Source organism: Heloderma suspectum, chromosome 13, assembly GCF_057233095.1.
Source record: "Heloderma suspectum isolate Gila_16-S chromosome 13, 16-S_ref, whole genome shotgun sequence".
Taxonomy (NCBI): domain Eukaryota; kingdom Metazoa; phylum Chordata; class Lepidosauria; order Squamata; family Helodermatidae; genus Heloderma; species Heloderma suspectum.
Genome location: NC_139470.1, coordinates 28,674,228 through 28,815,787, shown reverse-complemented (window position 1 = coordinate 28,815,787; position 141,560 = coordinate 28,674,228). Strand labels below are relative to the sequence as shown.

The following is a 141,560-nucleotide window of genomic DNA, read 5'->3' as shown; positions in this document are numbered from 1 at the left end:
ATTCCCTTGCCCAGATTTCTTTTCTCCCCCTCCTCCATCAGCTGGCAGCCTCTTCATTTCTTGGTGATCTTTATCTCTGTCGAGTGGAGAGAGGGAGAGAAAAAATGGCTTCAGATTTGCACATCAAAAGGAACCTGTGCGCTACTGGGGAAATTAATAAGAATTAAGGGCCTTTCAAAAGGCGTACAGGCTAAGCATCAAAAGAGAACCAATTAAAAATATTCTTGTGTAGGAATTGCCCCCGTGTGCTTTGGGCCCAGACTGAATGGGCTCCTCTGCTATGAAAGCCTGTATCTCTTTCTCACCCGCCCGCTCTCAGTTTCTCTTCTCTCTCTCTCTGTTCTATTGGGAAAAGCAGAGAGCTTCAAATACGGTATAGATCAGCACAGAAATCTCCCACCTCGCAAGCAGTGGAAAACTCGCCCGCTAAGAAAAAATAATACGAGATAATCTCAAGCACTGGAATATGACTAGTAAATTAGGAAAACAATTTGTTTAGGCACCATAAAAGCAGGAGGCGGGAAATAAAAAACAACAAGAAACAGAAACCATTCTTTTATTATAACAGCTTCCAGAAGGAAAATGTGTCAATTTACCCCCAAACCGGGCTTTGTTTAAATAGCATGAAAATGAGTAGCTTCTTTGACAACCCAGTGCAGGGGGAAAAAATGTGCTTACATATATTTTTCATTCGCTTCCGTCACCTATTAGTTCCTTATTGGCTCCCACACCCTTGCAGGGAAGCTGAGCCGGTTATTAAAGTTGCATTTCATGGATTCTCAGTGTTCTGAGCATCTGGGGAAAACCTTTGACAGCAGCTCTGCTGAGTACCGACCGTCTTGGGGTTAAAAGAAGAGGGGCGGAAGGTAAAGTAATTAGAAGGGAGGCGTGTTGCAGCGTCGCTGGCTGGATTCCATTCCCAGTAGTGTCTGTGACTCACTGGGGGAACCGAAACCGGTCACGAGGGGTCCTTCTTAGCATCCGTTTCCCTGGTGGCATGACAGAGCTTGCCCCAGCAACTGGGTCTCTGGCCCGAGGCACGGGCGGACACTGAGCTGGAGAGGCCAGCTGCCCAGCTCTTGAATCTTTCTAGCCCAGAGAAGGTCGGGCAGGGCTTGGGAAGCAAGAAGAAAGTCTCTTGGAAGGCCTCTTAGCGTTCTTTTACTCCACGGGAGGGGAATCCAGCCCACAGAGGTTCCCCATCAGGATTTCTCCAGGGTGGGTTTTGGCCTTCCACAGAGGAATCCCGCAGGGGCGGCCCTAGACCAGCTGCCAGCTACTGGCGCCCGAGGCGAACCGTGCAACGGGCACCCCACCCCCAGGCCCCAAGGGCAGATCGAGGCTGAGGTTTTTGGAAAACGAGGAAACATTTTGCCCCCATGTTCTGTTCAATTTAGAGGCCACTCCCCCCACGTTCATCTTCAGAAGCAGAAATATTATAATTTATAATACAGCGCGCCCAAAATGGGTTTTTCTTTCTAAGCACTGTACCAGCACAGATAAAAACAACAGAGGAGCATCCGCTCTGCGAAGGAAAGTCCCGTCCACAGTGCCCAAGGAGGTCCCTGGAGGAAGGGTCCCGCTTGCATCCAACAAGGCTCCAGCAGCCCCCAAGCTCAGCCCTCCGGGGCAAAGGAAGCAGCTGCTCTCGGCGGGCCTCTCACTCCCTGCCTCCAGCTGGGAGCAGCAGCAGACAGGATATCCACATCGCCTGAGGGAGGACCAGGCCCTAAAGGTGGGCCGGCAGGTGGCCTGACTTAGCCCCACCATCCCCAGTCAGCCTCTCACTCACCTCCATAGCCTCAGGCATATTCCCTCTGTACATGCACAGGAACTGAAATACTGACAACTTCGCTGTTCTGATTTTAATTTGTACTGTTTTCCTCAAATTTGGCACCCCACTTAACTTGGCGCCCTAGGCAACCACATGGTTCACCTGTATGGACAGGCCGCCCCTGGAATCCCCCCTGGAGGAATTCTCGCTGTTATCTCTGATCAGAGATAACAGCAGGGACACAGGCAGCGGGACTCAGGCAGCACTGGAAGGAAGCCTGCTCATCCCAGTGCCAGGTGGGTCTGTTTGTGTGGCATGTGGTGTCCCCAGGGGGACGAGACGTCCCACGTGAAGCCAGGGACTTGGTAGGCACTGAGAGGAGCGCCTACTCTTCCAAGGGAGAGGGCCTTCTCGATGGTGGCCCCCCATTTATGGAATGAACTCCCCGAGAAGGCCCACCTGGCACCAACATCGTCATCTTTTCAGTACCAGGTTAAAACTGCCCTCTTCGCTCAGTCATTTGGCAGCATATAAGGAGTCTTTTTGATCAGGGACTGGATCAGGGGACTGGAAACAAAGCCCTATGAAGAGAGGCTGGAAGAACTGGGCATGTTTAGCCTCGAGAAGAGAAGACTGAGGGGAGATAGGATAGCGCTCTGCAAGCACTTGAAAGGTTGTCACAGAGAGGAAGGCCAGGATCTCTTCTCGATCATCCCAGGGTGCGGGACATGAAATAACGGGCTCAAGTGACAGGAAGCCAGATTCCGGCTGAACATCAGGAAAATCTTCCTGACTGTTAGAGCAATACGACAATGGAACCAGTTACCTAGGGAGGCGGTGGGCTCTCCCACACTGGAGGCCTTCAAGACGCGGCTGGACGGCCATGTGTCAGGGATGCTCTGACTTGGATTCCTGCACTGAGCAGGGGGTTGGACTCAATGGTCTTATAGGCCCCTTCCAACCCTATTGTTCTATGTTCTGTGTCTCTGGCTGATTGTTTTAAATTGTTTTAGTTATATGTTGTTGTGTATGCTATCTATTTTATGCCCTTACATGAATGGCTTTTATATACACGTTATATATAATGTTTTTAATGGTTTTTAATTTGGGGGGATCGCCCAGAGAGCTTCGGCTATGGGGTGGTATAGAAATATAAGAAATGAAATGAAATGAAATGAAATGCAATGCCTACCAAGTCCATTCCCACGGCGTGTGCTGCCCTCAGGGGGATGAGGGGCAGCCATAAGCCAGGGACTCATCTGAGTCCCTTCCTCGGAGCTGAGAGGGGCATGGAAGTCTTGTGCCTCGCTCAGCACAGAGAAAGGCAGAATAGGTGGGGCACGGGGAGGCTACCAAAGGGTGTGGCTGTGCCCACTTGCTGTCATCCGGCCCACAGAAGGCCTGGTCGGGGCAATTTGGGCCCCCGCTTAAAACTGGTTCCCGACCTTTTTTTACTGCTTCAAGTCAATTCATCGCTGAGCTCAGAGTACCAGCAAAATGGCACGGCAGTTGCAGAAAAATGTGTATGAGCATCGCACAGTCAGGATCGACAGAGTTAACTTTCCTGTTGCAACTTTGCCGCTTGAGTTCCATCGAAAGGTTAGAGAAAACCATGAAAGGTCAGAAAATCGATCTATCAAAGCATCTGAAACATCTCCAGAACAACTCAGCATAGATCCCCAGGCCTCGTTGGTCTGGCTGATGGCTGAGAAGAAGGACAGAGCCTATTGAGTTCGGCACTTCTGCTCTCCAGGATCCGGACTGGCAGAGGCCTGGGATCCACCTTTAGACAGAGGCAAGAAGCGCAGAAACAACAAACGCTGGAGAAAACCCTCTGGGCAAATGTCGGCAGATTTGCTACGCGCTGAAGATGTACTCATCTGACATATAGAATAAGCCCTCGTTCTGGTATTTAGTTATTTATCTGATTTGTACCCCGCTTTTCTACCAAGAAAACGGCACTCGAGGCAGCCATTGTAGTGCCCCTGAAGAAGAATATTTCAAAAGGTTTTTGGCCAGTACACCTTCATTGCTGAGCACCTTTGAGATTCCATCTTCTGTTTTGTTTTTCCTGGTCTTTGGAGCGTTCCCTCCCTCTGTCTCCTTCTTATTTGCTATGCGTTGACCAGAAAAGAGATTTGGGATGCAATCCTATGCATGTTTAGACAGGGAAAAGGCCTACAACTCCCAGCATGCTCCAGCCAGCCATGCTGGCTGGGGCATGCTGGGAGTTGTAGGCCTTTTCCCTGTCTAAACATGCATAGGATTGTGCCCTTAAGCTCGTATCGTTCTTTTCCAGGTTGCAGCCTTTACCAGATCCAAGAAAGCCTGGGATTCATGGCTTAAAGGAGACCCATTCCCCAGCCTTTCCTATTTTCTGTTTTTTTGTTTTTTGGAGGAGGGCGAGGAGGAGGAGGAGATATGTACAACCTTTTTCTTTATCCAGGCATTTAACTTAGTACACCTTTAAGACATCTCTGTGATCTACATTTTAAAGCTGTGAGCCTATGCGCGCAAAGGGCCAGCCTAGAAATGACATGGGGTTCATCCACCTTTAACTCTCATCAGGCAGCAGCCATTCCAGCAGGCTGCAGTGATGTAAAACTCACACAGCTGCTGCTTAACCTGTTTGGGACACTTTGTTACTGAGGGGCATCACCCAGTTCAGCAAAGTTTCTACACCAACACCCCATCCCTGCTTGTGCAACAGAGGAGACAAGATCAGAACAATGAAATGTGCAGAGATGCAACAGGAAGAATCCTCTGGATATAGCTAGTTGTGGACTCTCCGGCTTCTCCACATGGAGCTTTTATCCTGCTATTGTGATCGGTTACTCACAGAAGTTTGTGGGTCCTTTAGATGACATCGTTAGCTTCCAGGGTGTCTCCCACACTAAAGGATCTTTATTCCGTGTTTTAAAAGATTGGAGATAATGAGCTATGAAATTGCAGCGCTTGAGTTCTGCTTGAGTTCCCTCTGTGAAAAAAAGGAGAACAGCAATAAGAGGCGTTAAACCACAGCGCCATCTAGCGGGTGTGTAATGAAACATATGGAAGATTCAGATAAGGGGGGAAAGGAGAGGGAAGGGGGGGGAGGAAGCACGTGTAAAGGGAGTTCATTGTGATCCTGCATTTAAAATGGAAGCAGAAAGCCCCGTTTTAAATGCAGGATTTTAGGCTGGTGTAGGGATGCTCTCAGGAGCACACCCTTTGGGAATGATGAAGTGTGGGCATATACACTCTAAGCAGATAGTAGGGCATTTCTTAACTCAAACAAAAAACAATAGAACCGCAAAACCTAGTAACATAAAATGAAATTCAGGGAACATAAACTGTGTTTTGTGTTTTGAAATGAGACTCCTACAGCCCAGCCTGATGCACCTCTACTCGTGTTCAATGTGATTTATTTGCAAGTAAGTATGAGGGCTCTGGGAAAAGGGGGTTAACGGTTCCCCCTGTGTTAGTTCCGAGTTACAAATGCCCCCTGAAGAGGCTATTTGCCCTGAGTGGAGCGTTCAAATGGGAAAACTGCACAGGGGAAAATGGTTAACCTACTCCCCTAATGTTGAGGTCCCACTATGAACCGTCCCCTGCCCTTGGTTGCTTCTCAGTAATCCACTGCAGAACCAGCGCAAGCCAGGAAAGAGATGAGCATGATGCAGCCCTTTCATTTTATTTTACTATTTATCTATATATTTATCCAATTTTTGCTTAATGGTTTTGCTCATATACACGAAACCACTACTCTTGAAATACAGGATGATATGAATGAGGAAGGGAATGCAGGGGCAGGTGGGGGGAAGGGGTTACTGTTTGTATTGTGCTGGAAAATGAAAAAAACAACTAATAAACGGTTACTAATAAAAACAAAACAGCCACACTACAGAAGATCCTACTCACACTGTGAATGCTCCAAGTTGTTGTTTTATTTGAGCAAGAATCCCTATTTATTTCTTTAAAATATTTCTTGGCTGCCTTTCAGGGCAGAAGCCCTGCTGTTGCTTCTCCCCAAGGCCAGCCCAGGACATCTTGCTGCCTGCAGTGAAGAACAAGATGGTGCCTCCTCCCATTCCATGTTCAAAAGCCGACTGGCCTGGCCATCAGTCTCTTCACAGATGCTGGGGCAGTGTCCGCCATCACACCTGAAAGCAGCAGGCAAGCTGAGAGGACCCAGGCAAGGCCCCAGCCCTCTCTCCTCCACCAGCTTGCTGCCAGCTCCCGGCGTCGGCTGCCTGGGTCTCATGTTGCCTAATGGTAGGGCCGGTCTTGCTGCTGCCCCTTTCCTCGCCTCTCCCTTTTGGCCCAGGTGGCACCAAATCCCAGAGAGAGGGAGAGAGGCCAACGTGTCTGAAGGCCCCTGTTCCGTCTCCTTGCTCCTCTTACTGTTCACTTGGTCAGTCAGAGAGGGCAAGTGAGCAGACAGGAACAGCAAGGAGGACACGGAGCGTGGCTTGGAGACTCCAGGAATTGACAGCAGGCCCACTATCCTGGCATAGGCCTCAGCTGGTGCCTTATCATGCCGGCCTCCAACGCCGGCCCTTCTGTCCATAGATACCCTGTTTATTTGCTTGTTTATTTGCTTAAAGCATTTTCACCCCACTCTTCAGCCCCAGGGGCTCCAGGCTCACAAAGATCAGTAGCAAGACAATCCTTCCTTACAGGCGCACAATCTGAAAGGCCACACAAAAGGGGGGGGGATGGGAGGGAAGAGGAAAACAAGCCCATGCAGGCGCCCATTCTTTAAGTGTGTTGCAAAGCTTTCATCTTTGGCTCAAGTGAAATTTTGGAAGTAGGTGAGCTGCTGCTGCTTCTAATGACCAACGGGAAATAGTGTAGAGAGAGGAGGAGCTCGATGGAGTTGGCCTTCCGGAAGGGCTGATGGAATTACCTCCGCTTCCCATCCCGTCTCCCACCTGACTGCCCAGGCCAAGAGGACTGTGGTCTCTCATACAAGTGTCCCAGCTTAACATGCCTGTTGCCATACCACAGCCCCCACCCGCTCCAACAGCACCGCTAACAACCGTGGTGGTACTCAGGACACAGGACCGGTCCTTGATCCACATGATTTGCAGCTCAAGCTCTGTGGTGTCTGATGCTGCACGCTACAGCACGCTGCAAAGGAGAACTAGTTTTGTTCTGTTTCTCCACCAAGGGGGGCGGGGGGGGGGGAAGAGAGAGAGAGAGAATTGTCCTTGTTAAGCAAACCCCTTTGTGTCTGAATCAGTTCCCCATCATCACTTTACTGATGCTGCCCTGATGCATTCTGGGAGTCATATCTCACTACATGAAACAGACTGTGAGGGCTGAACATGAAAGGATCAGGGCCCCAACACCAGCCTGGGCTGCCTTTTCATTATTTCCCCCTTCTTTGAGTCACTCAGAGCTGTGATCAGCTGGAGATGCTGATGGCTCATGGGATCGTGGAACTGGAAAGGGGGGGGGGTTCTTGTTGCAAAGAAAAGAGCCCTCGTCCTTGCCTACGATGCTGCATTTTTGCAGTTCTTCCCTGTTGCAATGGGTGCTTTATTCCATAACAGGTCAGGACCCTGAAGGATCAATTCCATAGCTTTGGGGTCTTTCTGGATTCGTTGCTGACTGGAGACCCAGGTGGCGGCAGTAGCCAGGAGTGCCTTTCACGAGCTGGTTGGTAGGTCAGCTGCAACCTTCTCTAGGGGAACTGCGCTTGGCCTCAGGTATGCATGTCCTAGTGTCATCCAGACTGGAGTACGGTGATTTTCTATTCTTGTAACGATCAGGTGTCTGGGGCAAACTCAGAGTCGGCGGCAGCGTTATGATGGTTGCCGTCTGTATTTCTGAAAGTGGATTAGGCTGCCCGCTAGAGGTGAGTTGGACCAGGAGCAGCCCGTCTCTTGCTGGCCTCAGTACTTTGCACGAGGACAAGAACAGCGTTCTGCCAACTCAAATACACAGCACTGTCTGTGCATGTGTGTGTGTGTGTGCGCGCGCGCGCGCGTGTAATACAAACGAGAGAAAGAAAGAGCAGACACAATCCAACCCAAGTTAAGCACTTTTAAATCCCACTGATTTCACTGGGTTATATTGATTGATTGATTGATTGTTTGATTGATTGATTCACTGACTCACTGACTGACTAAAACAAGATTTCAACAGGGCCTTAACTTTGGCTGGGTGGTGTCACAAGGATTTTTTAAAAAAAGTATGTTTGAGCATAGCATTCCATGTTTACAGGCCACACACACATAAAAAACAGAATACCCACAGATTGTGTATGCATGCACGTGTGTTGATATATGCAAACAACCCCCACCCCTGAAAAATAAACACACATTGTGCAGACAGACAGACAGATCACTGCAGGAAAAAGAATTTATAAGAAGTAATGAAATGACATGTTCTGACCGGAATAATGCCTCTATACGTAACTGGCATATTGGACTTTTTTCTTCTGAAGCAAGTCATCGATTTTCTGCCTCTCGTCTCTGACTCGTGTCTGCAATGTCAGCCATTATCATCCATGACAGCTAAACAGAACCCCCATGGACTGAGGGACTCTACCTCTGAATATCAGATACCAGACGCTCTGAATAGCAGATGCTGGGGACCAAGAGGAGGATGAGAGCAAGAGGGATTGAAGGAGCCTCCCTGGGTGCAACAGCCAGTCAGGGACTAAAAAGTTAGGGCTTGATGTTGCTTTGAATTGTTGTCGGCTGGGATGAATCCTGCTTCCTGGGAGCTCCCTTGGGGGCCACAGTCACAGATCACATGCTCTGCACATCTTAGGCAGCTGCAGTTTAACCAAGATATTTTGGACCGCACAGATGCTGATGCCATCGCTCAAATCTTCAAAGCTTATCAAAGTCTACTCTGCCCACCCCCACCCCCATTTGGAGCGCTGCACATTCTTAACCACCAAGATCTTCTTATGTATAATAAACACAAAAAGGTCTCTCTTCCCAGATTTCCTGCTAAACCCAAAGATGATTATAAACTAAATCCCCTGCATACGGCTCTGATGTTGTTCTTGCAAAAAGTTGCAGCTGGGACTGAGACAGATTAACCCCCTCACTCCGTCTTTGCCATGCCAGCCTTGGCACAACATCTGGGAGAAGCACAGAGGCCTCCCGGGGGAGGGACAGAGTTGGAACCAGGTGACTGACCGACAACTGCATTACCAGTATGCAAGGCTGTGTGTCTGCTGTGGCAATAAAGGAAAAGTGCAGAATGCACAGGTGGCCACTGGTTCCGCTTCTGAAGAATCTCAGCTTCTAAAAACAACAACAACGAATCACCAAGTTTCTAGCCCTCAAGATATCCTTGAAAGAGTTGTGGGCCATGCTTGCTGAAATCTCAGGAACCAGAGGAACATTTCAGAGGTCATGGGTACAGCTTCAGTGCCTTGCATAGTGCCATACAAGCAGGTCACATGGGCGAAAAAGTTTTTTTTTAATTTAAGATCACAGAGTGAATTAGACTAAATAAGAAAAAAACGTATAACCTAATATAACTGATACACAATGTGCTGCACACAAAAATGAATTGTGAGACCCTTGAGGGAGGGAAGATATAAGAAGCAGAGGAAGGGGGGACCTAAGGGGTTAGCCAGACGGGGAAAGCTGGGTTGGTACTCTGGAAGGAAGTTTGGAAGGGGAATGCCCCAGAAGGACTAGAAGAGAGGAAGGCCCAAGGAAGAATCCAGAGAGGGAGAACAGGGAAGGATGGCCTGATCTGTGTCACTGCCTCATGCATTCACCCAGAAACCTGTGCTTTTAAAAAATGCACAAACATTCACATTTAAATGTATATTTAAGGGTGCAATCCTATGGAAATACGTGGCCGCCTCCAAACTCATAGATGACCGCCTATCCAATGCAGGGCAGGAGAAGCATGGAAGGGATAATTCCCTCCGCACTTCTCCTGCCCTGCATTTGCGGCTAGACAGCCAGTTTCAGCTGTCTAGCCGCCAGACGGCAGAACGGGGGAGGAGGCTGCTGGACGACACATAGGATGTGTCATACCGGCATTTCCGCCTTCCCTGCCCTGGCACGGCCCCTGGCACGCCTCATTTTGGCCGCTTCACGCTCCTCTTGTGAGCACGGAGCACAGGGTCATTCCGTGCTACCTCCAAGGCAGCGCAGAAGGGAGGGAAGGTTGGTTTCCAGAAAACCAGATATCCTATGGCCGTCTAGCCGCTGACTAGCGGCCTTAGGATTGCTCCCTAAGTATGAATTTCCAAATCAGTCTTCCCCAACCTGGTGCTCTCCAGATGCACTGAACTGCAACTCCCATCATTCAATTGGTCATGGTGGCTGTGCATCATGGGCATTGCAGTCCAATACGTCTGGGGAGTACCAGGTTGGGGAAGGCTGTTCTAAAGCATTTTCTCTCAAAATACCCATTTTCTAAGCATATTTTGATAGATGATAGATAGATAGATAGATAGATAGACAGACAGACAGACAGACAGACAGAGATAGAAGGTTAGATAAGATAGATGATGATAGATAGGTAGATAGATAGATAGATAGACAGATAGACAGACAGACAGACAGACAGACATAGAAGGTTAGATAAGATAGATGATGATAGATAGATAGATAGATAGATAGATATAGATAGATAGACGGACGGACGGACGGACGGACAGAGATAGAAGGTTAGATAAGATAGATGATGATGATGATAGATAGATAGATAGATAGATAGATGATAGATCTGTGCCAGAACAGTCAGAAAGTGTGGAACTCAGTTATCTAAGTTCCAATCCTGACATTAGTCAAGGAGATCAATTTGAATCAGAATTAGCAACGGCCAAATTCCTCAGGCATCCCTAGAGGAGAGATGCAGGTGGTCAGACATTTCATGGAGTCATAGAGTTGGAGGGAGACTTGTAGGGGGTCTCCCTGGAGGTCTCCTTGAAGACCTCCAGCGAAAGAAAGCCCACTTCACCCCTCTAGTTCATTGGCCCTGTTGGTGAACTTCAAATATATTTCTCCTAATGTTCAACCAAGATCTACCCTCCTGTGACTTTAGTCCATTACATCTAGTCAGGGGCGTTGCTAGGCCTGGTCCTGTGGGGCCCTAGCTCTGGACCTATTTCCCAGCGCCCTGGGAGGCCATTGGTGCTAATGGAACTGTTTCCTAAGGTCAATTGCCATCTGGGGGGCATGATTTTCAGGAGGGATTACAGCTGGGGAGAAAGGATTGAACATGATCTGGGGAGGGGGCAAATTAATTTAAGAGTTTATTTTATTCAGGGGATTTGGGTGGGAAGTTACTTAGCTGGCTTTGCCTTCTGTGAAATGTAAATAAATCCAAGTAATTATTTCTAAATTGGCATATGAAGGTTTTATGCAGATTTATGTCTTATGGGCCTGTGCCCCAAATCTTTTATGTGCCTAGAAACACCCTTGCATCCAGTCCTGCCCTTTAGGACAGCAGAGAACGTGTCTTTGCCCTGCTCTATGTGGCAGCCTTCCAGATATTTGAAAAGTGCTGCCATGTGCTCCCTGCCGTCTTCTCTTCTCCAGGCTAAACATCCCCAGTCCCTTCAGCCTTCTGCATAGGCCATGTTTCCCACACCTTTGACCATTTTTGTTGCTCTTTTCTGAGCCTGCACCAGTTAGTCAGCATCCTTCTTAAAGCACAATGACCACAACTGGGCACAGTACTCCAGATGAGGCCTAACCAGTGCACATTAACAATGAAGTGGAACCACTGTCTGCTTCCCATGAGTTTGAAGCTATGTTTCTATTATGCAGCTTAAAATCACCTTCACATGATTTTTTAGACACATGTCAGCTTTCCTGAAATCCAAGCTACATGTTTAGCTACACTCACTTTGGCCTTCCCTAAGATCACAAACTCCAGCATTACAGGGTCACTTGTTCTCTAGGGATGGGGGAGAAAGTCATCCCGTTCACATTTTAATGCAATCTTACCTAACGTTGCACTTTCAAACCACCAAGTGAACTGAAAAAAAAATATCCTTTGGAATTCAAAGCTCTCCAGATTTTGCAATGGAGTTCTCCAATCAAAAAATGTGCACAAATATTTATTATATTAGTATTGATTATTTATTTATTTATTTATAGTATTTTTATCCCGCTCCTCAGCCAAAAAAGGCTCCCGGAGCAGCTTACAATCAATGAACAAAGAAGACAGTCCCTGCCCTCAGGCTTACAACCTAAAAAAGACACAACACACAAGGAAAAGGTGATGGGGAGAGTCATGGCTGTAATGGACATTCAGCTTTGGCCAAAGTGACTCCATTTTAAGTTAGTGGCCATAATAAGATTAAAGCAAAGATGCAAGGCAGAGACACTTATTAAAAGCTTAGCTTCATGCAAAAGTAGACAATAACAGGATGTAGCTTGTGGGTTTTATTAATGACTTGGAGGAGGAGGTGCAGGGAATGCTGACCAAATTTGCAGATGACACAAAATAGCTAATACTTTGGAAGGCAGAAACAAAATTCAAAGTGATCTGGATACACTGGAGCGCTGGGCAGAAAACAACAGAATGACATTTAATAGGGATAAATGCCAAGTTCTGCACCTAGGAAAAAGAAACCAAATGCACAGTTACAAGATGGGGGAGACGTGGCTCAACAACACTACAAGCGAGAAGGATCTTGGAATTGTTGTAGATCACAAGCTGAATATGAGCCAACAATGGGATGTGGCTGCAAAAAAGGCAAATGCTGTTCTGGGCTGCATTAATAGAAGCATCACTTCCAAATCCTGGGAAGTACTAGTTCCCCTCTACTCAGCACTGGTTAGGCCTCATCTGGAGTACTGTGTCCAGTTCTGGGCACCACACTTTAAGAAGGATGCAGGCAAGCTGGAGAGGGTTCAGAGGAGGGCAAAGATGATCAGAGGACTGGAAACAAAGCCTTATGAAGAGAGACTGAAAGAACTGGGCATGTTTAGCCTTGAGAAGAGAAGACGGCAGGAGATACGATAGTGCTTGTCACAGAGAGGAAGGCCAGGATCTCTGCTCGATCATCCCAGAGAGCAGGACATGGAATCATGGGCTCAAGTGACAGGAAGCCAGATTCCGGCTGAACATCAGGAAAAACGTCCTGACTGCTAGAGCCATACGACAATGGAACCCATTACCTGGGGAGGCGGTGGGCTCTCCCACACTGGAGGCGTTCAAGACGAGGCTGGACAGCCATCTGTCGGGGATGCTCTGACTTGGACTCCTGCATTGAGCAGGGGGCTGGACTCGATGGCCTTGTAGGCCCCTTCCAACCCTACTATTCTATGATTCTATGGTTCCTGCAGTTTCCTATAGAGCTTGTGGTGACGGTATTTCATATGCAATTGGAAAGCACCGTATTGTTGATTCTCATAGCGTTGCATTGCATTGTCTAAAGGTCACAGGAAAATGGGAGGGGGAGCAATAGAAGGAGCAGCCTGTGACGAATGTCAGGTATAAAGACCGCAAAGCACCAGGTGAGAGCGTTCTACTTCATACCAGCGTGTATGACGACAGATCCGCTGCAGCTATCTGTTTTCCTAACCGAAAAATACACAAGGCTTTTGCAAGTGTGGACTGGCCTGTGTGGTAAGAATCCTTTAATTCCCATCTACTAATCAAACCTTGACAGGAGGGAAGGTGGGGGGAATATGTAGACTGTCAGCAGGGCTGGTGGGATGGCCCTGCTCCCCCCTCTCGTCCCCCAAAGGAGGGGCAGTCCGACTGGAGCAGGCCCCGATGTTCCCTTTGCCTGCTCCTGTCCCCCTCGCTGCTGCTTCTTCCCCACAAGGCCATGGATGTCAGTTAGCCCTGCGGGGGGGCTGGGGGTCCAACTGGAGCAGGCCCCGATGTTCCCTTTGCCTGCTCCTGTCCCCCTCACTCCTTCTTCTTCCCCACAAGGCCATGGATGTCAGTTAGCCCTGCGGGGGGGCTGGGGGTCCAACTGGAGCAGGCCCCGATGTTCCCTTTGCCTGCTCCTGTCCCCCTCACTCCTTCTTCTTCCCCACAAGGCCATGGATGTCAGTTAGCCCTGCGGGGGGGCTGGGGGTCCAACTGGAGCAGGCCCCGATGTTCCCTTTGCCTGTTCCTGTCACCCTTGCTTGCCAGTAAAATTGCTTGCAAAAAATGTGTGTGTTACGGGGAACTGCATACAAAAATGCACATGTTAGGAGAAATGTGCACAAAAGTTCTTACGAATTTTCGCGCAAACCTTTTAACAGCAACAAAAATCTCAACGTTCAGGACAAACTGACCTTAGGACTTTTGAGAAGTTCTCAGAGTTCAAGATGAGCTGAATTTAATCCTGGAAAAATGAGGAACTGAGAGAAACTGAAAATGACAGATCCCACACGACTTCGATCTCATTGACCAACTCTTCCCTGTTGACTGAGATCAAGCCACGACTAGGCGGTCGCTGGGTCCCTTCCTCCGCCTTTGTGAAAGAGGTAGCTATTGGCATATCAGGACTTCGTTGGAGACCAAAGTTCACCCATTGACTTCAAATCACCGGCCACGTCTTGGGCCGCAGGCCTCTCGCCTTAACTTACTATTGCAGCCAGTGCCGGCTGCCAGTTTTGGAGGGCCCTTGGGCAAGACACCCCCCCTCCATGGCCCCCCTCCCTCAGTGACTCTGCCTACTCACTGCCTTTCTCACCAGCTACTCTCACTCCTCTCCCTCTTCCTCCTCCTTGCCCCCACTGGCTTGCTTGGCAGGCAGAGAGCCAGGGGACAAGGAGGCCACAGCATCTCCTGCTCCTCCTCGCCACAACCACAGTCTGGGCCAGAGCGAAAGGCAGGGGAACAAGCAGGTGGCAGTGGGGAAGCGGAGCAGCAGTGCCAGGGGGCTCTTGTCAGGGGGCCCCTGCTGGGGTGCAGGCCCTCAGCCGGCGCCCGAACATGCCTACCCTTGACGCCAGCCCTGGCTGCAGCCCTGCAGTGTACACTATGGGGACCTGGGCAGTCTTAAGGTCTTGCCCTCCACCCCTGACCTCAACCTACCAACAGAGCCAGACTTGGAACATTGTGACACAGAGTAAATCTCCCCGGCCTCTATGTGCACACTAGGAAAGGTGTGTGGAATGAACATTTTGCTTGACTCTTTGCATATTCATTTGCAAAAGCTCATTATGCATTCAGTAATTGCGAGTAATGGAATAAAATGAACTTAACCCAGGGCTGAATGGCATGTGAGAGGCACTTCTGCGATTCTTCCTCCTAACATGATTTTAAAGGGAAAAAAAAAAGATAAGAGCAGCTGCAGAAAGCTGAAATGGGGAGCGGAGAGCCAGCCGGGGCGGAGGGGCGGCGGGGGGGGGGGTGACTTCAGCCTTTCCCATTTTACTCTTTGTCCACTCCAAACCATTCCTCTTCCCCAAAATCTTTCCCACCCATGGAGGAAAAGCGACTGGGACCCTATGCGTTTTTTCCCCTGCAGGGAGAAATGTAGCTGAGGAGAGGTGATTTTGAGCAGAAAAATAGCAGGAAGGGAAACCACCCTGTCCCTGCCGCTGGTTCTCCACTCCTGATTTTACCTTCTCACACGCGCGCATGCACGCACACAGCTGTTTTTAACTCCAGGGTTGCCTCTGGGTGACGTGTAAAGTGAAATGGCATCTTTGGGAAGATGATGGCGCATATTCTGAGGTCCCTTCAGGAGATGGAATCTCAGCAGCTGCTCTCTGTTCTAGCCACTGCAGGAAAAGCTGCATTGGTCAAAATTCCCTTCTCCACACAGCTCTTAAGGTTTTGATGTATTTTATTGTTGTAAGCCACCTTGGGAGGGCTTCTGCCCTGAAAGGCGGCCAAGAAATATTTTAAATAAAATAAAATAAGGGCCCAGGTGCCTGCTGGTCTCCTGTATGTTTAGCCAGTACGTAAGAAGTGGCGTTTATTCAACCCCCTTCATGTGCGCTCCCCCAATGTGTGAGGGGGTTACAGGGCCACACTGACCAGCCCTCCCCTTCTGAACTGCAGCATGCCCAGCGGCCATGTGGAGGAGCAATGAATGCATGCATTCAGGTGTGCATGTGAATGGCTCTGCGACAGCGCATCCTTCACATGGCCACTGTACACGCAGGTGGCGGCAGGGGGAGTGAGCTGGTCAGTGCAACCCTGAAGCCCTCTTACATGTGAGGGGGTTTGAGCTACCTCCCCTGTTGTGAGTATGGAATCAGGAGGGGTCGTCACTGTGGTGTAATGTAATCCACAGTGTGCTTTTGTGTTTCTGGGGTTCCTCCTGTCCACAGCTGAGTGAAACCCCACAGGGTAGGGGTGAGTAGAGGGTAGATGGGGATCTACTGGTAGATCACTAGATCATATGCAGTAAATCACCAAGGGTTTCTGACTCCCTGTCGTTTAACATCAAAAAGACTCCTCATCTGTCCTCACTCCCAGTTAGGCTTTTAGGGCCAAGCTACATGTGCCACTAAATGGGTCACTAAATTAGTTCACAAGCGGAATATGAGCCAACAGTGTGATGTGGCTGCAAAAAAGGCAAATGCTCTTTTGGGCTGCATTAATGGAAGCATAGCTTCCAAATCCTGGGAAGTACTAGTTCCTCTCTACTCAGCACTGGTTAGGCCTCATCTGGAGTACTGTGTCCAGTTCTGGGCACTGCACTTTAAGAAGGATGCAGACAAGCTGGAGAGGGTTCAGAGGAGGGCAATGAAGATGATCAGGGGACTGGAAACAAAGCCCTATGAAGAGAGACTGAAAGAACTGGGCCTGTTTAGCCTGGAGAAGAGAAGACTGAGGGGAGATAGGATAGCACTGTCCAAGTCCTTGAAAGTTTGTCACAGAGAGGAAAGCCAGGATCTCTGCTTGATCATCCCAGAGTGCAGGACACGGAACAATGGGCTCAGGTGACAGGAAGCCAGATTCCGGCTGAACATCAGGAAAAACCTCCTGACTGTTAGAGCAATACGACAATGGAACCCATAACCTGGGGAGGCGGTGGGCTCTCCCACACTGGAGGCATTCAAGATGAGGCTGGACAGCCATCTGTCAGGGATGCTTTGACTTGGATTCTCACATTGAGTAGGGGGTTGGACTCGGTAGTCTTATAGGCCTCTTCCAGCCATATGATTCTATGATTCTATTATTCTAATTGACCTGTAAAAGAACAGCAAGAAAGGTATGTGTAAGGGAGGAGGAAGGGATTTGGAGGTGAGAGACTCTTTTTGTAGTGCGTTTGTAACCATTAAAAACACACCTGCCAATGTAGATAAAGTCTCTCATTATACCCTTATTGTATGCACAGGGCGGGGGGGGGGGCACTGTGGCTGACTATGGGTTACATCAGCACCGCAAAGTAGCACATGGTTGTTATACCCATATAGTAAATCACAAACTGAATATGAGCCAACAATGTGATGTGGCTGCGAAAAAGGCAAATGCTATTTTGGGCTGCATTAATAGAAGCATAGCTCCCAAATCCCGGGAAGTACTGGTTCCCCTCTACTCAGCACTGGTTAGGCCTCATCTGGAATACTGTCTCCAGTTCTGGGTACTGCACTTTAAGAAGGATGCAGACAAGCTGGAGAGGGTTCAGAAGAGGGCAACAAAGATGATCAGGGGACTGGAAACAAAGCCCTACAAGGAGAGACTGAAATAACTGGGCATGTTCAGCTTGAGAAGAGAAGACTGAGGGGAGATAGGATAGCGCTCTTCCAGTCCTTGAAACGTTGTCACAGAGAGGGAGGCCAGGATCTCTTCTCGATCACCCCAGAATGCAGGACACGGAATCATGGGCTTAAGTGATAGGAAGCCAGATTCCGGCTGGACATCAGGAGAAACTTCCTGACTGTCAGAGCAATACGACAGTGGAACCAATTACCTGGGGAGGCGGTGGGCTCTCCCACCCTGGAGGCACTCAAGACGAGGCTGGACAGCCACCTGTCAGGGATGCTCTGACTGGGATTCCTGCACTGAGCAGGGGGTTGGACTCGATGGCCTTGTAGGCCCCTTCCAACCCTACTATTCTATGATTCTATGATTCCTTAGAGAAGTGAGAACATGTGCCTCGTTCCTTAATTAATGACAGGGGTAGGGTGATTTTCATAGGGGAGGGGTAGCATGCAGGGAAGGAAGTGTTATCCCTTTCCACCCCTGCCTAGAAGAAGTTGCCCTGGCATGCCGTCGTTAAATCCAGGAACAAAAGTTTGCTTTGGCCCCAGCAGGAGCTTTTTTTTTTCTGGAGCTAATAGAAGCAGGGCGGGATTTTTGTTGGGCCTGTGGGCCTGATGATCAAGTCCCACCCCTGCTATTAATGAAGATGGTCATGGTTCTTAACGATGCATGCTGTTTGGCCCTTAATGCAAACATAGATTTGTATTTGCATATGCATATGCAAATCATCCAACTGCATGGCTTACGAGGGGCAGTTGGTAATTGGCTTCCTGAGCTGCTCTTTTGCTCCTGCCTCTGACGGATGACCCTCTGGCTTCTAGTAAAAACAGAGCAGATCCAGCGCGCCTAATGTCTGCCCACGCCTGCCACTGGGATAACACTGCGCTGGGCAGTTCTAGTCCCCCCATCAGTGCCCAAAGACCCGCTTCTCTCAGCCCCCCGAGCCCCCACCCCTGGGTCACTCTCTCCAGTCATCAGTCTTAGCGCTGGCAGACCAGTGCCCCTGGGCAGGGAGTTGGTGCTCCCTGTGCTGAGATGAGCCCTCGGCACTCCAAATGAGGGGGATGTCCCTGTTCAGTGCGAAGCTCAGGGCCTTTGGACACGCTGATGTGTCCTTTTCTATACCGGTTCGTCGTTTGGGGTGGGGTGGGGCTCCTAGATCCAGTTTTGCTTCTGGCTGTCCAAATTGTGGGCATGGCCAGGAGACTTTTGCCTGCACTAGGTTCAGCTAGTACACCAACTGTGCCTGTTCACGGAGAGATCTCACCTAATCATGGTGACACAAAATTCAGTGACATCTATAAACTAACACTCTACACCAGGGGTGCACAAGCCATGGGCCACTTGGCTTCCAGGGTGGCCTGCGGAGCTGTGGAAACCCCACCCAGAGTTTCCCTTGTTTTCATTAGCACTAGCTAGGGAATGCCTGGGATTTTCCTTGCCAGCATTAGCTCTAGAGAGGGAAGCCGTTCCCTTCTCCCCTGAGAAATAATAGAACTATTTCCCTTGCCAACGATAGCAAGCAAAAGCCCTGTCTATGCGTGTGTGCATGTGAGTGTATGAATGTGCGTGTGAATGTATGTGCGTGTCTGAGAGTGGGAATGAGTATGAGTGTATGTGAAAGCTTGCGTTCATGCCTGTGTGTGCCCTCAACAGCCCCTGGCACCCTTCCACACCCTTGATGCAGTCCTCAGGACCAAAAAGGTTGTGCGCCCTTACTCTACACAGAGATGCCCTTGAAAAGTCTCCGGAAACTTCAGTTGTTCCAAAATGCTACTGCAAGAGTGTTAGTGGGTGCTCGCTTGCCGAGGAAAATCACACCCTTTTTGTAATAGCTGCGCTGGTTACCAATTCGTTTCCAGGTTCATTTTAAGATGCTGATAGCAATTATCTGTAAAGTCCTAAATGGTTTGGGTCCAAGTTACCTAGTAGACCGTCTCCTCCCACATCATCCCTAAGGTCCGATGGGGAGGCTTTTCTCTGTGGCAGAAGCCAGATCGTCAGGATGCATGCGGGAGTCTTCTCTGTTACTGCACCCAGCCTATGGAACTCCTCTCCTCAGGAGATCCATTTGTCTGTCTTCCACCACCTTGCTAAGACAAGCATTTAATCTGCCTGGTTAGTATTGGAAGGGAGAGATAAATCTCCTAATTTCCATAAACAAATGTATTAAATCAAATAAAGAGACAGTGTATACGTAATAGTTTATTATGGTCACAAGACCAGCCAAGTGAAGCAGCACGATAAATACAATAATATGAAAGCAATAAGAATTAGTTAAAATACTTACTTACTTACTTACTTACTTACTTACTTACTAATAAAGAGACAGTCCTCTGTTACACCTTCTCACCCCACGCTTAGGCCACAGCTACAAGGTTTGTGGTGGCCTGCAAAGTCACAATTCATGCCCACAGCAAGCCTTGTCAGCAGAAGCATGGAGCTATTGAAGCAGAAAAAGATATTGTAAAGTTTGAAAAAGTGCAGAAAGGAGCAACCAAAATGATTGAGAGGCTGGAGCACCTCCCCTACAAGGGAAGGCTACAACAGCTGGGATTGTTTAGCTTGGAAAAGGGGTAAGAGGAATAGAAGTGATCAAAATAATGCATGGTGTTGGATAGGGAGACATTTTTCTCCCTCTGTCATAATACTAGAACCCGGGGTCATCCCATGAAGCTGTTTGGTGGGAGACTCAGGACAGGTAAAAGGAAGAACTTCTTCACACAATGCACAGTTAAACTATGGAATTCACTACCACGGAATCTAGTGATGGCCACCAATTTGGATGGCTTTAGAAGGAGGTTAGACACATTCCTGGAGAAGGGTTTGTTTGTTTTACTGTGGATTGGTGAGGAAAGGGGTAACATATTTTCAGCATGGCCCCTTGGTGAGTAGGATGGTAATAAGCCATGTCCTTGCTGTGACAAGAATGCAACGTACATAATGGGGAAGAAAATCCAGTTTTGTGCTGGCTACAAACATCACCTAACGGTTCAAAGCAGCGTTGAGCTAACTGAAGAGTTTGTGATTGAATTAGAGCTGTTAGTGAAAGACTGGCGCTGCACTGACTGAGAGCAGGGATTGCATTATCGTTTGAGGTGTACTTTTCGCTGAGGGAACTTGGCCTCTTCTGAGGAAATAGCAGGGACCCATGAAATAAAGGATCCCCAGGATGTGGGGGGACCATGTTCTGGAAAGCTTTTTAAGAACATAAGAAGAGCCACGCTGGATGAGACCCAGGGTCCATCTAGTCCAGCATTCTGTTCACACAGTGGCCAACCAGCTGTTGACTGGAAACCCACAAGCAGGACAGGAGTGCAACAGCACCCTCCTGCCCATGTTCTCCAGCAACTGGTGTACATAGGCATACTGCCTCTGATACTGAAAGCAACATATAGCCATCAGGACTAGCAGCCATTGATAGCCTTCTCCAGGAATTTGCCTAACCCCCTTTAAAGCAGTCCAAGGTGGTGGCCATCCCTACATCCTGTGGTAGCGTATTCCATAGTTTGACTCTGCGCTGTGTGAAGCCCTTCCTTTTATCTGTCCTGAATCTCCCACCAGTCATCTTCATGGGGTGACCCCCTTGGGTTCTAGTATTCTGAGGGAGAAAAATGTCTCCCTATCCATATTTTCCACACCACGCATCATTTTCTGGACCTCTGTCATGTCTCCCCTGACCCTCCTTTATTCCAAGCTGAACAATCTCAGCTGTTGCAACCTTCCCTCATAGGGGAGATGCTCCAGCCCCTCAATCATTTTAGTTGCCCTTTTTTGTACTTTTTCCAGCTCTACAATATCCTTTTTAGGTGTGGTGACCAGAACTGTACACAGTGCTTCCATGTTAAACAATCCCAGCTGTTGTAGCGTTCCCTCATAGGGGAGACGCTCCAGCCCCGTGATCATTTTAGTTGTGCTTTTCTGCACTTAAGGGCAACTAAAGCAATTTCTGGAAGGATTGTGTAGGCACAAGTATGCGTGACAGGCGCTCTGGTGACGCACGTTGGGCACTCAGAAAGCATCCCGCCAACGCTGAGCATGATTAAGCTCTCCTTGCTCTTTGGCACCTGGCCAGGGCATGGCTCTTACACTGTGCAGTTGTTGCCACACCACACCCTGTTACTCCTTTGGCAGGAAATCCTTCAAGGCTGTAAATAAATAGGATCTGCCGGGGCCTTTTGTGTGCAGAACATCGCAGATGGATTTCCCCCATAACCAGAAGCATGCATTGCATCGCCCGTCTCTGGATGAAGCAAGGGTGACATCTGCTGTTGGTTTTGCAAACCGCCGCTCCTTTGCATTGAGCACAGATCCTCAAAGAACCACAGGCAGACAACAATTTTGGAAGAGCGAGAGGAACAGCTCCCCCTCTTTTGCATTGGATGTGGCTCTGGCCCTGATCCAGCAGTGCACAAGGATAATGGCGTCTGGTGTCTTTGATGCAGGGGGGTGGGAAAGAGAACAGAGCCACGGGGGACCCTCTCAGGCCTAGCCTGTCACATGCAATCCTTGTGAGAATAAAGTAGGGATGTATGAAAGTCACTTACCTTTTCGAAGGGTGACATTCACGGTGGGGGGGAGGCGCTCCGTCCCTTCCCCTGAAATTCTGTCTGGCCAGCTCCGCTCCGCAGAGATTCCATGGAGCCGCCAGCCAGGGCCGCCCACAGCTGGACATCCGGCCGCTGGGCAGCCTGCAGGGATGCAAATGGTGGCTGCCGTAGCTGCTGCCGTTTGCGTCCCTGTATTTTGCTATGATAGGCGTCGTAAATATTTACGTAGCCTATCACGGCAAGCAAAAAAAAAAAAAAACAGCGGATGCAAATGGCGGCGGCTATGGCGGCCGCCATTTGCGTTCCTTTTTTTTTCACCGTAATAGCCTACGTAAATATTTACATAGGCTAAAACGGTGAAAAAAAGGGAACACAAATGGCGGCTGCCGTAGCAGAACGTATGCAAAAAAAGGAAACGTAGCAAATGGCGTCCCTGCGTTAGCCGTGATAGGCTACATAATTATTTACGTAGCCTAATACGGCTATGATGAGGAAGTGAATGGCAGCAGGTAAGTGCTCCGATTTGCGCGCCTTTCGGGGGGGCAGGGGGCTTTGTTCTGCCACGGATTTCGGGGGCCAAATGCACTGGCATTCGGCCTCACCGAGATCCATGGTGGAATTCTCTGACATCCCTAGAATAACGTGGTGGAAATTTCAGGGGATGATGATGAATAGTAACAAAAACAGCAGTCATCTGCTTCCTCTGGTTCAGGGGTGGGCAACTTGTGTCCCTCCCAGTGTTTTAGCTTACAACCAGTGGAGGCAATACGACAATGGTACCCATTCCCTAGGGAGGTGGCGGGCTCTCCCACACTGGAGGCCTTCAAGATGAGGCTGGACAGCCACCTGTCAGGGATGCTCTGACTTGGATTCCTGCACTAAGCAGGGGGTTGGACTCAATGGCCTTGTGGGCCCCTTCCAACCCTACTATTCCATGATGCTATGGGGCTGGTGACTCCGATGTCCGTCGGGCACTGCATCCGCTCCGGATTTCAGTCGGAACCAGTCAGAACTCTAAAGGAGCGCTCCAAAGTGCTTTGTCATTTGTTTCAGTCACAGCTCCTTCAGAGTTCTGACTGAAACCCAGAGCGGATGCAGTGCCCCACCGACATCGGAGACACCAGCCTCCACAGCTTGCAACTCCGTGATCCTTCACCATTGGCTACGCTGGCCAGGGCCGGTTAGAATTGCAGGCCAAAACCTCTGCAGGGCCATCCTTGCCCACCCCTGCTCTAGTTCCATGCACACCAAGTGGATGGCAACATGGGTCAGACCAGTCTGGAACGGCCTCGGCTTCTGGTCAGGCTTTTGTACTGTGGCTTAATTTCCCTCCTGTACCCCGACCAGGCCGTTCCAGTGGCATGGGCTTCGGCTGCAGCTAGTTGGCCACAGGGGGGAAATGCCCTCTGTACGTGCTTGGGCATGGGGTGGGAGCAGAGCAAGGAACTGATGTCTCAAACTGCCGCTGCCATCCACGGACGGCGAAGGCAGATGTGCATCCTACGCATTCCTGAGTAGCTGTGTGTTTGCCCCCAACGCTTCGAGGCCTTGTGCACCTTCTCAGCGAGCACATGCAGAACATCTGCAGATGCTCGAGGGCCAGTGGCGTAGAGGAGCCAGGCCTCGCCGGGGCGAAGCGCCAGGGCTTTCCAATTAGCAGGGCTGTGACCTCACCTGCCACCCGCCCAGGCTCTCCTGTTCTGAGTTTAGCTGCAATCCCCACAGCAGCCAGGGGTGTGTAGGTGTGTGTGTCTGGGTGTCTGGGGGGGGGGAATGGATTTTCCCAGCAGCAATATATTGTGGTGAGCTACCCCTGTTGTGATGCAGAGCGTTTGTGGCTTGGTCTTGAACAGGCAATTCCGAAGGCCCGTTCGCTTTACAATAGCTTTTACCTGCTCCTGGTGGGGATAACAACGGCTAGAACTGGTGCTCTGGCATGGATCGACACAGCTGCCTGCCAGTTGGACTCTCCTTGGGGGCGTGGGGAAGGAGACTGTCATGATGAGCATCTGCATTTTGAAAGGTGCCACTCCAGCAGTGAGGGGAGCCCACTGGTGTCTCTGCAGCTGCCACCTCTTCCTCCTCCTCTGCCCTCTGCAAGGGCTCTCCTAACTTACCCAGGGCAGAAGGGGGAGGTGGCAGCTTAGTCCACCTTCTCGGCAGGAAGGGACGGTCCGCTTGAGGGAGCGGAGCGACTTCTCCCTTACCCGACCCAGCATGCGTTGGAAGGGACCGGAGGCTGCAGAGACAGTGGCGCGGGCTCAAGGTGTCAGCTGAGCAGGGCTCTGCCCAACCCACACCTCCTCCTGAGTAATCACACCAGCACGCTTGCAGCTGCTTGCGAGAGGTCAAGCAGGGAAGCTCCCTTCTGGGATTGCTCAGAACAGCCCAAGTCCTGCAGTGCAGTGGCCGCAGTCAGAACAGACCCCACTCTGCAATGGAAGCAAGCACCTCGGAAGGCAGCGAAGAGGCCTCCAAGCCTCAAGGCTGTCTTCACACTAAAGCAGGGGTGCATATCCTCTTGCAGCCCGAGGGCTGAATTCCATTTGAGAGAAGCTCTCAGGGGCCGAATTCCAGTGGTGGGCAGGACCAAAATGCAAAAACTACCAGCCTAATGCAGCTTGAAGCTCATGCTGCCAGTTAGAAGGCCTTGGGAGAGGCGTGTCCCTATTTTAGAACCCAGAAAAACCTGCACAACAGCTGGGGACCAGCCCCACCATCAGGGGCTGTCCTGGGAGAATGAGGGTGGGGCCAGAGGACAGGCGAGTCCTAGCGGGCCGGATTCAGCCTGAGGCTCTGCACTCCTGCACTGAAGGCCCGCACTTCTCATGGTCCTGCCAGGCCGTAACCACTTCCCAGCCCCAAAGCATTTGCTGAAACCTCTTTCACCACGGGGGTGGGGGGTGATCCCAGGCTGTACAACAGCAGATGCACCAGCTTCCGCTCAAAACGGCAGGAGAAAGAATGCACTGGCAGGGCGGGCTACCACGGCAAGAGCCAGACCACGGGAAGGAAACTGCCCCCAGGCCTCTTCCAGCAAGGCCCGGGAGCTGCAAAGCCCTCAGCACCACCACACCCCTCCAGCCCCTCCCACAGCACCCCTCTCCCTAACAGCTGCACAGTGGGTTTTAATTGTAAGCGGCTTTGGGAGATGAGAAGTTGGCTCAAAATAGAATCAGTAAATAAAATCCAGGGGCAGACACTTATTACTATTTTACATGCTCAAGGGCCAATGCTTCGTCTGCATGCGTGCGCACGCACACACAGCAGAACGAAGCGGTAAGACTCCTGAGGTGACAAAATGGATCGCAAGTTGCAGTAGCCTTCCCCAAGCCAATGCTTTCCAGATGTGTTGGACTACAATTCCCATCATGCTCCAGCCAATGGCTAGGGGATGATCTATTGTATGTTATTTCATTTATTTCATCTTTGTACCACCCAATAAGCAAAGCGCTCTGGGCAATTCATGAAAAATACACATCACAATACGAGACAATAAAAACGTAATATATAATCTCTAACATGCAAAACTGTAACCTATTTAAACAGCTAAAAACAATTTCAGTAAGACACTAGACCTGATAAAGACAGCTGACATAAATGCCCCAACATACGCCTGGGAGGAGATGAGTCCTAACCTGGCGTCGAAAAGGTGACAGTGTTGTTGCCAAGCGGACCTCAGTGGGGAGAGCATTCCATCACTGGGGGGCCATCACTGAGAAGACCGCCTCCCTTGGAGGAGGCACTCGGTGGAAGGCCTCTGATGTTGATCGTAGTGTCTGGGTAGATTCAGGTTGAGAGAGGGACACCATCATTGTGATGGGAGTTGTAGTCCAGCACATCTTGAAGGCACCAGGTCGGAGGAAGGTGATCTAGTTCGAGAGCTCATGTTTGCTCCGACTGCTTTAGCATACTATAATCAGAATGAAGTTTGGGGACGGGGTAGGGCTCCGCAAGCCATTTTAACACATGTGCAATTCTGTTTATCTAGCACAGCCTCCCCCAAACTAGTGCCCTCTAGGTATTTTGGGCTACAATTCCCAGCATTCCTGACCATCGGCTGTGCTGGCTGGGGCTGATGGAGTTCAAAACATCTGGATGCACCAGGTTGGGAAAGGCTGATCTAGCACACTGAGCATCGGCTGCTGCCAGTCAGTGTTGACAAAACTAGGTGAGATGGGCCAATGGCCTGGCTCAGTTCAAGGCAGCTTCCTCTGTTCCTAGCCACGTCCGCGTCCTCGTCAAGGCATGTGCAAGCTGCGCCCGGAGGCTCTGCACTGCCATCTCCAGAATTTGACCTTCTTCTCAGAGGGAAGCCAGTGTGGTGCAGAGGTCAGTGCTGGACTATGATTGGGGAAATCCAAACCCCCACTCAGCCTTCTCAAGCTCACTGAGCCAGGCACTACCCCTCAGCCTAACCTACCTTACAGGGTTGTTGTGAGGATCAATGGGTGGTTAGAGGGAGAATCATGTGTATCACCCGGCGCAGCTTGGAGGAAGAGTGGGAGAAAAATGTAAGCAAAAGCCAGCCACAAGGATTACAAGCCCCCTTGCTCACCCCCCACCAGACTTCGGTCAGCTGCAGTTCAGGGGGTGGGACTTCTTACCCGCACACCCCTTGTCCCTCCCATGCCTAGTAAAACTAATATATGTTGTGCAGACCAGGGGAAACTATGCAAATTTACGTTTGCATAATTTACAGAGTTGGCAGAATTCAGTTTCTCGGAGCAGGGTTTTAAAGATATTCTTTTAAGAGCTTTTTAAGAGAGCCCAAACAGCTCCCCAAAGGACAGAAACAGAAAGGCTACAAAATGAAATCAGCCATTTTATTTCTCATTTAAAAGATTACTTTTCTTAATTGTATTTCTAGTTTTTTTAAAAAACACACACACACACACACACACATGAAGACCAACGGCCTATGCTGGTTTCCCTGATCCCAGTACACGTTTACCATTACCGTTAAGCACCATTTGAAAAAAAGGTGTTAGTGCCTGCTGTCACCCCAGCAACAATTTAAAAATTAAATTAACAAATGCCATGTTAATTATGATTGTGAGGATGACGGGCCTTGGAAGGTCCTAATCCAAGGTGGCACAGCACCCTTTCACCAGGTTCCAGAAAGAGGAGGGCGAAAGCTACAGCGTGGCTTGAAGTGGGCAGGAATCGTCACAGGAACTCTGCCGCAGCAGCACCGAGCGCTTTGCTCAGCACGGTTCCTCCTCCTCCTCGGCTTGCCCCGCCGGCTGGCGACTCTCAAGCGCAAAGTGCAGCTTCTCCCCCGGTGGAGCTGCCCAGCCCAAGCCCACCCCTTCCGTGCAGTTACTTCTTGACAGACGCCAGGTAGGCAAACCAGAAGAGAGCCACGAGGTTTCCAAACAGCACCTGGAACTGGCGATGGAAGAAGAAGACAAGAAACATTACGGTGAGGTGCAGACAGAGAGATGCTTGGCTTGTTTCTGGAAGATGCTGATTAGGGTTATCCTTCCCCAACTGGTGCCCTCCAGATGTGTTGGGACTGCAATTTCCCTCAGCGACATCCATCCAAAACACCAGGATGGAGAAAGGTGGACTAAAGGAAGAGCTCTTCTCACAACACAAAATCCAAAAAGTCCAAACAGAAAATACAAAATGCAAAACCCCAAGATCCAAAACATCCAAGATCCAAAACACCAGGATGGAGAAGGGTGGACTAAACGAAGAGCTCTTCTCACAACACAAAATTCACTTGGGGGGGGGAGGGTCCCTGTCACAGCAGGCTACTAGCTTATTTTTCAGATCCCCTTAGACAAATTCATGACAACAAGAAATCAAACATTACTAGCCACACTAGCTAAATGAAACCCCCATGTATAGAAGCAGTCTGTCTCAAGAGTGCTATTGCACATGGGGCCGACAGCGGCCAAAGGGTTTCTCCCATCGTATTCTGTACGTAAGCTTCCTGGAGACATCTGGTTGGCTGTTGCAGGGAACAGGATGCTGGACTAAATGGACCTTTGGTCTCATCCAGAACCACAGTTCTTCTTTCCTTTTAACTAGGGATGGATGGATCAGTCAGCTTCTGGTCCATGTCAGCTTCGCATGTGTTCTTTTGTCAGACTGTTCCACCCCATTTCTGCACCAATTCGCTTTTTTTTTTTTTACTTTTTAAACCGCATGGAAATGTGCAACATTTCTGAAGATATTTTTCTGTACACACAAAGTAAGAAGAAAGGAACATCAGAAGAGCTCTGCTGGGTCCAGCCAAGGGTCCATCCAGTCCAGCATTCTGTTCACACAGAGGCCAGCCAGCTGCCCACGGGAAGCCCGCAAACAGGACATGGGGATGCCAGAGGAATCTGTTAGGTAATGGAACTCAATGGGATTTCGTCTGCTCAGACCCCCAGACTTCATTCCAGTTTCCACTAACGGGCCGGATTCAGTCTGTAGCGAGTCAGGCCACTTAGCAGATTTTCTGTATTTTTCAATTTGCACAAATTACAGCCGCAACTTGAGTAATCTGTGTAAATTTCAGCCACATGTTGTGCAAGTTACCCAAATTGCGGTCATAATTTGGGCAAATCCTTACTTGTGCAAATTGTGGACCCAACACCCCCCTCCCCCCGACCATAAAAAGTTCCCGGAGTTCAGGGAAAACTTGCAGCTCAGCTCACAATGTCAGGTGGGCAGCAGAAATCCGTCGAGCTCAAGAAGGGCTGGATCTCCAAGCGATGCACATCCCTAGGAGGACCGGAGTGCAACAGCACCCTCCCCCCCATGTTCCCCAGCAACTGGTGCCCATGGGCATACTGCCTCTGATAAAGGAGGTAGCATATAGCCCTCAGGACTAGTAGCCAAACTCAGAGAACCATATCGCAAAATTCGGAGAACTGCAAAGACCAAAAGATTCCACGTGTGAGTCCTGGAACAGTAAAGCAGGTCAGTTCGGTTAAATACCCAGCAGAACCCTCTGGGAAAACTACCTTACAGTAACGCAAAATCCAGCTGCACAATTCTACTGCAGCTGGCTTTGGGCCAGCCACAAACATCATGGCCTCATCTTCAAAGGTAAGATGAAGGCAGCCTTCCCAGAGCTGGTGCCCTCCAGATGTGTTGCACTGCAGCTTTCACCACTGGCCATGCTGGGAATGATGCATCATTGGCTGGGAATGATGGGAGTTGTAGTCCAACACACGTGGAGGGCACCAGGTTGGGGAAAGCTGGTTCACTATTGTGAGGATGAACTGCGGCCGCCCTTGGAGCCGTGTGGGCTCCCCTCTCTGGGGCAGCCCAAGGGGGAGTTTGGAAGCATTTGCTTCTGTGCTGAGCTGAATCGCAGCCTGTTGTCCTGTCTGAACCGGGGCAAAGTGCCCCGCTGGACTGAGGCCACCTTCACATACCCCCTCAGGTGTGCAGATGCTGCCCAGGAAATGTGCGTGAGTCCTGGATGCCCAGAGGGGCCCGGAGGGAACCGGGCAGTTCTTCCTTTCTAGCTCAGCACCGTGCTGAGGGAGAGCTGCTCAGAGCAAGGGGAGGCGAGGGCACTCACCTGCATAGGGACATAGTTCAAGTTGATAAACTGGACTGGCGTCCACATTTTCCAGTTCATTTTGAGGGCCGCCCAGTAACCGGATTTTATCCTCTTGACGAAAGCAGACACATTCTTCCCCTGAAACACACGCACCACAACTGAGCATGTCCCGAGTGCCACGCTCTCCACCCCTCTTTCACTTCTAGGATGACAACAGGGGGCAGGGGGTGTCTCCATCTGCTGACCTTTACGAAACAGGCACTGATGCCTACATGGATCGGCCGTGTGGACAGACTGGGAAACCCAAGAGGGGGTTGGTGGGCGGAGAGCCCAGTGTGGCAGGCGGGAGAAATCAGCCCGCCCAAATCCCTGTTATTCATTCATTTATGTAGAGCCACGGATGTGCACAGCCCTGTTCGAGTGACAGGGGCTTCCAACCTAGAACGTGACACAGGGAAGACAACAGGGTTTGTGAATTTGTTTTGTTGGGTTTTAAAATTTTGGAAGCCGGGGGGGGGGGGGGGGGCAGAAATCCCTCAAACATAAACAACCTGAGTGGGGGGGGGAGGAAGGGGCAAATATAGGAAGACTTTCTAGGAGCCAGTACTTAAACAGCTAGCTCCCTGTCTATTTCCAGGCACAAATTGAAGGGCCGGCATTTGCCTTTACAGCCCTGAATGGCTCAGGACCAGGGGACCCAAAGGGTCTCTTTCTGCAATGCAAACCAGCCCATACATTGGCTGAAGCTCTCCCCCAGGGTGCTCCCCTCCCACCTTTTCAACAGTAACACCCCACCTACGGAACTCTCTCCCCAGGATGGCTCGTGTCTTTTCAGTGCCAAGACCACTTTTTATTTTCCTAGGGCTGTAAACACATTTCTAGTGTTTTATTTTGAGCTTTTCTACACAAGGCCGTTAATTCGCTGTATCTGCTTTCGGTTTCATCGCAAAATTGAGATCCAAGCTCTACACAAAGAGTGTTTCCTTTCCTGCTTTTCCACCACATCACCTCTAGGTGGCACTGCAGTATAGCAGAATAGCACAATTACACAAGTGGAAAAAATATTTTCTTTCGCTTTCATGATACCGCATTTTCCCTGCGCTAAAAAAATTCATCAAAAGTGCTGCTTAAAAACAGAAGCAAAATTGTTGTCTCAAGAATCCATAAACAACTGTGAGTATGGAATGATGAGTGTACAATAAATGCCTCGCATAGAAAAGCTCTTTATGTCGCTTTTGATTTTTCATTGTCAAGTTATTTTGCACTTGATTCTTTTATTTGTAAGCCCCCATGGAAACACATATATTGAAGAGAAGCATGCAAATTCTTAAAACTCGTGCATACAAACATGCACACAGACATTACAGTGATGCATCCTGTAAATATATAACAGTGGTGGGGAACCATCCTACCCACTGAGGGTCCCAATTTGGCCCTCCAGGGTTCTCCAGAAGGCAATAAACCTGCCCCCCCCTTTTCCCCAACCAACAATCATTTGGTTTCCTGGCTTCTGCACTATTTTTCCCCATTCTAAAAGGTTGAAATGGCTCTCCCGTTCCTTAGTTTCTGGCAGTAAGGGCTTTAAGCTAAAATATCCCAGTGTTTGGGGGGTTTGGCCCCACCCCCCTTTGCCTTCAGACCAAACCACAACTGGAACGTGGCCCCCCCAAGAGCTTATCCAGAACTGAATCCAGCCCTCCCCTCATCTATAAGACAGCTCACATACGTACACGTTGTGAACCGGCCCCCAGAGAAACAAAGACCAAACTGAGTCTTTCATATTGCACGACATGACAGAAAACACAACACTTTTCAAGTGAAAGCTGGTCACAGGCTTCTTCTGGTGGTGGGACATAGAACAGAGCCTCAGGAGGTGATTGCAGTCTACAGGTAGGCTCATAGGGGAGGAAGCAGCCTTTCACGTATCCCGGTCCTAAGTCATTAATTTATTACATTCACATCCTGCCATTTTTCCTCCAAGGAGCCCGAGGCAGCATACACGATCCTCCTCCTCTCTATTTTATCCTCCCAACAACCCTTCAAGGTAAGACAGGCTGAGAGTCAGTGACTGGCCCAAAGCCACCCTGTGAGCTTCATGGCCGAGTGGGGACTAGAACCCAGATCTCCGGAGTCCCAGTCCAACACTCTAACCACTACAGCACACTGGCTCTCCAAAATGTAGGGCTTTATAGATCAAAACCAGCAATTTGAACTGAGCCCAGAAACAAGCCAGAAACCGGTGCAATTGATATAGGATTGGTGTAATCTGGCCTGAAAAACATACACCCGAAAGCAATCTGGCTGCTGTATTTTCCAACAGCAGCATTTCCTGAACACTCTTCAAGGGCAGGATCCTCAAGAGGTGGCCACCTCGCCTCTACTTAAAACCTTCTAATGAAGGAAAGTCCATCACTTCCCAAAGTTGCCTGTTCCCCTGCCAAACAGCAGGAAGGTCTTCCTAACATGCAGCCAAAATTCCCCTTTTGGGGTAATTTGAACCCACAGGTTTGGGTCCTACTCTCTGGTAGGGATGCTTGAGAAATCCGCCGTGGGCTCCAGTGAGGCCGGATTCCCAAGAATCCAACCTCTGGAATCTGCAGTGGACCGGCACCCCCTATGTAAAAGGCCGCAATTTACAGAGTAGGAACTGCTTTATGACCGCGAATGCCATAAGCTATGCAAATTACGGCCATAATTTTCCCGCGAGAAGCTAATTGTGGCCATCATTAGCCTATCATGCCTTTTAGACAGCCAGAGAGCTGCCCCATGAAGTACGGCAGATGCACCAGGACTCTAGGGAAATCTGCGAGGACCTAAGCAGCCTGGATTTCCCCACAGCAGATCACTCCCCCACCCAAGCCAAATGTCAGGGGGTTCGCCCATCCCTACTCTCTGGAGCAGGCTTCCGCAACCTAGTGTCCTCTAGCTGTGTGGGACTGGAACTCCCTTCTTCCTCAGCCAGCATGGCTGTTGCGAGGTGGATGTTCCAGTGATGGGAGTAGCAGTCCAACACATCTGGACACCCCAGGTCACAGAAGGCTGCTCTGGAGCAATAGAGAACAACTTTACTCCATCACCTTACATAACAACCACTCATACATTTAACGACAGCTATTGTTTCTCCTCTCAATTGTCTCTTCTCCAGCTAAACATACCTAACTCCTTAAACCTCTCCCCTTAAAAACTTGGTCTCTAGGCCCCTCAACATCTTTACCACTCTCCTTTGGACACATCCCAGTTCTTTCAATGTCCTGATTAAACTGCCATGCCCAGAACTAGATGCAGTACCGCAGGCAAGGTCTGTCCCAAACAGAAGAGAGGGGTACCATTAGCATCCTGCGATCTTCTGTTGACGCAACCTAGAATCTCATGAACCTTTTTGGTCGCCACATTGCACTAGCGAATATGGATGAGTGGAACCAGCCCAACAACCACCTGTCGGACTCAGGGACGCTGCCTACCTCCAGTAAGTTCATGACGAAGAAGAAGAGCACGAGGAAGGCTGGGGCGACAAGGAGCCGGTCCACTAGAAGCCGCTTGACCATGGCAAGAGGCACATCCGAAGGGATCAGTTGCTCCAAGTACAGGTAGAAGTAGTGACTCAGTGGCCCTGTGAACAAGAGCCTGGCAGTGCAGGGAGGACAGAAAGTTGATATCAATAGCCTCTTCTACAAAATTTACTAATTGAAAAAGCCAACCTAAAATCTCTTAGCCCCGGCTACCAGGTACAAAACCCCTATAAGCCTCTGGCTGAGCTGCACTGATGCCATGGAATGTTTGTGAACATTCTAGCTGGGCAGGGTGAAACTGTCAGCCACAGACTGTTGACAGTGCAGGATCAGTGAGAGAAGAGAAAGGGCAGTTTGGCCGAGGGCAGGGGGAAAAAAACCTTCAAGTGAGGGCTAGGGACAGAATGGATTGTATGCCGACTGGTGTGAAAGGGAGAAGGGAGGCAGCCATGACAGGTAGGGGAATTGTGGGTGAAGATGTAGAGGCAGAACGGGCAGGAGGCTGAAAGAGTAGGACTGTGAAGGAAGGCTGGGGCGGGGGAGACGGCAACCGGGAGGTGGAAGCTTAGAGCTGAAGGAAAGAGGCCACTGAGAAAGGGAGGCTAGAAAATACATGCATGTTGATTTGCAGCAGGAAGCACACAGACAAGGAAGCACTGGAGATCAGGAACCGAGGGGGCAGCAAGGGAGGAGGGTGAATTCCACACATAGACCTGATTCAGACAACATGACAGCTCATCGTCTTACACGGCTTGGGACCACAATACCTGATGGAGCACCTCTCCCAACACGAACCTACCTGTATACTACGCTCAACATCTAAGGCCCTCCTCTGGCTGCCTACACCAAGGGAAGCTCGGAAGACAGCGACAAGGGAGAGGGCCTTTTCGGTGGTGGCCCCCAAATTATGGAATGATCCCCCGACGAGGCCTGCCTGGCGCCAACATTGTTATCTTTTTGGCGCCAGGTTAAGACCTTTACCTCCTCCCAGGCATTCGGCAGTATATGGTAAGTGTTTAATCAATCCCGGAATGTCTTACGGTTATGGCTGTTTGTTTTTGAGATTGTTGTTTGAAGTTGTTTTAGAAATATGTTTCTTTTGTGTATATTGTCTGTTCATGTGTTTTTTATCTAGATGGTTTTTAATCTCTGTATATTGTATTTTTAATGTTTTTAATCTTTGTAAACCGCCCAGAGAGCTCCGGCTATTGGGCAGTATAGAAATGTAATTAATAATAATAATAGTGAGTGCATTAGCCCTCGAGGGGCCACGACGCATGCCATCCGCTGCATGAATATGTAATCCCCAGCTGTGTCGTGTCATCCAAGCCCAAAAGGGGAAGGTTATTTATTTATTTATTACATTTCTATACGACCCAATAGCCAAACCTCCCTGGCCAGTTCACAACGATTTAAATCACAAGATACATCACAAGATACAATATAAAATGTAGAAGTTCAAAACTACAGTATAAAAGTGCAAGCCAAAACAAAACCTAGCAGCAATGCAGAGATTTAAAATACAAGAACAGATTTAAAACAACAAAGCTAAATGACTAAAATGCCTGGGAAAATAAAAAGGTCTTCATCTGGCACCAGAAAGAGCACAATATAGGTGCCAGGCACGCCTCTCCGTGTCAGGAATGTTTCTGAGCGCAGGGAATGGGAGAGGAGTTCAGATTCTGAAGAAGAACCGCCAGACATGGGGGAGGTATGTTCCCAGGCTAGTCCAGACATGGCCAGGCAGGCTCCTCAGGTTTCAAAGGTCCAGCTGGAGCAGGAGGTCCCTCTTCACCACCACCACCACCACTACCCTGCCCCGTTAGAGACAGCGAACAGGGAGAGGCGGAGTTTGGGGAGTCTGAATTAATAGATGCCAGGCACAGACGCAGAGCCAAGAGGGTGAAGGCTGGGGCGGAACAGTCTACGTGATTGGCCCTGCGTGAACAGCGGCACTTAGAAGCCGAGAGAGAGAGAGAGCGACCTCCCCCCACCCCTTAAATTAGGCTAGTGAGCCCGCCTTTCTTTCAAATGGCAGGCAACTTTCGTAGCTATCTTTTGAACCCCCTTAATGCATTTCCTTGTAGACTGAGAGTCACTGAGAATTTGCTTCTGTATGACCCTTTGAAGAAATGGATTAAAAGCCGTAGATTGAAGCCTCTTGTCTGTGTTTGATTTGGCATTTGAAGTTCAGTGGGGCCAAAAGGAATCCTGACACTCTGGGAAGCTCATTCCACAGCCAGGGTGCCGCAGCAGAAAAGGCCCTCCTCCAGGTAGCCACCCACCTCACTTCCTTTGGCAGGGGCTCCTGGAGAAGGACCCCTGAAGATGCTCTTAGGGTCCAGGCAGGTACATAAGGGAGGAGGTGCACCTTCAGATAACCCGGCCCCAAGCTGCTTGGGGCTTTGAATGTTAATACCAGCACTTTGGATTGGGCCCGGAAATCGACTGGCAGCCAGTGCAGCTGTAAAAGTACTGGCATGATATGATCATGTTGGTCAGTTGTTAACCAACCCTCACACAATCGATGGGCTGTTCTGGGATTACCCAAGGGTTGTTCAACCCTCGAAAAGCCCTCCCCATCTGGGTTCGGCTGACACAACAAGCCACACAACCCCTGGTTGCAGATTGCATATTCACAGTGGTGGATGGCACACACCACAGCCCCTCCAGGGTAAATTAACCCCCAATGGGCTGTCGGGTCATCTGAACGGGCCACGGATACTCATTAACCAGCCAAAACATTGGCTGTAGGTCAGCAGAAGCAATTATATATGAAAAAGGTGCTTTTTTCCCCAAAAGGCAACATAATCGTGCAGGTCAGCCGTGGCCCTCCGGTTCGTGAACTATTTCCAACACAGTATTCCATGCTTCACAAATTGCCTGGATCTGCCTTCAAAAGAGCAATCCCATAGGAACAGAGGAAGCTGCCTGATACCGAGTCAGACCCTGGGTCCATCTAGCCCAGTACTGTTAACACTGACTGGCAGCCACAGCTCTCCAGGGTTTCAGGCAGGATTCTTTCTTAGCCCTGCCTGGAGATGCTGGGGATCGAACCTGGGACTTCTTGCATGCCAAGCATGTGCTCTACCACTGAGCTACAGCCTCTCCCTCAACAATCTCCTCCCAGCCCCACACTTACCCATAGATGGCGAACCTCAAGGGCCCTCGCAGATCAAGGCTTCTCTTCTTTTGGCTCTTCTCAGTTATCTGAGACAGGAGACTCCCAAGAGCTGAGAGAACGGCACTGCAGGAGGAAAAGAAGAGACAGCATCAGAGTCCAGAGCCTCAAAACAGGAAGAATCAAGTAACTGAGCTACTCCTGTAAAAACTGCCGCACCAAGCAGAGGGACTGAGCCAGCTGGCATCATAGGAACAGTACAACATGCCTCTTTAAACCTGCCCATGGAAGATTATTTTCCCTGCCCACTGAAAGCTAGCATGTCAGGAAGAGGTTTCTAACATAGCCTTTTCCTTGAAAAGCTAGTTTTCTACATGGAGGTCATTTGTTGAACACACACACTATTCAACTATGCAATCCCCCATCTGCTGTTTGAAATGGGATAGTCCCTAAAACACCATATGATGAATCTACTCATGTAGATCAACTCTAAGCTCACCCCGATCTTCATGCTCAGAACCTTGGTGACGGTTCGCTTATTATTTATATATTTAATTATCATTTTATTTTTATACCACCCAATTAAAAACTGGGTGGCCCACTCTTTGGGCAGTTCACAAAATTAAAACCACAAAAATACAACAGAAAATGTAATATAAAATGTAATAGATTAAAATTAGAGAATAAATATACAACCGGAGTAAAATGAGTTGCAGTACAGATACTTAAGACGCAATACCAGATTTAAGACTGCTAAAAAACAGGCATGTTAAAATGCTAAAAATGCCTGGGAAAAAAAAAACTGGCATTGCAAAGAGTACAACGTATGTGCCAGGCGAACCTCTCTAGGGAGTTAATTCCACAAATGGGGTGCCACAGGAGAAAAGGCCCTTTTCCTGGTAGCCACCTGCCTTACCTCTTTTGGCCAGGGCTCCTGGAAAAGGAGCCTTGAGGATGATCTTTAGGGTCTGGTCAGGTACATATAGGAGGCGGCGATCCTTCAGGTAACCTGGCCCGAAGCTGTTTAGGGCTTTGAATGTTAATTGCTTATAAAATTGTGGGTTACTCAGAGATTATTAACCCACTTTTATGACCTCCTGCTGCTTAAATCCTGCTGGATTTAAGAGCACAACAAGAGCCTTGCTGATCAAACCAAAGGTCCACCTAGTGCAGCACCCGGGATCCTAAAGCAGCCAGCTGGAAGCCTTGGAGAGCCCTACAAGCCCCAGTGCTTGTTCCGACAAACGGGTATTTCAGAGATGTGCTGTCTCTGTAGTTATTATGGCCAGTGTGACCCCAGTCTCCAGCATAACAACTCTCCAGCTAAGGGGGCAAGCACCTGAACTCAGCTACCATGGGGAAAATTACTGTCTCACTTCATGCGCAAAGAATGCAACACCCTTCCAGAGTGGCTTACGGCAGGAATGCGCAAGCAACCCTATCTGTTCCGGGGGTGCTTTCCTTTGCTCTAAGGTCCACGTCGGACCCGACGTCAGAATCTCTGTGGTCACAGTCCTGCACTTTGGAAAACTGTTAATAGCAGCCACAGCAGGTGGAAGGGGGGCATGATCCCAATTCGGTGGTCCTGGGGGAGGAGGAAGAGTGACACGCTCTTTCTCTGCACTGATTCCTGAGCCAAGCCTCCACCCGCAGCTGCTACCATACTTAAAATTTTAAGAAGTGCAGGAGACCCGGTCACAGTTCTCCTTGAAGCCCCATCTAGTCTGGACCTCGATTTGTCCCAATCTGGGGTTTACACCCGACCACATACAGAGGCTTAAGCAAAGAGGTCAGTCATTACCTCCAGGTAAACGACTGTGCCAAAAATACAAGTCTTAGAGTGAAGACATGGCATCGATCAGCGCATGTGTGAAGGAGGCTGATTTGTAAACACTCTCATGCGCTCATCCCAAGATCTGGAAGGCCTCGGGGGGGGGGGGACGGGACACGTCAGTGGTAGAGCCAGTGGAGGCTGGTGGCTCCAATGTCAGTGGGCCTCTAAATCCGAACCAGGTTTCAGTCAGGACCAGTCAGAACTCTAAAGGAGCTATCCGAGGCGCTTCCGCACTTTGAATAGCCCCTTTAGAGTTCTGACTGAAACCCAGAGCGGATTCACTGCCCCACTGACATCAGAGCCACCCTCCTCCAGTGGGCAGAGCGCATAATTTGCAGGCAGGAGGATGAAGGGTCAATGGTTGAGATCTCAAGAACCACTGGGGCAAGACCTCTGCTTGGAGAGACACTGTCAATCAGAGGTCACTGACCATGCTGTCTGGGGATGATGGGAGTTGAAGTCCACCCCATCTGGAGAGGACCAGGTGGAGGAAAGCTAGAGCAGACCCTACAGGGCCACTGATGGTCCAATGGTGGAGCGCCATTCTGCAAGGCTCATGCCACATCTGAAGCCCTGTTTCCAGTTCTGGGCGCCATATTTAAAGGACATTGACAAGTTCCACTGTGTTTTGAGAAGAGCAACCAGGATGGTGAGGGATCTAGAAACGAAGTCCTATGAGGAACGGTTCATAGATTATAGAATCATAGGGTTGGAAGGGGCCTACAAGTCTACCAAGTCCAACCCTCTGCTCAGTGCAGGAAGCCTGATTCCCAGGCGGTCCCCCACCTAAGTACTAACCAGGGCTGACCCTGCTTAGGTTCTGAGATCAGGCACATCCAGCTGTTTGCTCGAAAGAGCCGAATATGTTTAGCCTGGAGAAGAGAAGGTTAAGAAGAGACGTGATCGTGGTTTTCAATACCTGAATGGATGTAAACTGTGGGGTCCCACAGGGATCTGTACTGGGACCAATGCTTTTCAATTTGTTCATAAATGATCTGGAATTAGGAGTGAGCAACAAAGTGGACAAGTTTGGTTAAAACAAAAAGGGATTGTGAAGAGCTCCAAAGGGATCTCTCCAGAATGGGCATCTAAATGGCATATGCGGTTCAATGTAAGCAAGTGTAAAGTGATGCACGTTGGGGCAAAAAAAATCCCAACTTTGAGTATAACCTGATGGGATCTGTGCAAGTGCTGACTGACCAAGAAAGAGATTTGGGGTTGTGGTGGACAGCTCGATGAAAATGTCAACCCAATGTGTGGCCGCTGTAAAAAAGGTGAACTCCATGGTTGGCATAATTAGGAAATGAATTGAGAATAAAACTGCCCTTACACAAATCTATGGTGTGACCATACTTGGAATACTGTGCACAGTTCTGGTCACTACACCTAAAAAAGGATACTGTAGAGCTGGAAAAAGTACAGAAAAGGGCAAGTAAAATGGTCAAGGGGCTGGAGCATGTCCCCTATGAGAGAAGGTTACAACAGTTGGGATTGTTCAACTGGGAATAAAGGAGGGTCAGGGGAGACATGACAGAGGTCCACAAAATTATGCATGGTGTGGAGAATGTGGATAGGGAGACATTTTTCTCCCTCTCTCAGAATACTAGAACCCAATGAGGTCATCCTATGAAGCTGATTGGTGGGAGATTCAGGACAGATAAAAGGAAGGACATCTTCACACAGCGCAGAGTTAAACTATGGAACTCACTACCACAAGATGTAGTGACGGCAACCAGTTTGGATAGCTTTTAAAAGGGGGGTTGACAAATTCCTGGAGGAAAAAGCTATCAATGGCTACTAGCCCTGAGGGCTGTATGCTACCTCCAGTATCACAGGCAGTAAACCTATGTACACCAGTTGCTGGGGAACATGGGCAGGAGGGTGCTGTTGCACTGATGTCCTTGTTGTGGGTCTCCCGTTGACAGCTGGTTGGCCACTGTATGAACAGAATGCTGGACTAGATGGACCTTGGTCTGATCCAGCAGGGCTCTTCTTAGGTTCTGAAGCTGTCATGCAGAAGATGGAGCAGACTTGTTCTCTGATGCTCCAGAGAGCAGGACTAGAACCAGTGGGTGGAAATTAGAGGGAAGCATCAGCTAAACACTAGGAGAAACATCCTAAAAGGAAGGGCAGTTCAACAATGAAGCAGATTGTCCTAGGAGGTGGTGGGTTCTCCTTTGCCGGAAGTATTTAAGCAGAGGCTGGATGGCAACCTGTCAGGGATGCTGCAGCTGCACTCAGCAGCGCAGAGCCGGCATGGAGCAGAGGGTCAGACTAGATGACCTCCAGGGGTCGTTCCAACGCTAGGATTCGACAAACTCAGCGAAAGGCCTCTTGCACAAATATAGCTCTTATGCACAGCTTAACTCTCAAGTCTGACAAAACAAAGCAGAAGCAACAACAGCTACTGAGCAGAACTCGGAACACCCCAGCACCCACAACAGTTGAGAGACCGGCTTCAGATCATGGGCCAAGGCAGAGGTGCAGACATAGGCTGCTGCCACGCCTGGGCGCGGCGCTTGGCAGCCCCTCCCAGCTGCAGGTCTCTGCTTGCCCAACAGGTCAGAGGAGATGTGCAACTGCTGATATTTCAAATGCAGATAGCAAAACGAGTCCCTAGGGACCTCTTGCTCCATCGAAGGACTCCGCTCTGTCTCCCTCGCTGCCCCTTAGGCCTGGAACAATGGCCCAGAATGCCACTTCTCCTCTAGCTTTCTTCAAATAGGGATGGAGCCATAGCTCAGTGGAAGAGACCCTGCTTTGCAAGCAGAAGGTTCTAGGACTAGGAAAAAATCTTGCCTGAGACCCTGGAGAGACACTACCAGTTAGTGTCAACAACACTGGGCAAGATGGACCCAGGGTCTGACTCAGTATAAAGCAGCTTCCTGTGTTTGTATGTTCCAAATCCTTTCTCAAGATGCAGCTTTTCTGGGAGGCCTTTGGCAAACCCCTCAGATCACATGCCCAGAGGGGTCTACACCTGTCCAGGGCACTTACTGTGCTCAGGGACTTCTAGGGCAGCTTGAACCTGGCCAGTTTGTGTCCAAAAGAGAGTTGGAACCCAATCAACTCAAACCATTTCTAGAAACATCCTCTCAAAAACTCTGCACATGGCATCTCTTGCATTGCTCCAGTTAATAACTCACTCATTCTGGTATCAGATCCGTGAAGAAACATTTTCCCTTCCACGTTCCTGGAACTGATGATTGATCTACTAATGGTCCAGGTAAAAACAAGAGTCACACCGCACCTTAAAGACTAACAAATTGATTATGGCCCAAGCGTTTGTGGACTTGAGTTCACTTCATCAGATGCATTAAGTGGTACCCTTGATTGGCAAGTACATATCTTGGGAGTCGGGCGGAGTATAAAATCATGAAGTCAGATGGAAATGAATGTAAAAAATACAGACTATGACAATTATGTTAAAAGATTAAGCCAATTTTCCCCAACTTGGTGCCCTCCGGATGTGCTGGACTACAACTCCAAGCATTCCTGGAAACGATGGGATTTGTCCAACACATCTGGAGGGCATCCGGTTGGGGAATACAACCAAACTAAGCATAGCGACCATGATGGTAACACAAACACCCCGGCATCCAGATAAGCATGTTAGCAGGCTAAAGCTGCTACCTTTTGCTGGCTGGAAATGATTGGAATTGCAGTCCAGCACATTTGCAGGCTGCCAGGCTCGGGAAGGCTGCTGCATGCGCTTACTTGGAAGTAGGCCTCGTTCAGATCAGCGAGACTCATTCCTCGGTGAACATGCATAAGGATAGGCTGCAAGGATGCAATCCCAAGTGGAGTTGCTTAAGTCCTACTGCGTCCAGTGTAGCAGATCAGGTTGCTAAACCAGCTGAGCGAGACGCTTACTTTTAACTCCAGTGGGACTCTTAAGTATGACTTGCCAGCCACTTCCATCCCACAGAGCTCACTGGGGCTGGTTTCCAAATCAAGTTGCTTGTGGCTGAGATGTAACTTCTATACAAACTGAAGCAGACTCCTGTGCATGCTTACTTAGGAGGAAGTCCCACTGAACACAGCAGGCTTTCCTCAGAGTAGACGCATACAGGCTCAGATTCTGAGCAAGTCAAATCCCATGGAACTTAGTGGGGCTTCCTCCAGAGTAAACCAGATGCACCAGGTGCATTAAAGCTGCCCTAATGCTGCAATCCTATGCACGCTTACCCAGGCGTAAGCCCAATGGAACAGATTTTCAAGTAAACCGGACCAGTGCCAAGAGTCTGTAACAATGCAAATCCAGGTAGGAGACAGGTGCTTATGTGTCTGTAGTGGTGAGGGGAGCCTCCCCCAACCTGGTGCCCCCCAGATGCTTGGGACTACACCTCCCAGCATTCTTGACCATTGGCTAGCTGTGGCTGATGGGTGTTGAAGCCCCACGGTATGCCAGGCTGGGTTAGGGTGCTGGACTGGTACTGAGGAAACACAGGTTCAAATGCCCACTCAGGCATGACGCGGGTGTGTGACCCCGGGCAGATCACTCGCTCACTTTGTCAGGCCAACGTGCCTCGCAGGGTTGTTGTGAGAACACAACGGAGTGGGCAGGGGGAGCATGTAGAACCTTGAGCTCCTCGGAGGGAAAGCAGGATATAAATTCAATAAAATAGGCCGCTGTAGGAGGGTGCGCAGGACTGTGACCCTCAGTTCCAGGAGCAGGGAAGGGTCAAGAGGTTCCTTGCCAGAAAAAGGGGCAGGGTCTCCCTCGCAAGAGGCGGGCGGGGGGGCCATCTCGGGAGTAAGCCTCCACCGAGTTCGGCGGATCTTGCACTCTCACCTGGGCAACGCCGCTCGGGAGCGCAGCCCCGACCCTGAGCGTGCCTTTACTCGGAAGTCAATCGCGCCGAGGGCGGGGGAAGCTTCCTCGGGAGTAAGCCTCCACCGAGTTCGGCGGATCTTACTCTCCCACCCGAGCAACGCCGCTCGGGAGCGCAGCCCCGACCCTGAGCGTGCCTTTACTCGGAAGTCAACCGCGCCGAGGGCGGGGGAAGCTTCCTCGGGAGTAAGCCTCCACCGAGTTCGGCGGATCTTACTCTCCCACCCGGGCAACGCCGCTCGGGAGCGCAGCCCCGACCCTGAGCGTGCCTTTACTCGGAAGTCAATCGCGCCGAGGGCGGGGGAAGCTTCCTCGGGAGTAAGCCTCCACCGAGTTCGGAGGATCTTACTCTCCCACCTGGGCAACGCCGCTCGGGAGCGCAGCCCCGATCCTGAGCGTGCCTTTACTCGGAAGTCAACCGCGCCTGAGGGCGGGGGGCTTCCTCGAGAGTAAAGCGCGCGCCGGATCGCAGCCTCCCTAGCCCGGCTTCACCGCTGCACGCACCTGGACACGGCTTTCGTGAGCACCGGGTAGAGGCGGAGCAGGAGCAGGTAGCGCGCGAGCAGCTTCTGGGGCAGCGGCCCCGATTCGAGCTTGGACAGCGCCGGAGACATCGCGCAGGACCCGGACGGGGAGAACGCCGCGCCGGAGGGGAGGGGAGGGGAGGGGAGGCGTCTCACCGCGCATGCGCCGGCCAAGCGGAGGCTCGCCCTGGCTTCGGATGGCCCCGCCCCTCGCGGCATCAACCCACCACATCAACCAATCAGGAAGAGGGGGAGGAGAGTGCCTCGCAGAAGCGGGCAGGCAGGGGGCGTCTCTTCCCCCATCGGTCGCGAGAGGGGAGGGCCGTTTCAGACGCCGAGGTGTGGTTGGCGGAAGACCTGCGAAGCCGGCCGGGCGTCAATGACGGAGTAAAGGAATCAGCGGAGCCAATCGGAGAAGGGAGGTGGGCGTGGTCAGTAGCTATGGCCTCGAGGGGCGGGGCCAGCTCTGTTCGTGAGGAAACAGTGTCGCCGGTGAGGGGAAAGCCGGTCCTCGAGAGGAGGGGCAGGCCTATCATCCTATTGGCCACCCGAAAAGAGGCGGTCCCAGAAGCGGAGACGTGATTGGTGGCGGCTCGCGGAGTCGGCGTATGGGCGGCAGGCGGCCGCGCGCGCTCTTGCTAGCTCGCGAGATGAGGCGATCTCGCGAGGGTTTCCTCAACGCGCGCGAAACTCTGAGGGGCTTCGCTCGGCCGGCGGAGCTGGGCCGGGATGGCGCTGAGGCGAGGGAGAGGCGGCGGCTGGCGGCGCCGATGGGCAGCCGAGGCCCCCGCGGCGGACGGCGAAGGCGAGACGCCGCGGTGAGGAGGGCGACGCGCCTGTTCCCAGTACATGGGCTGAAGAGAGTCTCTGAGCATGTGCAGAGCGCATTCTCCCCTTTTAGCGGAGCGACGTGGGGACGAGGTCGACCTTTATTTTTTCAGTATTCAGGGGACCTCTTAGCATGTGCGGAGTGTATTTCCAACAAGGCCTTGGACGTGCGCAGAGTGCGTTTCTCTTGCCAATTGAACATCTTGGGCAGGGATTCGCTTTTTCTGGTCATGACGGGCCTTCTGAGCGTGTGCGGAGTGCCTTTCCTTCTCTATTGGCATAAACTAGGACAGGGATCAACCCTTACATATACACAGTTTTGTTTAATAAGCTGTGAGGGAGCCCTTTGAACGTGTGCAGAGCATGTTTCCTTCGCTATTGGGGTGAGGTTTGGCCCTGCCTTGGGACCCGTTGTCAAGGCACCGGCCTTTTTCGTCAGCAGATGAAGGGATGCCCCTGCCCATGTGCAGAAGGCATTTCTGTCTCTCCCCCGGGACCTCCAGTTGATGCCAGAGCTCATCAGCTTGTATTGAACAACATAGGAAGGGTGGCCCTGGAGCTGGGTGCTTCCCTCACCCCTGGAAAGCGATGGGGCCGTGATCAGACTTCCTTTAAGCACGCTTGAAGGGGACCTCTGAACACGTGAAGAGTGGATTTCCCTCACCATTGGAATGAGCCAAGGCTTTGATCCCGCAACCTATTTTTGTTGCCCAAGGTCATTAGCCTTTATCTGTCAACAGTTGAAAGGGTTCCACTGAGCACGTACAAAATGAATTTCAGTCATCTCTGGAATGGGCTGGAGCTCAGTCTTCAGATCTGTTATTGGGGCCAGAATGAGGGTCTTCAGCCTTTTTAATTAGCAAACGAGGAAGTGCCCATGCATGTGTGTGGTGTTTCCGTATTTATTTACTTACGTATTTACTAGCGGTATTTCTGTGTCGCTTACCATTTGCATACATCCTGAAGAGGCTTAAAAACAAATACAATAAATAGTACCAGCAGGTTTTGAGACTGATTCAAAAAACATGGCTGATGGCTGGGGAAAAGCCAAAGTTAGTAGATACGGTTTCAGTAAACCCCTAAAAGGCAACAGTTTAGTGGCCTGGCATACCGCAGAACAGAGACCATTCCACAGGGCAGGTGCCTCCGCAGAGAAGGCCCATCTCTGTGTCACCGCCAAGTGGAAATCCACAGGCACCAGACAAAGGGATGGAAAGGGAAGATGATATCTAAATGTTGTGGCTAATATTAATTGAATAGTAATTGGTGCACTGTTTACCTGAAGGCATGTGTTGGATCCAGATTTAGTCATACTTGGAGTAGACCCATTAAAATTGATGGGATTTAAGTTTGTTTCGAGTAACTTGCGTCCCACTAATTTTGGTGGGTCTCATCTAAGCATGACCACATCTGGATCCAACCTGTGGAAATGTGCTTGGATTAGGAGCATGGTGGAGGAATTGTATGGTCATTATGCTTTGACACCAAGTGGTAAAGATTTCAAGCACTGTCTTGTGGATGTACATGTGGCTCAGTGGGCACTATTGTGACAGGGTGGTATAAAATGTCCCCTGCTTATGCTGTTCGTTTGTGCATATTGTACTCAATAGCAGGTGAATGTGTGCATGGACCAGTGTTTGGACACATTCTGCAACAGGGTCAAGTTTTGGTCATGTGCAGAGACTCCTAATAAATCCTGCCATGGCAGTCGGTCAATTATTTAAAACTTCAAGTAAAATGCGTGGTTCTTGATTTAAGTAGATGTTTGCTGAACCAACCACTGGAAAGCTTATTTGGTCACTCCTTTGGCTTCTGGGGTATCTCTGGGTATTGCCCACGAAACTTTCAAGTATACCTTTGCAACTTCAAAATTAGAAGGCCTTCATCTCCTCGTTCGCTCTCCTTATCCATTGACAAGCCACCTTCCACTCTGTTGGTCAGGCATGAAACCTTTATTTTATTTTATTTGATTCTTCTCTCTCCTTTGCCCCCATACTCAGTATGTCGCCAAATCATGTCACTTCTCCCTTTACAACATTACAAAAATACAGCCCTTCCCTTCTGCCCCTTTAGCAAAACCTCTTGTCTGTGCCTGGTCATCTCTCACCTTGATGACTGCCATTTTCTTCACTCTGGTCTTCCTTTGTCTCATGTTATCTACTCACATCCATTCAGCACTCTGTTTCCAAAACTATTCACCTGTGGACTTGCCAGGTATGTTGTCTCCCGGGAGGACAGATTAGAGACGGGACTGAAAGGTTGCTTGCACTCATAAAGCCCACTGACAGGTATCCCTTTCTTCTCGTCCATATGGGAACAAATGATAACGCCAAGCGGAGCTACAAAGAAATCATGTCAGACTCTGAAGCTTTGGGAAGGAAACTCAAGAACTCTGGGGCCCAGATAGTTTTCTCATCCATCCTTCCAGTAGTTAGGATAGAAAGAAAAGGAATAGAAAGGGAAAGAAAAATACTCCGGGTGAATGACTGGCTACAAAGGTGGTGCCGACAGGAGAGATATGGATTCTGGGACCACGGGCTATACTTCCTGCAAGATGGGTTGTTGGCAAGGGTTGCACCTCACAAAGGATGGGAAGAATGTGATTGGCCACAGCATGAAGAACTTCATCAGGAGGGCTTTAAACTGAATCCTACTGGGAAGGGAGATGTAAAGTTAGAGGTAACAATGGACGTAGGCTCATGCACTGCAACGGTGGGAACAGCTCTAATAGCGCCCAATAATAGTCTTCAGACACATGTAGGAAGGAAGCCAGACTATGAAGCACATGGTATTCGATGTCTATATACTAATGCCCAGAGTATGGGAAACAAATAGAACGAACTTGAACCCTTAATACGGGAGGAAAATTACGACTTGATAGGTGTAACTGAAACTTAGTGGGATGACTCCCATGACTGGAATACAGTAATTCAAGGATGTAACTTGTTCAAAAAGAACAAAAGGTACAGAAAGGGAGGTGGAATCGCACTATATGTTAAAAATACATATCTCTGCACAGAAATACAGGAGGATAAGCTTGGTAGCCCCATCGAGAGCAACTGGGTTAAAATAAATGGAGCAAAGAATAAAAGGAACATGGTGGTTGGAGTCTACTACCAGCCACCCAATCAAGGAGAAGACGAGGATGAAACTTTTGAAAAGCAAATAGCCAGTGTTTTAAGGAAGCATGATGTAGTAGTAATGGGGGACTTCAATTTCCCCGATATTTGTTGGGAGACAAATTCTGCAAAACATGGCCCCTCCAGGAAATTCCTGACTTGTGTGGTGGATAACTTTCTCCTACAGAAAGTAGAGGAAGGAACTAGGGGATCGGCCATCCTTGACTTGATCCTAAGCAACAGAGATGACTTAGTGGATAAAGTAGCAGTTACAGGAACTCTGGGGGAAAGTGACCATGTTGTACTTGAGTTCTTGGCTCTAAGGGAAGCAAAACCCGAGTGTAGTCAAACGCGTACCCTGGATTTTAGGAAAGCTGATTTTAATAAACTCAGAACAATGATCAGTAAGGTCCCATGGCAAGTAACGCTAATGAGAAAAGGAGTCCAAGATGGGTGGGAGCTTTTAAAAAAGGAAATTCTCAAGGCACAATTACAAACAATTCCAACAAGAAGAAAAGGTGGAAGACAACAAAAGAAGCCAATGTGGCTTCACAAAAAGCTTAGGGATGACCTGAAAACAAAAAAGGACACATATAGGAAGTGGAAGGAAGGCCAAGCTACAAAGGAAGAGTACAGGCAGTTAGCACAAAATTGCAGGGATTTGCAGAACGAGCTGAGGTTAGCGAGGGATGCTAAAAACAACAAAAAGGCTTTCTTCAGCTACGTGCATAGTAAAAGGCAGAGGAAAGAAATGGTGGTTCAGCTATTAAATAAGGATGGCAAAACGATAACAGATGACAAAGAAAAGGCAGAGGTGCTCAATTCCTACTTTGGCTCAGTCTTCTCCCAAAAGAGGGTCTATGAGCCCCCTGGCAAAGGTGAAGTACAGGCTGAAGGGGCAGGATTGCAGCTTGAGATTGATAGGCATATGGTCAAGGAACACCTAATGACTTTGAATGAGTTCAAATCTCCAGGGCAGATGAACTGCATCCTAGAGTAAGAAAGGAACTGGCAGAAGAACTCTCAGAACCGCTGTCTATTCTCTTTGAGAAATCATGGAGGATGGGGGAAGTGCCAGATGACTGGAGGAGGGCTAATGTGGTCCCTATCTTCAAAAAGGGTAAAACGGAGGGACCTGGAAACTACAGACCAGTCAGCCTGACATCAATCCCTGGGAAAATTCTGGAGCAGAAAATAAAGCAATCCATCTGTAAGCATCTTGAAAACAATGCAATGATTCCTTGAAGCCAACATGGATTTGTCAAGAACAAGTCCTGCCAGATGAATCTGATCTCATTTTTTGATCAATTAACCTCCCTTGTGGACCGTGGGAACGCTGTAGACATAATATCCCTCGACTTCAGCAAAACTTTCAACAAAATGCCCCATGATCTCCTGATGAGCAAACTAGCTCAATGTGGGCTAGATGAAGCAACGATCTGGTGGATCCACAGTTGGCTACAGAATCGGACTCAAAGAGTGCTTATCAATGGGACCCTCTCAGACTGGGGAGAGGTAACAAGTGGGGTACCGCAGGGCTCAGTCCTGTGCCCAGTGCTCTTCAACATTTTTATTAATGACTTGGAGGAGGAGGTGCAGAGAATGCTGATCAGATTTGCAGATGACACAAAATTGGGCGGGATAGCTAATACTTTTGAAGACAAACAAAATTCAAAGTGATCTGGACAGACTGGAGCGCTGGGCAGAAAACAACAGAATGACATTTAATAGGGATAAATGCCAAATTCTGCACCTAGGAAAAAGAAACCAAATGCACAGTGACAAGATGGGGGATACGTGGCTCAACAACACGACAAGCGAGAAGGATCTTGGAATTGTTGTCGATCGCAAGCTGAATATGAGCCAACAATGTGATATGGCTGCAAAAAAGGCAAATGCTATTTTGGGCTGCATTAATAGACGCATCGCTTCCAAATCCTGGGAAGTACTAGTCCCCCTCTACTCAGCACTGGTGAGGCCTCATCTGGAGTACTGTGTCCAGTTCTGGGCACCATACTTTAAGAAAGATGCAGACAAGCTGGAGAGGGTTCAGAGGAGGGCAACAAAGATGATCAGGGGACTGGAAACAAAGCCCTATGGGAAGGGGAGGAAGATGGCGACGGAGTAACATTGACTAGACGCAGCTCCCTCCTACACTGGGACAAGTGAAGCCGCAAACATGAAAAATAATAAGGATTTATTCACAGCCAAAGGGAGGAGGAGATTAAGAAAGAGACGGCAAACTATAAGTCCCAGTGAAGAAAGTTGGAAAAGGAGAGGAAGAAGAAACAGCTTAGAATCGAAAGCTTCCTTCCCTCAAATGGGGCTACGTATGCCGTGAGTATCAAAAACAGTAACAAGAATAGACTGGGGGCATTGGCCACAACCCCTATAAGCACCTCAGTCTGCCAAGAGATAGAAAGCAGCCTATTAATTAAAACCCCTGTGAAGGAGAATGCAGGAAAGCATAAATCGCTAGGACGGAAAGTAAACAGTCAGAAGGCAGAGTATGCTTTCCCTACACAGCCAAATTGCCCTCCTCAGCTGGGTGAAATCTGATTTATATCTGCAGAAACTCTAATTTTAATTCTAGAGCGTTTAAATAGAATTGAAGGGCAATTAGGAGCCTTAATCCAAACGCACGCTCACCCAGTATCCAAGTTAGAGCAAAGAGGTGAGAACGAGGACGACGCCATTGTTACACGCCCCCCCTCTTTTAACCCTGAGCGAACGCAATATGTACAACACAAGACAAAAGGGAGAGTACAAAGAATACTCCAAACAAATCAGGTCCTCATATGCTTCCCAAAGAAAGATGCACAGCTTTGGTCAAATAAGAAAAGAATCCTTACCTCTCTGGCAGAATTACTGAATTGTGTTATACCCCCACTGGATTTAAAACACTTCCACTTTCTGCCATCGCAAATGGACTGCAAAAGATTATTCCTAGACTTTAAGTCAACAACTGTGCCTTTGCAACTTTTCCACTCAGCACAGTACCTAAGAGGATATGGTATAACCCCTCAGAGAGTTTTTAAAGAGCTTGGAGTTAGAGCCCTTGCCAGAGTCAGAAGGGTTAACTATGGCACCACTTTATAATCAACAATTCGGACAGCTGTGGAGGAGTCTAGCCATGATAAGAAAGATAAACTGCTAAAGAATAATTACCATGAGCTGGCTGCTAACCACCCAGTCGAGCAGGATGGACTCTTAAAATTAAGGAACAAACTGGATGAGCTACTAATACCAACGAGAATCAGATTACATGAAGAAGATCTGGCCTTGGAGAGAAACAGCGATACTTTAGATCTTGACTCTTCTACCCACACAAGTCTAGCCTGAGCTCCCTGGACCTAAATTTGGGCACCCCTGATAATTTAGACTCCGATATGAAACCAGCTGATAATGTGGGACTGGATAATGGACTGCTCTACTCCTTATTGACCAAGCAAAAGCCTATGGTAACAATGACCCCAGAAATAACAGCAATTTCAAACCTACAATCGTATAGCAGAATGGCTAAACTTGACACTGGAAACTCACCTGAGCTATGTATGCCACAGACTGTCATAATGGATGACAGGGAAGTGGAATTAGAGATGGAGGCACTGATGGGGACAAGGAAGTTGACCCCAATAAGGCCACTCCCTGCACTGGAAAGGAAGAACTACAACTCCTATGTTATGTGTGAAATATCTTCAATAGACCTAGAAATTATGCTGGATGAGATCCAGACCTGGAGGCCTCAGACTTCTACTGAGAAACTTATAGAAGGATTATAAAATTCAACAAGTATTCAGCTTAGTACAGAGCCAGATGATGCTGCAGAAGCAGACTGCCAGGCCCCTCCGATACTCCAAGTCAGTGCCTCCAGCCCTCAAGGGATGACTGGACACCATTTAAAATCAGGTGTGTTATATCCCCAAGTTGATTCCCCATTGGGAGAGAATTGGATGGACTCACCTGTCCCCTCAATTGGACCGGCCTCAGAGCTAACAACTGAGCTGAGGGAAGAAAAAAAGAGTGCCCAGGAGTTGGAAAGTATCACTCCTGAGCCCCAATGACACACAAACAACCAGCATATAAATAAAATTGGCCTTACAACATGGAATATAAACGGCTGGACTGGAATCCTGCAGGACCCTGAATCAAAAGACTATCTCTCTTCCAAAGATATTGTACTGCTACAAGAAACATGGGTCCAGGGGAATTTGCTGTTTAATGGTTTTCAATCATATTCTATTGGAGCAGTCCCTGGGGAGGGACACGGAAGATGTAAAGGAGGTTTAGGCGTCTTAATTGCTACGTCTTTGTGCGTAAGCACAAGGATGCTGCCATCCTATAAACAACATGCAATGGCTGTCCTTGCTCATTTTGATCGATGGGATCTGTTGATAATAAATGTTTATCTTCCCCTTCAAAAGAAGAAATTACAGACTGGGGAAATTTGGGCAGAATTTGAAACACGTAGCAGATCTGCTCCAATCCTATCCCTATACATATGCGATTTTGGGAGGAGACTTTAATGCCAGGATGGGTCCAAGTGATCATGCCCTATATTGCCAACAAAAAGCTTATCCCCCTACACCTAGTATAAATGGCCTTCCATTTACTCAACAATCTAAAGATATAAAATCTAACTATTCTGGGCTCTTACTACATCAATTGACTACAAGGCTCAACCTGCACACTCTTAATGGTGCATTCGGGAAAGACCATCCAGCGGAATTTACCTATCTGGCGGGAACCAGAATGAGTCAAATAGACTATCTCATTGTATCAACAAACTTGATTCCCTTTTTGAAGGACATGGAGGTCGTCCCAAAACTTCACAGTGATCATTTCCCGGTCTTATTGACTTGGAAAGCCCTGCACCCCTATCTACAAAGTGCCAATCTCTATATGCCTATGATACTCCCTGATGGGAAAGCTTACTGTCGTGTCAAATGGACCCCAAGGATGGACATGGAATTACGGGCCATTCTTGCATCAGACAACATGCAAAACATTAGGACATCTCTAATACTTAACACCCAAATAATGAGCCCGGTGGAATTATATCAGGAGTTAGCCCGAGAATTCAAACAAGCCTTCACTCGGAGAGTAAGGGTGCCTCAACAACGGCACCATCCACCCTCGAAGCCCTGGTTCTATAGGGAATGTGTTCAAACAAAAAAAGCCTTACAGAAGGCCTATCAAAAGTATAAATTTAGTTCTCATCTGAAGGCAGCTCAAGATCTTCTTGAACAGAAAAAATCCTACGAACAGCTACTGATACAAAAGAAAAAAAAGGCTTGGAAGGAGAACTCTGCGAAACTGATTCAAGCAGCCAAATCTAAGGATCCGACCATATTCTGGCGGTTGGTAAAGATCTCGCCAATTTGTGGACCAACATTGCCAGACTGCTATATTCATCCAAAGGCTTGGGAGAAGCATTTCCATCAATTATACAAGGATTCTGATGCTGCCCATGTGGCCTGGAATATTGCACTTGAAGATGCTCCGCCTTGGTCGGTCCTGGCTTCAGAAATTTATGATCTAGTTGCCCAGATGAAAACGGGCAAAGCACCGGGCGAAGATCTGATCCCTCCAGAGGTGGTCAAAAATAACTTAGAATGGTGGGGCCCGGCTCTAGCATCACTATTCTCCTACATTGACATGACTGGGCAGACACCAGAAGATTGGGGCTCTGCCATTATTGTTCCTATATTCAAGAAGGGAAAGAGAGACGACCCCGCAAATTACAGACCCATCAGTTTATTAAGTACTATCGGTAAATTATACACCAGGCACTTATATAGGAAGCTTAAAAGACTGGCTGGAACAGGATGTGATATTGGCGGAGGAGCAGGCAGGCTTCAGGGAGGGTCGCTCTACCATAGATCAATGCTTGGTACTACAGCATCTGATCGAGAAATACATCTCAAACAAGGTCACCTCGCTCTATGTAGCCTTTATAGACCTTAAGGCAGCTTTTGACTCTATCTCGAGGGTCAAACTATGAAAGAAATTAGAGGCCTCCAACATTGATAGGCGCCTGCTCCTACTCATTCAGACTCTATATAGGGACACCTCCCTTAAGGTCAGATGTAGTGCTCACGGCCACCTTACAAAGGCTGTTCCAACAAAAAAAGGGGTCAAGCAAGGCTGCATTCTCGCCCCACTTTTGTTCAACTTCTACATCAATTCCATGGTAGACCAGCTAAACCATACCAATTTTCATCCCCCCAAAATTGCGGGGAGGCATATAACCACTTTACTATATGCAGATGATGCTGCTGTTATCTCAAGGACTCCAATTGGGCTTACAAGAGCATTGCGGAAGTTGACTGAATACTGCGACAAAGAAGATCTGATGATTAATTATCAAAAAACAAAAATCATGAGTTTTGCAAAAAGACCAAAAATCAGATCATGGATGATAAACCAGCATAAGATTGAGCAGGTTTCCCAATTCAAATATTTAGGGGTAGTCTTCCAAGCAAATGGTTCCAGGAAGGCTCACGGCGAATATGTGGCATTAAACGCACAGAGAAGCTCATCAGCAATAGCACAATTTATGAGAACAAAAGGCAACCATTATATCCGTTTAGCCCTCCAATTATACCAAGCAAAAGTACTAGCGCAATTATTGTACGGCTCTCAATTGGGGCCTTTACCGAATACCCAAACATTAGAACGTGTACAATCAAAAATTTTGAGGGCAATATTGGGTGTTCCTCGGGATGTCTCCAATGCAAAGATAAGATTAGAGACTGGCCAGATCAAAATTGAAGCTAGGGTCTGGGTGGCTATTCTTGTGTACCGGCTTAGACTGTCATATTTTCCTACTGGCCTTGCCCCACTAATTTTGCAAGACGATTTTAAATCCAATTGGATTCAGTCAAACTGAACAGAAAATAGCTTTCTTGGGGCTTCCCTTGCGGACTTTATTAAATATGGGTTTTGATCAGGCAGTGGAGACTATCAAGCAGCGCATTGCAGATATTGAGAGACAAAGTGACCTCAATAGTGCCCCAGAATTCTATCTCAGGGAGGACTATAGATACATTGTAACAGCTGCACCCGATCTTGAACAACTGGAACTGCATAAACATAGAAGGGCATTTACCTTGGCCTGTCTAAATGGACTCCCCTCGGCAGTTTTGGAGGGACGGTACAAAAAGATACCCTGGTCAGACCGCCTCTGCCCCTGTGGCATGGAACAGATAGAAACTACAGAGCACGTTTTTCTGTGGTGTATATTTTATAGAGATATTCATGCCGCACTCATCTCCCCACTGATGAATCGCTTTCCGGGACGTACAGGACAACAATATGCCTACATATTGTTGTCTGACACTAATTCGACATTTACATATAGTGTCGCCAAATTTTTTGCAGCCGCGATAGGTGTTCGAAGAAGGATGCTGAGGGAGCTCGGACTTACCTAGTTGGATGAAAGACAAAGTCTGGAGAGTAATGCCATTCACCCAATATGGCTGATATGCATTACATTAGTACTACACTGTGTTGAAGTGTCTATTAATTTGATTGGGGATATATAGCAGATAATTTTAATGTAGTTCCTTTTTTGAGCTGGTCTTTGACCGTAATAAAGTTTTATTCTGTTCTGTTCTATTCTATTCTATGCCCTATGAAGAGAGACTGAAAGAACTGGACATGTTTAGCCTTGAGAAGAGAAGACGGGGGGAGATAGGATAGTGCTCTTCAAGTCCTTCAAAGTTTGTCACAGAGGGGAAGGCCAGGATCTCTGCTCGATCATCCCAGAGTGCAGAACACGGAATAATGGGCACAAGTGATAGGAAGCCAGATTCCGGCTGAACATCAGGAAAAACGTCCTGACTGTTAGAGCAATATGACAATGGAACCAATTACCTGGGGAGGTAGTGGGCTCTCCCACACTGGAGTCGTTCAAGATGAGGCTGGACAGCCACCTGTCAGGGATGCTCTGACTTGGATTCCTGCATTGAGCAGGGGGTTGGACTCGATGGCCTTGTAGGCCCCTTCCAACCCTACTATTCTATAATTCTATGATTCTGTGACCTCTGTTGTCATTCTGACCATGTGACTCTACTCCTTAAATCCCTTTACTGTCTTCCGCTCTGCGTCTTGCACAATCTTAAAAGCCCTCCATGGCCTTTTCCCTTCTTATGTCCCTGCGCTATATCCTGACACATCTCTTCCAGTGACCTTTGCTCATCTTGTTGCCCCTCATGTATGGAACTGCTTCCCAGATCACCTCTGTGCAACTACCTCCCTTATTTCTATTCAGTTCTTCCTGAAAGCTCACATTTTTTCCAGGAAGCCTAGTCACTATACCTTTTTGTAACTAGGCCAAAGTCTGTGTGATTGAAGTAATTGCTTATTATTATTACTCTGCTTATCTGTGCCTCCCTTTCCTCCTTCCTCTGTTGTTTTCCTATGGCTATTTTAGATTGTAAGTCTGGATTAGGAACCTAGCATACCTGTTCTACATAAATTTCCATGAACACAGATGGCACTATTCAAAATGAATAAAATAATAAGTAATAATAATAGAAACATTATTTTGTAATTAAATTTGAGAGTTGCAGGAAGCCAGGGATGCATTTTTTAGCTTTTCCGCAGAATTGGAACCTACGCATGTCCCTGGCTACAGCCATTTTGCTACCTATGTGGTCAGAGGGCTTCCTCTTCACTGTTTTGAGTGTTTGCTTTGCCTGTTTCTGTGACTTGGCAGGTGGAGTGATGAAGCTTCTTGCCTTCTCTTGCCACAGGGATGACAGCTCCTCACTCTCTGCCCTTAAGCGCTTGGAGCGCTGCCAGTGGACAGACAAGATCGATGTGCAGTTTGGGTTTGAGAGGATGACGGAACCTGCAGAAAGGACAGGCTGGCTGATCAACATGCACCCTGTAGGTATTTCCATCTTTTCCATTAACGTCTTGTGACTGGAGCTCATGTTTTGCTGAACATACCTAAATGCATCTCTTCTTGTGGTTGCCATGGGGGGGAATCTGCCCGCAATCTGAAAGACCAGCAGGCAGGCAATGTCCAGAAGTTGGAAATGGTAAGAAATTGATAACGGTCATTTTTGGATGCTTTCGTTGGAAGGTTTAATATGGAGAATGAATGTCCTCTTCAGCTGTCTAGGATGGAGATAGTAAATGACATTTGCTTTTAATTTCCTCCAGTTTTTCTGTCCCATTTCTCCTCCTCTTCCCCCGCCCCCCAAATGTGGCTTCAGTTGTAAAACCACCAAATTCAGTTTAATGCTTTGCCAGGCTTAGCCAGGTCCACATGGCCTGTCACAATAATACATATTATGAGGCAAATGACCCCAAATTGCTGTTACGTGATATTTGTCAGGAGCTTCTGAGGGTCATTATCCATTGCTTGGAGACTCCATTTTGCCACCCACACAACTTGACGCATCACCTTTTTTGAAAACTTTGTATGGCTCAGAACATCAAGTATCTGCTTGCTCATAGATGAATCATAAAAGATGCAGAATAGTTTGTTGGGATAATGTCATTGCCTGTTTCATTGCTTGGTCTTGGTGGCCTTTTCTGTTCTAGACGGAGGTTTTGAATGAGGATAAACGCTTGGTCAGTGCAGTGGATTATTATTTCATTCAGGAGGATGGAAGTAGGTTTAAGGTGAGTGCACATTCAAGGAGAAGGGGCCTAGGGTAGTGTGAAATTTATCAATGTGGGCCACTTAAAGAACCTGCAGGCAATTTGGGGAGGGAGCAGGATGGATAAGTAAGAGACTGATGGCATTGTATGGCCTTTTTAATGCATGTCAATCAAGCTTCTTTCTTCCCTAATTGCATGACAGCTGTGGCTTTTAAACTGTATCCTTAGGACCCCAAATCTGTAATGTAAGCCAAGTTTCCTTGTTCTAGAGCTGAGTTGAATGGTGGGGGGAGGCTTTTTGCAAAACATTTTTCAGGGGTCACACCAATAGGAGCAAATCTGTTTTACTCCTTTAAACTGACAACTGCCATCCATCCGCAGTGCAATGTCCAACCTGATCTCCCCCGCTGTCTTGGATAGTACTACTTTGCCAAGAGAGCAGGAGGAATTGTGATTTGCAGTGGGAGGTGGTTCTTTATAGGGGAGCCATTGCTCCTTTGAAGAAAACCGCACTCCCCACAATGTCAGTTTTCACTGTGAAAAGCAAACCCCACAGAAAATTACTGCGAAAAGCAAACCCCATTAAAAATCAGTTTAGTCCTTGCTTGTCTGTTGTTCCCTATGGCCTGTATGGAACTTCCCTTACAGTATGTCACTGCAAAATGATGTTCTGCGGTCCAGTCTCAGTTCATGTGAGGCAGTGCCAATACCCAACAGCCCTGGCCAGATCTTCATGCCTCACTCAAACAGAGTGAGCACCTACAGCACTTCTGTACCAGGTGTGCAGAGGGCCCTCATCAGCCAAATCAATCTGAAAGGGGTTCCCCGAGGGTAAGAGGCTTGAGAACCACACATCTCACATGCTTGTTTCTCATGCGACTTGAGACTGAGGTTCATTTGCTCTCCTGCCCCCTCTCCCTTGGGGAGGGAGGAGGAGTGACCTCACTCAAGATTTCCATGGGCCAGAGGTCCCCCATCCCTGCCTTACAGTCTCTTTTGAATAAGGATACTTTCTAAGATACCTGTAAACCTGGGCTCTAACATTCTTTGCTTCTAAATGGTACTGTGCCCATCGAATTCTGTTCTCTGCTCAGAGGGAGGCTAGACATTTTTTCTTGTTTCATGAAAATGTATTCACAGAGAGAACTCTGAAATGAAACATTTTCATGTCTCCTTTTTACTGATGTTTCAGTTCTTTGACAGAGGCCTAGGAGAAGCACTATTGCTAGGCTAATGGAAGGAAAACATCCCTGTTCTTGTAGTGTAGGATTGTGTGAGGTTTACGATCTTTGCTCTTTCCTAGGTGGCGTTGCCATATAGGCCATACTTCTACATTGCAACCCAAAAGGTTAGTATAAAATTCCTGGCCAGCACCCGAATCTGCAACTCTTGACTAGTCTTAAGACATTTAGGCTGAAATCCTATACCCACTTATGTGGACCTAAGTCCTACTGAACTCAGTTGGACTTACTTCTGAGTAGTAATGTATAAGATTGCACTGCTAAAATGCTTTAGCTGGAGGGATGGAGCAGACTCAAGAACACTTGACTTAATTGTTTCTAGGCCTGGTATGTGGTCTAATGCCGTAATCTTCTTGTGAACCTGAAGGGTTCCTTGGAAAACTTAAGTGCTCTTCAATAAGGGGTTCAGCAATGATGGGCAATCTTCCCTGAAAAACAGCTTGCTCATGACTACCGGTCTTCCCCCTGCAATGTCCAACCACAGCAGAGTATTGGGTGTGTTTTAGGTGCACACTCAGTTCAAGCAGGTCAATAGTGAGCCCCAACATGCCCAGCCACTGCCCCATGGGTATAGAGTGAGCACCCTCCAATGCCCCAGTATCCTCTTCAGTGCATAAGGTTTTTGTGAGACTAGTCAATGTGCAAACTCTTCCCTGAGGAGTGACAGTTTGAAACGCTTCCCTGAGGATAGACAGTTTGGAAATGATGAGGAGAAGTCTCCGCTTAGCCCCTCTGATGTGCGGTCATCTTTTTAGGGTTGTGACCGAGAAGTGTCGTCCTTCCTTTCCAAGAAGTTCCAGGGCAAAATAGCAAAACTGGACACTGTACCCAAAGAGGACCTGGACCTGGTGAGAAGTGCATTCAATGAGATTATGGTAGTGTTCTGTCATAATTACCCACGTCACTAGGAAAGAAGTCGTGGAGGAGTGATGATCCAGAAAGGCGGTGATCTGCAGGCTGCTGCTTGCCAATATCTGTGCATAAAGTGGCACAAGATATGAGAGATATTCCCCAGGAATTGTTGCACACATCCTTTCCATTTTGGTTCTTCTCTGGCCTTTTCTTCTGCTTTACTCTCTGCTAATGGGGAGGGTCTATAGATCAGTGATAGAAGAGCACCTGCTTTGCGTGCAGAAAGGCCCAGGTTCAGTTCTTGGCATCTCTAGTTGAAAAGATCTTGTGTGGCCAGTTCAGGAAAAGAACCCGTGCCAGAGATGGGGGCGGGGGGAGTGACTGCCAGTCAAAGTAGAGGACTCTGCCTTGATGGACCAGTGGTCTGAATCAACTTAAGAAGCACAAAGAGGAGAAAAGGGATGAATATGGCGTATACCTGAAACATAGGATGCAGTACAAAATATGTGAACTATGTTTATTGACAGTATAGCAACCAAATATGAACATATATTTTTCTTGTTACCGTTGTATCATTTTGATATTGCTTGGGATGTCATGTGTTTAATATATGTAATGCATGTGTTTTATAGTCCTTCTGATTCTCCTCTAGTTCTCTCCTCAGTACAAGGCAGCTTCTCATGCCTCAGTTTTGGCATAGCTTAACATGGCTTGCCTTAGCCATTTCTCTTATTAGCCCTCTGGTCTTCAGTCACTATTCTATCTCACATCTTCCACACACATGCACTCCATCTCAATGAATTCTTTTTTGAAGCTTGCTTTCTCTTCATAGTTAATATCCTCTTCTTTTTGTAGCCAAATCACCTGGTTGGCCTGAAACGAAACTACATCAAGCTCTCCTTCAACACAGTAGATGACCTGATAAAGGTGCGCAAGGAGATCACACCTGCTGTAAAGAAGAACAGGGAACGGAACCAATCTGTGGATACTTACACCACTATGCTAGCCAGGTAGAGTAGCACAAAGTCTGGTCCTAGATCCCAGCAGAACTCCATTGGGACTGAGTTGAGCTAAGTCTTTAATGTGCCATGAAGTGCTTTGCTACCTGTGCTTAAAGGAGCTGTTGTAGCTCTGCTGTTTCCTGTTGCAAATGAGGTATGCATGTTTGGGCTCACGACAGATTACCCCGATCTTTCCCTATCCTGTAGTTTGCATCTGTCTTTTCCCCCTAATTTAGTTGGTTGATTCATTAATAAAACTTGCCCTCTTCTAATGTTGCCTGATCTGTCCTGTTGCCCACACATAATTATCAGTGCTTCTATTCATTTTTCTCAGGAGGACAGGGGACTCCTCCTATTCTCTTGTAGAAGCTAGATTTGCAGAGGCTTCTTCTGCTGGAAGGAACCCCTCTCAGTTTTTGTCTTGTCTCTGCTATCCTCTTCCTCCTGAGGAGGAAGAACCTTGATGGTTGGGTCCACCTTTGGTTTTCTCCATGATCTGAGGACCAGGTCGCTGGAGTAGCATGAGCACCACTTGGGACTTCTTCCATGCTGTCCCAGTACATATGAACATAAGAAGAGCCATGCTGGCTCAGACCAAGGGTCCATCTAGTCCACCATTCTGTTCACACAGCGGCCATCCAACTGCCCATGGGAAACCCATAAACAGGACATGAATGCAAGAGCACCCTCCTGCCCATGTTCCCCAACAGCTGGTGTACATAGGCTCACTGCCTCTGATACTAGAGGTAGCATATAGCCATCAGGACTAGTAGCCACTGATAGCCTTATCCTCCATGAATTTGTCAGTCCCCTTTTAAAGCCACCCAGAAAGGTGGTGCAATGCCTCCTTCTGAGGGCTTTGGAATGTGGCTTGTATGAAGTGGGAGGGGCATGGAATGGAGGAAGGAGAGAGCAAAATGCCCATTGGTGCCAGAGAAGAGCAGGAGAGGGAGAGGAGAGCTGAGAGGGAAAGTCAGGGAAACCAGCAGCGTGGTGAAGATGAGAAAGAAGCAGATAAAGCAGCCTGCAGCTAAAAGAAGAGTGCACCTCCACAACAGAAACTGGAAACAAAAGACTATAGGGACTGGGACATGCAACTGTAACACCATGCTTTACAGTGAGCTGTAGCTTAAAGTTAAAGTTGTTCATATTTGGTTTATAGTTCTGTTAACCATTTTCTTAATATTATTTACCAAACATTCTAAAGTTGAGTAAATACTGTTAAATATCTGTTTTGTTTATCTCGAGTGATTGGAATCTGTCCCTCCTCATCCTGGTTATAGAAACCTGAAACATCACAGTGGCCATCACCAAGGTGGTACCATTTGGATGCAGGAACCGTGTGATCTCTTCCCACCTGGGCAGCATTTGTGCAGGAAGAAAGCAAGTCATAGGTTTGGCCCATAAGTTCCTGCATCCAGGTGTTACTGGAAGGTGACATTCAGGTGGGAGGAACCATGCCCTTGGCCCCACATAAGTGGTTCTTGCACCCAAGCATTACCAGAGAGGTGTGTAAAGAAGCCGCAGAGAAGTGGTGCCTGCATTGCTGGAATAAAGCTTTAATTGGCTTTCAGACCTGTATGCAAATAGATCTTGTTATCCAAGGTGGCCACTTCTGTCTTGTAGTGCTCTTGCTGGGAGCAGCCTGTCCAGTAAGCAGGAGGAGCCTTCCAAGAAGACGGTAGACCAGATGGACAACATAGTGGACATGCGGGAGTATGACGTGCCCTACCATATCCGTCTGTCCATTGATCTGAAGATCCACGTGGTGAGTGGGGAAGATCTGCCTTCTATCCTTTCTTGATTCCCAATGACAAATCACAGACAGACTACAGCTAAATAGAAAAGCATTGTGCCAGTGCTGTAGCACTGCATTTCAGAATTTACCACCTCTGCCAACTGAAATCATTAATTTTATTGTACCTACGGCCTGGGGGTGCCAGAGATTGGACCTGGGACCTTTTTTCCTGTAAAGCACATGCTCTACACCATTTAGTTTTGAGTTCTCCCAACTGGCCCTGATTGTGGAAATAACTACCACGATTAGTTGGAAGATGTCTTGCTTTCCTTTTGCTTCAGGGCCGCCTAATCAGGCAGTGGAACCATTCCCAGGGCCCTCCTTGGTGGCTGGGGTGAATGGCCCCCTATTTTTAATCTGTCCCTGTTACATGCTCTGCTTAGAGAAAGCACAAAAAACTATTTTTCCAGTTGTGGAACCCGGGATAGAAAAGTTATATCACTTTCCGAAGTCTAATCGTACAGTTAGTTGTGGGGTGGAGCTAATGACATGTTATACCCCAGAGAATCCTTTCTCCCAAGACTTCCTTTCCCTAGAAACCCTCTCTAGCCACAAGTGTTCCTACCTCTGATATACACTATGTTCAACTCAAAGAGTCAACCCTGTCGCCCTCTTTCCTTGCGAAGGCCTGCTCTGTCAACCCTTTCTTTTGACCTAGGCTTCCTTTGTGTCTTTTGAGTATACATGTTACACAGCGGTCCAACACTCAGCATAGAGGAGCTGTATTGTTACTGGGATGGGGGTGAGAGAGTGGCAACAAACTCCCCCTCAGAGTAACTCTGCTGATTTTTCTGTGACAGGCTCACTGGTACAACGTTCGCTACCGGGGCAGCAGCTTTCCTCCCGAAATCACCCGCCGAGATGACCTGGTAGAACGGCCGGTGAGTATTTCTGTGGGGAGAGCCCCTATCTCTGTACCTCTGCGGTTTCCTAACTGAATAGCTCTTTAACGTAGTATCCAGCACAGTTGGCAGAGGGTCGTATAGCATCCCAGAGGCTGTGGACCAAAATTCTCAGCATTGCTGTCTATAACACCTCTAGTGTGCGCTAGGTCAGGGGTGCGAAGCCTTAGGCCCGGGGGCCAAATCCAGCTCTTATGGGGTCTCAATCCAGACCTTCCCTGTTCTCTGGCTTTTGTTCAGTTTTTCCCATTCTAAAAGTTTAAAATGCTTCTCCCAAGACCTAGTTGCTGATAGCAAGAGCTTTAAGCTAAAATATGCTTTTATCTTTGTTATTTCCATCCCTGCCCCTTTTGCTTTTGGCCTCACCCACCACTGGAATGCAGCCCCTGAGAGCTTCTCCAAAATGCAATTCATCCCTCGGACTGAAAGAGGTTTGACACCCCTCGGCTAGGTGGAACTTGGAGTGAATTCTGTAGGTGGAGGAAGTGTTACTGGTGTATTTCTACCCATTATTAACCTGGGATTGCTCTGAGTTTAACATAGCATCCAGTAGTGACTTGGACATTTTGATTCCTTCTAGGATCCTGTCGTTCTGGCCTTTGACATTGAGACTACTAAACTCCCTTTAAAATTTCCTGATGCAGAAACGGACCAGATCATGATGATCTCCTATATGATTGATGGCCAGGTAATGGTGGTGACCTGGTGGTTGTTGGCCAGGTAATTTGGGTGGTTGCCTCCATGGCGTTGTAACAAGGTTGCAGAGCAAACCAGAAAGGTGCCACTGTACATGTCAGTAGGGTGAGAGAAAGGAGAATAGAGAGACTTATCAGTTTTATAGACTCTCTGAGGTCTCCTTAGTAATATCTTATGATAATTATTGCTTAATAAGATAATGTCTGGTTACTGTTCAGTTCTTCAAGTAAGTTTCATTTTCATTTCTTTATGCCCAGGGTTACTTGATCACAAACCGGGAGATTGTTTCAGAAGACATCGAAGATTTTGAGTTCACTCCCAAACCAGAGTATGAGGGCCCCTTCTGCATCTTTAATGAACCAGATGAGGTAAGTATGCTCATTTTGGAAAGGTGACAGGAACAGGTAGCTGCAGATCCCCTTCTTTTCCTTTAAGTGACAAACCAATGAAATCAGGGGATTCCATTGTAATCAGAGTTTTGATCACACATTGTGGGTGCCATTTATTACCTATAGGGCTATGTCTGTGTTCTGCATATACATAGTTTTGCTATGCAAGGATGGAATTAGTCATCTGGAGCAGAAGTAACTACCCTGAGATTGATTACTTTGTTTAAAACCAAGTTTCTAGCCTTTAGGGCTGAGTGAGACTTCAGAAAAGTAAATGGGCAGTACCTGATGATTTATTAGAAACACAAAGTTGTCTGAACTATACTTTCAGTCCTCTAAGTGGGAGGGGGATTCTGTATGTATAGCCCCCACTCCCCCCTGCTGCCAGTCCCATGACACCTTTAATTCCCAGAGTCCTAGCCAAAACATTTGAAAACATAATCTATTTCAAGAAAGCCATCCAAAACACAGATAAATGCACCTTTCCTTAGCTGGGTTCAGAATATGAGATGTTTGTTCTTGAGGTTCCTTGGTAGGAGAGTTTCTGGCCATAGCAGGAATTAGTGACAAATGTCATTCACTGATGATAATTGCTCATAAATGCAATTTTTCTCTCATCCTAAAATCAGGCCCATCTTATCCAGCGGTGGTTTGAGCATGTTCAGGAAACCAAGCCAACTATCATGGTGACTTACAATGGAGACTTCTTTGACTGGTGAGAACTGAGTGGAATTTTCTGCCTTTTGAGCCCCACAGCCCACACACACACGCACACACCCTAAACCATGCAGATTTTGTTGTGGAGAAGTGTGTATCCAAAGCCATTCTTGCACAAAAACAAATACGTTCTAGCAGCAAAGTAGTATTGATTCTGCTTAATCCTGTATACGAGGGATGTTGAATTTAAGGCCTGTAGGACAAATCTGGCCCACCTGGGGTCCCAATCCAGTCCTAAAGCATTCCCCAGAAGGACACCCACCCTTCCCTGGCCCCCTTCTATGATCCTCCAACCACCAATTATTTAGTTTTTTCCAAGCTTTTCACGTTTTTCTCCATTCCAAAAGGTTGAAATGCGCCTCCTGAGGCTTAGCTGCGGACAGTAGGAGGTTCAAGCTAAAATAAGCTGGCATTTTGGCCCCTTGCCTTTGGCCCCCGCCCACTGCTGGGATGCAGGCCTCGTGAGCTGCTCTGAAATGGAGTTTGGCCCTCATGCTGAAAGAGGTTCAAAACTCCTGCTGTACATCAACAGCAAACTCATTCTGCAAGTGTGTATTCTGATGTAACCAAACTGGCACTGTTAGTGCCCAAGAGGGAGGCATCACCAGGCTTGGGGAAATCCCAGAGCAGAAGTGTAAAGAATGTTGAGGAAAAAATGCCTGCTAGGGGGAGTGGGTCAACAGAGGCAGGACTCCAAAACAGCAAAATGAGGACTGTCAGTGTCCACAAAATGCTGACTGACAGCTGAGGGTGGGGGGATAGGATGGAGTATCCTGGAAGTGGGCAGGGCTGCCTGGAAGCCTGACCAGAAGCACTCCATACTGCAGTATTTTATGTTACGTATTTATTAAATTCGTAGCCCACCTTTTCACCAAAAATAGTGCTCAAGGCAGCTAACAGTAATAAAATGGAGATAAATATAGAATGTTGATTTTGTTTCAGGTCCCACTTGCCATGCTTAGTATTGGAATCCTTCTTGTAAGGCAGCCTCCCCCAACTTGGCGCCCTCCAGATATGCTGGACCGCAACTCCCATCATTCCCAATGGCTGTGTTGGCAGGGAGTGATGGGAGTTGCAGTTCAGCACATCTGGAGGGCACCAGGTTTGGGGAGGCCATAATGCCGAAATAATGAGATCCATAAAGACTCTGTGGTTGTTTTGGCTAAATGATCCATCTATCTCCAGGCCCTTCGTGGAAGCCAGAGCCGCGGCTCATGGAATGAATATGCAGCAGGAGATTGGGTTCCAAAAGGACAGCCAGGGTGAATACAAAGCTTCTCAGTGTATCCACATGGATTGTCTCAGGTACTTGGCAGTCTCTCCTCTGTGCTGTTGCCTGTTCTTCCTATGGGACTTAGTCTGAAGAACAGAGTGGTGGAAAAAGATCCAGTCCTTGGGGCCCATCCATGCTAGATGGCTGCTCTTCAAGCCGAACTCTTTGCTCTCACCACATCACTGGTCCATCTTTTGGACTGTATTTCATACTGCAATGGGCTGGTTAGCCTCTGGGTAGTAGTGCATGTTACTCCCCTGGCCCAAATTTTTTCAAACTGTGTTCTGGAGAATCTCACAGGAATATTCCTTGCAGGACCTTTTGAGGGGGGTCTTTGTGCCTTCAGATGTTACACAGGTGAGGGCCCTTTCAGTGGTGGCACCTGACCCTGGGATGCTTTACCCAGGGAGGCTCACCTGGTGCCAAGCCTGAGGCCCTTTCAATGCCAGGTGAAGAATCGTTTACATGCTTTGACCACTTAATGCTGTGCATGCAAGTGGCCTTCATCCTGGCTGAGAGTTCTGCTCTGTTTTTAACAAGTATATTTTTCTGCATTTTGCTGTTCTAGATCTGTTAGTTTTTTGAGAGACTTTGGCCTGATAATGCCAGATATAATTTTATTCAAATATCAGGAGTTCCTCAAGGGGAAGATCAGTGAGAATGGACAAGCTTCCCCAAAAGACAGCTCCCCCGCCCATTTTCCCCTACAGTGTGAAGCAGTAGGTAGGCGTTGGGTGTTCTTAAGGCATTCTTTATGTCACACAAGGCCTACCTGCCTAATAGTGAGGCCTGATAGGCCTGGCCAGTGCTCCACATAAACTTACTGTGCACCCCAGCATCATCTGCAGTACATAGCAGGCATGCAGGGGTTCTTTGGCAGACTAGGTAGCGTGGGGTGGAGGGGCAAGTATTTCCTGAGGTTAGGAAGTCTGGAAAACTCTGGCCCAGCTTGTCGCTTTGACTTGTATTCCAGATCAAGTATGGCTTGGATGGTACCTTCTTTTTTTCCATGCAAACTGTGCTGCATCCTCTGATTCAGTAACCAGATGCTTCTGTTGCTGTGGTTTCTCTTGGTAGGTGGGTCAAAAGGGACAGTTACCTCCCGGTGGGAAGCCACAACTTGAAAGCAGCAGCCAAAGCGAAGCTGGGCTATGACCCAGTGGAGCTGGACCCTGAAGAGATGTGCCGGATGGCTACTGAAGAGCCTCAGGTGATTCCGTCGTCTCTCTGCAATTCTGCCACATGTTTTAGCAGACATTGACCATAGGTGCTGTGGCAAACTTTCCCCCATTAGTACAGTGGGGAAAGAATGCAATGCTCAAAGGTTTCTCAGCCACCATGTCTCTGGAGGCCTGGGCCAGAATGCCGTCTTAAACATCCCAGTGTATAGGATAACATACTGGAAATGCATTGCTGTGATTGCATCACAGGCTGGGGGATGTGACTGTTAATGCGTTCTGGCACTCCTGGAGAATCTAGAACAATTTAGGTTTAATTTAAAATCAAATACAACCTAGTTTCTAGCTATAGCAAAAAGGTTGGGGCAATTTCTGCTATAGGATTAGAAATAGGGAAGGTCTAAGGGGGTTGGGTTCTTTTGATCAGCACATATTCTCAATTTCTGCCCTTTTGCCTCTATATATCTATTGCTCCCAGACCATTGGAGAGATATGTCGTTTGTTCCTGTTGTAGAATCAGGGTGTACTAGATTCAGAATACTAGATCTCTGTATGTCAGGAGGTGTTCCTTAATGAGGATTTCTTTGTAATCTATTTTTGTTAAGTGGGACTGTTTCTCTTGCTTCTAAACTCAGGGGTGGGCATCTAGTGGCCCTCCAGAAGTTTTGGCCTACAGCTCCCATCAGCCCTAGCCAGCATAACTAATAGTGAGGGTGGGGGATCATGGGAGTTACAAGCCAAAACATTACCTGCCTCTGCAGGTGCCAGTCTGCAGCATGTGTGCCATGGGTAGGCAAGGGGTTTGTGGAACATTTGGACAAGAACCTGTGGGCCTAGCTCTGGCATAGTCTTGTCTACACTCCCAACTGCTTTTCTCCCGTTTTGCTGCTCCCTGACCTGGTAGACTAGATGTCAGACCATGCCAAGACACAAGGCAGCAATCTATGCATTGTAGCATGCACCGAACTGGTGCACCATATCATACTTTGGCCCAACTTGTTGCACACATGCCAAAAGCCTAGGCCACCGTTGGATTCAGCTTTTTTTTTTTTAATGCTGTAAAATTATCCTTCAGCTCAGAAACTTTTTCCTAGGCCTGAAGACCTTTTTTTTCTCTCTGCTGGAGCAAAATCTCTACTATTGTTAACATCCTGGTGTGGAAGCATATGGCCAAGGATCCACACAGGCATTCTGTTGTCAAGGCTACTAATGAACCAGACGGATTAGCTAGTCTTTGTGCATGCAGTGCACAGGTCTTTTGTGGCTGGGGAGGGGTTGTTAACTGGTGTTACCTCTCTATACCCAAATACTCAGGACCCAGGGAACAGGGCCTTGGAGAGCTAAACTGGTTTCATTGTGTTTCTTCCTCTCCAGACTCTGGCCACCTACTCAGTGTCTGATGCTGTTGCTACCTACTACATGTACATGAAGTACGTACACCCTTTCATCTTTGCTTTGTGCACCATTATCCCGATGGAGCCTGACGAGGTGAGTATGGTGAAGTTTCAGACTTGCTCTGGCAGGACACGATTGACCTTCATATGAAGTGTGCCACGGAGAACCATGCCTGAACTAGCTGGGCCCTTGGCAGTAGCATACCGATCTGAAAGTGCCTCCATGTGCCATTTCCTATTCCCTGTCTTTGTACCAGTCTCTTGATATAATGCCCTGCGGTTCTGATTTTAAGCTGCTTCAACCAAGACATATCCTGCACAGAAAGCTCTCCCGTATAAGAAATGGTGCCATAGAAACAGCCTGTCACAATTGCCTGCATATGGTTTATATGGCCTTTGTGCAGGAAACTTGCCATTTGTTTAAAATGGCTCTTAGTGGCTGTCGTGTGATAGAGGAGCAGCCATACCATATAGGAAGGTGAAGTGGCTGCCTGAGGCAGCAGATTTGGGGCACTGTTCAGGGTGACAGACAAATAGAATTGACTCAGAGCCATCATCTAGTGGGAAGTTCTTCTGGTTAAGCCCCATTGAAATGAACAGGAGCACAGTGGTGCTTCTCCATATCTCCTTCCCAGTGAATTATGGCCCATGTTAATCCCCGGGATGGGGTGCCATTGTCAGATCAAGACCCTCTGAAGCTGAGAGCAGAGGTAGGCAAAAGCAGAGCAGAGGTCAGGTGGTCTCTAGCCAGCAAGGGCAGGTCTTCTGGTTGCTCAGATTCTCCAGAATGGATCATCCAGCCTGCTTGACCCAGGAGGTTTTAAAGAGATCAGGGAGTATCACTTGAGTCACTGTAGTGTATTGGTGCAAGGAGGCTTCCTTGGCTGGTGTGGTTAATCTCCCTGCACTTCCTTCCTTCAGTTGGATGCTAGTGCATCAGTCAGATCCCTTCCTGCCATCCCTCAGGTCACTAGCTCAAGATCTTCTGTATGCTCAGGTCTTAACAGCCATGCAGATTTCTGCCCTCCCCTCCAAGAGAGCATCGCTGCAGTTGCAACATTGCTAATTTCAGGGAAATTCATGTAGTAACATGCACACTGTGCCATGATGGGAGTTTAATCGGCAAAATGAAGGAGGAATGATTGGCCTTGTTCACACATAATTTTAACCCATAGACAAACCCCTACCCAGGGTTTGTCTCACAGAAAATCAAACAAACTCTGCTTTGTTTTCTCAATCCCTGGGTTTGTTTGCCTCCTTCACCTGTTCCCTCCCTTTTGCAACACCATAGTTGTTGTTGTTCAGTCATTAAGTCGTGTCCGACTCTTCGTGACCCCATGGGCCATAGCACGCCAGGCCTTCCTGTCCTCCACTTTCTCATGTAAAGCAGTTGGGTTTTTGTCTGCTCTTGCCCGCTATCTCTAGCCTGGCAAAACAGCCCATGACACAACCTACGGTTCTGGGTTCGCATGTAATGACAACCCATGGTTTAAACAACCTAGAGTTCACAACCCAATAACAAACCATTGGTTCTCTTTCTGGGTTGTTCATGGTTAACAAACTCTGGTTTGTTGGTGCAGCTCTGTCCACACATCATGACAACCCAGAATTTGACAACCCTTGCTATGGGTTAGCGTTATGTATGAACCAGGCCTGTCTGTGTGTGCCTGAACGACTGGCTATCTCTGCACCCTTAGAGGAGTGCAGACAAACTGTATGAGCATGGTGCAAATGAAAGGATGAGGTCAGAGCAGGGTAGAGCTGTAACGCCTTCCCGTATGACCTTGTGGAACGTGAGTGGAAGGAGGAGGAGCAGGGAATGTTGTGGAAGAGCAAGGGGCAGAAAAATTGGTTGGTGATAGTTGGAGGCGGAGCTGAACAGAGTCCAGAGGAAGAGAAGCAGATGGACAGGACATTGGAAAGTAGGAGGGAGGTGCCTGTGGAGCAACGAAGAAAGGAACAGTAACAGAAAGTGCTATCCAGGGCTAGCACTACCATTAGGCAAGGGGAGGCAGTCATCTCAGGCAGGGAAGGGAAAATCTGATGTGACATCTGCTTCAGGTTCCAAAATAACTTACATGACTGTCCCTGAATACTGTCCACCATGACTGGGAGTAGGGGTGCCATTTGCTGCTTTGTCTCCGGCAGCAAAATATCTTGGGCCAGCCCTACCGCTGTCTGACTAGCAACCGTGAACGAATACCATTGCTGTGTATTCAACAGCAGGGGTTAGGTCTTGTGGTGATGGTGTTTATTGTTATACGTGTTAGTTGATTATGCTAACTACATCTAATCTATAAGGTAAATAAATTTTATTCATATTCACTAGAGTCCAGGGTGACTGCTCTTTTGCCTCTCCTCCTTCACACTTGAGAACCGTGTGCATTCCAGAACCCCAAACCATGGCTTGGTGGAATGTTGTTTAAGGAGGATGAGGGTCACAGAAAGCAGACACAATGCGAACAACCGTTAGGTTACCAGACCTGTAGATAGCAAGTGAGCTTGGACCTGGGTACCTTTCTCTTGGTCCTCTGGCATCTCCTGCAGGGGCAGAACACCTGTCTTCTAGCAGCAAATGGGAGGTTTGAGGATGCTGACCATCTGTAGTTGGAGTTTTCTGGATTGCATTGTAGGGCTTGAAGCCAGGCTGCACTGGGCGATGTACTGGTCTTTTCCTTTCTGGCTTTTGTCCTTATGATCTTCCTAAGCTGTGCTTTTGCTAGGGGTGTCAAGGAAATCTTCCTACTACTAATGATGGCTCCAGTGGGAATGTTGGGAACTTACCACCTGTGCTTCTCACCGCACTTAGTATACAAGGCCTTCTGGAGATTAAGTGTAGCACTGGGGACAGTTGTGGGTTTCTCCAAAGAGCAGCCCCTTCTCCAAACTGCCTGTCTTTACAGGAGAGGTGCTCCTCAAATGCAGATGCACAGTCAAAGTGGAGAGGCCATTAACTCAGAAACTGCAGAATCGTAAGGCTCATGGCTCAGTACCAAAGGACAGTTTTTGCCTCCAGAAGATGGCATGTTCAATTGGTTGCATCTCCAGAAAAAGTATCTCAAATAGAAGAGCCAGGGAAGACCTGGCCAGTACCTTGGAGAGCCACTGTCAGAGTAAGCAATACCAGTGTAGGTGGCCTGACTCTGTATGTGGTCATTTCATAGGACCCTGTGGATTTGGGATTCACCTGTGGGATACAGAAGTTTTCTTGTACACCAGACCTATGCTTCTCTTCCTGCAGGTGCTCAGAAAGGGCTCAGGGACTCTGTGTGAGGCACTGCTCATGGTCCAGGCCTATCATGCCAACATCATCTTCCCCAACAAGCAAGAGCAGGAGTTCAACAAGCTTACTGAGGATGGGCACGTGCTTGATTCGGAGACGTATGTTGGGGGCCATGTGGAGGCACTGGAGTCCGGGGTCTTTCGAAGTGACATCCCCTGCCGATTTAAGATGGTACGAGCTTTGTTGCGAGCTCTCCTGTCATCTCAGCCCAGCCCTTGAAGTTGGCCTCCCTTGCTACTTAAGTCACTCATTCTTTGATGTGGGGATTCAGGATAAAATGCCCCTATGTTTGCCAAACCTTTGTTTGGCTGCCAGCAAACTACTGGGCCTAATTCAGGGTGATATTGCTAGTGTACAAAGCCCTTAATGGCTCAGGACCCATGTACTTCAAAGACTGCTTTCCCCACTACTAACTAACCCAGGATTTAAGTTCGGCCAGGGCAGCTTTGCTTGGGGTGCCCTTGAGGAACATGGCCTGTGGGGCAACCACATGTGGCAGGTTCTCAGTGGTGGCGCCCCAGCTGTAGCACTCCCTTCTGGTAGAGATTCAGCTGCTCCCCATGTTGCTGTCATTTAGGCCCCAGTTAAAGACATTTTTATTTCTGCAAGCTTTGGTGGTTCTATCTGTTTCTCTGGTGTGTGTATATCTGGTTTTATTTGTATTTTATTACATATTTGTGATTTCGGAATTATGATTTTAATGGTGTATTCTTGTACATGTTGGTAGCCACCCTGAGCTCCTTGTGAGGAAGGATGGGATATAAATCAAATTAATAATAATAAACGCAAAGCAAATAGCTGCGACAGAATCCAGATTGGCCCATGGCTTCCAGCCAGCATAACCCACCTATGGAAAGTCCATGATTAATACATGTGGGGTAGAAAGAATATAAGAACTGCCTTTGCTGAATCAGGCCAACGTGGGTCCATGTAGGGCAATGTTCTGCCTTCAGCAGTGGCCAGCTGGATGCTTCTGGGAAGCCCACAAAGGGTTGTGACCCCAGTTCTGATAATCAGAGGTGTTCTCTCTCTGTCCATGGAGGCTCTATGAGACTTCCTCTATTAATCTGTCTAATCCTTTTTTAATCATATAAGCTAGAGGCCATCAGTACTCTTGTGGTAAATGTTTATTCCCATGACACAGATGCCAATAATACCTATTTCCTGCTAACATTGATGGTAGAGAAGCATTGTTGCCGAAGAGGGATTAGGATCCTTCTCCGAGGAAGAGATCACTGCCTCATCTCTCCTGGTTCCGTGTGTAATTCTCCTAACCTCTGGTACGAAGAATAAAAAAAACCCAGTTTTGGGTCACCAGCTCTTGTGGGGCAAAGCATTGCCTATCCCTGCCGCTAGAGTTTCCACGTCGCTGCTGCTTTCCAGTCTACCTCTGTGTCTCCCTGCCCCCCGTTCCTTCAGCCTAACCTGCTCTTTGTTAGATTGTGTGCTGGATGGACCAGCATTTCTCTTGGGCAGAAACTTCATTTCTCCTCAGCTAGTTTCTGCTGCACTGGCTTTTGGCGAGAATAATTCTTGCCGCAATTGTAATGGTGACTTCCTACCCTGTTGGGTCTCTTTTAGAATCCTGCTGCCTTTGACTTCCTTCTGCAACGTGTGGAGAAGACACTATGCCATGCCATTGAGGAAGAGGAGGGAATACCCTTAGACCAAGTTACCAACTTCCAGGAGGTAACCTTGACTTTGCCTTATGTGTATAGAACAGCATTGCGTGGTCCTGGATAGGAAATGGGGCAACAGTGATTGGATTGTTTTGACCCATACCTCCTGCCCCCTAGTTTGTGTCGTAGAATTTGACTTTCCATCCACCTACCCTGTTGCTGTGCCTGTTCCTTCTATCTCTTCCCCTGCTTCTCCCTTTTTCCTTCCTCCCACCCTTAGCTTCTGACCTGCTGACCACTTTGTTGAACTCTCTGTGAGCCGCATGTGGCCCATGACTAACAGTGTGACCACCCCTGGTATTAGCCTTGTGCATGAGAGGCAACATGGTTTATTGGCAGAGCCCCTGCTTCGCATGCAGAAGGTCCCTGGTTCAATCCCCAGCATCTCCAGGTAGTGCTGGAAAAACTCCTGCCTGAAACCCTGAAGAGCCATTGCTGCCAGTCAGTGTTGACAGCACTGGGCTAGATGGACCGAAGGTCTGACTTGGTATAAGGCAACTTTCTGTATTCCTTCCTACTGTGTTCTTGAGTGACTTGGATTGCCTTCTGAAGACCCTGGTGAAGCACTGTGTGCTTGGCAGACCAATGTTTTCCTCTTGCCACAGGTTTGTGATGAAATCAAAGTTAAACTGAATTCCCTGAAGGATGTTCCCAACAGGATTGAGTGTCCTCTTATCTACCATCTGGATGTGGGGGCCATGTATCCAAATATTATCCTGACCAACAGGCTGCAGGTGAGAAGTGCCTCTCCAAAGAAGCAAGGAGTTCCTCCTCTGTTAGTATCCCTGGGTGTTTGATATCAAAGACTAATTAGGAACTGACATCTCTTGGGTGAAGTGCTTACAGTTCCCTTGGGTCATAGGAGAGTGTCCCACAGGAAATGGGACTCTAATGTGGTCCTAAGGTACAAGTTCAGGATTCTTTTTTTCCTATCCTCCTGTTAAAATGATCCATGGGGTCCATTTGTACTTCATATTGTAGAAATGCAAAAATGTTACCTTCGTGATAAGGGATATGTACTGAAGCCTCCCTAAGCCTGCAACGGCTTCCAGTTCAGGTAGGCGCTATAGGTGGCTTTCTTGCTGCTTTCAGAGGGAACAAGAAGGAAAATAGCCAGTGCTATGATGTTCTTCCTAGGGAGAGGCTGCTGAGAGGGTGAATAGGTGGCTGGCAGTGGCTCTTTTCTCTCTGGAAGCGCGCAATGCAGAAGAGGAGGTGAGGGCCAGAAGGGAGCGCTCCAGCCACTGTTGTTTGTAGTGGCTCTTGGAACTGGAAGCACTACCAATACAGGGATGCTTCAGTGCACATTAAGAGGGTAATGTGAACTGGCTGAACCTAATAAGAGCCATCTGGTGTCCACTGCTGCTTCTCCTGCCGACAGGGTCCAGCTTTACCTGGCCTAAAAACTTCCTGTGCTTCCTTCCCCCAACCAGTTTCTACTTTCTTTCTTCTTCAGCCCTCAGCGATGGTGGATGAAGTTACATGTGCTGCCTGTGACTTTAACAAGCCAGGTGCTAACTGCCAGCGGAGGATGACTTGGCAGTGGAGGGGAGAATTCAGTGAGTATTTGATTTCTGCTGCCCTGTTGGCTTGGCACTCTCTCATAATACTCTCATAGTCGGGATTCTCCAATCCCGTGCTATCCAAGGGTGTTCTCGGCAGTCTCTTTTCCCAATTGCAGTGCCTGCAAGCCGCAGCGAGTACCACCGCATCCAACAACAGCTGGAGTCGGAGAAGTTCCCTTCTCTCTTCCCAGATGGGCCTCCCCGGGCATTCCATGAGCTGTCTCGAGAGGAGCAAGCTAAATATGAGAAGAAGCGCTTGGCAGGTGAGAACAACTTTTAAGTGCTCCAAGCTGGAGCTGTATGTGAGCATGGCTTCGTTTGTCTCAAGATCCTAAAAGGAGGCCATTCCAATATCATTCCAGATGAGTAACTGAAAGGGCTGCCCTGTAATACAGATAATGCAGCTTGGGTTGTAGAGAGCTGCCCAGTTCTTTGGGTTCTTGGCTTTTTACTTCGAACTTGCAGTCTTCATGCTGGTTTTGAGGCATGGTGGATGCAGATCATCTAGTCAAACTAGGGCTTTCTTTGACCTTGATGTGCCCTGTTGTGGGAAAAACAAAAATGGAGGGGGGGTAAAAGGGATGTACAGCTCTTGTGAGAGCAAGGTGCTGCCTGCTTCAAACTGCACATAGCTCAAATGAAAAGTCTAAATCATTTCCAGAGAGACCAACTACAGCAATAGAACAGATCTTCCAGCGAGTGCAGTTAATTTGGTACTTTTCACTGTTTCATCTGTCATGCTAGCTTGTTGAGGGCTCAGCTTAGAGCGCAGCTGTTCAAAGTCTGCTTATTCCCCTCTGTACAGAGATACCTGCTTCCTTACGCTACTGAGTCCTCTGTCTATATTTTGGATGCAAAGGAGCGCTCTTGCTGCCCTCACGTGCTGCTTGCTGAGTTGCACAGGTCTTTGTTCAAGTATTACCTTGACAGTTATATCACATAGGCTACTGTTTCTTCACCTCAAATAATACCTTGATGGGTGGGGATGAGAATGTGATTTGGGAAGAGTTGTGCATTTCAGAATAAACTATCTCTGCAACATCTCTTGAGCAGATTACTGCCGCAAAGCCTACAAGAAAATCCATGTGACAAAAGTGGAGGAGCGTGTCACTACCATCTGCCAGCGGGAGAACTCCTTCTATGTGGACACTGTGCGGGCCTTTCGGGACCGGCGCTATGAGTTCAAGGGACTACATAAGGTGCTCCTGTTTGTTACTTTGTTAAGATGTGTGATTGCGCAATAAAGGTTGCTCATAAACTTTGAGCCATCTTGAGTGCCATTTTTCTTGGCAGAAAGGTGACGTACAAATAAAATAAATAAACCATTAATGCCATTCACAGCCTGGGATCTGCATATCGGAGAGCCCTCCTCCCTCTGTGAACCCCCTTGTGTTAAGATCTGTGGGATGGGCCTTATTGAGAGACCCCCACAATATGGAAATTAGATCAGCTGTGAGACTGAACACAGCTGCAGAATGACTTCCCAGATGTACAACCCAGATCTGTTTTAGCTTCTAGAAGCAATGTAAGGTCTACTTATTCTTCAATGATGGAGGTTACCCAGAAGCGAGCTATTCTCCCAGTTGCTTTAGAGGCAGAGCTATGCAGGTGACTTTGTGCTTGGTCCGCCTCAGAAAGAGCCTTCCCCAGTGCCAGTCCTGCTTGCTTTAAGGCAGAAGGGCTTTTGCAGAGCTCCACTTCTGTGAAACTTCTTTTATCACACTAACAGCTAGATTCAATATTAGTTTGGACTGTCTGTCTTTAATTTTTCCTTTTTGATTTTAGACTGCTGTTTTTAGCACATTGTAAATTGCTTGCTTGTATGTGCTATCTCTGCAAATGCTTGAGGCAGCTTAGGAACTTAAAAAGTTGTCAAAATGGGCAAGCCACAGAGCCAAAGTATGAGAAGAAAGGAAATAGAAAACCAAGTAATTTCTGTCAGCACCATAGCATTAACTCTGCTCTGCAACACAAAGTAGTAATGTGATGGCCACCAATTTGGATGGCTTTAAAAGGGGGTTAGACAAATTCCTGGAGGAAAAGGCTATCACTGGCTACTAGTCCTGATGTCTGTGTGCTACCTCCAGTACCAGAGGCGGTGAGCATATGTGCACCAGTTGCTGGGGAACATGGATGGGAGGGTGCTGTTGTGCTCGTGTCCTGCATGTGGGTTTCCCTCAGGAAGCAGGTTGGCCACTGTGTGACTAGAATGCTGGACTAGATGGACCCTTGGTCTGATCCAGCAGGGCTGCTCTTATGTTCTCAATGGGACTAGTGGTCTGGAAATATGAAAATTCGGTCTCTATGCTTGCTTTGGCTAAAAGCCATTCAATTAAAATTTGGGGTGTAGGGAAGAAAATAGAAGGGATTCTCCATCAGTGGTGTATGGTATTCTGCTCCCACTTGCTCTAATAGGCAGGGCTTATTAAAATTAGCTCCTTGTCCCTGATAGTTGTAGGAGCAGCTGCTCTCTCCCAGTCTCTAACCTGCCTCCTCAGCTGTGACACGGCGTCTGATCAGCTCTAGCGCCATCTTCCATTTTACTTGAAATGTTTTGAGCAACAGGCTGGAAATCTTTTTCTCCCCATGTGAATCCAGATCAAGAAATCAGGACAGGAAGGGAGCCTGCCATTGTGAAGCACTCAGAGCAAGAAGTTTCCTGCTGCTGAAAGTGCATTGCTTTTAGGAGCCAAGGAGCACATTCATTTCATTGTCTCTGTAACCCGGTTTCATCTGAGTCTTAATAGAAAGCCACAGCAGAGGTTGTTCCATCCCAGCTGGGGCGAACAACTCTGAGGGCTCCTTGAGTGTTGGTGCAAAGACTGCTTGTAACAGAGTGCCCATTTCAGGGCAGGTCCTGCCAGTTGGCAAATGCAAGTTCTGGAGGCATCTTTGTGAACCATGAGTTGCTTAACTGCCCTGCATTCCATGTTGAAGGGGCCTCTGTACATCCCAGTTTTACCCACTGGGTCTCAAGGATGCTTAGCAAAGATATTAGGCCTGTGATGGCACACACAAGAGGCAGATGCCCAGAGCTGTTACAAGGGCTCACTTATTTTCTAGCACTTATTAATGTGCTTCAGCCTGAGTGCATTAAAAGATTAAGCTTGTCAGTAGGATCTACTTATCAGTGGGAGCTACTCAGAGGTAACCCACGGCTTGCACGGGCCAATAGTCTTTTATATCTGCCTGTCCCAGGTGTGGAAGAAGAAGCTGGCTGCAGCCATGGAGATGGGTGACGCCTCGGAAGTGAAGCGCTGCAAGAACATGGAGATCTTGTATGATTCCCTGCAGCTGGCACACAAGTGCATCCTCAACTCCTTTTACGGATATGTCATGCGCAAAGGGTGAGTGAGGGACCAAAACACATGGCTGCAAGGTGATCTTATAAAGCACCTGAAGAAAAAGGATAATTTGCCCCAGATGTGCTATCTTTTCCCCAATTCTGTGCTGGCTTCCAAACTGTCCACTTTAAGAGGGAACCCCTTTTTTCTTATCTCCTAGCTGTCCTGTTATTCTGTAACATCTCTTACTTTGTTTATTAGAATTTCTACCAATGTGTGTCATTTACATAGGATCTTATGGATCCTATATAAAGGCAGGACATGATAAAATTAAGCATGATGTGGAGGAAGTGGATAGGCCTCTTTCATATACTGAATCCCATGAAGCTGAGACGTGGGAGATTCAGGACAAATGAAAGGAAAGACCTCTTCACACAGTATATAGTTCTAGGATAGCATTCACTACCAAAAGATGTAGTTATGGCCACAAAATTGGAGGGTTAAAGGGATGAGACAAATTCATGGAAGAGGAGAAGGCTATTGGATCGTATTGGGTTGAACCCATTCTACCAGGACAAAGCGTCTACCACTTTTGGAAACCCTGTTTTCATCCTTGCTGAAGTATCAAATCCGGCACTTTGATTCCGCTTCTCAAGGCATTGCACAACTCAATACAACTTCATCAGGCTATTTGTTGCTTGTGCTGGTTCTGCTACGGGCTGTGCAACTGCTAGCAGAACAATATCAGTGCTTGTAATTTTTCCACTAGCATAATGGATATAACCCATTAAGAGAGCCAGTGTGGTGTAGTGGCAAGAGTGTTGGACTGGGAGTCGGGAGATCCGGGTTCTAGTCCCCACTCGGCCATGGCAGCTCACTGGGTGACTTTGGGCCAGTCACAGACTCTCAGCCCAACCCACCTCACAGGGTTGTTGTTGTGAGGATAAAATGGAGGAGGAGGACCATGTACGCCGCCTTGGGTTCCTTAAGGAGGAAAAAAGGCAGGATATAAATGTAATAAATAATAATAATAAATTAATGGCCACTAGTCATGATGGCAGTAGATTACCTCCAATATGGGAGGCAGTGTGAGTATGAGCTACTGGCAGATACAAGCCAGAGGGTGCTGTTGCGCTCATGTCCTGCTTGTGGGCCTCCGGTTGGGTACTGTGGAAACACAGTGCTTTACTAGGGAGGCCTTTGGTTTTATCCAGCATGAATTTTCTTACGTTCGTGAAACATTTCGAAATGCTTCACGTGCATTGTCTCAAGCTTTGCAACAACCTTGTAAGGTAGTTCGGTATTATTTCTACTAGCAAAATGCCCATTGTTATCATGGGGTCTGGAAAGACAGAGGGCTTATATTTTCAAGCATCCTTGTGTGGAGATGCAGTGCACTGTGCACAAAGACACATTATATGCATACACACACATACCCCTACCTTGATTGCGGTCTTGTTAGTAGCTGGGCCAGAGGTGCAGGCCAGATTTTGTGCAGTGCCTTTCTTCCCCGTAGGATTGAATGACAGCTGTCTACTTGCATGATACACTGCTTTGCATTCTCAAGGCCACCCATGGGGTGGGGGCTACTGTCCCTCCATCCGAAGAATCAAGCCTGCCTCTTTCTGCTTTCCACATTCAGGGTTCTGTTTTTTGGTCATGTTGAAGTCTACTGGAATGTTGGGTATTGGTCAATACATAGAAAAATACTGTAGGTACAGCTCCAAGATATACGGTATACAATTATTGTAAATAAATAAGATACAGGGACTGAGGCTGAGAGAATGTTGGCTTGCTCAGAGCCACCTTGTGCGTTCACAGCTTTGAACTTGAGACTTCCCAGCTTGCACTCTTAGCCACTACACCCCACCAGTCTTCTGGGCACCTTTTGATCAAATCAGTCCTCAAGGCAATTTACAATAATGACAGTGAAAACCTCTTTACAAACCAAATGTGTTTTCCCCAGCCAGCAGGCTTGGGGCAGTAGCAGCTCTTCTTACCCACGTTCTTCCCGTTCTACACAGAGCTCGGTGGTACTCCATGGAAATGGCTGGCATCGTCTGCTTTACTGGCGCTAACATCATCACCCAGGCCAGGGAGCTGATAGAGCAGATTGGGTGAGTAATGGAATGGGCTGGTTGCAAGACTGCTCATGTGGGCAGGTAAATAAGAGCAAATTTCAAGCTTGGGTGCTTGCATGTTGCCCAAAAGCAGTTTGCTCCTTCTCCCTATTTGACACAGGGTGAGTGGTCCAATTTTGGCTGTCTTCTGTCTCCAGCCATAAGAAATGGTTGGCCCCAGTCTGGGCTCAAAGGCACCTTCCCCTTCTCCCCATGGTTTGTTCCTTCCTGTGTCATGCCAGAAAAAGAAGCCAGTCTTCGTAGCAATTCAGAGAGGGGGGAAAAGGATCCAATACACGTCTCTAGAGGCTGCTGCCAACATGACCTTCAGCAGTGCTTTAGTGATGTGGGTTTCCTATTTGATGAGAGCCAGTGTGGTGTAGTGGTGAGAGTGTTGGACTGGGAGCTGGGAGATCCAGGTTCTAGTCCCCACTCGGCCATGGAATCTCACTGGGTGGCTTTGGGCCAGTCACAGACTCTCAGCCCAGCCTACCTCACAGGGTTGTTGTTGTGAGGATAAAATGGAGAGGAGGAGGATAATGTAAGCTGCCTTGGGTTCCTTGCAAGAGGAAAAAAGGCAGGATATAAATGCAATAAATAAATAAATCAATTTGCATAGCGTAATCTGAAACTCTCATCAGCACTTGGCAGCATAGACAATAGTGGGAGTTTCAGTCCAGCAACATTTGGAGGGCCACGTGTTCCCCATCCCTGCACTAGAGAGCAAACTAATCTAGCATGTTTATTTTACCTGCATTTAGTAAGCAGCAATGCAAAAAAAAGTATCCTGTGTTAATTTTTTCTCCCAGTCACCTCAAGTATTCCATGTGAAATATTTGAGGGGGGAAATTAAAGCATACTTAATGTGATTAAATGTTATATTAGAATTTATTATTGGAATACTTGTAAAAAAATAAAAAAGCAACAGCATGTACATTCCTTATATTGTTTACATTTAAGAAAAAACAAAGGTACTGAAAACTGTTGGCACCTAATAAATACTAGCAACCCAAAGAACTGTGCATAATATGCTGAAAGACTGCCTAATATGTTTGCAGTTGGCATCCATTCATTATTACTAATGAACTTATAAAATGGAAAAATGGAGCACTGAAAATGTTCTATTTTGAGAAATCTTCCGCCCCACATCACTGGCATTGTTTCATTTTTGTAGCATGTCCTCTGCCCTCCCATCTTGAAATGCTCTCCCCTTTCTAGGAGGCCCTTGGAGTTAGACACAGATGGGATCTGGTGTGTCCTTCCAAACAGTTTCCCGGAGAACTTTGTCATCAAGTCAACCAATGGCAAGAAGCCCAAAGTGACGATCTCCTATCCAGGTGCCATGCTGAACATCATGGTGAAGGTGACGAGCCTCACACCTTTTTTCTCAATAGGTGGCCTACAGATCACACTGGACCTGCGAAGAGTCCTTAAATTGCCTCACAGCAGTGCCCCATCACTTTATGACCTTGCAGAGAACAGTGTGAAAGCATTTGACAGAATCCTACTGCTGAAAACCAGTAGGTTAGCACAACAGTAAAGGGTCATCAGGAGGAGCAATTGTTCCATGACAGAGCACCTGCCTTGTGCAGAAGGTCCCAGATTCAGTCCTTGGCATCTACAGCCGAAATGATCCCAGGTAGCAAGTTGGAAAAGGTCCTTGCCTGAGACGCTGGAGACTGGTTGTCAATCAGTCCTGGGCTAGATAGACGAATGGAAAGCCATTTCAGATGTTCACAGGCTTGGCCCTGCAAGACCACCTGGGAATCAGAGAGACATCTTTCTGAACTCTCTGGAGAGAGAACTGCTGTAGAAAGATGTTCAATTTAATACCAAGATTATTTTGAAAAGCATTGGAGTGCAAATCTTCCAGTGTTTCTCATTAAAAAAAAAAATGGCAAGGGACTATCGTTCCACACCCCTCTCCCCAACATGGAGATGGGATGGGATACTGTGCTACTGCTGCTGGATCAAAACAAGCACAAGAGTAGTACTAAGTAGAAACTCCACTGGGACTCCTTAAATCTTAGCTTGAAAAAAAGTTTCTAGTCCTTATGTCAGAGAAGATGAATTTGCAACTCCCATCCAGATGGACACCACCATGGAAATTTTTGAAGTGAAAGAAGGCCTACACCAGGCTTTATGTGGTCAGGAATGAAGCTTCAATGCCCCTCGTAGTTTCTTTTGGGCACAGAGGCAATGGCCTGGTTCACACGTAACGCTAACTCATGGTATGGGTTGTTGAATTCTGGGTTGTTGTGAATTGTGAGCATGGCCACACTAACAAACCATAGTTTATTAACCATGAACAACCCAGAAAGAACTCGTGATTTGTTGTTGGTTTGTGAACTCTAGGTTGTTTAAACCATGGGTTGCCATTATGTTTGAACATGGGTTGTTTCAGCAGGCTACAAAGGTGGCAGCAAGAGCATTAAAAAACCAAAAAAAAGCTGCTCTGCATGCCAATACTGCAGCACTGCAAAGGCATTTGGGGATACAGGGAAGGAGCGGGCAAAGACAGGAGTTGAGGAGAACCAACCAGTTAGTTCACTTGTCTTCCAGACGAACACTGGGTAGGGTAACAAACCGTGAGTTAAATAAACCATAGGTTAGTGTTACATGCAAGCCAGGCCAGTGGATATATTTGATACTGAGCTGGGCAGTTTGTTTTTCAGATGCCCAATGAAAAGGTATTGTGGGGTGCGGCATGAGGACTGCAAGGCAAAATGTTTGTGCATCTCTGCTTATAGGAAGGGTTTACCAATGATCAGTACCAGGAGCTCGTAGACCCAGCGTCACTCAAGTACATTTCCCGCTCGGAGAACAGCATCTTTTTTGAAGTGGATGGACCGTACCTGGCTATGATTCTTCCAGCCTCCAAGGAGGAGGGCAAAAAGCTGAAGAAAAGGTGAGAGCCCAGGACTTAAAATACCACTCCTTAACGAAGGGATGGGCAGACAGTGAAATAGACACTGGGAAATTAGAGGCACCAAAATACTGCTGCTAAATATTTAGTATGTGGGGATTTTGAAAGCCCCCACTTTTCAAGCTGTAAGAAGGTTGGAGTTGGATACAGGCCACAGAAAAGAATGGGGAGGGGGGCAGGAAGACACCAGTCTCGCCTATGCTGATGTTGACTCTACACCAGATATGCTGTATTTAACGAAGACGGCTCCCTAGCTGAGCTGAAGGGGTTTGAGGTGAAACGGCGTGGGGAGCTGCAGCTGGTGAAGATCTTCCAGTCCTCTGTGTTTGAGGCCTTCCTGAAGGGCACCACCTTGGAGGAGGTCTATGCTTCAGTCGCCAAAGTGGCTGACTACTGGCTTGATGTACTGTACAGCAAGGTGAGTTGGGCCTCAGGCGAGTCTCTTGCTTTCCTGTAACAGAATGGTCAAACTCGTCCCCACAGGACCTTTTGTACATCTGAAGATGACTGGGTGCTGAAGGGCAGTGGGGACAGAATTACGTATTCTTATTTGATGCCTCTGTGCAGTCCCACATACTGGTTTTGCCCCTGTTGATAGGGTAGTTTTGATGGGAGCCCCATCCCAACCCTCTAATTGCACACTTAAGCAATAAAAAAGTTGGACACTATCAGCCAGAAGGTGTATTCTGTAGTTGCATTATCTCTCCTGCGTTATCCCTCCAAGTGGCCAACTGCTAGGTATGCATGTCACGTTACCAACACTACATGGCACAGGTCTTACTCAAGAGGCTAAGATCTGAACTGAAGATTTTCCCTTTTAGGGAAAATGTTTAGTAATACTGATGACACTCTTGACCAAGTGCATAAGTTCCATAATGCAGCCCATCATATGGGCCTTGCCAGCCAGCAGCCTACCTATGGCTGGACTCACCAGTAGCATGGGTCCTCATCCAGGTGCACACCGTCCCAGTCACTGGCTTTGCAGAGATCCCTTCAGGCAACTTTACATTCTAGCAGAAACTTCAGCAGCAAAGCTCAGGTCATCTATCCCCAACATAAATGATCAGAACCTTCTAAATGTTGGTTCCAGTGGCCATGCCACTGTCACCTGAGATTTCCCTCAGCCACTGTTTGGGGCATGCCTCCAAGATATTGCAGGTGTGTGGCAGAATATCACCACAGACCATTAGGTTCTGACCATCATCAGGGCTGGCTATGCAATAGAGTTCACCTCCACTGGATGGATTCTGTTGCACTATTAATTTGTCTTCTCCTTTAGAGGGGGAATTACCTACACCAGTACTGGGGAGAAGGCAGGGTATAAATAACTATAATAATATACTCCTCTGGAAGGGGCAGTGGAGCCTATGCCCCTGAGGTCCGAGGCTAAGGATTTTTACTCGAGGTACTTCATGGTCCCCAAGAGGGATAGTCATTTCTGCCCTATCCTGGACCTTCAGGATTTGAATGCCTTCATCAGACCCAGGAAGTTCTGGATGCTGACTCAGGAAGTTCTGGGTGGCAACCCTCACCAGTATTCTACCCTTGCTACAATGCAGAGATTGGTTCATGTCCATTGATCTCAAAGATGGCCATTTTCACATCAGCATCCAGCTACAACATTACAAATTCCTCCAGCTTGTCCTGAAGGATTGTTTTCAGTTTGGGGTCTTTTCATTTGGTCTCACTACAGCCCCAAGTATCTTTATGAAATGCATGGCTGTTGCTGCCACCTACCTTCATCTGCATCAACATTTTTCCATATATTCAACAATTGGCTTCTGGTTGCCCCATCATGCCATCTGCTGTTTGATCAACTTTCTACCACACTCCATTTTCTTGATAATGTGAGCCTGCATGTAAACACTAAGCAATCATGTCTGAAACCTACATGCCAAGTCCCATTCATTGGTGTCATCCTAGATTCCATGGAAAATTTAACATTGCAGTAACAACTTTCATCCACATCCCTGCCGATGTTGCCTGGGTTCAGACTGTCAGGGCACGTATGCAGTGGCTGCTAGGTCTCACGGCAGCAACCACGGCACTTACTCCCTTCACCCAGCTTTGTAAGAGACCGTAGTAAACTTGGCTCATCTGCCCAGCACTTCTGTCATTGGGTTTCCTTGACTGTCGGCCTCTGTTATCAGCTGGCAAAACTCGCAACTCCGGAAACAATCAGATCTCACTGTACAAGGGCTGTCGCAGTCCCAGACTTCTGCTGCGCTGCCACTCAGTCATGGCCCTCTCCATTCGTCCACCACTATGGGTTTGATGTAAGAGCAAGGATAAGTGCTTTGAAAGGGCCATGCACAGCTCTCTCTTAGCACCTGCTGTGCCTTTGTAATTAAGTGTCCTATTCTGCCCATATGTGGGACCGCACAGAGACCTTGAAGAAAAACTGGTTGCTCACCTGTAACTAGTCTTCATCTAGTCATCTGTGCAGCCATGCAACCTACACTTCTCCCCTGCTACAGGTGCTGTTGTGCCCTTTCTTTCTGCTTTTCTGTTCCTTTATGTAGCTGCTGTGGCATTCAGAAATGGAACTGAGTGGGAAACACATACTCTTGGGGCATGTGCCTGGAGGGTATGGACAGGGCATCCCCCTGAAACTCTAGCCTAGCTATAGACATTTCTCAAATGTAACTCTGTGCAGGTACAGCACAGATATACGTGTCTGCACAGATGGCCGCTCAAAGAACTGCAGTTACAGGTAAGCAACCAACCTGCCTTACTCGTTCTAGGCTGCCAATATGCCTGACTCGGAGCTGTTTGAGCTGATCTCTGAGAACCGATCCATGTCCCGGAAGCTGGAGGATTATGGAGAGCAAAAATCCACCTCTATCAGCACAGCCAAGCGTCTGGCTGAGTTCCTTGGGGATCAGATGGTGAAGGATGCAGGCCTGAGCTGCCGATTTATCATCTCTAAGAAACCTGAAGGGTCTCCAGTCACTGAGAGGTATATCAAGGGATCCAGAGTGGCAGATATCATTCTATGTCTGGTTGGTGGTGGAACACACACAAAGGGGTTGAGATCGGGTTTCTTTTTGAGACATGAAGGAAGCTGTACCAGAACCTACATGCTGAAGATGCCTCAAGGGAGGTCTTTGCTTGTCTGCAAATTGGCTTTGAATGAGTAGCAGTAATAAATTTCCCCCTTTCCTCAGGGCCATCCCGCTAGCCATTTTCCAGGCTGAGCTCTCAGTACGCAGGCACTATCTCCGGAAATGGCTCAAGAGCCCCTCCTTGCAGGATTTCGACATCCGAATGGTAAATGGAATGGGGCTGCCCTCCAGAGCCATGGCTCTCCAAGGGCTGTCCTTTTCTCGGGTTATTGTGGATACCCTTTTGTAGGGTTACCCATTATTGGCTTGAGTCTACAAAGTGTTTTCCTAGACAAGCCCATTTCTTCTCCTCTCCTTGGTCTTAACCAGAGTTCTCTGTGCCTGCTCATAGATCCTGGATTGGGACTATTACATTGAGAGACTGGGCAACACAATCCAGAAAATTATTACCATCCCAGCAGCACTACAGCAGGTAATTATGGGGTGGGTGAGTGATTAGTGAAAGCCTAGGCTGTCAGCTTTTTCAAGATGTGATGAGACAGGAAGCTGTTCCTCCCTCCGATGACCCCAGAATCTGTTAGACTCTGTTGCTCTGATCCAATAGTCAGCTGCAAAGCTCTAAAGCAGACATGGAGCTTCCTGGCTCAGAGACCTTTCCCATTCCTTTCAGAGTGGTAAACGCTGCATACAATGGAGTTGGCACCTGCTCTAGAAAGAGTCCAAATGCACAAGAGCCGCATGCAATCAGAGCACACATAGGGCTCTAGAGCGAAACACACCTGCGCACACCAGGAAGGGGATAAGAAAAGCAGAATAAATAAAATTAATATGGTATCTTTTGTCTGTACCACCTGTAGTGATATGATCACTACCATATCGCTTATGGATATTGTGGGTCCATGCATTTGTACGACTTGAAGTTAAGGCTTCAAGTTGTATGTTGTGGGGTGGGAGGGGGGTAAAAAAATGTTTTCAACCTTCAGGGAGCACCTCTTGTACCAAGACTAGCCCTTTCGCCTGTATGCCTACAGCTGCTAGGAGTAGTCTGTAATGGAGTCCCAGATCCCGTGCTAAGAAAAATCATGTTAATGGAACTGCTTATGCAGAGTGTATATTTTTCCCTTCTTGTTTGAATCTTGCAGTTTGTTTTATTTATTTAAGACATCTATATCTGACCTTTCAATATATAATTCTCAAGGATTCTTGCAGCACAATTTAAGACCTCTAGCAATAAAAACATTAAGGCAGTAAAATAAAACAGCAACATTGCAAGGAAAACCATGGGACAGGCTATAAATTAAAAACGGGACCATTTGCCAGATTATGGGTGGGTGGGAGGAGGGGTGTCTGTTTTTTGTTATTTTATAAATGAAAGCTGAGGCACCCAATCAAATTCCACATGTTTAACAGCCCTGTCCACACTTGCATACAAATTTACTTCAAGCACAAACTTTGGGTTTCCTAGTTGAAGAACCTTGAGACTTTTGGTACAGTGTGACTAGGCTGGCACACCGTTGGTGCAGATCTCTGTACTTGTAGTGTAGCTTCCTTCCTTCTGTTCATGAGAAAAAGTGGCAGTATCTTCACACAATCATGAGATGTAAAGGTAAATTGTCAGAGAACTTTCCAAGGAACTAAACTTGCAGTTTCCCGATAGGTGAAGAACCCAGTTCCTCGCGTCCGTCACCCTGACTGGCTGCACAAGAAACTGTTGGAGAAGAATGATGTATACAAGCAGAAAAAAATCAGTGAGCTTTTCACAAGTGAGGGCAAGAGACAGGTAAGGGCAAGAGGGCTGCGGTTCTCCCTGCTGGTTACACAGGATGGATAAAGATCGATGATTTAAAAAAATCTTTAATAAATTGATTTTTTAAAAAAAAAATTGACTTGTACCCCACCTTTCTATCAAAATGTCACTCAAGGCAGCTTACAATCACTGATAAAAACAACAATATGCAAATATCTTAAAACACAATTAAAAACAATTAGAACACAACAACAGAGTAAAAACAGCATCCCGATCAACAGACATGCTTACACACAAAAGGCCCGCTTGAATAAAGTTGTCTTTGCCTGCTGGCGGAAGGACAGCCAAGAGGGATAGAAGCTAGCCTCCCTCAGCAGGGAGTTCCACAGCCAGGGAGTAGCCAGCGAGAAAGCCCTCTTTCGCGTTGCCACCAAACGTGCCCCTGATGATGGTTCTCTCAAAATAAGGGCCTCTCCCGAAGGTGTTAAGAACCGGGCAAGCTCATATGGGAAAAGGCGGTCTTTCAGGTAGCCTGGTCCCAAGCTGTATGTCTGTTTTGCTACAGCATGGTACACATAGGGTTCCGTTCCTGACTCTAGTATGATTTGACCTCTCGGGATGAGACTCTGAGGAGGCAGAAAGACAGGGAGCTTGATGGGCTCAGGGCCAGTGGGAACTTTCTGTCTGTCTCTGCTCACTTGGGTAGGATGGGCGCTGCTGTCAGGGTCTGTGGGGCAGCCCGGTGAGGGTGGGGGCAATAAGCTGTACTGGGCTGACCTCTCGGGCCAATTAGTAGGGGAGGGGAAGGCCACAGAAGTTGCTAGAGGGGGAGGAAGCAAAAGGAGCATCTGGCACCCTGGATTCAAACCACCTCCCCCACCCCCGGCATGTAAAATGTAAGCTGTTGCACCCAGCTAGACCTCTGGGCATTTGTAACTGGGTGATTGGGGGGAGGGGGACAACAAATGCCCCATGATACGTGTGATTTCTGTCCTGCTGTGCCTGAGTGGTTAGGGAGCCAGTCTGTGGTGTTTGCAGTGTGGGTTTGAGCCCAAGAACTTCCCCTCTTTTGCCCGTGACATAACTGCTTTTTGCCAGGCCTTGAAAAGATGAGCAGGAGCGTGTTGCCCTCATTCCTCAGGTGGGGCACCAACTCCTGCTCCCCAACCCCCATGCCCTATGCAGGGAGCCACTATGGCTGGCTTCTGCCAGTATCCATGGCTTCTTTGGTTGTGTGTCTTGGTCCCTCTCTTTGGCTGCTTGGCAGAAATCCTTTCCTCTCCCATAGGATCATAGAATAGTAGGGTTGGAAGGGGCCTATAAGACCATCAAGTCCAACCCCCTGCTCAGTGCAGGAATCCAAGTCAGAGCATCCCTGACAGGTGGCTGTCCAGCCTTGTCTTGAATGCCTCCAGTGTGGGAGAGCCCACTACCTCCCTAGGGAATTGGTTCCGTTGTCGTTTTTCCTGATGTTCAGCTGGAATCTGGCTTTCTGTAACTTGAGCCCATTATTCCATGTCCTGCACTCTGGGGTGATCGAGAAGAGGTCCTGGCCTTCCTCTCTGTGACAACTTTTCAAGGACTTGAAGAGCGCTATCCTATCTCCCCTCAGTCTTCTCATCTCAAGACTAAATATACTGAGTTCTTTCAGTCTCTCTTCATAGGGCTTTGTTTCCAGTCCCCTGATCATCTTCGTTGCCCTCCTCCGAACCCTCTCCAGTTTGTCTGCATCCTTCTTAAAGTGTGTTGCCCAGAACTGGACACAGTACTCTAGATGAGGCCTAACCAGTGCTGAATAGAAGGGAACTAGTACTTCCCAGGATTTGGAAGCGATGCTTCTATTAATGCAGTCCAAAAGAGCATTTTCTTTTTTTACAGCCACATCACATTGTTGGCTCATATTCAGCTTGTGATCTACAACAATTCCAAGATCCTTCTTGCTTGCAGTCTTGTTGAGCCACGTATCCCCCATCTTGTAACTGTGTGTTTGGTTTCTTTTTCCTAGGTGCAGAACTTGGCATTCATCCCTATTAAATTTCATTCTGTTGTTTTCTGCCAGCGCTCCAGCCTGTCTAGATCTCTTTGGATTTTGTTTCTGTCTTCCAGGATATTAGCTATCCCGCCCAATTTTGTGTCATCTGCAAATTTGATCAGCATTCCCTGCACCTCCTCCTCCAAGTCATTCATAAAAATGTTGAAGAGCACTGGGCCCAGGACTGAGTCCTGCAATACCCCACTCATTTTTGTTGTTGTTTATTCGCTCAGTCCCTTCCGACTCTTCGTGACTTCATGGACCAGCCCACGCCAGAGCTTCCTGTCGGCCGTCGCCACCCCCAGCTCCCCCAAGGTCGAGTCCGTCACCTCCAGAATATCATCCATCCATCTTGCCCTTGGTCGGCCCCTCTTCCTTTTGCCTTCCACTTTCCCTAGCATCAGCATCTTCTCCAGGGTATCCTGACTTCTCATGATGTGGCCAAAGTACTTCAGTTTTGCCTTTAATATCCTTCCCTCAAGTGAGCAGTCTGGCTTTATTTCCTGGAGTATGGACTGGTTTGATCTTCTTGCAGTCCAAGGCACTCTCAGAATTCTCCTCCAGCACCACAATTCAAAAGCATCTATCTTCCTTTGCTCAACCTTCCTTATGGTCCAGCTCTCGTAGCCATAGGTTACTATGGGGAATACCATTGCTTGAACTATGCGGACCTTCGTTGTCAGTCTGATGTCTCTGCTCTTCACTATTTTATCAAGATTTGTCATTGCTGTCCTCCCAAGAAGTAAACGTCTTCTGATTTCCTGGCTGCAGTCAGCGTCTGCAGTAATCTTTGCGCCCAGAAAGACAAAGTCTGTCACTGCCTGCACGTTTTCTCCCTCTATTTGCCAGTTATCAATCAAGCTGGTTGCCATAATCTTGGTTTTTTTGAGGTTTATCTGCAACCCAGCTTTTGCACTTTCTTCTTTCAACTTCGTCATGAGGTTCCTCAGCTCCTCCTCGCTTTCAGCCATCAAAGTGGTATCACCTGCATGTCTGAGATTGTTAATGTTTCTCCCAGCGATTTTAACTGCAGCCTTGGCTTCATCAAGCCCAGCACGTCGCATGATGTGTTCTGCTTACAGGTTGAATAGGTAGGGCGAGAGTATACAACCCTGCCGTACTCCTTTCCCAATCTTAAACCAGTCCGTTGTTCCATGGTCTGTTCTTACCGTTGCTACTGGGTTGTTATACAGATTCCTCAGGAGGCAGACAAGATGACTTGGTATCCCCATCCCACCAAGAACTTGCCACAATTTTTGATGATCCACACAGTCATAGGCTTTAGAATAGTCAATAAAACAGAAATAGATGCTTTTCTGAAACTCCCTGGCTTTCTCCATTATCCAGCAGATATTGGCAATTTGGGCTCTAGTTCCTCTGCCTTTTCGAAACCCAGCTTGTACATCTGGCAATTCTCGTTCCATGAATTGCTGGAGTCTACCTTGCAAGATCTTGAGCATTACCTTACTGGCATGTGAAACAAGTGCCACTGTTCGATAGTTTGAACATTCTTTGGTGCTTCCCTTTTTTGGTATGGGGATATAAGTTGATTTTTTCCAATCTGTTAGCCATTCTTGTGTTTTCCAGTTTGCTGGCATATGGCATGCATCACCTTGACAGCATCATCTTGCAAGATTTTAAACAGTTCAGCTGGGATACCGTCATCTCCTGCTGCCTTGTTATTAGCAATGCTTCTTAAGGCCCATTCAACCTCACTCTTCAGGATGTCTGGCTCTAACTCACTGACCACACCGTCAAATCTATCCCCAATATTATTATCCTTTCTTTACAGATCTTCTGTATATTCCTGCCACCTTTTCTTGCTCTCTTCTGCTTCTGTTAGGTCCTTGCCATCTTTGTTTTTGATCATACCCATTTTTGCCTGGAATTTACCTCCGATGTTTCTAATTTTCTGGAAGAGGTCTCTTGTCCTTCCTATACTATTATCTTCTTCTGCTTCCGCGCATTGCTTGTTTAAAAATAATTCCTTATCTCTTCTGGCTAACCACTGGAATTTTGCATTCAATTGGGCATATCTCCCCCTATCACTGTTGCCTTTTGCTTTCCTTCTTTCTTGGGCTGCTTCCAGTGTCTCAGCAGACAGCCATCTTGCCTTCTTGGTTTTCTTTTTCTTTGGTATGTTTTTTGTTGCTGCCTCCTGAACAGTGTTGCGAACTTCTGTCCATAGTTCTTCCAGGACCCTATCTACTAAATCTAGTCCCTTAAAACTATTCTTCACCTCCACTGCATATTCATGAGGAATATTAGTGAGCTCATATCTAACTGATCTGTGGGTCTTCCCTATTCTCTTTAGTCTGATTCTAAATTGTGCAATAAGAAGTTCGTGATCTGAACTACAATCAGCTCCAGGTCTTGTTTTTACCAACTGCATCGATGTCCGCCACCTTTGGCTACAAAGGATGTAGTCAATCTGATTTCGGTGTCGACCGTCTGGTGAAGTCCACGTATAAAGTCGTCTCTTAGGTTGTTGGAAGAGAGTGTTTGTTATGCACAGTGAGTTGTCTTGGAAAAATTCTATCAGCCTATGTCCTACTTCATTTTGTTCTCCCAGTCCATGCTTGCCTGTAATTCCAGGTGTCGTTTGACTACCCACCTTAGCATTCCAGTCTCCTGTAATGAAAATAACATCTTTGTTTGGCGTACTATCCAGTAGGTGCTGCAGATCCTCATAGAACTGATCTACTTCTGCTTCTTCAGCCTCTGTGGTTGGGGCGTATATTTGGATCACTGTGATGTTAAATGGCTTACCCTGAATTCGAATTGAGATCATTCTGTCATTTTTTGGATTGTATCCAAGCACTGCTTTAGCCACTTTATTATTAATTATGGAGGCTACTCCATTTCTTCTGTGGTCCTCTTGTCGACAGTAGTAGATCTGATGGTCATTTGACGTGAAGTGGCCCATTCCCATCCATTTCAGTTCACTGACACCTAAAATGTCTATATTTAATCTTGACATCTCCCGAATAACCACATCCAATTTGCCCTGGCTCATAGATCTTACATTCCAGGTTCCTGTGGTGTGTTAATCTTTAGATCATCGGATTCGTCGTTCACCACCAGCACCATCAGCTGCTAGCTGTCCTTTCGGCTTTGAGCTGGCTGCGTCATCACATCTGGGGCTAGTTGAACTTATCCTCTGTTCCTCCCCAGTAGCATTTTGACCATCTTCTGACCTGGGAGTCCCATCGTCCGATGGTATACCGACATATCTCTGGTTGTACTGATCCATTTAGTTTTCATGGCAAGAGTACTGGGGTGTGTTGCCGTTTCCTTCCCCAGGGATCGTATTTAGTCTGACCTCTCTGCCATGACCTTCCCATCTTGGGTGTCCCTTCACGGTTTAGCTCATGATGTCATTGAGGTGCTCAAGCTCCAGCACCACGACAAGGTAACGATCTCCTTTGCTGAAGACCCCACTCATTACCTCTCCCCAGTTTGAGAAGATCCCATTGATAAGCACTCTTTGAGTCCGATTCTGTAGCCAACTGTGGATCCACCGGATCGTTGTTTCATCTAGCAACAACGATGAGCTAGTTTGCTCATCGGGATATTATGGGGCACTTTGTCGAAAGCTTTGCTGAAGTCGAGGTATATTATGTCCACGGCATTCCCACAGCCCACAAGGGAGGTTACCTGATCAAAAAATGATATCGGATTAGTCTGGCAAGATTTGTTCTTGACAAATCCATGTTGGCTTCAAGTAATCACTGCATTGTTTTCAAGGTGCTTACAGATGAATTGCTTTATCATCTGCTCCAGAATTTTCCCAGGGATTGATGTCAGACTGACTGGTCTGTAGTTCCCAGGTTCCTCCTTTTTACCCTTTTTGAAGATAGGGACAACATTAGCCCTCCTCCAGTCATCTGGCACTTCACCCGTCCTCCATGATTTCTCAAAGAGAATAGATAGTGGTTCTGAGAGTTCTTCTGCCAGTTCCTTTTCCTCTAGGATGCAGTTCATCTGGCCCTGGAGATTTGAACTCATTCAAAGTAATTAGGTGTTCCTTGACCATATGCCTATCGATCTCAGGCTGCAATCCTGCCCCTTCAGCCTGTGCTACACCTTTGCCAGGGCGTCATAGCCTCTCTTTTGGGTTAAGAGTCAGCCGAAGTAGGAATTGAGCACCTCTGCCTTTTCTTTGTCATCTGTTATCATTTTGTCATCCTTATTTAATAGTTGAACCACCATTTCTTTCCTCTGTCTTTTACTATGCATGTATTTGAAGAAAACCTTTTTGTTGCTTTTAGCATCCCTCGCTAACCTCAGCTCGTTCTCAGCTTTAGCCTTCCTAACGCCATCCCTGCAATTCTGTGCTACCTGCCTGTACTCTTCCTTTGTAGTTTGGCCTTCCTTCCACTTCCTATATGTGACCTTTTTTGTTTTCAGGCCATCTCTAAGCTTTTTGTGAAGCCACATTGGCTGCTTCTGGTGTCTTCCGCCTTTTTCCTTGTTGGAATTGTTTGTAATAGTGCCTTGAGAATTTCCTTTTTTAAAAGCTCCCACCCATCTTGGACTCCTTTTCTCATTAGCTTCACTTGCCATGGGACCTTACTGATCATTGTTCTGAGTTTATTAAAATCAGCTTTCCTAAAATCCAGGCTACGCGTTTGGCTACACTTGGCTTTTGCTTCCTTTAGAACCATGAACTCAGTATAACATGGGCGCTTTCCCCCAAAGTTCCCGTAACTGCTACTTTATCCACTAAGTCATCTCTGTTGGTTAGGATCAAGTCAAGGATAGCCAATCCTCTAGTTCCTTCCTCTACTTTCTGTAGGAGGAAGTTATCCGCCACACAAGTCAGGAATTTCCTGGAGGGGCCATGTTTTGCAGAACTTGTCTCCCAACAAATATCGGGGAAATGGAAGTCCCCCATTACTACTACATCATGCTTCCTTGAAACATTGGCAATTTGCTTTTCAAAAGTTTCATTGTCGTTTTCTCCTTGATTGGGTGGCCGGTAGTAGACTCCGACCACCATATTCGTTTTATTCTTTGCTGCATTTATTTTGACCCGGATGCTCTTGATGGGGCTCATCCTCCATCCTTTCTGTGCAGAGATATGCATTTTTAACATATATTGCAACCTCACCTCTCTTTCTGTTCCTCCTGTTCTTTCTGAAGAAGTTATATCCTTCAATTGCTGTATTCCAGTCATGGGAGTCATTCCACCAAGCCTCAGTTACACCTATGAAGTCATAATTTCCCTCCCATATTAAGTTCGTTCTGATGAAGGAAGGAGGGTTAGGATGCTTTTAACATGATTCAGAATCCCCCCTTTCCCTGGAACACCCTGATGTGAGGCTCTTCCAGGACTGGCTTTGCGCTGCAGTATCCAGCAAAACGTCAAGGAAGAAACCCCATTCTCCCAGGAGCTCACAAATGCCAAACTGGAAGTGGTGGTGGATGCTTTAATATTACTGTGAAGTAATCAAGAAATACATCAGAAGAGAACTGGGAAGAAGGAACCATGAACGTGATGGTTGAAAGGCACCCCATGACTTTTCTTTGTCATCTGTTATCATTTTGCCATCCTTATTTAATACGTGAACCACCATTTCTTTCCTATTGTCTTTTATTATGCATATATCTGAAGAAAGACTTTTTGTTGCTTTTAGCATCCCTCGTTAACCTCAGCTCATTCTCAGCATTAGCCTTCCTGATGCTGTCCCTGCAATTCTGTGCTACCTGCCTGTACTCTTCCTTTGTAGATTGGCCTTCCTTCCACTTCCTATATGTGTCCTTTTTTGTTGTCAGGTCATCTCTAAGCTTTTGTGAAGCCACATTGGCTTCTTCTGTTGTCTTCCACCTTTTTTTTTGGTTGGAATTGTTTGTGATTGTGCCTTCAGAATTTCCTCTTTTTTTTTAAGGGTCTCGTGTGCTTGTCCCAGGAGGGCTGTGTGTCCTCTCTGCAGTCCTTCTTCCCAGGGCAGTATATGGTGTCATGTTGTGTGGACTCTCCTTCCTTCTCTTTCTGTGTGTTATCCTCCAGTGTTTGTGAGTAGCATAAGGGGGCTGAAGGAATGCCTTGGGACTCGCAGTGCCAAGGTCATGGCTGTCTGAGCCACTGGGGCTGATGGACCGGGAGTGCTGTGGTGTCATTTTGGGTTAATTTGAGAACTCCGCTTGCCGAAGCTTGAAGGACTCCTTCATTGTGCTCCCATCTGCTGGACTTTTCCCACAGGTCTCTGCTAACCTGCCTCAGGAGGGCACCCCATGCACACAAGTGGCTGACATGGAGGATTTGGGGGTTACCAAGCCTTTGCAGCCAGGAGTCCCTGTGTCAAGCAAGCGTAAACGGGTCCCCACTGCGGAGGAGAGCCAGCAGCAGTCGCAGAATCTGGAGCTCACCCAGTCCTGGCGGGAGATCTTGGGCCCACCACCACCCACCGGCACCACCAAGGTATCCCAGCCTCAGCCTGGGCACACAGGATATTGATAAATACATTGCTGCATTGGTGCTGGGGACTGGCCGAAGGGGGGCAGCATGATGCCCTCCTCCATGAGGCATTTTCAGAAGCAAAAGGACTTTGGGCGAGGTGGTAAGTGCCAGTTTTCACTCGGATTGCCTTGTCGGGGACACAGGCCCCAGCAGCTCTGTTTCAAGAGTGTCCTTTATGGGCTCACATTCCCTGCATCTCCAGCTTGCACTTTTAAAAACACGCTTATAATCCTCTTGAATGTTAAAAAGATGCTGCTATCTACTAAAGCAGCCTTCCCCAACCTGGGGCCTTCCAGATGTGTCAGACTGCAACTCCCATCGTTCCCAGCTGGCATGGAAAATACGGGTGTTGCAGTCCAACATACCTGAGGGCCCCAGGTTGGGGAAGGCCTTTAGACTGTGGAGCAGATCTACAAGAAAACCTCCAGCACCAAGGTCAGTCTTTTCACTCTAAGTGGATCCAGGCCCTTCACCAGGGAGCCACTTCTTCCTGCCCGGAAGTCAGGAGGAGCTGTACATTACTCCTCCGTAGGGGGTGGGCAGACATCTCCCCTACCCTCAAAAGCCCTGTCAGAGCATAGTCCAAACTTGCTTCAAGTGTCTTGCAACTGTGTCGGCTGTGCTAGCTGGGGATTATGGGAATTATTGTCCAACACGTTCAGGAAGGCTGATCTAGACCATCCAGATTAATTTCCCAGACACAGCATGCATGCTGAGCAAATCAATCCAGACTTTGGATTGGGTTTAGAGCAGGCCTCAAGGTCCTGATGAATAGCAGTGGACAGTCTGCGGTCCAGTTTGGAATGGGCTCATGACCAGCAGACTCCCCAAATCCAGAGGTATGAGACCACTACACTTTTCTTTCCATCATTTTGCAATTAAAATACCCACCCTGTCCTGAGCAGCTTCCTCTCAGATGAGTTCTCACTGCCAACGTTGAAGCTGAATAACGGCTGTGATAAATACATCAGAGAATCTAGATCAGGGGTGGGCAGAAGATAGATCTCCAGACGTTTTCGATTTCCAGGTCCCAGAAGCCCCTGCCAGCACGCCCAATGGTCAGAACTGCTGGGAGTTGACGTCCGAAACATCTGGAGATCTACTTTCTGCCTGCCCTAGTCTAGATCAAACAACTTTTCCAGAATTCCTGCCATTGCGTACTTTTACTTTCTGGACTGAAGAACTTTAAGATTTGGTTTGCAGTGATAAAGGTTCCTGCCAAAGAGCCACATCCATCCGTCTGTCTCGCCACAGGAGGAGCGCCTGGTCTGGCTGTGCTACCACAAGAAGAAGTGGGAGCTGCAGGCCCGTCAGCGCCAGGAGCGCCGGAAGAAGCGGCGGCTGGCAGACGGCGAGGTGGTCCTGGGTGGGGGGCTGATCCGGGCTGGCCCCTCCAAGGGGCTCAGTAGCTACCTGCGCAGGACAGCACGCAGCATCCTCGACATGCCCTGGCAGGTAGTCCAGGTAAGGGGCATCTGGGAGAGGGCTGCAGTCCTTTGTGCATAATATAAGGTTCAATGTGTGCAAGAATAGGCTGGATGTAGAGAGATGCCTGCTGCTCACATCATTTTGTGGGAAGTACTGGAGTGGAATGGCTAAGAGCCTGTGGCGTGGGGACTGGCAGCTGTTGTCTCAAATTCTGGTTCCTACAGTGTTTCCATGTATCCTCAACTGGAGAAGGAAGAGGATTGGCTCTTGGTCCTTCCCCTTCAGTTCAGGGCAGAGCAGAAAACATTCCTCCTCAGCCTCTCCCTTCCTCCGCTTTTTATCAGCAGCTCCCAAGCTGCGCCCAATTCTTTTCCCTTTCTGTACTTGAAAGTAACTGTAGCTTCTTGATGAAAGCATCCTTGTCACTTTCATGGCAGGGTCAGCTCCTGGCATCCTATTCTGTTGATGTATGCTAGGAACACAGATTTATTTATTTATTATATTTCTATACTGCCCAGTAACCAAAGCTCTCTGGGCAGTTCACAAAATTTAAATGTCTAATTTTGTCTACCTCCCCAAGCCCATCAGCTCCCATTCCTCTTGCATCTCGCACACAGAGCCTTAAGTTGTGAATCAGAAAGTCCCTGGTTAGAATCTTGCCTTTTTCAGGAGCGCTCTCGATGACCTTCAGCAAGCCACTCCCTCTTGTGCTAAGTCACCCCCTGCCCCCCATCGTGCTAAGTCACACACACACACACACACACACACAATATGGAGATAACGGTATTGACCTACCTTTTGGATTATTGTAAGGCTGACTGAAATAATACGCTGGAAGCGCTTCGAGCACTCAAACTGCTTTATAAAATTTGTAGGTGTTGTAGTAGTAGTAAAGATACTATTTGGTCAAACTTGTCTTCTGAAAATTGGCACAGCTTGATGATGATGATGTGCCTGACGACAAGGCAAAGACAGCAGGACAATAAGCTGCAAGAAGACGGCATCCCTGCAGGCATTCACAAAGTTCTCCATCGTTCTGTTCCAGGCAGTCTTTCCTCCACGTATCTTAAAAACTACTCCTCCCACAGAGAGAATGTCTCAAAAGATGTGAGGAAGCCGCTCCGTGCAAACAGGGATGCAGGTGCTGCTCTCTAGTTGTCTGCTGCAGACCACTGGCTCTGCTCCCGAGTGGGAGCTCCCAGGAGGCCATCCTGGCTGCCTTTCAACTCCTCGATAGCATCCGTCTCTCTGAGCCTTGCCTCTGCGAAGCTTGGCATTGCTTACAACCAAGATCACAAAGCAGTTTGTTGGTGCCTGCTTGGCCCCGTCTCAGGGCATCATATCAGCTTAGTTAACAGTAGAGTACTTCATGTGCAGTATCTTGGCAACCATGACCCAGACAGGGCTTCTTCCTCTCGAGCCTAAGGGAGCGAGCGCCCGGAAAGCTGCATTCCACTGTGTGACTGAGAAGGCCTCTGTGGAAGGTGCATGCTCTGAGAATTTTAATAACTGAATTAAAATAACGGTTTTAATAACGGTGCCTACCTGAGGAGAGGTGAAATTCCCATTTAAAAGGATCAGAGTTAGTTAAGAAACCCCTCTGTCTAGCTCAGAACACCAAGGGTACTTAACTCATAAAAGCAGTTGGCAACCAGTGATATAGGCTAGTGTCTCTCTCCTTCAGATGGGCAGCATCAGCATGAAGTCAGTATCAGCATGAAGTCACAATGGCCAGTCTGAGTCTCACTGAAGCAGGCAGCAACAGCATGTGGGCACCGTGTCTTTCGTGGGCGGGCAGGCAGGCGGGAGCATGTGGGCACAGTCTCCCTAAGCAAAGAGAAGGTGAGAGTTGGGTCAGCAGGTGCTTCTGCTATAATGGGGTTTCTACTAACAGCAAGTACCCAAGGGTGGCCTGGCACCCAAAAGGTAGAAGTAGAAGAATACTGGCAGCACCTTGAATATCACAGGGCATCAATTTTCAGAGTCTGCCCAAGCTGGGCATGGTTTTGAGAAACAGACCGCCAGGGGGGCTTCAACTTGCAGTATGTGGCTTTTGAGGCAGAGTTCAGAACTCAGGCCTGGAGGCTGAATCTGGCCCTCCTGGGATCCCAATCCAGCCCTCTGGGATTCCCCAGATGGCCATGTACCTTTCCCTCCAACCACGGATCATTTTCTGGTTCCCCAGCTTTTCTACAGTTCTTCCCCATTCTAAAAGTTTGAAATGCCTCTCCTAAGGCTGAGTTACTGGCAGGAAGAGCTTTATGCTGGCATTTTTGCACTTTTGGCCCCGCCTCTTTTGCTTTTGGCCCCACCCACCACTGGAATGAGGGCCCTGAAAGCTCCCCCGAAATAGAATTTGGCCCTCAGGCTGGAAGTGGTTCTGCACCCCTGCCATGAGGGACCAAATTGGGGCCGGGGGGGCGCAGATCGCATGGTACTTGTGGGCTCAGGAGCAGTAGAACATGGAAGAGGAGAAGGGAAGGGATTGGGGCAGGAGGAGTTTGGAGTGATGGTGGAGTTTGTGAGCAGGAGTAGCAGTGCTCAGCCTAGACTGGGCAGCATGCTACTCACCTCAGGTCATAAGAGGGCCACCTAGGGAACCCCAGCAGTGGAAGGAATGCCTTCAGGAACACCAGCTTCCTGGTCATTCTTGAACTGTGTCCAGTGACTACATTTTAAAAAAAAGGTTGTTGCCAAATACAAGAAATACAAAGCAGGTAAATCTTAGTAAAGAGTTGTGTTGCATCTCAAAATCTTGGTCACGCCTGCACTAAGCTGAAATCTGTCTATTTTGAAATCCCCGTTATTTATAAATGCCATTTGATCCTAGTCTGTATTTGTCTACTCCCAAGTTTTCCTCATGCTGAAAAGAGTTCAGGAACTACCCCGTTGTGAACCCTGCAACCTTGTGTTCCCAGCAGCTTCCTGTTTTCCTCCGTATCGCTCTACTTGACTTGCTTTTCTCTCTTAGATTGCTGAGACCAGCCAAGAAGGCCTCTTCAAGCTGTGGGCTGTGATAGGGAACGACCTGCATTGCCTCAAGCTGAACATACCTCGCGTCTTCTATGTCAACCAGCGTGTCCCTAAACCGGAAGAGAGCACTGTCTATAGGAAGGTAAGTGTTGTTGCTCCCTTGGCTCTGCTCTTGGGCAGGGGGAGAGTGGGGAGAAGAGAGACTTGCGGGCAGAATGTAGAACAGCTTGATGTGCTCTTCATTTTCCATGCCTAGTTGGGTCCAGAATCCTAAGGTGATCTTGGATTCTGTTGCACAATTGGGTCATGTTCTAGAATGTGTGAATAAATGTGTTCTCCTTCTGCGGTGAGGTTATTTCTCCTGCATGCTTCAGAGGCAGAGCTATTATTTATTTTATTTCATTTTTATACCACCCAATAGCCGAAGCTATGCAAATGACTTTATGCTTGTCCCAGTTCAGCGGAAGAAGCCTCCCCCAGTTCTAGTCCTGCCTGCTTCAAGGCACCAGAGTGTTCATAGAGCTCCAGATCTGTGAACTATTTTGCTACGCCAGCAGCTTCATTCAGCATTTGTTTGTTTAACCCTGACCAAGGCTCTTCTGACATGTGTCCCATGGAGGGGAAAGCCATAACTGGCCACAAAGAGGAGCAGAACTGCTGGACTCATTCTGGCAGGGAGAACAAGAATCCCAGGCAGGGAGAGCCCTGCTTTGAATTAATAAACCTGTTTCACAAAGTTTGGACAGGAGTTTGGTTTAGAGGGGCAGCAGAGCATTGGTCAAGGAGAAAACAAGGGGTATTGAACTTCAGGCCTGTGGGCGAAATCCAGCCCACCCAGGGTCCCAAGCCTTTCCTCCAGGATTATCTTCCCCTTCCCCCCAGCCACTGAATGGTGGTTTCCTGGCTTTTGCACAGTGTTCCCCCTTCTAAAAGGTTGAACTGTCTCTCCTAAGGCTGAGCTACTGGTGGTAAGAGCTTTAAGATAACATACGTTGGCATTTTTTAGTAGTTTGGCTGCACTCCTTTTTCCTTCAGCCCTGCTCACTGTGGCCCCTGAGTGGTTCTCCAAAACTGAATTTGGACCTTAGACTGGAAGAGGTCTGACACCCCTGCAGTAAACACTCAAGGAAACAAGATGTGCAGCTGCTGCCCCAAACAGCAGTTACATATTTTGCCTTAACTTCCACTTTGGTCCTCAGTTGATCACACACACACACACACACATACGTCCTCTTAGCATGCCTTGCCTCATTTCATGACATCACAGTCCTGCTGTGTTTCCCTGCCCCCACCTCATTCCACATCATTGACAGCAGATCATGGGAGGGGTGGAAAGGCAGGTGATGTCAAGACATGTAGTCAGCTCTACTAGGCCTGAATTATGGAGAGGGTGGTAGATGCATGTTTGGGGCAGTAGCAATGTATTTTCCATAACGTGTAGCTTGGTTCAGAGGAGCCTCACCTTTCCCCCTGAACAAGGTGCTAGGTGGGGCTCTATGCCCTGTTCTCTGGCCACAGAAGGCTTCCCAACCCCTATCTATTTTGAGTTTTAACAAAACACTTTAAGCACTCAAGTTATTTGGTAGTTCAATGCCAACTTCGAATGAAACTGAAAGGTACCTAGCAGTACCAAGTGGGTTTGAAGCCAAGGGGAGATATTCAGGATTTCGACACAGTTGGTGAGGAGATCCACTTTGTGAGGTGAGCTATGCTGATTGCGAGATCCTCCCCACTCAACTCTGCCTTTAACCTTTTGCTCTGAAGCGTCTGCTGTATTCACATCCAGAAAGGAGAAGCTAGTGTGGAAAGGTTACGTCCTAAATCAGAAAGTGCAGCTTGGTCTACAGATACAAGGAGGTGAAGACTGGCCTTCTTCCACTGCCTTTTTCCCCTCCCTTCTTGCTATTCAAGTGATGGTCTCCTGCTGAACACAGTTTACTTCATCCAGGTCCCTTATTCATCCTGCTCATCCTTCCCTTCTCATGAACTAGTCAACAGACCAAAAGTCTGGGGCTGTCTATTCTGGCTGGAGCTATGGGCTGAACAGATTCCACACACTGGGGAGCTTCGCAAGAATTCCCACTCCCTGCTTGAAGGGCGAATGTGATTAGAGTCCCCCCAACAAGCCAGCCAGCATGAGGGGCCTAGTGTGAGTCTTTGTCATTCTCTTGGCAGGTGAACAGAATTCTTCCTCGCTCCAACTTGGTTTGCAACCTGTACGAGTACTCTGTGCCCGAGGACATGTATCAGGAGCACATCAATGAGATCAATGCCAGTCTCTCTGCCCCAGACATTGAGGGGGTGTATGAGACCCAGGTAACTTGACTGATGCAGGAAATGGGGATTTCTAAGGCTGGGATAGACTCTGTAATTTGGAGAGGTGAAGGCAGTTTGAAAGGGGATCTCAGGTTGTGAGTGCCTGTGCAGCTCCCACTCTTGCCTCTAGTAAATGTTCCTTGCAGATTTTCATATTGTTTCAAAAGTTTCTTTGGGCAGACGCAACAGAGGGATATCCGTTGAGGGCAATTAGGAATTTGAAGCTGATCCGTTACTGAACTGTGTAGTTATTTTTATATGATGCCTTAGGGGAAGAACAGTTGCTTAAGTATAGTTTCGTTTTCGTTTTCCATTCTAGTTGATATCAGTTGTTAGTTGTGTCCAGGCAGAAATCAGAAAAAGGCCTGCCTTAGTTTTACCGTTTTCAGACCTGGGTATTGTGGAATTATTCCAGAAGGGTTACTTCTCCTCTTACACATCTCAAATGTTCTGCCTATCTGGGCAGTGAGAACCAACCCCTCTAGCAGCTGAGGCTCATGAGTTTAAGTTATCTATAACCTTAACGGTTGGTTCCTTTTTCCCAGGTGCCGTTGCTCCTGCGGGCCTTGATCCGCCTGGGTTGTGTGTGCATGGTCAACAGGCATTTGGTGAGACATCTCACTGGCCGAGAGGCTGAGACCTTTGACCTGGAACATCTAGAGATGCGTTCTCTGGCCCAGTTCAGCTACCTGGAGCCAGGTAAGAAGGGGGCACCCTGAGAATACTGTTACATGCTGCAGAGCTGGCAGCTCTAACACCCTGCTCTGATATGGGGCTCCGTTCTGTATCTTTAGGAAGCATCCGGCACATCTATCTGTATCATCACTCCCAAGGCAACAAGGCATTGTTTGGCCTCTTCTTCCCATCTCAGCGCAAAGCGTCTGTCTTCATACTCGACACAGTAAGTTCAGAGGCAGGAGGAGATTGGGAGGGACTTTTTGGAGCTTAGTATGAACACAAGTGTCACTACTTTCCAGTGGTGGGGTCAGTCAGGAAGCACCCTTACTGAGTCTAGTCCAAATGTGCCTCTTCCTCTCCAGAGTCAAGCTCTTGGGTGTGTGGCGGGAGGCAGTTCTGCAAGGTTAAAGCAAAAACTGGCTGTGCACAGCCCTAATTGGCTGCTATCCCATCCCCCACAGAAGTGATCTTGTCAAGAAACCTTGTCTCTCTACCCCATCTGCTTTTCAAAACAATTTTCTTTTTACGTAGTAAAGTGGTGAATGAATGGATGAATGCTTGAATTCTACCTAAAGCATTGAGAGGAAGGGCAAGACTGGTGGCTGAGCCAGCTTTTGATCCGCTGTCATGGGCATTTGTCACCAGTCATGAAGCCAGGAGGAAGTAAGGCTCACCCTGTACCTGAGGGGAGTGCTGGGAGCTCTCTTTGTCATACGTCTGAGTCCACCCTTATCAGGGCTGCGGTGGAGTTGTGGTCTGCTTTGCTTCACCCTTCTGTCAAGATTGGGCAGCTCCCTTGGCCTTGTTGACAGTACTCTTTAAGCTTGCACAACCCCCATTTGGTTTCTAAATAAGTCTAGAGACAGTTTGTACAAAACTGGCACGCACTTCTAGAATGCTTAGGGAAGGAAAGGAATACTGTAAATGTGGATGTTTAGAGAATGGCAGCGTGGTCTGAGAAATGTAAGGACTGAATGCACTGGGCCAGGGGCAGCCTTGCAGTGAGGCAACCCTTCAGGTTGCAGAATGGAAGACACTTGGATCTCTCCCAGCAGCACGATCCCCGGGGACGTTTTCCTGTGTGAGGCTTCCATGGTGCACGGGTTTGCTCGTATTTGTTTGTGCAGGAGAACTTTCCTAGTGGATTTTGCCCCATGTTAATGAGTGGTCAGGGATGCCATTTAGTTTTTCTATATTAAGCACCAAAAATGTCCTGATCCAGCCCCGCCTGAGAATATGGGGAAAAGATTTGCAAGGGACGGGGCCCTGAAGAGTAAGCAGTGTATTTGTGCACAATAAGCTCTGCTTTACCAAGAGGCGAGGAACCTTTTTCAACCCGAGGGCCAAACTCAGTTTTGGTGACGCTCTCGGGGACTGCATTTCAGTGGTGGAAGGGCCGAAGGCAGAGGGGGTGGGGCTGAAAACAAAAACAAAACTAGGAACTTGTACTTTCAAACTCCTACTGCCAGTAGCTAAGCCTTAGGAGAGGCATTTCAACCTCTTAGAATGGGGGGGGAAACTGCACAAATGCCCGGAAATCGGTGGTTGGGGGCCAGGGTAAGGTGTGCAGCTGCCTGGAGAACCCCAGAGGGCCAAATTGGGACACTGGGCCTGAGGTCACACATGCACGCACGCACACACACCCCTTAGCCCCACTCTGTCTTTGTGATCCTTAGTAGATTCTACTTGCCTTGCACCCTGTCTTGGTGAAAGTCAGGGTTCCCCAGGCAGCACTTCTTGCCATTTAAAGCCAGATTTGCAGCTGTACACTACAGGACTTTCCCTTTGCTATACTCCCTGCCTAAGATCCTTCCACCCTGATAAAGCATCTGGTGTCCTTGCAGGTCAGACCTTTTGCCTGCAAGTGTGTCGTTCCCTCTCCCAAGTAATGTGATGTGCTTGGCTTAGGTGCGGAGTAACCAGATGCCAAACCTCACCAACATGTACTCGTCAGAGCACAGTGCCATGGTGGAGAAGGTGGGCCAAGAGCTGCTTCCACCAGATAAGCACACCTTTGAAGTGCGAGCAGAGATGGACTGCAAGACTGTCTACAGGGCGATCCAGCGCCTCCTGCTGGGCTACAAGGTGATAACTGAGAATTCAGTGCCACAGTCTATTCCTCGTCCAGCCCAGAGCCTCCCAGGAGGGTCTCTGGAAGGGCTGGGTCTAATTTTGGGCACTGGTGCCCAAGGCGTCTGGCTGTCCTCTGTGCTGCTCACAGTTGCCTCTTGGGTGGACCTGTTCCTCCATGGGAGGGCCTTGCTCTTCCTCCTTGAAGCTTTTGCAGCAGAACATATTGGGAAGAGGATGTCTAAGGAGCAAGCCACATCTGTGTAGGGGATCCATGGTAGGATCTCCTGGCGCTTCCTTTTCAAGAGCGTAGCTGGACCAGGTGGGAGGGGAGGAGAGTGTACGTTTGCTTGCGGTAGCTGTAGGAGGGCGTAACCCTTTCACCCCTTTGTCGTTTGTCCACTCGAAATCCTACCTTCTCTTGCGGCGCTTCTCTTGCGGTGGTCGTTCTCCACCCAGGCAGGACAAAAAGCAGCCAGGGAGCAATGCAGGGGAGTGGGTTGCTAATTGTACTGCCACAGCTTGGAAGACTTTGGCAGGCCTCCGTTAAAGAAGAAGAGTCACACGCAAGGTCCTATCATCTTTTTTCTAAAGAACAAGTTCTTCTGCACCATGTGGTTTGGCCCTGTGCTTGTGGTTTGGCCCAGTGTGGTGTAGTGGTTAGAGTGTTAGACCCAGGTTCTAGGCCCCCCTCGGCCATGAAGCTCACTGGGGGACTTTGGGCCAGTCACTGACTCTCAGCCTAACCCACCTCCCAGGCTGGTGATGAGCATAAAATGGAGAGGAGGATCATGAAAGTCACCCTGGGCTCCTTGGAGAAGAAGCGTAATATAAATGTAATGAATAAATAAAAATAATAAACAAATCCCTCTCTGACTTGCTTAGATGCCAAGGGGGTCAGTTGGACTCAGCAGGGCTTCCCAGGCTACCAGAGGTCAGTCAGGTGTTGAAGACATCGCTGCCCTACTACGTTCCACCTCTCCTGAGGTCGAAATCCTCCCTTCTGCCCCAGCATGTATCTTCCCTTCTGCCACCACCTGTGAGTAAATCTGCCTTCTTTGTGTCAGGATGAGCGCAGAGGCCCCACCCTCATTGCCGTGCAGTCGAATTGGGATTTGAAGAGGCTGGTGAACGGCATGCCGGTCCTGGAGGAGTTCCCGCTGGTTCCCGTCCAGGTTGCCGATGACATCAACTATGGTGTCCTGGACTGGCAGCGCCACGCTGCCCGACACATGATCCGGCGCTACCTCAGCTTGGACACGTGCCTGTCTCAGGCTTTTGACATGAGCAGGTGGGCGCAAGGGTGGCCTTTGGGAAGCTCAAGAGGTGTCTGGGCCGGGCACCGCTGCTCCCGAAATCTACACCTGGAGGGTTGGTTCTCCTGCTCAGGGTCCCCGAGGGCAGCGGCTGAAGCCGCAGCCTGAAGTGCAGAAAGAAGGCTCGGCTCCTCGCATTTCTGCCAGGCTTGGCCAATCCAGAGGCTCATGCTGCCTGCCGATCCTGCAGGTGGGCATTGCACACCTCTCACCCCAGAGTGCCCGGTGGCTCGTTCCAGATAGGTCCCTCCAGCCACGACATCCCTGGCTCAAGCCTCAGAATTTTGAGGGACCCCCACCCACCTCCTCGCTTCTGCTCAGGTACTACCACATCCCCATTGGGAACCTTCCCGACGACGTCTCCACCTTTGGCACAGACCTGTTCTTCTCCCGCCACCTCCGCCGCCACAATCACCTCCTGTGGATCTCTCCCACCTCCCGCCCAGACCTGGGGGGCAAGGAGGCGGATGACAGCCGCCTCGTCATGGAGTTCGATGAGAGGGCCTCTGTGGAGATCAATCACCCTGGCTGCTATTCCACAGGTGAGCAGGGCCAAAACGGGATTTGAGGAAGGAGGTGTTGCTTTTGAGCATCACAGCTCCGAGCTCTTTCCCTGGGTTCCAGAGTTTGAGCGCTGTTTCTGACCTAGTGAGCCCCAGTGATTATTTATTTATTTGTATTATTTACTTATTTATTTATTGCATTTATATCCCGCCTTTTTTCCTCCAAGGAACTCAAGGCAGCGTACATGATCCTCCTCCTTCCTCCATTTTATCCTCACAACAACCACCCTGTGAGGTGGGCTGGGCTGAGAGTCTGTGACTGGCCCAAAGTCACCCAGTGAGCTTCCATGGCCGAGTGGGGACTAGAACCCGGATCTCCCGGCTCCCAGTCCAGCACTCTAGCCACTACACCACACTGGCACTACATAATCCTCTCCAATATTACTTGGTTCTTCTCAGGGTTACCATCAGGTTCAGGAGTAAGGGTGGGTTGAGGCTGCATCTCACCAGGCGTTGTGGTGAAGCGCGTGGCTTATTGCTGGCTGATGGAAGGAAGTTGTACTTGAAAAGAGAGGAAACTTAGGGCTTCCTCCCTAAACCCCGACGCCTGCAGACTCTGCTGACACCGGCATGCTCTGTGGTCGCCTGTCACCCGCTGACAGATGTATCTCTTCGGAAGTCACGAGAGTGCAGTGTCCTAGCCAGATCTCAGAGAAACCGCTGCAGTATTCGGCCCAATTCAGAGTAGCTGTCGCTGCACCAGAAAGCTAGGGGGAATCCATGGCTCAGTGGCGGAGCCCCTGCGTTGCATGCAGAAGTCCCCAGGTGCCCGGCTCCTCCAGGTAGGGCTGGGAAAGAATCCTGCCTGAAACCCCAGAGAGCTGCTGCCAGTCAGTGTTACCAACACTGGGCTAGATGGACCAACAGTCTGACTCGGTGTAAGACAGTTTCCTATGTTCCTTACGCCCCTAATCCATCTGTCGCCCGGTCTCCAAGAATGCGTGTGTTGAGTGAGGGTTTTGTTGGTTTTTGACTTGTCCTTTGTTGTGGACCTAGGCACTGCTGGATACAAGTTAGTGTGATGTGTGGGAGAAACAAAGCTGACAGGCAAGAGACAACTTGGTTTGAAGGCTGCTTGTCATATTGGAAACCATTTCTTCCCTGTGGAAACCTAGCAAGAGGAGGGGACCTTTTAGCAACCTAGAGCTGTATAAACAGTTTTGGTCCCGTCCCCCCGGACGCCCCAGAGTCTTTGCCCCAACTGCTGCGAGGGAGAAAGAGTGTTCTGATTCTTCTCTCGGCTCTCTTCTTTGGGTGGTGGGTGAGGTGCACATTGTGACCATCAAGATGAGGGTAGAAATCCTCTGCTTTCCTGCTCCTGAGCCCAGATCCCCTTGTCTGTTTCTGCAGTCTGTGTGGAACTGGACCTCCAGAGCCTTGCGGTAAACACCATCTTGCAGTCCCATCACATCAACGACATGGAGGGGGCCTCCAGCATGTGCATCAGCTTTGATGTGATCCAGCAGGCATCACTGGAGGACATGGTGACTGGGAACCAGGCTGCCAGCATCCCTGCCAGCTACGATGAAACAGCCCTTTGCTCCAGTACCTTTAGGTGTGGCTTGCAGTTTGGCTTTCCAGGGACTGCTGTGCTCTCCCCACCACCCATTCTCAGTGGGAGAGCAACGGGGAGATGCAGCCCTCTCTGGCTACATAGTAAGTCCAGTTTGTTCTCTTGCAGGATCTTGAAGAGTGTGGTGGTAGGTTGGGTGAAGGAGATCACGCAGTACCGCAATGCCTATGCTGACAACCAGGTGATCCATTTCTACCGCTGGTTGCGCTCCCCGACCTCACTGCTCTATGATCCTGCCCTGCACCGCATGCTGCACAACATGATGAAGAAGCTCTTTCTGCAGTAAGTCTTTCTCGATGGATGGATGAAAGGGGTGGGGGAACACATACAGCTGGTGGGTCATTTAGCCATATCCCCTCGTGTGTCACAGGGATACATGTGACATCCCAAACTAGCATCCATCTTGTACCTTCAACACTACTTGCTCACCCTCTGTGCAAGACTTGCCTTGCTGGATCAGACCAAAGGTCCACCTGGTGCAGCTGTCCTGAACCCGGTGCCCTCCTGGACTACAATTCCCATTATCCCCACTCAGCACTGTTCTAGTACAATACTTGGTCTCCAGCAGTAGCCAGCCATGCGGCACTGAAAGGCTTCCCTATTGTTTGTCCCCAGCATATAGCATTCGGGGGCGCATTGTCTCCGAACACGGGGGTTTCATTTAGCTATCAGAGCCAACCGAGCGATCCTTCTTGAATTTTTAGCCGTGAATGCCATACCTTAAAGGTGTGTTGTGTGAAGAATTGATTTGCCCTTGCTTGCCTTGAGCCTACCGCAAATCAAGTTTAACTGAGTCACCCCGGGTTCTCATATGAGAGAGGAAGGCGCGTTTTCTCCTGGAGAGCGCACTGAAGGCAGTCAAGAGCTTTCGTTCTTCTGCAGCTTCAGACTGGCTCACCAGGTGGCGTCTCTTGCATGCTCACAAAGGGTGGCATCCGCAAGTCCTGCCTGGTTGCAGCCCAGCTTCAGTGCCTGCGCTCAAGGGCCGGGCTTGCCGAGCAGCCAAAGATTGGCACGGTTACCCCAGTAAGCATAAATCACTGAAGGAACCAAACCAGCTCTCCCAAGAAAACGTTATTCCCCCTAAAACATCCCCCTCTGCATGCCCCAAACGGTGCTCCATAGATCCTGTTTGAGATTGGCTGGATCCCAGGATGGGAGCACTCCTTTTAGTGGCTGGAATTTCACTGCGACACTTTGCTGGGAATCCCCACTTGCACACTGCGAAACCCGTCCATAACCCCTGCGACCCTTTTTCACCTCTCGCAGGTTGGTGGCGGAGTTCAAGCGCCTCGGCTCCTCGGTGGTTTACGCCAACTTCAACCGCATCATCCTGTGCACCAAGAAACGCCGCATTGAGGACGCCCTCGCCTATGTGGAGTACATCACCAACAGGTGTGGCTGGCTTGGTGCAGTGCCATTGATGCAGCCCACGGCAGCTCTGACAAATGCCCCCACCAGGGGGCCATTAATTAGCCCTGTGAAATTGGATTCCTGATTCTTTCCTGATCATAAAGTCACCGAAGGAAGGACCTCTGAGGACAGCCCTGGAATTTCTCATTCTAGAGCCTGTTTAATAGCCTGGAATCCTCTTTCCTGCCCCAGAGTCCTGTAGAGGCATAGAAGAGTAAGATCCAGTTCAGGCTGTGCCCATACTACACCACCATTGTGGTTTCCAGAATGAGGTCAAAGAGAACCTGTAGCTCAGTGACAGAGCCCCTGCTTTGCATGCGGAAGGTTCCAAGTACGATCCCCGGCATCTCGAAGCAGGGCTAAGAAAGAATCCTGCCTGAAACCCTGGAGAGCTGGTGCCAGCCAGTCGTCAGTACTGGGCTAGATGGACCAAGGGTCTGACTCCGTATAAGGCAACTTCCTATGTTCCTGTGTCATGGTTAAATATAACAGAGGTAATCCGTATAACAGAAGTAAATAGCTTTTTGGTGTGTTCAGAGTAGCCTTCCCCCAATGTGTTGCCTTCCAGTTTTTTTGGACTTCAACTCCCATTCGCCCCAGCCAGCATCACCAGTGGTCAGGTATCCTTGCAGTTGTCCAAAACATCCAGAGGATACCAGGATGTGGAAGACTCACAGCATTGTGTACGTGTCCTCTCATTGATCCTTATAACATAAGGGAGATCAGTATTATTATCCTAAAAGTGGGACCTGCAACACAATTTAGCAGGACCAAGTGTTTTTCAGTATTGGCCAGCCAGCCAGCCATGCCCGCCTCCACAATGTTCCGTTCCATTCCCCCTCCCACCCATGATCCTAGTCCATCCGTCCCCAGTCAGCCAGCATCCCATAGTCACTGAGCATGTGCAGTCCTCATGGGGCGGTTTTGGGGGTTCCTCTCCACAGGGATTTTACTTAAGATTTTTTTGTATTTCTGCTAAACTGGGTTTCCCCAAGCCTTCTGATACCTCCCTCTTGTGCATGGATGATGGCATTCTGGCTTTATAAGCGAAGGCACTCACTTCTCAACGTCTGAAAGAGAGGGAATGATATATTGCAGGAGAGGGGCTGAGGCCGAGAACAAAAAGGCTCCTCAGGCCCCCTAATGAGGCAAGATACGCCACTGTCTAAAGAAACATCTTCTCCTGTATAGTCCTGTCTGCTTGCATGGAGTAGGGTCTTCCCCACAGACCTGTATCCTGCCACCGGAAGAGGTGGGCTCGTGGATATGTGGACAATCGAGAATGCCCTACCAGGCATTCTCGAATGTGGTGGCCAGATTCAAATTCCTTGCCTGGGCAGCTTGTTTCACCCACTTTCTGTTGATGTTTAGGCGCATCTGGCGAAGACTCCTTTGTTCATAAATTCCTTTGCAATTGGGCAGATGAATCCATGTCCCCCTTAGTCTTTTGCCCTTTGTGTTTCTTCGTTTCTGCTGCTGATCTTTTTGTTGTTTGTTGTAATTTCTTTTTCTCCTTTCAGTTTTCATTCGTTAGCTGCCTTGGGGTTCCCAAGAAAGGCAAGACAGAGATTTTAATGACTAAAACAGGATAGATACCAGGGACTTATCAGCTCATGCTTGTAGCTTCTCTCGTTTGTGTGATGTCTCTGGAGAGGGTGTTGCATGATGGACTTGCACCCAAGGAAGTTCCTTCTTGGGGATGTTGAAGGATGGGCTTTGCTCACAGTTATGTTCTAACTGATTTGGGATGAGGAAGGCGGCATTCCCTTTCCCTGGAAGGCTTCTTTGGGCTCACTGAGTAACTGCCATAATTTCTCTTCCAGCATCCATTCAAAAGAAATCTTCCACTCTTTGACCATTTCCTTCTCACGCTGCTGGGAGTTCTTGCTCTGGATGGACCCAGCCAATTACGGTGGGGTCAAGGGCAAAGTGCCGTGCCAGGTCCACTGCGGGCAGGTAAGAGTCCAGCAGAGAAGGCATTTGTGAGCTTTTGAGCCCCTGGGTGGGCAGGGAGGCGGGAAGGCAGGAAGAAGAGGTGTTCATCCGACTGTAGGTCAAAAAGAGGTGTCTGATGCCAGAAGCTTTGGGACGGGCAGAAGCTGACTGCAAGTTTCCTGCAGGCTGCAGTTTTGATTTTAGACCTCTTCTTGCAGGAGACAAGCAGTACACAGGCAGAAGATGTAGAAGACAGTGAAGGGGAGGAGGAGGAGGACAAGGAAGAAGGGGCAAGAGAAGACGGTGTAGAGGAGCTGCTGGAGAACAACTGGAATGTGGTGCAATATCTGCCCCAGGCAGCCTCCTGTCAGAATTACTTCCTCGTGATTGTGTCTGGTAAGCTTGGAGTGTTTTTGCATCAAGGCCCAGTGATGGAGGCTGAATGCTCACCTCTTCGGAGAAGGGGATCGCTCCAAGGCCCTCCGAATACTCAGAGCCCCCGTCCCAACCCCAGTTCTCACCACTGCTCACAGAGTCTCTTGAATTCCATTAATCTCCCCCTGTTCCATCTGGCTGGTCAGATGCAAGGGGTCCCAGCCAGCAGGCAGGCCATGGAGGCGAGCATGCTTGGCCATTCTCCCCCACCCAGGGGAAGCAGGCGGATCAGGGGTTTAGAACCTCTGGCCTGTGCAGCCTCTTGGGCTTCCTCCAGGAGGCGGGGCTTAGGGTTTAAGCCCCACCCCCTGCTTGGGCCCTCAACGTTCTGGTATCCCCTTCCCAGCCTACATCGTTGCTGTATACCATAGCATGAAGGAAGAAATGCAACGTAACGGCCCTGGAAGCACCCCCATCAAGAGACGAGCAAACAGCCAGACTTCCCAGGAGGCTGTGGGAGAGACAGGTGCCATGCCTGGTGAGTGTCCAAGTGCTTCTCTCCCCAGTCTTGCACCTTTCTATAAGTTAGCGTGGTCCAGAGAAGAGCTGGCAAATTGTAGTGGCAAGAGAGGGACACCCCCCTTCGTAATGGGGCCCTTCAGCAAACTGGTGTCCTCTCTCACCTTCAGTTGCATGTGTAGTACTTTGGACTCTGTGAAAGGCTATATGCATGCTAAGTACTTTTAATTACTATTACCAGGCAAGTATTTTTTTTTTTCCTTTCCTTCTCTCCCCCCCCCCCCTTTAAAACATACAAGTAGTTTATAGGGAGGGCAATTTAAAGAAACGGGGCAGAATTCGCAGGTGATAGGCAAATTACTATGTCTGGCCCTCAATTCGCCATGTGTGAAATGGGAATCTTAAAAGCCAAACTTGCAAGGATAGAAGAAGGTTGGAGGAAGTCAAGATTGTAATGTCCTTTCGCACCCTAAAAGGCACATGGAACTACTGACTGGGCTGTGCACCGTTTGAGGAAGCTCTTCTCTGCTGGCCCAGCTGCATCCCAGATAGGTGACGTGTGTCCGCCTGCTCCTGTCTCCCTTTCTCTCCTCTCCTGCACCTCCCCCCAGGTATGATCACCTTCTCTCAAGAGTATGTCTCCAATGAGCTCACCCAGAGCTTCTTCACCATCACCCAGAAGATCCAGAAGAAGGTGAGCGGTTCTCGACGCACCACAGAGCCCTCAGAGATGTTCCCAGCCCTGCCTGGCTCACACCTGATGCTCAATAATCCAGCACTGGAGTTTGTTAAGTATGTCTGTAAGGTGAGTTGCCTAGCTGTGCTAGTCTGTGTAGGGTTGGGCTGAAAACTGATGAGAAACTGTGATGTCACAATGTGTGAGCTCATCTCTCTTCCCCCTCCCACCCCACCCAGGTATTGTCTCTGGACACCAACATCACCAACCAGGTGAGCAAGCTGAAGCGGGACCTACTTCGCCTAATTGAAGTGGGAGAATTCTCGGAGGAGGCTCAGTTTCGGGACCCCTGTCACTCCTACGTCCTCCCAGAGATGATCTGCAAGAACTGCAACTTCTGCAGAGACTTGGACCTTTGCAAGGACCCGGTCCTCTCTCAGGTACCACATGGCCCATGCCCCTCAGGGCTGCCACTACCATGACCTGTCCTGACACAGGGCTCCTGCGTCCCTCTCTTTGAACCCTTCTCTGAATTTCCCCATCTAGAAGCTAGATGTAGCTCTGCCCCTGGGGAGCAGGGCATCCCGGAATGGGCAGCTCCCACATCTACTCCCAGAAGCTGGCCCCATTCAAATCTTGAATCCCCTGGGGGCAAGGAGCAGGGGAGCACCCTCCTCTTCCAGTCCTTCCTCCACAGAGAGGGTGGCATTCATTTGCTGACAGCTCAGGCCCACTCAGCAAATGTCCCTTCCCCGTCACAAAGTTAGCTAGGAATAGTAGGAGTAAAGTCCTTTGGGATTCCCAAGAACTTGGGCAGCGGTGCAACAGCAGCAGTGACCACCTGCCGTGCTGGGTGGGCTCACAGTTGTCACCCCCAAGAGGAAATGTGCAGCCCATGGGGAGACGCTTCCCAGCAAGCGGGCCTCACCCAGACACAGGCAGGCAACAGACCTGGGTGCAGGTTCCTGAGAGCAGGAAGAGCCTTGAAGCGCGATTCTCCTCTCGCCTAACTTGCTTGTGACTGCCGAGGCCTTCCATCACCCGGTCGTAACAAGGGCTCCTTCTGGCTCAGAACGTGGCTTCAGTATTCCTCTTCTTCCAAATATGTGGCGTCTCCTCTTCTCATCTTGGTCTCCCTGGACCAAGACCAATGCTTAGGAATGTGGGAAGCTGCCTTATGCCAGGCCAGGCTACTGGTCCTATTAGCTCAGTGTTGCCATCTCTGACTGGCAGTGGCTGTCAGGCGGAAAGAGGTCTTTCACCTCAGCAACTCCTTGGTTGTACCTGAAACCTCCTTCATGCAGCTTCCTACTCAGCCTTCCTTTGTTCGGAGTGTATGCAGTCATGTGTCTCTGCCTCTTTTCCAGGATGGCTCTGTGCTGCCTACCTGGGTGTGCTCCAATTGCCAGGCCCAGTACGACTCTGATGCCATTGAGATGGCCCTGGTGGAAGCCCTGCAGAAGAAGCTGATGGCCTTCACCCTTCAAGATCTGGTGAGGAGGGGAGGCATGGCTAGCTGTGGAGCCCTGCTGGGCTCTTCAGGCAGGGTGGGGACATGCACAACCCTTTCTTGGCCATGGAATTCCTGATCAGATAACCCTGAAACACGAGCTAGCCCAGTTGCCGGTGCTTAAAAGGATGGGTCCATTTAAGCCCGACAAATAGTTTGTCACAAGGTGAAATTGCTCCTGGACGCTTCAGGCTCCACGTGGGGAGAATGCATGTTTCAGCGCTCCTGCCACACAGTTTGTTTCAATCCCTCCACATTGACAACAAATGTTGGGGAGAAGATGGAGCTAGAATGTTTCGCCCACTTTTCTGTGTGCAGTATGTGTGAAGTGTGTGTGCACGTACACATACACGGAGGGGGCGTGTGCAATTAGGGGAAAGAGATGAACAAAGCAGGCTCAGTCATCCTGCCCCCTTTATCTGTCTTAGGTAGCCTGGTTCACTTTTTGAGTCATCTGTGGCTATTCGCTTTGCAGGCACTTGCCATTTAGTTGGTCCTGCTTTTTGTGGCACACTGTGGTCAGGATCACCCAGGTTGGCATGGTGGGATGTAGCTGACATCCGGCACTGTGTGTGGAGAATGGCCTTCTAGTCCATTTTGACTGTGTGACTCCATGCAGGGGAAGAGATGCTGGGCTTGCTCCAAGAGGGAGCCCTCCAGCAGCGTCTGGAGCTTCCAGGTAGGCAGGAGCCTGGTCCTAAGCACCACTTGTGTTTCAGGTGTGCCTGAAGTGCAAAGGCATCAAGGATACCCACATGCCCATCTACTGCAGCTGCGCTGGAGACTTTGACCTCCTGTTGCCCACCGAGGTATGTGTCTGCCCTTAACAGTCTCCCTTCCTTGAGTCTAGTTTTGCTCCAGGCGATTCCTCCCTCCCTCTCTTGTCTCAGCTCCATGTTCAAGGGAGACCCATCTCCTCTTCACTGTGTCTCTCTCCACTCCTGCACAGACTTTCTTGGAGCATCTGAAGGTCTTCCAGAGCATTGCTCAGCACTACCACATGTCCTGCCTGCTGGAGAACATTACATGGCTGCTTCAGATGAACCCTCGGCTTCTCTTGTGAGAACCCCCTCGCACTGGCAGGCAAGGTTCCTGCTGCAACGGACCAGGCGTCGCAGTTTTCCCAGTTGCACAGCCTCAAGCCTCCTGCCTTGGACTCATGGGACCTGAGCTGGTTTCTGGGCCAGGCTGCAGGTTGGGCTTTGCCCTGGGACAAAAGCTTTGAGAGATGTGAGGTTTCTTCCGTACTGCAGGAAACTACAAGGAGCAAGTGTAATGAATGTCCTCCAGTGAATGATTTATGTGGGGTCAGTATCAAAGTGACCTGTCTCCTGAAACCAGCCAGGGAGCCAGTGAACAGGTGTGAAGACACAAACCTGCTGCTTCCTTGCCCCCTTTTTGCTGGGCTGTGGAAGCAAAGTATGACAAAAGCCTTGGATTATGGGGCTGTTTTTTGCCCAGATTTTAATCTGTTCTTATTTTGGATTTTTTTAAAAGACGATGTTGTAAATAAACCTTTTTTCTCTCCAAACTGGCACTTGCCAATACATTAGACACACGTTGGTTCTTTCACACTAATTCGCTCTTTCCTGCAGTCTTACTTCCACTCCTCTCCCACTGTGGGCTGGGGACAGCTGCCACCCCCCTGCATTTAACTTCCACCCCAAGGCAGATGAGCAGCAGCAGGATGGAGCCACCGTTGGTCAACTATTGATCCCTAAGAGCACACTTACTGTCATGGCATGTCGTAAAGGAACGGAGCTTGAGCCTTTCCCTCCCCCTCCTATTGCTGAAGCTACACTGAAGTCAGGGCAGTCAGTAATCTTGCAGGCTCTAGTAGATCTCTCAGTTCTTCTCTCCCCACCGCCACCACCACCTGCAGTAAACACCCAGGTTGCTCCTGTGACTTTACTGGGCTTTATAAAATCAGGTATTCTTGATGTGTCTCCAGTAGCCGCCATCAGCTGAGAAAACAACTGTAGATGCAGTCTGGGCTTGATGCTGTAGCATAAGCCCGAGAGCAGATTAACCACCCAGGAAAAGGCTCGACTCTCATCTCCAGCTGAGGGAAGAGGGGCGGCTGCCCAAGGCCATAGAAGGGCCATTACAGTTGCCAGGGTGTCCTGAGTTGGGGGCTCACTCAGTGTTGTTGCCATTCTTGCTTCCGTTCCCCGCCTCCAGTCCTCCCATGTGTCTAGCCTGCTTTCTTCTAGCCTTCATCTGAGGAGGAGGGGTAGGCAGCTTCCCTGACCCTCTCTGAAGACCGGCACCTCCAAGGCAATTTCCACTGCTCATGAATAAATAAAGAACTCATTATTGCTCCTAATAGAACTCCTAGAGAAGTCTGGGCAGACCTGGTCAAAGAATGGACGGAAGCAAGCACGCCCATGCACTCCTCCTGCACCTCAGGTTGTGACCCACGGTCGCCTTCATCCTGACGGGCGTCACACCAATGGCGCCAGTACCATTACTGGAAGAGGCGGAAGGAGCACAATAGCAAGCAGCCGGAAAAAGGCTGACTTGCATGCTAAAACGGCCCTCGTGGCGTTTATTTAACCACCTGCTTTTGTTGCCTTCCTGCATGCACAAGTAGGGACCCTGTCGGGCTTGCTAGCTGCAGTGTGGGGCCTAAAGTAAGAAGAGGATCCCACCTTCCAGATTGGGTCCTGGGTCTGCAAAGCTCGAAACCTCATGTCCTAGCCAAGAGGCAGCTTGGCACAACTGCCTGCCCCCCGCCTGCCTTAACTCTGGGTCTTCTCCCTTACTCCATGGTTGTCATTGTTGCATACGAAGAGCCCTGAAGCTGGGTCAGACCCCAGGCCTATCTAGTCCAGCATTCTCTTCCCACAGTGGCCAACCAGATGCCCCAGCAGGAAGCCCACAAGCAGGACAGGAGCGCAACAGCACCCTCCTGATCACGTTCCCCATCACTTGGTATGCGTGGGCATGCCGCCTCCAATACTGGAGGTAATAGGGGGTTGGACCCAATGGTCTTATAGGCCCCTTCCAACCCTACTATTCTAGGATTCTACGATTCTAATATGTAGCCATCAGTACTGATAACCAGGATAGCCATATCCTCCATGAATTTGTCTAAGCCTCTTTTAAATCTGCCCAAATTGGTGGGCATCGCTACATCTTGTGGTAGTGTGTCAAATAGTTGGTAGCCATGCGCCGTGTGAAGAAGCACTTCTTTTTCTCTGTCCCAGATCTCCAACCATTCAGCCTCATGGGATGAGTCCAGGTTCTAGTAGCATGGGAGTACCATTATCCACTTCCTCTACACCGTGCATAACGTTGCACCCTGCTGTCACGTCCCTCTTTACTCACCACTTTTCTAAGCGAAACAGGCCAGAACTTCATAATGTTTCCTCGTAGGGAAGTTGCTCCAGCCCCTTGATCCAGTGCTGTGCAGCAGTTGGCTTGACAGTTGCAGAAGGCTCAACTGCCTGTCAGGGGGTGGCTTCTGAGGGGCCCCACCACGGTCCCTTTTAAATCGGCTGCATGGATAAATATTCCTCCTGATAAGACTGGGGAACCTGAGTTTCCCCAAAGGGATTCCATAATCTAATTGCATTGTGGAAGCAGCCCGATTCAATTAACATGTAGTCCCTTGGTCCGCCTGGCTCTTTTTTTCCCACTTGGGAAGCAGCTGGAGAGAAGCCGCGGGTGCTGTGCAAGCTGTGCTTTGCAGAGGAAGAATCCCTTGAGAAGAGTTGGCACCCTGCAGTCTGTATTGGGCGCATCTGGAGAGACTGCAGCTGCTTTTATCTCCAGTGTAGGAGAGTCCACAGTAATTTTTTATTTTCTTATTTGTGTACCTGAGGATGTTGCCTACACATGAACCTTCAAGTGGTTGGTTGCAGCAGGGGCATCACCACTTCATTTCTTTTGGATTTTTTTTTTGGGGGGGGGGTAGGTATCAGAAGGCAAAGGAGAAGAGAGTGCTCCAGTGCCATTAGAGAAGAGGGAAATTCAGCAGGTCCAGCTTTTCTCACTCCTGTGCGACAAGCTTGCATCTACCAAGTTCCCCCTCCTGTGTAACTATTTCAAGATGAAAGATCTATGTCTTCCTAGGCTTTTGAGGTAAAAACAGGAAGATAAGCATTTATTATTATAAAGTGTCCTTTGTTGCAGGGTTGGCTTGAGTCTGAAAATACGACTGACATCTATTGGGCGATGCTACTGCCCCATTCCTTTTTTTCCCCAAAAATGAAATTTACTTCTCTTTGGCACGAATCCTTTTTCTTCTTCAACCAGTGGCCTACGAGCACCCTAATAGTGTGATGAGATCCTGTTAGCTCGCACCCAGGGATCTTGCAACTTCCATTTCCTACCTCTGGAGTAGTACTGCCATCCCCCAAAGACCCTGGAATGTATCTGTTTTTATATGAGGGGAGGGGGGGGGGTTTGATGGCTGCTGTTCTTGCCTTGGTGGGATCAGGCGAGCTGGTAATGTGCTGGGATTTGCAGACGCAGAAGAGCCAGGCAATCTGATTAGGAAAAGAAATACATGTGGTGCACTGTCTCAATTACCTCCGAATGCTTTTTTAAATTGACTTAGCACTCTCAGCAAGCACTTAGCAGAACCGGGACAACCACCCGGTGTGTCCTCTCTCCTCTCCACAACAACCCATTGGAAATGGGGATGAGTATAGCTAAGTATGTCAGGGGGGATTAGGGTAAAGACTCAGTATTTTTCTGAGTCGTGATTCCTGAATGGAACGGCAAGGAGATGGGTTCAGCCGACAGAAGCTGAGACACAGCGCTCCTGCACCTTGCATTATTTTTAAATCTGCTTTTCAAGCAACATTTCTCAAAGCAGGGTGCTGGACTTAAAAGATTAAAAAAAAAAAAAATGATGCAGCTTAATAAAGGGAACAGCCATATGGTAAAACTGCAGCTCAAACCCATTTTAAATGCCTGGGCCAATTTTAAAAAGCCTGCCACCAAACCCTTAGCAAGCTTAATAACTGAGCAGCCTTGGAGAGAGTGTTCCCAAGTTGGGGTGTCCCGACCAAGAAAGCCCTTCCCTGGTTGCCACCACCTCCGCTTCCATGGAGAGGGCCCTTTGCTGATCCTAATGCCAGGTCAATGTCACATGGAAGGAGATGGACCTTTGGGTAGAAGGGGGGAATTTGGTATGTGCTGTGTTTCATACAGGGCAAAGAGAATCTGTACCAGCTGGACTTCCTTGAATCACTGGGGAGGGGGGCTACCAGAACCTAGTCCTCTTTTCCATCTGATGCCCCTGGCTCGGCTTCCATTCTAGGGGTGACCGAGAGCCACTCTCCACTGCACATCCCCATGGCGTCTTTTCCCACTGCAAGGCTGTATTGCGTGGTCGCAGTGGAGGCTGGTGGCTCCACGGGCTGTGGGGCAGTGAATCCACTCCGGGTTTCAGTCAGAACTCTAAAGGAGCTATTCAAGATGCACCTGGGATAGCTCCTTTAGAGTTCTGACTGAAACCCGGAGCAGAGCCACCGGTCTCCTCTGCACAGTAGTGCAACTCCACGTCTGTGTGGGAGCCACCCCATGCTGAGTTTCCCTGTCCCTTCTGTCAAATGCCTTTGACAAGGCTCACGAGCAGGGAAGCGTGCTCCAGGGTGGCCCTGATTCATGTGCGGAGTTGCTCTAAACCAGCATTTCCCCAGAGTGAGAAAGCTAACAAGCACTTCTCTTTCTGAATTAAAATTGAAGACCCCACTGCTCTTGCAGGTGTGCTTTCAGAGCATGGAAACAACCCCAGCCTTTAGAGAACCCCACCACCCCCACCCCCACCCCCTGGTCTTCAAGCAGAATCTATGAGCTGGGCATGGCTCTTGATGGGAAGGAGACCAGCCTAGAGCTGCAATTCATTCAGCAATGCAGCGGGCAGTCTCTTGAGCGGAGACATTTCCTCGTGGTTCTGTGTTAGGAGTGAGCGAACGAACCAGGAGTTTAACTCGCCCAGAGACTGCTCTGCAAGGAGCAAAACCAGCATCGTGTAGAGACCTAGTGGGCACCCATTGGGGGGGGAGGAGCGAAGATGCTCTGGACTCACACCGCTCTAATGAATTTCATTTCTCACAACACATCGATTCACCCTGCCACAAGGTTTCAGAACAACTGGAGTGAACAGTAGGCCCAGTTTAGACTGGTGCCTCCTCATAGGATACAATACTTGGTTGGTAAATCCCCTAGGCCAGGTGTGGGCAACTTGTGGCCCTCCAGATGTTTTGGCCTACAGGTCCCATCAATGCTAGCCAGCAGAGCCAATGGTGAGGGATCAGGGGAGCTGTAGGTCAAAGCATCTAGAGGGCTGTGAGTTGCCCACCCCTGCCCTAAGCTGAAAGTCAGGGATACTAAAGAAGAACTTAATCTGGGGCCAAGTGGTGAAAGTTGAGGAGTTGCACTGGCTTGTCCTTTTTCCAGCTCACCTGGATGGCTTCCTTTGGCAGGATGCGTCTGTCTGCCGCCAGCCAGGGCACCACCAGGCCGGTGCTCTGACCTGTGCTTCAGAGCTGCTGTCAGCACCACTTTTTACTCCCAGCTTTCAGTAATAGGGTGCCTGTTAGGTCTGGACAATAGAAGCCCAGGCAGTGGAAGTTCTCCCTCTCTCACAAGTCACGTGGGCATTTTGGATGCTGAAAGAAAGATCCCAGAACATTGTGGTGAAACTGAGACGAGTCCCCTGGCCCCTTAACGACTGGCTAATTTTATTTTGTGGTGTGAGCTTTTACTGGGAAGAGGTTGCTTCGTCAGATGCACAAGTAGTCCAGGCAAATGGGCAGGAAACGGGGTTGGGGGGTGAGCTTCAGAGATGGACAGGAGCCTTCGAGTCTACGGGCGAGGAGGCCTGGGTGCAGGAGTCGGTGGTGCTGAATTCTGTTGTCGGAGTCCCCTCTGGGTGCTTGGATATCTGGGCAGAAGTGGGAGGAAAGAGACAATTAGTAGCCAAGGATGTGGCAGAGTGATGGGCTCCCAACCCGGAGGCCACTTATCAAGAACAGATTGTGCTGGGGGGCGGGGGGGAGGTATTAAAACATGCCTTCATGTGAGGCCCCTATTCCCTCCATCCCTCAGTGGTTCAGGCCTGGCCTACACTTGCAGCAGAACAAGGTGTAAACTGGACTGTTGTTGCATTTTAGACCAATCACATTGTTTATACTGCTAAAAAGACTTTGTGGGGGGATCTTTGTGGGGTATACAATAAATTAAGCCACCCTCCTACGTGGAAAAGAAAACAGCACACTTCCCTACCCCCGAGTAGAAAGATAGCACATGGAGCGGGCTGGGCTAAAACTGTTTCCTTGGGGAGCGCAAGGGTTGGTGGAGGAAATGAATTAGGTGGCGGGCCATCCAAAATGGGGCATGCACACACCCCCACTCTGCATTCTGAAGGGGCACACTCCATTCTGCCACCTCATTCTGCTGAGTGGGCAGAGCAGCAGGTCTAAAGCAACGGTGTTCAAAACGTACTGGCATTTCTCAGAAGCTATGTAGTGACACTGCATCGGTGGTCAGACGTCCTCGAAGGATGGTTTGTCCAACTTCTTCTGTGCTTCGCCCGTGATGTATAGGCAAAGGCTGCACTGGGTGTGTTCCTAGGGTGCACTCACAGCGTAGAGCAGGGAGACAGACCCCCAGACCCAGTAGACCAGACCAGCCCTCCAGGATGCCCAGTCCGACCTTCCAGGGCTCCTTGGGTGGCCCCACTCCCTTCCCACCAATTGTTTGGTGGCTTCCCAGATGTTGTGCAGTTCTCCCCAGTCTAAAGGACTGAAATGCCTGCCTCAGTACTGGCAGCTTTACACTACACAACGGTGGTATTTTTGGCCCTGTCCCTTCTGCCTTTGACCATGCCCACCCATGGAACGCAGCCCCCGAGAGCTTTCCTGAAATGGATTTCGACCCTCGGCCCGAAAGGGGTTCAACGCCCCTGGTGTAGAGGGAGGCTCAGCAGTCTCCACCTGTGCACTGAACATCCCACAGCATCCTCTGCACTGGTTGCAATGGCTCGGCATTGGCCAACAGGTTGCTGGGGAAAGGGTTACTGGCTTGCCAAGCCTGGAGTGACGGAGTCTGAGTTGTGCCTTTGGACAGCTCTTGTCCTTTGCAGTTGTGCGCCAGGACACCATTTCTGCTGGGCTGTGCCCCGTAACATGCGATGGGCTGGGGGCAGACTTTCACAACCTGGTACCTGCCAGATGTTTGGACTTCAGCTCCCATCAACCCCAGCCAGTGTGACTAATAGTCAGGAACATGGGAAGCTGAGATGCGGTCAGGAGGGCACCCGACTGGGGAAAGCTGTTCCCAAAGCATTCCCCATCTGCTGCTGTGCTACAGATGGGCAAGCATACGATGTTTGAGCTCAGTGAGGTTATCCGAAGTCTTCCGCGAAGCTCATTTCTACTCATGTGTGCTCCTGAATGTGAGTCTCTTGTCTTTCCATTTTTTTCTTCAATTGGGAAAAAACACATTTTAAAGAGTGTGCATTTTTCCCAATTTTAAAAAAAAAAACCGCATTGAAAAAATGCACGTTTTTCCAATAAAAAATGTGCATTTTCCCCCATAGGATGAAGCACACAAATGCAGATTGCGGTGGGGGGGTGCACAGCATGTGTGCAAGTTTGGAAGTGCGGACTTGTGCAAGTACACACTTTCAAATGCAAGTTTAGGAAATCGTGAACATTTCCTGAGAAAAGCATTCCTGTTCACTGAACGCGCGTTCAGTGTTGCATGCTTTGTGAACAGGGACGAAATTCTCTTCCATCCCTATGCCGTGGAAGGTGCATGCCCGTACCTGGTCGAACTTTCGGGTGCTGTACACGTCATTCTTATTCATGAAGGTCAGTAAGATCCAGTCACAGAGGAAGGAGCCCTGCCAAGGGAGTAGGAAAAGGGGTAACCAGCACCGGGCAACGAAAGGCCCTTTCCACCGAACAAAGCAGCTGGGGCAGCCACAGTGCCACTACTCACCACTCCCACGGATGTCAGCGCTGTGGCCAGGTTAATGATGGTAGGGATGAGGCTGAACTTCCCAGCCTGAGGGAGAGAGCACCAGAGGAACCCACATCAGCACCAGCTAGAGCAGCCTCTTAAGGGCTAAACTAGGGGCTAGGTTAAATGCGCAGCATCTAGGTGATCCTAACTGTTTTTTTACTCTAGTGTAAGCACATGGGGACTTGATCTGGATAGGGACCACTGTGCGTGAGTAGGAGGGGTTATACCTTCCCAACCAGCCACGTTTGCCTCTTAGATTGCGCGCGTGCGCAGACACACTCTCATATGCGTGGGGGACTCCTATTAGTTGTGCTTCAAATGTTAACCTTTGCAACATGAGAGCCATTTCCCACTTGCTGAGTCCCACACTGCTCCAGAAACCATAAAAGCAAGCACCCAGATGAGGTGGGAATGGAAAAGGAAAAGCCATGCACCCCTCACCTGTCCATGCACAATGACATCGATCCGGATTCCGTAAGCCTTGATCAAGGTGCGTGTGCTCTTCCCGCTGCAATGATAGTACTTGGCGAACCTGAAACCCAAAAGCAGGGGGCGTGAGAGAACGTGGTTACCACTGGCACCAAGGTCCAGCGTGGAATAACCTGGTTCTCCTGTGATGCCCAGCAGATGACTACGAGTCGATCTAGAAAATATAAATGTTCCTCCACCCAACACACACGTACAACCCACTAGAAAATGTTCGAGCTTTAAAGTACTGACTGGCACAGTTTAGTACCGATTCTACCTATTCATTGGCTGAATGTCTGTGACGTCACAGAATGTCTACAAACATTCTAGCTGTTATTGGGAGGAGGATGTTGAAAATCAGTGCAGCTGCTGGAAGAGCAGTGGAAAGCCAGTTTGCCTGGGGCAAAAACACAAGGCCATGAACTCAGGGGGATAAGAAGCAGGACTATTATCTGAGGGGAAAGCCTCAAACCAGGATGAGGGATGGTCTGTCAATTGTTGCTGGAAAGAGTCACAGACACATGAGGCAGTCCAAACTCAAAATAACCAGACAAAATTTTAGTTACGGGTCTCCAGTTATTGGTTTCCAGAACACTTTTGCATTTCCAAGTATTTCAGGTGCCAAATGGGTTGACACTGACTTGCCCGAGGCACCCCCCGTGAGCTTCATGGCTGAGCAGCAAGGTTGAACCCAGGTCTCCCACAGCCAAACCAAATATGCTGGCCCTGCCTCAAAGTTAAGGGCCAGAACAACTCTGCCATTATCACAATCCTATGCAGCCTCTTAAACCTCCCCTGGAAATCAACTCGCGCCTATGGCAGCCTTCCCTAAGCTGGTGCCCCCCAGCTGTGTTGGACCACAACTCGGTCAAGCAATTAATGTCTATTATACGGTCACACACCTGTTCAGGACTGCAACTCCCATAATTCCCAGCCACCATGGCCAATGGCCCAGACCAAAAAGAACTAACCATCACCACTGCTGGGAATCCAGCTCAGGAGGGCAGGAATGGCTGGGGGGGGGGGGCTACCTCACTCTGCCCAGTGGTAGGACCTGGCCATGCTGAAAGGAACACATTTGGGGTATCTCAGTGCCTTCCCTTTTAATGCTGGAAAAATGTGTGTCTTAGCCCCCCGCCACTGGGAAATGCTGCTCTCGGGATCCTAGTTCCTCCCCCCCACCACCATTGTTCCAGACTTCCTTTGTTTCTTTTTCCCTTCCCCCAAAGTTTTCCTGATGGTGACCCCTTTTCCTTCCTCCTTACAAGGGAAGGCAAAGGCATCATTGTCACACAATGCACATGGGTGGTGGGGAAATTCTCTTTCACCAGAGCAGCACAACAGTTCCAGCCGGTCCTGGCCTTACCTGTAGTTGTAGCCAGAGGAAACCTGGGCCCACTTGGGGTCAAGCCTGCGGAAGGAGTAACGGGGGTTGCACTCAGAGTCCGGCAGGTCCAGGTTACAGTTCCAGTTAATGATCACTCCAATTACGCCACCCTACCGAGGGAAAGTGGGCACAGGGTGAGCTGAGGGGACCTTCCTTCCAAAGCCCAAGACCACGCCGGGCAGTCTATGGTCTCTATGGTACCCCACATAACCTTCACTGCCGGGATGTCCTCCTGCCCTTTCCCTCAGCGAGCCTCCCTTCTCACCGCCCTTGCCGCCCGCTGCTCTCGCTCCTCCTCCTCTTCCTCCTCCTCACCGCCACTTGCTTGCTTGACCGGCAGAGAGCCAGGGAGCAAGGAGACATCGGCATCTCCCGCTCCTCCTCCTTGCCACCACTGTTGCCTGGACCAGAGCGAGAGGCAGCTGAACAGGTAGGTTGCCATGGTGAAGAGGAGGAGCAACTGCAGGGGCTCTTGTCAATGGGCCTGCGCTGGAGTGTAGGCCCTCGGCAGGTGCCCAACGGGCCGGCATGAGCTCTCTCATGTCACCGTACAACCCGCCTTGCCGTATGCGTGCCCCTCCCCCCCCCACTTTACCTTTGCTGCCCCGTGGGGGCTCTTGTGAGGTCTCTCCTGAGATCTCGTGACAGATCCAGAGCCCCAGAGGGCCGGCGGCTGCTCCAAACAGCCCCACTGGCCACTTTCTCACTGCTGCAAATGCCACGGCGGAAAAGTGGCTGGCGGAGCTCTTTAGAGCACCCGCTGGAGGTGCCTCACTGTGCTTCATGGATGGGCTGGCCCTGATCCCCAACTATATCTACCTTTGACTATCCTTGGCATCCCTGCTGACAAGACAGGTTTAGAGTCTGGCCTAATCACCCTAATTCCTTTTTTCTCCTGCTCTGAGCACCACTCAAGATATAATCTTGTCTTACTGGTACTATTACTGAACCAAAATCCCCCCTCCCAATTTTGCCATTCCATTCACAGGTGGTTGGGGCTGCAGGCATTTTGGCGATTGGGGTAAGGGGAGCCAGCAGGGATCTTCCCAACAGCAGGCCCTATTTGCCCCTGGGACAATACTATGTCATCACACAGCACCACTCTAGACAAAAAGCATTAATAACCTTTTTGAAACCACCCAATCTGACTGTGATAGCATTCACTCATTACCTGTTAATTTTATGAAGCAATGCCTTATTTAGAAATGGTAAATTTTCTGCAGAAAATAATATATACAGAAATATAAAGGGGTATTTTCCTGCAGAGAAATTTCCACCCTACTTCAGTGCTTCTATTCCCCTACAACTAGGGAATGTGGAGAGAGAGAGAGAGAGAGAGAGAGACACGAAAAAAGCATCTGATCCTCGCTGGGGTAAGTAACAGCCTGGAGTCCAGCTACCCAGGCTGTAAGAGCAAATCCCAAGACCCCCTTGATTGCTGCTTCTGTCAATTATGGGGCTCGGAACTGTCGGGATGGCTGATAGACCCGGCTTTACTGAAGCAACCGATAACGTGCACTCTGTCCCAGGAGGGTTATGAGAGCTGATTGATGTGAAAAGAAAGGCACTTAGAGGTTACCCGGAATTGGCAACAGCTACCCGGAATTGGCAACAGCAGCCCCCTTGGCTGGGAGAGACGGTGGACAACCCACAATTCCTGACAGCGGTGTGTGATGGGGGAGGAAACAGATAGCACCAGGCAAGAACCACCCCTGAAGTAACAGGGGAACCAATTTGCAAAACTCCAATTGGATATTCTAAACAGTGAGGAAAACCCTTTAAAATGCACCAGGAGGGCCCCCCAAAAGGAACTGGCCAGAAACACCTGCCCATACCTTGAGGTCTTCTTTGGGGGCCCTTCTCGGGGTGTTTCCACTGGGTGAGGTGTGTTGGGTGGCTATGAGTGACAGGGCCTTTTCAGTGGTGGCCCCCGGATGGTAGAATGCCCTCCCCAGAGAGGCCTGCCTGGTGCCTTGAATGCCCTTTTGGTGCCAGGCAAAGACCATTTTATTTTCCCAGTGCTTTGTGTTGTTTTATGCTCTGCTACTTGTGTTTCAGCTTCCAGGGCCCACCACTGATGGCAGTTGCTGTGTCTATGAGCTGCCCAGTACAGGCTGCAGCACTGCTGCCCCCACCAGGGAAGCCTGGGTCTAGGAGCTGCCTGGGTCTATGAACTGCCTGGGTCTAGGAGCTGCCTGGGTCTATGAACTGCCTGGGTCTAGGAGCTGTCTGATACAGCCTACAGCACTGCTGCCCCCACCAGGGAAGCCTGCCAGGGAGGTCTGCTGTCAAACTTGTTCCTGCAATGGCTGGCCAGCTCATGAATTGGTCTTGTCCTTTTTAAAAAAAACACCCAAGTTAGCTGCCAACGCCACATTTTGTTGTAGTGAAAGGGGACGCAGACATGAAGGCCCGGTGCCCAGAGGGTAACCGCTACCTTTTCAGCCAGCGCAGAGAAGTTCTCGCCTGCCTTCTCCACGATGAAACCCAGCTTGAAGATGGGGCAGTAGAGGTCAGTGGTTTCGTTGAAGACACAATTCCTCAGGTACCCATCTTTGTTGTCCTTGATGTTCCCTCTAAGGTCGGGGGGGGGGGAGATGGAGCGAGGATTAGAAGCACAAACTCTCTCCATTCACACAAGCACGTCAGCACAGTGGAAAGGGATGGGCATCATTGGGCATCATTCAGCGTGCCTCCAAGTCTCCAGCCGGATGAAGTTTTCTGACCCACTTTCAGAACTTCTGTCACAATGGGACCACTGGTGACTCCCGCCAGACAACCAACCTGCCTTCCCCTTAGACATCCCCGAAGTTCTTACTTGGAAAAGTGGAAGCGAGGGAAATGGATGTTGTTCTTGATCAGAATGGTGAACTCGGGTGCCATCTTCGCCAAATTCTCACTAGCAAGCAAAGACAACCAATATTAAGGAACAAGCCAAGCCAGAAAGGACCCCACACCCACACCTCCCAGGATTATGGGGGTGGTCAAGTGAACAGGCTCTCTCTTTCCAGCTCCCCTCTGTCCTTCGGAATAGCAGCAGACCTGGATGAGCCTCCTTCCTCAACCAGCTGCCCCCCCCCCCCGGAAAAATCATGCACAAGCCCCAGCAGAAGGAATGGGAGCTGCTCAAAGCCCGGTAGTCAACGAAACTTGGAAGATGGATGCCACAAATATATGTGCAGTTTAAAGTGCTGAAAGCGTGGGGGAGGGGTGTAGACGGCTCTGCCTGCACCCCTCCCCCTCTTTACTCCCAGTTGGGTTGAGTTCCAGTATGGGAGCCCAGCTGGGGAGGAGAGGATGTTGGAGGACTGTGTGGACTTGGGTGTATCCTCTGAACCCCCATTTCCAACCGTAACAGAGGTTCTCCCCTCCCTCCCTTGTTGTTTCCCCATGGACTGAAAAGTGCTGGGGCCTGAAAATGGGGGCAACTGAGATCTCTCCTAGGAACATAGGAAGCTGCCTTATAGTGAGTCAGGCCCTGGGTCCATCTAGCCCAGTATTGTCGATGCTGACTGGCAGCCACGGCTCTCCAGGGTTTCAGGCAGGAATTTTTCCAGCCCTACCTGGAGATGGGGGGATCAAACCTGGGACCTTCTCCATGCAAAGCGGGGGCCCTCTCACACTGAGCTACTGTGCCTCTGTGAAGGTATTCCTTGGTCTCCAGTTCCCCATCAAAGGCTTAAAGTGGGCAAGTTGTGGCCCTCCAGATATTTTGGCCCACAACTCCCACCACAACTTGGCAGCACAGCCAACAGTGAGGGTTGATGGGAGATGTAGCTAAAGACACCTGGAGGGCCACAACTTGCCCACCCCCGGCTCAAGGGCTCAGACAGCTGGAAGGTACCCCAAGACCATTCCTCCAGGCAGACCTATTGGCAGAGGTAGGAAACCCCTCGGTCATGATCAGCAACTCTTGGGCACAGCAGACTGAACCTGATATTTTGAAGCCACATTAGGCTCAGACCTGTTAGCTACCGTAATATTCGCTGGAGCTGTGCCAGACTCCATCTTAGTTGGTGTGCCAAGCCTCAGCACGAAGTAAATAAGCAGCATGCCCCTCTGCAAGGCACCACATCCATTGAGGGTGCAGAAGAAAGAAAAGAAAAGAAAAGAAAAGAAAGAAAGAAAGAAAGAAAGGGCTGAGGAAGGATCAGCACGCTCGTGCACACACACACCTTGGGCTCTTTAACTCGCAACCCTGTCCCCAGTCTTCTGCATGACTGGATTAGACCCACACATGAAGGCACATGTCCGCTGCCATCACATGCCGTGTGGACCTCAGTGGCCCAGTTCGCACATAACAAGAAGCTGCCGCGGCGGGTGAATTTCCCTGCGGAGCTTTTTGTTGCAGCAGCAGCAGCCAATTTGAATACTTGAGCCATGGCGTGGGAAGGCCATGGCTTGTCATGGGAACCCAGTTAGGATGAGTTGTTGGGGTGGTTCACAAAACCCCCACAACCCTAAAGCAGCCTGTGGATTCTGGGTGGCTTGTCAACCACCCCAGCAACCCACCCTTGCTGGGTTCCCACAGCAAGCTACAGCTACTGCTGTCAGAGAAATCTGCAATGGAACCAAATGAGTTCTGATTTTGAGGCATCTGACCAGCAGATTCCACAGTGGACTGGCTTCCTCCCCATCAGGTGGATTCTGCCAACTTGCAGACCATTGCCTTAACTTTCCCAGTTCTGCACAAATTTTGTTATTGGAAAATACACACAATTTTTTTAAAAAAATGTGCATGTCCCCATATGCTAAAGTGCAAAAATGCACTTTTGGGAGGATTTTGCACATCTTGGGGAGATTTGCACATTTTTGCATGTGCAGAAAAAAAACCCAATTCCATCCATAGGCGGACTGCAGAACGGAAGGCGCCTGACAATCCGCGAAACACAGACGGAATGGATTTCACACAGTCCCTCCATCCCTAGCAGCAACGTGCCCCTGCCACAGCTCAGTTATTCAAAATGGCGGCCACCACGGCAACAAAAAGCCGGGCAGGGAAATTCACCCACGGTGGTGCCTCGTTATGTGTGAACCAGGCAAGTGTCAACAGTGAAAGGAGAGAGAAGGCATTGACCTTGGGGTAGACCAGCCCGCCCCAGCCTGATAACTGTTGGATGTGTTGGATTAGAACTCCCATCATCCCTGGCCCACATGGGGTCATACACACACATGCAAAGTCTCCATCGTGCCCCTCTCGGCACTCTGGGGAGAAAGCACCAAGTCTAAGATTGGGAGCAAAAACTGTTCACTGGGAGGACACCTCAGAGCCTCCGGCGCACCCTCCCACCTTCTCTCCGTCCCCGTGTCCCTCATACCTGACAGCTGCTCCATCCTCCACGGGACACCAGGCCCTGATCTCACAGGTCTTCTTGGTGTGGTTATAGGGAATGCAGCGCCCCGTCTTCTCTCCTGCAGGGAGGTAAGGACTGGTGCTCAGACAGACGTTGGCTATCCCTGACCCTATTTGAGCCCATCAGGGTTTGCCTACCGCCTACTGCAGAGAGAGGCTGAGAGATGGGGGCTGCTTACAGACAGCTGTGGCTGAGGCCAGGACTGAGCAGGGGGTTCACAGCCCGCCCCAGTAGCCACGGGGTCACGCTGCCTCCTGATGTGATGACACAGTTGCTCACCGTTCCCCAGCATGTCCATCTCACCCACAGCACAGTCATCGCCGGAGTGGCACAGGGCCCGCACGTTCTGTGAAGCAGACATGAGACGGTGCTGAAAAGTCGACTAGGATGCGAGGCTTCAGGGGCTTTCAGGAGTAGCAGAGCAGTGGAAATGGGCATGGTTGGGGTTGACTGGTTGGTTGGTTTGCTTGCTTGTTTGCAGTGGAGTCTGGTGGCTCTGATGGCAGTGGGGCAGTGAACCTGCTCCTCCTTCAGAACCAGAACCAGTCAGAACTCTAAAGCACCTTGGATAGCTCCTTTAGAGTTCTGAGTGGTTCTGACAGAAACCCGGAGCAGGTCCACCACTCCACTGACACTGGATCCACCAGCCTCCACTACTCTTGGGTTCCAACTATTCTGGCCCCTGGTTTCAGCACCTGGCACCCCGATAATCACAGCTTTGCACCTTGGATAGCTCCTTTAGACTGAAAACCGGAGTAGTAGGTTTACCGCCCCACAGACACTGGAGCCACCAGCCTCCACTGCATGTTTGTTTTGCAGCTTTTCTTTTGGGGCTTGGCTGCTAGATTGCCTTTCCGTGTTTCTTTCTTTCTTTCTTTCTTTCTTTCTTTCTTTCTTTCTTTCTTTCTTTCTTTCTTCCTTCCTTCCTTCCTTCCTTCCTTCCTTCCTCCCTTCCCTTAACTGCATTTTCTTGTGCTGCCTGAGGCTTGGGGGTGAAACTTGGCTGCTAGGTCACCTGGCTCAGCCTAAGGTTCTAAAAGCCTGAGACATCGGCTTCTTACACATGCCACACAGCATTCACAGCTCTTTCGTACAATGCACTGTCTTTGCTGTTTATGTCGCTCAAGTTGCTTTTTGCAGTGATGGTTCCTCTCACGAAGAAATCAGGTGCGTGAAAAAAGGAACAGGGTCCGGGCCCAGCACAGCATCATGTGTGCTGACCAGCCCCTCCCCTGGCATCTGCACACACAGGGCAAAGGTCTGCAGAGAGGCAGCTTTCGCACGTGCAGCTGTGCGCGCGGAGGCTTCGGCATGATCTGGAACCTCGCTTGCGCAGGGTTCCAGACTGCCTGGACGCCTTGATGCACGTTCAGCTGCCGCCCTGCAGACTGTCGTGCTGCACATGCAGAGCCCAGGGGGCTGGGCTGGTCGGTGTCGTGCCATCAGAGGCGAGGCCGGCCAGCGTGGTCCTGTGCTGCATCACGTGTCCTCCCGGCGCGTGTGGGAAACGTCCGAACTGCGGACAGCCGACCAGAGATAGAAAACATGACTCTCAGCCTCTCCTACCTCAGCACAAGTCTTCTGAGTCTGCGAGGGGGTGACTTGGACCCGGGTGATGATGCTGAAGACGCTGCCTCCCTGCAGAGAAGACGGTGGGCGAGAGGAGAAAGCAACCAGCGTCATGAGTCATCGGCCTTGTGGCTGGGCACCATGGCAGTGGCGCAGTGAACCTCATGCCCGTGGAACCATGGGCAAATGTTAAAATGGGACCGTTGCTTGTGACACAGCTCAACCACTGCCACCACCCTTCTCTTCTCAGACAACTGACGGCCACCTTGAGATGCCGTCAGAACACTCTGTCTCCACAGCCAGGGTGGACCCAAATTCCACCCCTTCCTCTCTTTTCTGGAGGGGGAAGGAAGGAAGGAGCTTCCAATCCCCAGTCTTCATTTTCAGTAGTATAATTTGTGAGGGATTTCAGTTAGTCCTGAGCAATGGGATTTGTTCGTCCTGAGGAATTTATGGTTCAAGGATTGGGTTGCGTGGCTGCTATCATACAAGAACTGGAAGTCAGAAATCCTTGCTAGTCTATTTATTTGTTACATTTATATCCCCCCCTTTTTTTTTCCTGCCAAGAACATGACCCTCCTCTCCATTTCATCCTCACAACAACCCTGTGAGGTGGGTTAGGCTGAGAGTCAGTGACTGGCCCAAAGTTCCCCAGTGAGCTTCATGGCAGAGGGAGTTCTAGAACCTGGGTCTCCCCAATCCTACACTCTAACCAGACAGGCTCAGTCTCAAATCAAGTCTACTGCAAATCACCCAGAGATCTACCAGTAGATCCCAATCTACTGTCTGCCCATCTCCAGATGTGTTGCCCTGCATCTCCCATCATCCCTGGCCCCTAAGGCCAATGGCCATGCTGTCTGGTAATTGTAAGAGTGGCCGTCCAACTCAGCCGGAGGGCACCAGGTTGGGCACGGCTGGAATACAAGCTTGGCCTTCTACCCCTGAGCTCAGTAACTGGGCTGTAGTTTTCCCAGTGCATGTTCCTTGCATTCCTGGAGAGGGTACCCTCATGTCCTCACCTCCGGTGGTTTGACGTACTCCTCCACATCCCAGACTTTGTGCTGTGAGCGGGTGATGCCCTTCACCTTGGTGATGACGGAGCTCTCGGGGCCCGACTCGCTCTCTTGGTAGCCCTTCTGGATGATGAATACATACCTGGAGCAAAACCAACCAAGAGTCTTATGGCACCTTACAGTGGTGGCTGGCAACACCAGTTCTGGAGGGGTGGTATTTCCATTCTAGGTTTAAGTTACCACCAGCCCAAACTCTAAAGTTGCTATCCAAGGTGCTGAACCTTATCCCCAAAATGGGTTCAGCACCTTGGGTAGCACCTTTAGAATTTGGGCTGGTGGTGACTTAATCCCTGAATTGAATCATTGCCCCTCCAGAATTGGAGACACCAGCTGTCACTGGCACCTTAAAGGCAAACAAATTTATTCTTGCATTAGGTATGGATTAGAGTCTGCTTCATCTGATCTTGCAGGGGAACGGACAGGAGAAGCACATCACATCACAGCTGAATTTCATTTTTCTTTAACTGAGGTGCCAGGGCTCATGACACCCTTTTACCCAGTCTCACAATGGTGGATGTTTATTTGTTTGTTTATATTTATTTATATTTGATGGATCACAGCTAATAAACACACATAAACAAGCAAACCAGCCATCACAAAGTAACCCTCCCAGCCAGAAGAGGAGGCACTCTGTGTCAGGAGCGCCCTAGCTGCCTCTTGCAGTCCCCTCCAATAGCCAACTCAGGACACAGACGATAAGGATGCTTTCCAAGGCTTTATTCCTTTATTACTTTATGACTCTTACAGATACTAATCACTAGCGACTAAGCAAGGAACTGCACTGGGGTAGATAGCAGAGTAGCCTAAGCTCCAGGTAAGGCAGTTGGTCCCCGTTTGAAGGAGAACCGCAGGAAGACTCTGAACTTATGGGCTATGGAGAAATCCTCCTTCTTTCCCTTGGGTTCTCAGGACATGACCGTTGTTTGAGCGCCAAATGAGCGGAGCGCCTCCTTTCGGTGCCCTCCGTCTGTCGTCACTCCCTGCGTCTGTGCCGAGCGTCCAGCAAGCCCCCCTCCAGTGCTCTCTCGCTGCCAGGGTCACTATCTCTCCCAGGAATGCTGGCAGGAGGAATCTCTGCCAGCTGCTGTGCCTGTGAGAGATGAGCGAGCTCCTCTCCCTTGGATTGCTGTTCTTCCTCAGAATCGGAACTGCTCTGGGGCTCTATGGGCTCAGTTTCCACCCTGACACTCTGTATATGCTTATCAACACTCTTATCCAGCTAGCCCCCTGTGCTCCAGGGATGGCACAGGCAATCCCAACTAATGCTTGCTTTGAAAGAATTGTAGCAGAGCCCAGAACCAACCTCAGAAAGCAGGTCTTGGGTTTGGCAATGGGGAATTGTCCCTGAAATTAGGCACTGATGTTGATTCTTGTATTCTTCTGCCACAGGAAGTTGTCTGACCATGTAAAGCTAGATGGAGCCATTCTTATGTTCCCCTTGGGTAGGATCAGCCCGAGTGATGGATAATGTTTATTCAGTAGTCCTGTATCGTCTGGTAGCAGGTCTGGAAAAGCAGGGCTGGGGGGTTTCCTGCCCCGAACAGAATGCAAATGCCCTTAATACTCCATTTCACACTTTCAGAGGTTATGCTCTCGATCAGACGAACCCATTGCTGACATCAGGATGTCAACTGGAAACACATGGAGTTTCCTTGGATTGAGCCAGGCCACCAGCTCATCTAGTCCCAATGCTGTCTGTTCTGGCTACTTTAAGCTGGGGTTGCCGGGGAAGGGGAGGGGCCCAGGGTGATAGATAGCCTCAGTTGTGAAGCACTCCAGATGCTGACCATGGCACGGCTGAGAAGCAGCAGCTGTTCCTCTTTGGGCTGAAGCAGCACTGGCTGACTGACCGACTGGCTGATCGGACGGACCCCAGACCTCATAACTGGGCTTCAATTTCTGTGCTGATTTTATTGAGCATTTTGGAAAGGAGAGGTATTACAGCAACAGAAACGTCCAAAATGTGTATCATTTAGATGTGAAATCAGGTACTTTGGGTTGCAGGGAACTGTAGATTACTTTTTAAATGTTTTGCACATGCCTCATCCATGGAATTGGCTCACAATGGGTCCCTTGCTCACTGGAAGGCTAGACCATCTCTAAACTATAGCCTACAATCTAGATTGTAGGGTCTGTGGGGCAGGGACGTCTCTCTTTTGCTTATGATGCTCTGTGTACTGCCATCATATATATCAGCCATCCCCAGCCAGGTGCCTTCCAGGCGTTTGGGGCTACAACTCTCATCTCCCCTGGCAAGCATGGCCATTATGGGAACCGTAGTCCAAAACCTCTGGAAAGCACCACTTCAGGGAACGCTGATGGTACATCAATGATACTGAATGACTACATACCTGCATACGTTACATTCATACATACTTCCTATCTTCCTCTGCCAAATACTGATTATTATGTATTTGGATAAAGCTAAAATGAGATTTGCATGCGATAACCCCCCGAAGTGTCTCTAGCAGTGGAGGCTGGTGGCGCTGTCCTAGCTCGTTAGAAGTTCTGACGGAGCGGATCCACTGCCCCACTGACATCGGAGCCACCAGCCTCCGCTGGTCTCTAGAACCCCCGTATCGCCCACACGCTTGTTATTGGCCTGGAGGCTTCACTCACCAAATGAAATAGACCAAGATGAGGAGCTGGACCAGTCTGTAGATGATCCCGAGGTTCCGGTTCTTGACCACAATCACCTTGGGCGTCTCATAGTTCCAAAACTCACAGAAGTAATCCCAGAAGGCCATCATGTTCCTTGCCCCGCGTAGGGCATGGGCAGTGGGACGGCACGCGCCCCCTTGAGATCTCCTCCTTAGAGGTGAAATAGTGGCATTGCCAGGGCGGGGCGTCCTCGTTCCTCCTCTCCCTGATCCTGGCGTGGCTTCTCCTGGCGTGCTCTCCTCACAGCGGGAGCAAGGACAGAGCCACGCTTTGCTTCCACATTCCAGTTCCCCCGCAAGGGAAGCCCTGGTGCAGGAGAAGAAGCGCCTGCCACGCTTTCTCTCTCCTGATGAGCAAGTCACTGGTCCTGCCTCCTTGGAGCCAGACAAGACAAGAGCGGCCCATCCTTGCGGCAGCGATGCCCTCTGTGGCCACAGAATGGCGGTGCGCCTCAGACCTCGCCCACCCCTCTAATCCATTCCTCTGCACACACAAAGTCTTCGCCGCCCACCCCTGACTCCTTCTGGGGGTGTCAAGAACTTCCGCGATCAGAAAAAGGATCCTAGGTAGCACAGAGAGGTGCGCGCTTTCGTTTCTCTAGGTCAGCTTTCCCCAAACTGATGCCCTCCAGATGTTTTGGACTACAACTCCCAGTATTCCTGACCATTGGCTGTGTTGGCTGCAGCTGATGGGAGTTGAACCCCAAAATATCTGGAGGGCACCAAGTTGGGGAAAGTTGCTCTCAGGCTCTATTTATTTATCTATCTATCTGTATCCTTCTGTTCCTCGATAAAGCTCAGAGTAGTGCACATGCTATCCCTCCTCCATTTATCCTCGCAAAAGCCTGTGATGTAGTGTAGTCTGAGAAAGGATGACTACTGGCCCAAGGTCATGTCTGAGTGTGGATTTCAACCTGGGTGTCTTGGCTCCTAGTCTGACACTCTGACCACTATACCATACTGTCTAATTGAACTCTGGATATCCCTGAGCCCCATGTTTGGAGCTAGGAAGGACTCCTCTGCTGAGGTCACATTGGTAGGGGCTGAGTTGCCTTCCAAGCATGTTGCTTGGCTCACTTGCATGAGCTGCAGAAGCCCCTTTCTGCGGCACGCCTACTCTCTGCCTCCGCTGTGCTGCACCGTGGATTGGGGGTTGTTCGAGGGTTGCCAGTTGACACCCAGAGATTGCAACTTTACCCTTGAGACTGTGCATGCATTGGGAGAAGTTGCTGCTGCACCTCCGACCCCTTTGCCTTTAATCCTGCACTGGAAATCTATCAAGTCTTTTATGCAAGCCAAAGAATATGGTGAGGATCAAATAAGAAAGTACAAAGAGCCCTGCTGGATCAGGCCTTTTGGTCCAGTATCCTGCTGGCAACAGTGGCCGGCCAGTCTGATGCTTCCAGGACTCCCACAAGCCCTCCTCTGTTCTCTGCCCCCGGCATCTAGCACTCAGCGATGAACTGCAACTGAAGATGGAAGTTCCATTTAATTAGTGTGACTCACAGACAGGGATGGACTTTCCCTCCGTGCACGTATTCAGTCCTTTTTCAGAGCCCATCTAACCCAGCAGCTCTTTCCCCATCTTGTGGTAGTGAGTTCCATAACATCCTTAAGAGAGAGAAAAGAGGGAAAAAAGATGTCCTGCTGGGTCAGAACAAAGGTCGAGCAACCAGCTGGATATGCCAGACTTCCACAAGCAGGACAGGAATGCCACGGGTCTCCCTCGGTGCTCCCCTCCCCCTAGCATCTGGCTTACAGAGATATCCTGCACATGGGGGTTCCACGGAGGGGTAATACCAGTGCTGCCCCCTGGAGCTGCGGTAACGGATCCTGTCTGTGGAAAATAGCAGCGGAAAGCACATCCCAATAGCAAGGGGTAGTAGTCATTGGGGTCCTACTGCCATTTTGAGAGGGGAGAGCCCTCTGTGCTGCAGAGCACTATCCAGCCCCCACATGGAGGCGTGGTGTGCACAAGCAGCTCTGGCCAGCGCATATTCGAGGCCTTTGCGTCACTGGGTGAGGCAGGCAAGAGCCATTTTTTAAAAAAGCTGGCATGTATTTTAGAAGAATGCACCATCTGACTTTCCACCTCCCACCCCCCCTCTTTTCACAGCATGACGTCTTTACCTGCTACTTTGGAGTTACCAACTCATCTCATAGCAGAGCTCCTCTGCCTTTAGCAGCCAAGGGCCAAATGAGTTCATTCATTCCTTACATGTCTATACTGCCCAATAGCCGAAGCTCCTTGGGCCGTTCACACTTGACCATGAGCATCTCTAAAAAAGGTAAAGGTGTCCCCAACCAGTCGTGTCCGACTCTAGGGTGCGGTGCTCATCCCCGTTTCTAAGCCGAAGAGCCAGCGCTGTCCAAAGACACTTCCGTGGTCATGTGGCCGGCATGACTGGACACCGAGGTGCATGGAACGCTGTTACCTTTCCCGCCAAGGCAGTACCTATTTATCTACTTGCAATTTCTTGCTTTCGAACTGCTAGGTTGGCAGGAGCTGGGACTGAAGACGGGAGCTCAGTCCGTCACGCGGCACTTGGGTCTCGAACTGCTGTCCTGCCGACCTTCCGGTCTGCAGTTCAGCATCTTAACCACTACACCAGCCTAAAACCCTGCATTTAAAATGGGGCTTTCTGCTTCCATTTTAAATGCAAGATCACAACAGCTTTCTTCACACGGAGCTTTTATCCTGCAATTGAGATTGGTCATTCACAGACGTTTGTGGGCTCTTTACATGACGCCGTGAACCTCCAGGGCACTAAATGCCCTTTGTTCCATTTTTAAATAAATCAGAGAAGTTCTGTTTGAGTTCCCTCCGTGAAAAGAGTTAAAGCGGCAAGAAGAGGAGCGAGATCAATGAAAGAGAATGGAAGACTCAGATACGGGGAGAAGGAGGGGGGAAGGGGAGCAGGGAAAGGAAGCTCATGAAAAAGGGGGTCGTGATCCTGCATTTAAAATGGAAGCAGAAAGCCCCGTTTAAAGGGCAGGATTTTAGGCTGGTGTAGAGATGCCCACAGGCTTTGTTCACATGGAGCTTTTATCCTGCTATTGAGATTGGTCCTTCACAGACGTTTGTGGGCTCTTTACACGACGCCGTGACCCTCCAGGGCATCTCCTGCACTAAATGCCCTTTGTTCCATTTTTAAATAGATAGCAGATAATGGGAATCTCTACACCACCCTAAAATCCTGCATTTAAAATGGGGCTTTCTGCTTCCGTTTTAAATGCAGGATCACAACGACCCCCTTTTTCACCCGCTTCCTTTCCCCACTCCCCTGCCCCGCTCCTTCTCCCCGTATCTGACTCTTCCAATATCTTTCATTGATCTCGCTCCTCTTCTTGCCGCTTGTCCTCTTTTCACGGAGGGAACTCAAGCGGAACACAGTGGGGTAATTTGATAGCTCATGATCTGCGATCTATTTTTAAAAGGAACGAAGGGCATTTTGTGTAGGAGACGCCCTGGAGGATCACAGCGTCATCTAAAGAGCCCGCAAACTTCTGCGAGAGCGCCATCTCCATCCCAGGATAAAAGCTCCGTGTGAAGAGAGCCCCTGTGTCTTTGAACACTGTTTTTCTATTACCGGCCCCCGTTCCCTGTGAAGGGAGCAGTGGAGGTGAAACTGGAAGAGCCACGTGCCACGATGGGAGGGGGGTGCTGACCTCTCCCTCCCCCACAACACCTTTTTCCTTGCAGCCCCAGAGTTGGAATTCTGGCAGATGCACAACCCCCACTCCACCCCTAACCTCCCCCAGTTGTAATCAAATCACCTCCCACCACAACCACCATGTAGCCCTCCAAAAGTACCAGCTCAGAGGGCAGAGCCCTCTCTGCCACCACCTGACGTCTGAGCGCAGAGCAGAGCCACCTCCACCACCCCCCGCCCCCGTTATTCAGGGTGTGGAAGGAGAGGGATGGCTTTCTCCTTCTGCCATAATGCTTGAACATGGGGGCTTCCAAGGAAGCCGACTGGTGGTGGGAGACTCATAGAATCATGGACTCAGAAGGGACCTCAAAGGTCATCTGGTCCAGCCTCTCCCCCCCCGACTCACAACAGACAAAAGGAAGGACTTCTTCACAGAATGCATGATCTACTCACGGGGTTTGCTGCCACCAGACATAGCAGCCGTCCCCGAGCTGGGGACAATGGGAGTTGTAGTCCCACATCTGGAGAGCACCAACTTGGGGACAGCTGCCATTTGGTGATGCCCACTTGCCTAGATGACTCGGAAAGGAGATTAGACAGTGGCAGCTGATGCTCATTGGGGCTGGTGGGGTGGAGGCAGGGCAGATACTCC

General features: G+C 49.1%; 3 protein-coding genes across 7 annotated transcripts; 1 reads left to right on the top strand and 2 right to left on the bottom strand.

The window, feature by feature from the left end:
* Positions 1–26,486: 26,486 nt before the first annotated feature.
* PXMP2 (peroxisomal membrane protein 2) lies at positions 26,487–43,374 on the bottom strand. Of its 3 annotated transcripts, XR_014785720.1 has the most exons (6): positions 43,225–43,374; positions 36,074–36,178; positions 32,884–33,046; positions 29,441–29,560; positions 28,566–28,813; positions 27,231–27,303 (listed from the first exon to the last, which is right to left on the bottom strand). XR_014785720.1 is itself a non-coding variant. In XM_084819568.1 (5 exons), the coding sequence occupies exons 1-5, from the start codon at positions 43,332–43,334 to the stop codon at positions 28,739–28,741; spliced, it is 573 nt and encodes a 190-aa protein (XP_084675694.1). In that variant the 5' UTR covers positions 43,335–43,374; the 3' UTR covers positions 26,487–28,738. The 3 variants fall into 3 exon arrangements, 2 of the variants coding, with proteins under 2 accessions (XP_084675694.1, XP_084675693.1); XM_084819568.1 differs by having other exon boundaries at positions 26,487–28,813; XM_084819567.1 differs by lacking the exon at positions 28,566–28,813 and having other exon boundaries at positions 26,494–27,303.
* A 468-nt stretch (positions 43,375–43,842) lies between these two features.
* Positions 43,843–117,310, top strand: POLE (DNA polymerase epsilon, catalytic subunit). Of its 3 annotated transcripts, none has more exons than XM_084819564.1 (49): positions 43,843–44,062; positions 55,951–56,086; positions 56,750–56,830; positions 58,113–58,157; positions 58,806–58,898; positions 59,758–59,912; positions 61,530–61,671; positions 62,502–62,582; positions 63,184–63,291; positions 63,557–63,667; positions 64,318–64,403; positions 65,591–65,710; positions 66,756–66,888; positions 68,231–68,344; positions 71,492–71,704; positions 73,115–73,222; positions 73,818–73,946; positions 74,669–74,771; positions 74,894–75,040; positions 75,831–75,976; positions 77,976–78,124; positions 80,086–80,178; positions 81,400–81,544; positions 82,932–83,089; positions 83,330–83,525; positions 85,852–86,066; positions 86,275–86,377; positions 86,564–86,644; positions 87,830–87,952; positions 96,157–96,375; positions 97,669–97,878; positions 100,814–100,957; positions 102,991–103,131; positions 103,677–103,830; positions 103,926–104,032; positions 105,718–105,894; positions 106,947–107,170; positions 107,517–107,737; positions 109,109–109,313; positions 109,440–109,613; positions 110,601–110,726; positions 112,568–112,700; positions 112,898–113,075; positions 113,461–113,592; positions 114,185–114,378; positions 114,489–114,689; positions 115,617–115,742; positions 116,479–116,568; positions 116,709–117,310. In XM_084819564.1, the coding sequence occupies exons 1-49, from the start codon at positions 43,974–43,976 to the stop codon at positions 116,820–116,822; spliced, it is 6,873 nt and encodes a 2,290-aa protein (XP_084675690.1). In that variant the 5' UTR covers positions 43,843–43,973; the 3' UTR covers positions 116,823–117,310. The 3 variants fall into 3 exon arrangements, with proteins under 3 accessions (XP_084675690.1, XP_084675691.1, XP_084675692.1); XM_084819565.1 differs by lacking the exon at positions 43,843–44,062 and adding an exon at positions 49,296–49,528; XM_084819566.1 differs by lacking the exons at positions 43,843–44,062; positions 113,461–113,592 and adding an exon at positions 49,296–49,528.
* A 5,125-nt stretch (positions 117,311–122,435) lies between these two features.
* On the bottom strand, positions 122,436–137,345 carry P2RX2 (purinergic receptor P2X 2). Its single transcript, XM_084820462.1, has 12 exons — positions 137,215–137,345; positions 134,542–134,677; positions 133,520–133,591; positions 132,233–132,299; positions 131,918–132,011; positions 129,418–129,498; positions 129,037–129,175; positions 126,579–126,709; positions 125,186–125,276; positions 124,721–124,786; positions 124,545–124,622; positions 122,436–122,660 (listed from the first exon to the last, which is right to left on the bottom strand). Exons 1-12 carry the CDS (start codon positions 137,343–137,345, stop codon positions 122,556–122,558), a joined length of 1,191 nt encoding a protein of 396 aa, XP_084676588.1. The 3' UTR covers positions 122,436–122,555.
* Positions 137,346–141,560: the final 4,215 nt, after the last annotated feature.

Excerpts from the sequence above, each read along its gene's own strand:
- P2RX2 (XM_084820462.1), bottom strand. The coding sequence starts at position 137,345 with ATGATGGCCTTCTGGGATTACTTCTGTGAGTTTTGGAACTATGAGACG. Across the intron at positions 133,592-134,541 it reads AGTACGTCAAACCACCGGAG|GGAGGCAGCGTCTTCAGCAT; the intron begins GTGAGGACATGA and ends TCTTCTCTGCAG. Across the intron at positions 125,277-126,578 it reads TCCTCTGGCTACAACTACAG|GTTCGCCAAGTACTATCATT; the intron begins GTAAGGCCAGGA and ends TTTGGGTTTCAG.
- POLE (XM_084819565.1), top strand. The coding sequence starts at position 49,371 with ATGAAAAATAATAAGGATTTATTCACAGCCAAAGGGAGGAGGAGATTA. Across the intron at positions 56,087-56,749 it reads GGCTGATCAACATGCACCCT|ACGGAGGTTTTGAATGAGGA; the intron begins GTAGGTATTTCC and ends TTTCTGTTCTAG. Across the intron at positions 107,171-107,516 it reads CAGGCTTTTGACATGAGCAG|GTACTACCACATCCCCATTG; the intron begins GTGGGCGCAAGG and ends GCTTCTGCTCAG.
- PXMP2 (XM_084819568.1), bottom strand. The coding sequence starts at position 43,334 with ATGTCTCCGGCGCTGTCCAAGCTCGAATCGGGGCCGCTGCCCCAGAAG. Across the intron at positions 33,047-36,073 it reads TTGAGGTTCGCCATCTATGG|GCTCTTGTTCACAGGGCCAC; the intron begins GTAAGTGTGGGG and ends CTGCACTGCCAG. Across the intron at positions 29,561-32,883 it reads TCGTCATGAACTTACTGGAG|GGGAAGAATGTGTCTGCTTT; the intron begins GTAGGCAGCGTC and ends CGTGTGTTTCAG.